General features: G+C 48.0%; 3 protein-coding genes, 1 long non-coding RNA gene, 2 other non-coding genes and 1 pseudogene across 7 annotated transcripts; 2 read left to right on the top strand and 5 right to left on the bottom strand.

Annotated features, from left to right (window-relative positions):
* Positions 1-18669: 18669 nt before the first annotated feature.
* TRNAM-CAU (transfer RNA methionine (anticodon CAU)) lies at positions 18670-18742 on the bottom strand. Its single transcript has one exon. It is a non-coding gene; the product is annotated as a tRNA-Met (tRNA).
* Positions 18743-32345: 13603 nt separating this feature from the next.
* On the bottom strand, positions 32346-36137 carry LOC144133890 (uncharacterized; annotated as a pseudogene).
* A 9069-nt stretch (positions 36138-45206) lies between these two features.
* TRNAM-CAU (transfer RNA methionine (anticodon CAU)) lies at positions 45207-45279 on the bottom strand. Its single transcript has one exon. It is a non-coding gene; the product is annotated as a tRNA-Met (tRNA).
* Positions 45280-48404: 3125 nt separating this feature from the next.
* On the bottom strand, positions 48405-61941 carry LOC144132444 (cytoplasmic 60S subunit biogenesis factor ZNF622). The gene is made up of 4 exons (XM_077664858.1): positions 61519-61941; positions 59000-59506; positions 54348-54556; positions 48405-49450 (listed from the first exon to the last, which is right to left on the bottom strand). Exons 1-4 carry the CDS (start codon positions 61924-61926, stop codon positions 49219-49221), a joined length of 1356 nt encoding a protein of 451 aa, XP_077520984.1. The 5' UTR covers positions 61927-61941; the 3' UTR covers positions 48405-49218.
* Positions 61942-62188: 247 nt separating this feature from the next.
* Positions 62189-92861, top strand: eIF5 (eukaryotic translation initiation factor 5). 2 transcript variants are annotated; one of them, XM_077664856.1, is made up of 10 exons: positions 62189-62334; positions 62723-62847; positions 73862-74003; positions 74113-74177; positions 75062-75681; positions 75800-76174; positions 77349-77582; positions 81510-81680; positions 82046-82192; positions 91488-92861. In XM_077664856.1, the coding sequence occupies exons 5-10, from the start codon at positions 75607-75609 to the stop codon at positions 91884-91886; spliced, it is 1401 nt and encodes a 466-aa protein (XP_077520982.1). In that variant the 5' UTR covers positions 62189-62334; positions 62723-62847; positions 73862-74003; positions 74113-74177; positions 75062-75606; the 3' UTR covers positions 91887-92861. The 2 variants fall into 2 exon arrangements, with proteins under 2 accessions (XP_077520982.1, XP_077520983.1); XM_077664857.1 differs by having other exon boundaries at positions 62305-62502.
* A 23215-nt stretch (positions 92862-116076) lies between these two features.
* Positions 116077-117128, bottom strand: LOC144134704 (uncharacterized). Its single transcript, XR_013315220.1, has 3 exons — positions 117030-117128; positions 116756-116946; positions 116077-116128 (listed from the first exon to the last, which is right to left on the bottom strand). It is a non-coding gene; the product is annotated as an uncharacterized LOC144134704 (long non-coding RNA).
* Positions 117129-136998: 19870 nt separating this feature from the next.
* LOC144133888 (uncharacterized) lies at positions 136999-138483 on the top strand. The gene is made up of 3 exons (XM_077666954.1): positions 136999-137141; positions 137290-137395; positions 137575-138483. The coding sequence occupies exons 1-3, from the start codon at positions 136999-137001 to the stop codon at positions 138481-138483; spliced, it is 1158 nt and encodes a 385-aa protein (XP_077523080.1).
* The last annotated feature ends 5032 nt before the right edge of the window (positions 138484-143515 follow it).

Here is a 143515-nt window from a genome sequence, read left to right as displayed (position 1 = left end):
GGATGGATGGATGGATGGATGGATGGATGGATGGATGGATGGATGGATGGATGGATGGATGGATGGATGGATGGATGGATGGATGGATGGATGGATGGATGGATGGATGGATGGATGGATGGATGGATGGATGGATGGATGGATGGATGGATGGATGGATGGATGGATGGATGGATGGATGGATGGATGGATGGATGGATGGATGGATGGATGGATGGATGGATGGATGGATGGATGGATGGATGGATGGATGGATGGATGGATGGATGGATGGATGGATGGATGGATGGATGGATGGATGGATGGATGGATGGATGGATGGATGGATGGATGGATGGATGGATGGATGGATGGATGGATGGATGGATGGATGGATGGATGGATGGATGGATGGATGGATGGATGGATGGATGGATGGATGGATGGATGGATGGATGGATGGATGGATGGATACGGCTGAACCCTTTACATCGGGCGGTGGCTCAAGCCACCTAGCCATGTCTTGTGAAATTTTACTCCTGTCTTGCTTTTAGCCACCAACCAGATAACCTTCGCTTGGTTACTTCTAACCTCTTAAAATCCACTTTCCGTTCACTATCCCTAAACCCCAATGCCTTGGGTAAGTCAGCCCCGCAGCCTTCCACTGTAGGGTGAAGCCCTTTACAGAAAAGTATCAAGTGTTCAGCCGTTTCCTCCTCCTCTCCGCACGCAGTGCACAAAGTGTCTATCTTCTGGTACCTGACTCTATACGTCCTAGTCCGCAAAACTCCAGTCCTGGCCTCAAACAACAAAGAACTTCCCTTACAATTATCATAGATATTTTCTTTGACAATTTCCTGTTTAAAGGTCCGGTATGTTTCCAGTGCCGATTTCGTCAGCATCCCTGTTTTCCACAAAGCTCTCTCTGTTCCTTTAACCTTTTTCTTAACCGATAATTGCTGATTTGCCCCCTTACTGCTGTCCAGATATTTGCTTGTCAATTTTCTAGTTCGCTTTCTCCATTTCGTGTCAACATTCTTTATATACAGGTATCTGAAAACTTTCCTAGCCCACCGCTTTTCCTCCATCTTTCTCAATCGTTCCTCAAATGCTATCTTACTGCTAGCGTCTCTGCTCTCGAAAGACGCCCATCCCATATCACCTTGTACCCCCTGATTTGGTGTATTGCCATGTGCTCCCAACGCTAACCTCCCTACTCCCCGTTGCCTAATTTCCAGCCTTGCTTGAACATCTGGCCTCGTACACAGGACCGCATTACCGAAGGTCAGGCTAGGGACCATCACCCCTTTCCAGATCCCTCTTACCACCTCATACCTATTGTAATTCCACAGTGCCCTATTTTTCATGACAGCTGCATTCCTACTAGCTTTATTCATTACATATTTTTCATGCTCTGTCAGATACTCAACACTGTTATTTATCCACACCCCAAGATACTTGTACTCATTCACTACTTTTAGCACGAACTCCTGTATTCTATGCTCGCCACCCTCTTCATTAAATATCATGACTGCAGATTTTTCCTTACTATACTTGAAGCCTAATCTATCTCCCTCTGTCTGCATATGTCTAACAACTTCTGCAGGTCTTTCTTGTTGTCAGCCATTATCACTATATCGTCCGCGTATATTAGTCCCGGTAATGTCTGTTTAATCAATTCCCCTTGCTTGAAAAAAGATAGGTTGAAACCTAGTCCGCTCCCCTCTAGCTTGGCCTCCAAACCTTGCAGGTACAACATGAACAACAAAGGGGACAGAGGACATCCTTGTCTAAGCCCCCGCTGTATCTCTACAGGCCCTGATACATTTTTTCCCCATTTTATGAGCACTCTGTTACCTCTATATATATCTTTTAAAAGATTAATTACTACATTTTCCACATCCAATGTGCCCAGTATGTCCCACAAATGCTCCTGAGTAACGTTGTCATAGGCTCCCCTAATATCCAGAAATGCTAGCAATAAGGGCCTGTGTTCCTTTTCCACAATTTCTATACACTGTGTCAATGAAAATAGATTGTCCTCCAACCTCCTTTGTTTCCGGAACCCATTCTGTAGTTCCCCTAACACCCCCTCGTTCTCCACCCAAGCCTGCAGTCTATCCTTTATAATTTGCATCACCACCCTGTAAACCACAGATGTCACTGTTATGGGGCGATAGTTACGTCTGCTTTGTCCCGCTTTCCGTTATATATCATGTTCATTCTACTTAATCGCCATTCATCGGGGACTTTCTCATCCACTATCATTTTGTTCACTACCTGTATTATTGTTTGCTTGGATTTTGGTCCTAACTTCTTTATCAACATAATCGGGATACCATCTGGTCCTGTTGATGGGCCACTAGGAACCTTCTTCTGTGCCCTTTCCCACTCTCCTTGCTCAAGTGAAGCTATTGCTGTAACCGGTCTATCCTCCTTCGATAAATTATGTAACAGGTGCTTTGCTGAAAATTTTTCCGTCATCCTTGTTCCTATGTGTTTTATTGCTTCATCCCCTTCTAGTCGAATACCCTCATCTGTAACAATAAACCTTTGTTCTAGCCTAGTTTTATTACTCATTGCATTTAGATGTTTCCAGAATTTTTGGGCTGCTTTTCTATCCTTTTTATTTACTTTTGACATCCATTGGGCACCCTTTCTTCTAATTTTCTCATTAATCAAATAGGATGCGTCCCTTCTACACTTTATGAAGGTATCCCATTTTCTGTCTACTTCGGGTTTTGGTTCCCCCCTCTTCTTGGAATATCTGTGTTCCCTGGATGCTTCCTTGCGCTTATCTATTGCCCTCTTGACCTCCTCATCCCACCAACCCTTGGGTTTGCATCTTTTCCCTTTTAGCTTTACTCGCACCTTAGCTAGCTCTAGCTCCAGTAATCGAGTTAATTTGGTATAAGTCCATTCTGTTTCACTATCCTCAAAAATTACTTTCTCGATTTGTTTGGCTGCTGCTTCCAATTGCTTTTCTGAGTAAAAATTTCCCCCTGATTGTTCATCTTGCTTCAGTCCTACATTGCTTTTTCTTCTGAAGCTCAACCTGATACGCTTGAGGTCATTACCTAGACTTCTGGAACCATCTTCATCTATGCTCATTACTCCAAATCTATTATACATCCTCTGTGAAATTAGTGCATAATCTATCGTCGAGTGCAGACTGCCCGCCTCCCATGTTATGAGCCCTTCACACTTATCGGTGCTGTTGCATACAACTAAATCATGCCTGTCACACATGTCCTGCAACATGCTGCCTGTCGAATCCTTGTACCCATCCTGGTCTTCTATGTGTGCATTCATGTCGCCTAATATAATTATCTCGCCCTGTCCTCCTAGCTCATCAATGTCGCTTGCAATACATTCTAACATTTTCCTGTTTTCCTCTTTGGCATTAACCCCTGTCCACAGGTATACAAAGCCAAGGAGTGTTTGCTTGCCTGCCACTGTTCCTTCTAGCCATAAATGTTCCCTGCATCCCAGTCTAACCCTTTGAAAATTCATACTTTTATGAATGAATGCCCCATTTCCACCTCCCTTTCTGCTGCCCTCTGTTGTATTGCAATATTCCCATGCGTACTCTGGGTTACAGGGTGGTTGCTCCATGTCTCTAAGATGTGTTTCCACTAAACCATATACCATTAATTCCTCCTGTCTTAACTGTTCTTCTATTTCCTCCCATTTCAGTCTATTCCTGCCACCTTGCATGTTAATGAAACCTATATCTGAATTAACTTGGCCCTGGCGCTTGCGTCTCTTTCTTCCCTCATGGTTCCATTGTCCGTTTGATCTTAATTCTTCCTTCTCTACACTGGTTCCTTCAGAGCTCTGGGTCCCCCCAAAAAAGCTATTGCCTGGCGACCTATCCTACTACCCACCTTCTTGCCAGTGGCACCACCGTAGTGGATGCCATCCTGTGCAAAAGGGTGGGGCCTAACCTCGTACGCTTCCCTGTTGACCTCCATCACCTCGTATCTTAGTCGTCGACTCAGTAGCCTAATTACCCGATTAGTCTCAACGACCCTCCTTTCCGTTTCGTGAGCCTGCCTCTGGACCTCTGGGATTGTGCATATGGTCACATGCACACTCTCAGAGGCCTCTCTAAGCCTACGCATCCCCACCTCCAACTGCGTCTCAAGATTCTGGCTCCTCCCCTGCAGTACATCATTGAGACCAGCATGGATGACGACAAGGTGTTCGCCATCCATGCTGCCCACCACCACCTCCCGGGCTCTGGCCATTGCATCCACCATGCACTTTCCCCACTGAGCCTCCACCTGCACCCGCGTGTCTGCCTTCACTGCCGTCAGAACGCCTCCCTCAACCCTCGCTACATTCGAGTCCCTGACCACCAGAACTCTCCTGCGCCCCAAACGTTCGCTTCCTAATTCCATCTGTTGGCCTCCGGATCGCTCTAGCTGACTCTCCTGCCGCTGTACGCTATTGTCGCGAGTTTCCATGCCCGCTGTTACGTCTCGCCTACCTACGACGCGCGGTATAGCCGGCGCGGATGCAACGGACGCCGCGGCTTCGTTCATCGCGGCCGCAACGCCTCCCGCCAAGCGCGTCCAGGCATGTTTCAGTGCCACGTGTCGTCGTGCGTGCGTGTGTGTGTGTGTGTGTGTGCATGTTTTGCCCACGCTTGTCAAAGCGCGGCAGCCGGGGAGAGGAGCTCCTCAACTGGGAGGCGAGGAGGTCTGACCGGCGCCGGCCTGGCGGACGCGCCCGTCACGCCTGAACATGTTCAAGCGTCGCCGTATCGGATGACTCTTCCCAAGCCGTTCCCTCTTGCCCTCGACTCCGTGGGTATAAAGCGAGCTGCCCCGGACGCCAACGAGAGACTCCGATTTCTTCCTTCGAGTAACGTGGTCGCCCTGACCGGCTGCTCTTTTGCGATGCCAGAATAAACAAGTTGTTCTGTTGCCAGTCGAGTCATCCTTTGCCGGGACCTTCGGATGTTTCCAGCTTTGCCCCAGGCCGCCAGGCCAACGCTACCCTTGGGGCTTGCAACCCAAATGCAACAACTGGTTGCCAGCGGTGAGATCCCGACAACGGAGGCCAGCAGCGAAGATATGCGGTCAACTGTATGCTGAGCAGCACAACGACCATCCGGGAGCAGTGCAACGAGCCCTGTGTGATGACTGGTTGCCTGCAGCGGAACGACTGCGCTGAATTCTTGGCTGCGAGGTTTGGTGAGTGCGGGACTTTCTTCTTCTGAGTTTTGCCAGGCTTTTGTTAGTGTCAGAAACAGAGCTGGTAATTGTGGTTGTCGTTGCTGCCGGGTTAGTTTGCGGCAAGACAATAGTAGGCAGTAGAGAAAGCAGCATTCGGAGCAGCCATGGATTTGAAGTCGTTGCGCAAACCGAAATTGCTGGAGCTTGCAAGAGAGTTGGGTCTGGATGTCTCAGACAAACTCAGAAAACCAGAACTGCTAAGGGCTATTCTTGAGTTGGAGGCTGAGGATGACGAGCTGTCGGAATGCCTTGAGACCATTGAGGAGAGGGAACAAAAAGAGAAAGACGAGCGCGAACGTAAAGAACAAAAAGAAAAAGAGAAAGACGAGCGCGACCGTCAACACGCTTTGGAAATGAAGCGTCTCGAGGTAGAGATGGAACGCGCTCGTAATGGAAGTCAGGCACACGGTGCAGGAGAACGGGTATCGTTCAAAATGACTGACCTGATGCGGCCGTTTAAGCTTGGAGAGGACATTGGTTTGTTCCTGGTTAACTTTGAGCGAACGTGCGAGAAGCAGGGGTTCTCTCGGGAAACGTGGCCACAGCGCTTGCTCACTTTGTTACCCGGCGAGGCGGCCGACGTAGTCGCTCGCTTGAAGAGAGAGGAGGCAGAGGATTTCGACCAAGTGAAATCGAGTCTGCTAAAAAAGTACAGGCTGTCAGCGGAGGCGTTCCGTCGGAAGTTTCGGGAAAATGAAAAAGGCAGAAATGAGTCATATACAGAGTTTGCCTACAGGCTTATGTCAAACATGCAGGAGTGGCTCAAAGAAGAGAAAGCGTTTGGTGACCACGAGAAAATTCTGCAGTGTTTCGGGCTGGAACAGTTTTATAGTCGGTTACCTGAGAACGTGCGGTATTGGGTCTTGGATAGGCCAGACGTTAGTACAGTGGCTAAAGCCGCCGAGCTAGCCGAGGAGTTTGTGACGCGTCGGGCTCGCGGAGCTAAGGACGGTCAAAAGGGTGAATTTGGCTCCAAGTCTGAGAGGCCGAAGTTCACACCCATGAGAGCAAGGGGGGACACACGTAGTGCGGATGCGAGTGAAAGCAGTCCGACCGAACGTAAGGAGACGGCGGCAGCCGAAGCCGAACGCAGAAAGCGGTTCGAGGCGAGGCAAGCACGCGTGTGTTATACGTGCCAGAAGCCGGGTCACTTTTCGGCGCAGTGTCCAGAAACAAAAAGAGAAGTCGTGTGTTTGTCATTATGTAGCACTGACGAGAACATGAAGCTTCTCGAGCCTTACATGCGAGACTTCCTCGTGAACGGGAAAGAGTGCCGAGTGCTTCGTGATTCCGCAGCTACAATGGATGTAGTTCACCCCTCTTACGTAGAACCCGATATGTTCACGGGCGAGCGCGCATGGATCAAGCAAGCCGTGGAAGCTCATAGCGTGTGTCTGCCCGTAGCAAAAGTGCTTATTGAAGGACCTTTCGGAGCACTTGAGACGGAGGCCGTAGTGTCATCTAGGCTGCCCCCCCAGTACCCGTACCTATTTTCGAACAGGTCCGATCACCTCCTGCGCGAGAAGGGGCTTTTGTTTGGTGAGGCTAGCGTTCAGGCCTTAACCAGATCGAGAGTTCGGGAGCTCGCTGCAAAGGCGGTAGTTGCGGGGCCGACGTTGTCGAACAATGAGAAAGGGTCGGAGGCGCAGCAAGCTGATATTCCGAGCACGTCAGAAATGGATAAAATTGAGCCTGTAGCATTGAAGGCACCAGGTACTGGAGATGAAATGCACGACACGGGAAAGTTAGAAGAGCTTCCGGTCGAGCTTCCGGGACTAGGCGCAGTGACGAACAGGGAAGACACTGATCAGGTCATTAGTGACTTACTCAGTAAAGCACAGCTGTCGCCTGAGCAGAAAACCGAACTACACCAACTCTTACAAGAGTTTCAAGGTCAGTTCTTTGAGAGGCCTGGTAGGACTTCTGTCCTTACTCATGATATAGAACTTACCTCGCCAGAGCCAGTACGATCCAAGGCGTACCGGGTGTCACCCCGCCAGCGCGATATTATGGAGGCTGAGGTAAAGAAAATGTTACAGCTCGGTGTTATTGAGGCGGGTGAGAGTGATTATACCTCCCCTTTGATTTTAGTTGAGGTACCGGGCAAGGAACCTCGTCCTTGCGTCGACTACCGCAGGCTTAATTCCATCACTAAGGATCAAATTTATCCGATCCCTAACATCGAGGAGCGCCTTGAGAAAGTTAGTAGCGCTCAGTTTATTTCCACCCTAGATCTTGTCAGGGGTTATTGGCAGGTTCCACTTACAGAAGAGGCTAGTAGGTATGCGGCGTTCATTTCACCAATGGGAACATTCCGTCCTAAAGTTTTGAGTTTTGGTTTGAAGAACGCGCCATACTGCTTTTCAAGCCTCATGGACAAAGTGTTGCGGGGACAGGAAAAATTTGCTTTACCGTATTTAGACGACGTAGCGATATTCTCCGCATCCTGGTCTGAGCATATGGCACACTTGCGGGCAGTGCTAACCCGCCTGCGCGAAGCGGGCTTGACAGTCAAGGCTCCCAAGTGCCAATTAGCACAGGCCGAGGTTGTCTACCTCGGTCACGTGATTGGACAGGGTCGTCGCCGCCCCTCTGAAATAAAGGTGGCCGCTGTGCGAGACTTCCCGCAACCGCGCACGAAGACCGATATTCGGTCGTTCTTGGGTGTCGCCGGCTACTATCAGAGGTACATCCCCAGGTACTCCGATATCGCGGCTCCCCTGACGGATGCTCTAAGAAAAACAGAGCCCCAAACAGTCGTCTGGAGCGAGACAAAGGAGAGAGCTTTTAGCGCCCTAAAGAGCGCCCTAACAAGCCAGCCTGTGCTACGATCGCCAGACTATACCAAAGGGTTCGTTGTTCAGTGCGATGCTAGTGAGCGAGGCATGGGCGTTGTACTGTGCCAAAGGGACAATGGAGAAGTGGAACACCCCGTCCTGTATGCTAGTCGTAAGCTGACCTGTCGTGAGCAGGCGTACAGCGCCACCGAGAAAGAGTGTGCGTGTCTCGTGTGGGCCGTTCAGAAATTGTCATGCTACCTAGCCGGCTCGAGGTTTATCATTGAGACGGATCACTGCCCTCTCCAATGGCTGCAGACCATATCTCCCAAAAATGGCCGCCTCCTGCGCTGGAGCCTCGCTTTGCAACAATATTCCTTTGAGGTGCGTTACAAAAAGGGGAGTCTCAACGGTAACGCCGATGGCTTAAGTCGAAGCCCCTAACGTAGGAATCCGCCTCAAAGTTGTTGGTTACTGATGTTTTCTTCCTGAGGCAGGATTTTTAACATATTGCTTTTGTTTAGTGTTTCAAAGTGATTATGTGCTTTCTAGTGCAATTTTCCAATTTGTGGACGCGTTCTGAGTGCTGCTTGACTACTGTAAGGAACTAGGCAGTAGTATAAAAGGGGAAAGAGCCTGGCAGAGCTTAGTGAGGGTTGTCTCGTGCTTGCTGACTGAGCGGTTGCGTTTCGGCGTAGTTCTAACGCTTGCTGGGAACGAGCACAAAAATGGCAACTCTCCCGAAGTGACTTTGCAGTGTCCTATGTGATCCTGAACCCGAGAACGAGGCCTTCTCTGTGCGCTGCGCTCAAGCAACGTCGAGGGACGATCGGTTTCGATTACGAGCATCATCGAGCGACATCCCTCTGGACAGCGGATGCAGTCCCCTGACCATCGGGATCTCCTTCTCCCGGCGGGGCGGTCTGTTACGTCTCGCCTACCTACGACGCGCGGTATAGCCGGCGCGGATGCAACGGACGCCGCGGCTTCGTTCATCGCGGCCGCAACGCCTCCCGCCAAGCGCGTCCAGGCATGTTTCAGTGCCACGTGTCGTCGTGCGTGCGTGTGTGTGTGTGTGTGCATGTTTTGCCCACGCTTGTCAAAGCGCGGCAGCCGGGGAGAGGAGCTCCTCAACTGGGAGGCGAGGAGGTCTGACCGGCGCCGGCCTGGCGGACGCGCCCGTCACGCCTGAACATGTTCAAGCGTCGCCGTATCGGATGACTCTTCCCAAGCCGTTCCCTCTTGCCCTCGACTCCGTGGGTATAAAGCGAGCTGCCCCGGACGCCAACGAGAGACTCCGATTTCTTCCTTCGAGTAACGTGGTCGCCCTGACCGGCTGCTCTTTTGCGATGCCAGAATAAACAAGTTGTTCTGTTGCCAGTCGAGTCATCCTTTGCCGGGACCTTCGGATGTTTCCAGCTTTGCCCCAGGCCGCCAGGCCAACGCTACCCTTGGGGCTTGCAACCCAAATGCAACACCGCTTTAACCTTTTTCATTTCGTTCTCATTTTTCTCACTCAATGCTCGCTGCGCTACAGCACTGTACGATCGACGAGCCTCGTCCCCCACCTGACACTTCTCCGAACTGGGGTGCCCAGCCGGCAGCGACCTGAGCGCTTCAACCTGTTTTTCTAGCTGGGTCCGCTTTTCCCGCTCTTCTTTCATTTCGCCCACAATTCGCTTCAACAGGGCGGCATTATTCTCCTCCTTTTTAATCAAATCGGCGACCTGAGCTTCCAGCTTAATCCGTGCCTCTCGTTCGACCTGTAGGTCCGCATTAAGTGCATTAAACCCAGCTTCCCGTTCCCCTTTTAACGTATGAACGGCGTCCCCAAACCGCTTACACATCTTACACACGAAGCTAGCCTCATCCGCCTCGGCTAAGCTCCCGAACCCAGTCTCATCTAAGTAACACCAACGGTCGCACTCCTGGCACTGTACTAACTCCCCGTCCTCGTCCACCTTAACTTTCCTAGCTTGCCGACCCATCGTCCGGCCGACTACGCCTTGTGAAAGCCCGCCAAAATTCCTATGCCGATAGCCCTCGACCCTGCGTAACGTAAAAGCCCGCCAAAAATTATTCACACACACCTCCGCTGGCCTCCCTACCCTTAACTCGGTCTAAAACTACCGCCCGACAGCATGTATACAAGTGTAAATACCAAAAGCACTTACCTTCGGACGTAGTCGCTGCAGCTCCCAGCCACGTTGCTTCCACGTTGCGACCTGTGCCCTTCCTTTGGAACGGTAGCGGCACCTTGACTGGACAAACTAGCGCCGTCTCCCTCGCAGACCGCCTGGAACGGAGCGATTAAGCCGGCGGTCGGTTTCAAGACGACGCAGCAGCGGTAATCCCAAAGGAAATCTCGGCTAACACCGAAAACACCCACTGGCGCATCAGCAAAGCGCACCTCCAGCGAAAGGACAACCGACACGGACACAGTTCTTCCTTCAGCGGCGCTCTGTCAGTCAAGATGCAGCCGAGAGGAATTAACAATCCCAGCTTCACGCGCAGTGAGTACTCCAACGGTCGCGGCAGTGGTGCGAGCGGACCGGACTCTCGGGCAGCGAGCGCACCGCTCGTCGCGCCAGACACTCGACTAACCACCACGCCGCTCCGCCAGCCGAAGCGGCACGTTCTTGGACACTGTTGGTGAGCACTGCCTGTCCGCCATGACAGGTGTCCGTCACGGCCCTCCTGGGAATGCGCTTTTGGTTCACGAGGTCGGCGGGACGCTGCGGTTGCCTTCCCGGTGATAGCCCACGTCGTTAAGGGGGGGGGGGGGGGGGGGGCGACCGTTTTCGTTCTCCGTATGTACTCGGCGGCTCTCGCTTATACTGAGGAGCGGTTTCCACGTGTGCCGGCGTCCTGCTTCCTGCAAAGGTATGCAGCTGGAAAAGAGGGGCGGCCTTACAGATCGAATATATACACGTATAGCGGTCCCGTAACGGGGCAGTTTTCCTACCCGTTTTATGATATTTTTGGTGAGGGGGAGGAGAAAGGGATGAGAAGGCCTAACCAATTTTAATGACCGCCACCTTAATTTCGAGGAACCCAAACTATGCCACCATTTCGTCCCCTGACATCATAGTCACATAGTTACACCCACGATTTAGTGTATAAGGGGAGGCCTGCGCGTGCGACGCCGCGCCAGCGCCAATGATTTGCTTTTGCTTCTGTGTTTTTTTTTAGTTTTCCAAACCGCCGCCGCGAACAGTGGCGCTAGTGTTCACCCCCACCTACCCCCACCCCGTGGCCGGCCACACGCACGGGCAGCAAGCATTTTCGGCGAGAGCACAAAACGACGAAAACGCACGTTCGCGGAACAGTCGATTAGCTGAGTGCTTGGTGATCTGTTGGTGTAGCCAGATCTCGACTACCAGATTCTATTTCAGTGACACTGTGATTCTCCGCCCCGTGGACGCCGGCTTTCGCGTTTGGGGCTTCTTCATGCACGATGGTTTGCTGCTGCGTGCCGTTGTGCAAGTCAAGCGGCCGAGCATCAAGAGGAATTTCATCTCACGAGTTTCCCGCGACCGATATTCGGAACCAATGGTTGAAAAACATCTCTCGGCAAGGCGAAGGTAAGTTACTATGCTGCACTTAGCTTTGAAACATGCTTTTAATGTGCATTTCGAGCGACGGCGCCCGCAGAGTGACGATCGAGCTTCAAAGCTCTCGTGCACTCCAGTAGTCGAGTTTGCGTTGCATTCAGCGGTATTCAGAACGTATCCGCGTGAAGTAATGAATACCTATTTCCACGATGCCCCTCTTTTTTTTCCTGGGCCAGGGAAAGAGCCCTCGGTTCATAGAGACCGAAGCAGGGTCTGCAGCCTTCACTTCAGGCCAGAAGACTATCAGGAAGGCCTTCAGCTGCGGAGTTTGAAACCTGATGCTGTGCCAACAGTTTTTCCTGCATTCCCTGCGCCCTTGGCATTTTTCAGGCTCAGACTTTCGTTATTACTTGTAAAAGCGGTGTAAATAAATACGTCAATAACAGCACATTTTTGAGATTGTTGCATGCACTGCAATTAATACTACTCACGTTCTACCGCGCTCTCAACGGCACGTCACTTCAGTGAACGTGCCGAATGCAGCAAAGAAACGTGTGGGCCCTGCAAAGCGGTACGTAGTGCGTTCATTGCGTCCGGCTCAGGACTAGCGAAACCTACGGGAGAATGAAGTGCGGGCGCGCTCAGGTCTCGTCTAGCACAGACCATATTGACTGCACAGCACTAACCAACTTTGCAGCAGACAATGAGGGGGGAAAAAAGCTCTAAGGGATAACACCATTTCAATCGTAGCAGCCGCGCGACCGCGCCTGCAAGGTAGTTTCAAATTTCATTGCACTGCGAAGATGCCAAAGATATGGGGTTTAGTGCCTCTCGCTTGTATCGCCGCGCATTTTTCGAGCCGCACCTTGTCTATAATGTGAAATGCTCAGTTTACTGCAGCTCCTGCGCGAATTTTTACCGTCATCGCCGTACTCCTGAAGGTAGGGCAGGAGCGTTTCAGGCGCGGTTTTGGGCGTTGCTGTGAGGGTGAGCACTGGCGGCCTCTACCGGCACGCTTGGTCCCTACTCAATGATCACGTGGTATTTCTTCGGCCGCGCGCTGCCGTAGGCGACCACAAGACGCGCAGGTCGCCCTTTATACAGTCGGTTGTAGTTCCACCTCTATCCACCATACTGGGCCGTGACGTCATCATTGGCACGCGGCAGGTGGTTGTTTCTACAACGCTATTGTAGATGCGCTACAAGCCAATTCGAGATGCGCTGTTTTCTAGTTGCAGCCACAGATGACGCTTTGATCTCATGGTGGTAGGAGACCTCACGAAACCTCGAAACAGGGTGAATAGTTGCTGCCACAGATGGCGCTGTGATCAAGAGTGGTAGCAGACGGTAGCAGACCCCATGAAATCTCGAAACGTGATGAGTAAGAGCTAATGCCCTTAAGAAAACAGCCGGAATGACGGCGTTGAACCTCATTGGCAGCAGGGAATTCATCACCCCGCCCGACAGAGTGCGTCCGAGCATCGCCGACGAACCCAATCTCGCAATCACCGCCTACCTTGAATGCATGCATGAGGCACGACGGCCAGCATAACAGAAGAGTAGCGGCGGGCCACGCTGCCTGATACCCAGTGAAATACTTGTAAGCCGTAACTGTGGTCCGTACAAAGTTATTCGACACCTCGGCCGACTAGGCTATGAAGTCTCCCTCGAAGGGCTAACAACTGGCGACAAGATCTCAGCAATGCGGCGCATAGCGGGTGCCTTAAACTGCACTGCGTGAGCTAATAGACTGAGTGCTTAAATGTTTCTTTTGGTATTTTTTTTATTTTGAGGATTCGGGGCGACAATCCGTTAGATATATTTAATGCCAGGAATCGTTGTTCTCTGGTTTTTGCAATATTGTGAGACTGTGGATGAAGCGAGCTTTTATTGCCACTCGCAATTATGGCGGCCACTCCTCCGAAGACGAAGATGCGTGATGATGATGAATATTTACAGATAAATATGAGGGTCGCGCACTGTGCTTACAATATTTTATTTATTTATTTAAGCATACTGTAAGCCTAGTTAGGCTCTTACAGGAGTGGGCAAAATAATGGGACAATTATACAAACAATAGCATATCCAGTATAACATACACGAGATACAAAACATGCGCCTGCAGTAGAAAAGATCATAGCAAGTAGGCTGAGACCATCAACGGTCAAAGGTCAACACGATAGTCAACGGTCAACACGATAGTCAAAAAGGCACAACTAAGAGAAAGAAGAAATGATATTAAACGGAACACTGGCGGTGATTACCCCAAAACATCGTAGGAGGTTTCTTTTTTTTTGCTCTTTTTATTGTAAATCCTGTTTTTCAAAAAACGACTCAACGTATTTATCGCCAACGGCACAAAGCCTTACTGTTTTCCGATCTGTAAAGGAATACGTGATGTCGGTAATGTCCTCTCTGGCGAGATAAGATTACTCGCGATCACGCATGGCAGATTCTGGGCTGTTCCAACCTGCGACAAATATGCACGCCAGTCATGTAGGGTGCACTGTGCCATTCATAAGTGGAGCATGGCCGTCAGTTAGGGCATCTTGCTTCCGGTGACCTCAATGTGTAGATCCCGCCATCGCCGCCACCAATTTTTTGCTCATTGTGGAAAGAAATTCGCAATCAAAGGGTTTGTTAGATTTCGTCCTCACCTCGCCTGACTGTTCTGTACATTTCTTTCGCTCCTTGCACCATGTAAACGTATACAGGTGTTTCACTTAAGACTTTACCCGATCTTAAAAACAGGCTTTTTGACTTAGAAGAACGCTTTTTCGGCATTGCACTGTCAGCGGTGTAATACCAACCCCCCCCCCCCCCCCTACAAAAATTTACATACCACTATTTCATAGTTTTATTAATGAGGGGGTGGCACACTGGCAGTAGACCAACACCCCTCCAAGATTTTACACGACCATTACCCCTCCACGAGAGGGTTGTGTCCCCGCGTAAAAAACCGCTTGTCGAGCACGTATGCGGGGACTTTCTAATAAGACTTTCTAACTAGCAGGATGGTTAACTAACATTCAATAGTTAACTTTTGAAGTGTTATTGTTAGGCTCCTTAATTACTTGAGAGCCGTGTAGCCCACCGTAAGTATCCATGTCACATTTTAGAATTTTGAAAACGCGGTTACTCCCGGCGCCGTGGAACAACAAATTTTGGCTATTTTGACGAGTTACGTGGACTGGAATCCGCTGCGGTGGCTCAGTGTATAGGGCGCTCGACTACTGATCCGGAGTACCCGGGTTCGAACCCGACCGCGGCGGCTGCGTTTTTAAAGAGGAAAAACGCTAAGGCGCCCGTCTGCTGTGCGATGCCGGTGCACGTTAAAGCTTCCCAGGTGCTCGAAACTATTTCGGAGCCCTCCACTGCGGCACTTCTAGTTATTCCTTTGTTCTTTCACTCCCTCCTTTATCCCTTCTCTTACGGCGCGGTTCAGGTGTCCGCCAATATATGAGACAGATACTGCGCCATTTCCTTTCCCCAAAAACCAATTATTATTATTCAGCCGCCGCGGTGGCTGAGTGGTTACGGCGCTCGGCTGCCGTCCCGAAAGACGCGGGTTCGATCCCGGCCGCCGTGGTCGAATTTCGATGGAGGCGAAATTCTAGAGGCCCGTGTACTGTGCGATGTCAGTGCACGTTAAAGAACCCTAGGTGGTCGAAATTTCCGGAGCCCTTCACTACGGCGTCTCTCATAGCCTGAGTCGCTTTGGGACGTTAAACCCCCATAAACCGAACCAAACCAAAACAATTATTATTATTACGTGCACTGGAGAGGTTGCTTTACTTGCAAGCTTCTCAAAAACACATGTATTTTTGCGCGATGTAGCCAAAATTTGCTTGATAACAACGTTTTCAAAATTCCAAAAACTGGCATGAATTTTACTTATAGTGGACTACACGCATCTCAATAATTAAGGAGCCTAATAGTTAAAAAGTTAACTATTCAATATTACTTAACCAGCCTGCTAGTTAGCACATCTTAGTTTTATTCAGATGCACTGCACCTGTGATAATGCTATGCCGAAAAAAAGCGCTCTTCTAACTCAAAAAGCCTATTTTATAAATTTTTGTAAAGTCTTAGGCAAAACACCTTGCATTTCGGAGGTACCCAAAAGACTCCTCTGTGTGCAAAGCCAGTCAATGGTAGCATAAAAACATGAACAATTTGGTTGAGTATAAGGAAATAAAATTATTTCAGTCTGACTGCGGATGTTTTTATTCAAAACTTCCTGAAATCAGCTGTCACACCTCTTCGTATGCTACAGTGAACCTGTCCAATCAGTTTCGTGTGCACTGTAAGTCCTCGTCAAATCAGTTTAATTAACTGATTTGTGCATTATATATTCCTATTACAGTATAAGAAGTTCACTCCTTAACATTATGCTGCAAGGCACAGAAGTTTGAATTCTCTGTTACGCTTCGAACTGATTCTACTCTGCATGGTCACTTCAACAATGTTGACGCGTGAGCTAGACGCTATAGTGAGCGTTCGCGTAATCCTGAGCAAAATGAGTTCAGAGGCATTTTAAAGTCGAAATTGCCGGCAGGTTAGTCAACATGAATTTGCTTACCAGTTTTGGCGGCCGTGGTCTTCACAATGAAGCAATCATTTTCAGCCTATATCACCTCATAATAATCTTGCCAGTGTTCCGGTAGCTCACCTGTGCGAATACAAACAATTTTAACCTGCAGTCTTTGGATCCGGCCGGTGTTAAATCAGCATGAACAACAACAAAAAAAAACAGGCATCAACGCATTACCTGTGAAGTAAAGTTTTCTAATTAAAATACCTGCAATGAAATAATGCTCTCACTGAAAGAAGAGCAATATATGTCCTTAGTTTCTGAATTTGCAGGGCTTTTCGGAATGTGCTGAATTGAATGTAATGTCACATGTACGAAACTGGTTCAGTGACGAGATGGACAACATAAAATCAGGCGTTCGCGGAGTAAAGGAGAATACACTAAGCCGATGCGACCTCTTGGTAATCTGGCACTGTGCGAAGCGGGTTGCCCTTCGTGCGTTTCCAGCTCTCTTGGGCAACTACCGCATGAATAAATGGTTGTGGAGGGGGCTTTAAAAGTGGTAATCAATGGTAACGGCACTACGGCTTGTTTGTTGCGTGTCATGCTACAAGCGTCGCGTTGCTGGTAAAACATACTCACACTTAACCATGTCTCCTGCGAGAGAGGCATGAAGGAAGGCAGATGCAATGCGCCTCGCGAACTTACCGACACACAGTCCAGTATCGTTCACGAGCTGTGAGATAGAGAGAGAGGACTTTGTTAGATTAATGATTAGTGTGCAGCTCATTGTTAACACGATTAAGGTGTACTAACACAATGGCCAGCGTACTCCCGAAAAGCTTTCACTTTTATAGACACGAATTTTCGAATTAAAAACAAAGATCAGTTGTTTCATGAGCGCAAGAACAAGCCTTATATTACGTTTGTGTGAAAGGCATTGCGTAGAACATAATTAAATATGGATTGGAATGTTGTCCGAGGAGCCGCTTGGCATTTCCACCTGTGTCTAATGACATCAAGGTGAACTTGCCCCAATAATATTGACATCACCGAACGTATCGGTTGTTCAGAAAGACACCAGTGCTTGCCGGTAACACCAATGTCATCAGGAAGGTGGTAGTCCAGATTCGCCGGTGGACCGTGAAGTGCATATGCACTTCAGTGCTGGCTCATATAGAGACCGATACTGCCGGTACAAGATTGTTTGTAATTATTTGTTAAATCTACGTATCGAGATCATTTTCATCATTACTAGGTCCGTAGGCCTCTTTCAAGGAAAAAAAGGACATGACAAATCTTTGTGTCTGTAACGTTTTAACGCATGTGTTTATGTACTTTAAATGGATGAGATTATTACCCTGGTCAGGAGTGCAACCACCGAGCTAACAATAGGGGACATTGCCACGGCGGCCCATTTAGCCCATACATTTTGCTGCCGAATAATGAAAACTCGAAAACCGCCGCAACAGTTTTGAAAGCTGGTTGGTGCATAAAGGCGGAACCGCATGGCGCGATTGACGCGCGGATGGTGGGACGCGCGCGTCATTTTGGCGCGTGCCCAGTATGATCCGTCACGAAATCGCGCCGCCGCGTGCTCCTACTCGGAGGAGAAAAAAACGCCTCGCGCGGCGCGTCCGGGGCGCGTCCGCCAATCAGATTTCAAGTAAGTCACGTGGTATTTTTGGTTTTTGGTTTTGCCACTAGATGGCCCTACTCTCTGCGCATCTCGACGGAACCAACGGAACCTCTTCGGCGCATTTTTTTTGCCCCCGGCGGCGGCGGCGGCGGCTGCGGCAAGCGCCAAGACGCTGCTGCAAGGAGACTCTCCGGAACTGACCAAAAGCATTCAATAAAGTTTTTCATTTCATTTCATTTCGCTCTGCAGAACCGGCGCGCACGTGAAAAACACGTGCTACTGTTTCGTGCGTGCATCGTGTTCATCGAAAATGGAGAAAGCAGTCTTCAACGAGGCCCTTATCACGGAAGTGGAGAGGCGTCGCGTCCTGTGGGATATACGCGACCGCCTCTTCTGCTTTGTAGTAAGCGCCCGACACTCCATTTTCTATGTCGAGTTGTAAACAAGCAGCGGCCTCTTGGCATGCAGAAAGTACATAGTCGCAGTTTCGCACACACTCTTCCTGCTTGAAATTAAGCTTGGTAAATATACTTCGGAAAAAAAATGTCGTTGTGTAATTACACTTGGATTATTTCTATTGCAGTGTTGTGTACGTTTAAGGGCATATTACAATGCGGTAGCAGGGACAATTCATGTCGTTGGGAGTTACGTTGTCTGGCAACCCGGAAAACGCGCCGCGAAGGCGCCGCTCACGTGCGGGTGCTCGCGCGTTGACGGCAACGCGGGAGTCCACCGAGCGTCGCGTTTTTCGCTCGCGGAAAACGCGCCATGCGGTTCCGCCTTAACGAAACCAGCGCGAAGAAAAATTGACGCATATGTTGACAGCATGGGTGCTGAACCTCAGGGTTCAGGGTTGCACTGTCCCATAAGTGATCCGTGCCAGCGCTTAGTGCGAAGGCATGAAATGTTTACTTACGAAACAAGTAAAGAAAAACACTCCGCCTGCCCCGGGTGAGGATCGAACTCACGACCTTCAGATTATGAGACTGACGCGCTTCCTACTGCGCTACCGAGGCGGATGTGGATTTATTCAGTAAAGTGAATTTACCCCTTCTCAAACACAAGCACAAGGTGTTCTGTAATCTTTATAGAGCTATAGCTCTACTATATTCGGATACAAGTTAAGTCTGCAGTGAAGTCTGCACGACCGCCTCAGAGATTTCCTCCACGACAAAAAAAAACCAAGAAACCATTGTTTAAACTTTTCTTGTTGCCAATAAAAAAAACTAATCACAAGAAAAATCATAGGACCTAGAATTTTGAAGCATGGCTTGTTAGCTACAGTCAAACATTAAAAAGTTGATTTCGTTTACTATTACAATGGGCCAGCGGAGTCAGAGCCGTGTACTCTCTTCCGAAGGAAATATACGGCTCTGAGCAGAGTAATGCAGTACGCCGCGGACCACCGGCCAGTGTTAGCAACTGCTGTTTTTTTTTTTTAAGTTGTATCCTACAATAGATGCCTAAGCCGATCTCTGAGATGTGCATAAGTTCGACCTTGGTGTGACCTTGGAAAGCCGCTTAGCAATAGCTTTTGGCCCGGGCCTCCCCGAAATTTGACCTTGCTTAATTTGAACCAGTATCAATGCCTAACCATAATTGAGCGTGCCCGACACAAAGGTGACCTCCAAATTAGTCCCGGGTCATTCAACCGCGAAATTTGACCTTGACCGATGTGGACCAAAATCGATGTCCAGCCATAATTGACCCTGGCCGACAAAATGGCGCCCTCCAAATTTGGCCCGGGTCATTTCCGAAATTTTTGCCCTGGTCATCCCCAAAATTTGACCTTGACCGATTTGGACTAAATCGATGTCCAAACATAATTTACCGCTCCCGACAAGATGGCGACCTCCAAATTTTGCCCGGGCATCCCGAAGTTTGACCTTGGCCGATTTAGACCAAAATCGATGTCCAACCACAACTGAGCGTGTCCGACACTATGGCGACATTCACATGCGGCCCACGCTATTTCCAAAATTTGGCCCGGGCCTTTTACAAAATTTTACTTTGTCGATTTGTACCAAAATCGATGGCCAACAATATTTGCCATGCCCAAAATGATGGCGACCTCCAAATTTGTAACGGGTACTTTCTAGATTTGGCCCGGGCCAGCTCCGAAATTCGACCTGGGCCGGTTTGGACCAAAATCGATCTCCAACCATAATTTAGCCTGCCTGACAAGATGGAGACCTCCAAATTTGGAACGGGCCATTTACAAATATAAGCAATTTGGGAATCCTTTCGCACTAAAATAGGTTCTACCAAGTTAAGATCCTTTAGTATCCATGTCTACCAAAGGACACCATGGTGCCTCATGTCCTCATTGGTGGTTTGTCCATTGACATTTCACCTTAAAGGAGCCCCGAAACACATTTTCAGTGCAATGTTTTGCCTGTTGGCTGTATAGAATGAGTTATAGTGATGCTATTAGCATCGGTCGTACCATGTATACTGCGATTCTTAATATTTTAATTAGCTCGCAAAAGCAAATTCGTGGCGCTGGCGGTGTCAACATACAGCGGCGGTTTTTAGCAGCGGATATGTCATGACTTAGTGGGAGCTTGATGATTGGACAGAGTAAATATACTGCAAATTGTGTTAATAACTAGAGATACGTTTTGTCAAGTTTTTGTGTTTTATATTACATTAACAAAACCAACTTGTTTGCCTTAGATAAAAGCGCTGTAAAGCAAGTAAAACAAAAATACACCACCAGAGGCTCTGACTACTTTTTGCATCGAAGGACTTTGCGCCTCTGTAAACATCCTACGACCTAGCACTCCACACTTATGGCTACTCTCAATGTATCTGAGAGGGGCTTTGCGGAATCGATCCGATCGAGCCATTGCACTCTATAAGCGTTCGTTTCACATTGAGCAGACAGTGCGCATCGTCAGCTTGTGGAGGATCACCGGGCGGCGGCGCCAGATGGCGCCACACTCCCGTCAACAGCGCGCGCTCATTGCTTGCCGAGACCAACCAGCGCGCTAGGATAGCTAGGAGCGACAGGCGATGGTAGGCGGTAAGCAGGAACTCTACGCGCTATGCTAAATGTGTCTGATATCTTGCGCAGGCCGTCACAACGCCGCAGTATCTCGCTCTCGAGTTCGGATTCATAAGTCAGGGAATGTCACTGATCAGTTTTCCCTTCTGCGCCGTCGACGTGACGATGAAACATCGCTGGGTCAGCTGGGCGTTCACATAGTTGTAACCAAGCAAACGGCGCTGCCAGCCTTGGCATGAACGAGTTACAGAGAACAGGCAACCATGGAGTGCAAACTTCCATCACATGCTCAGATAGGCTGTTTTGATTGGTCGCATTAAGTGTCGTCACGGGGAGAGTGAAATGGGAATGGGAAGGTGCGCGAAAATCGAGTTGAGGGCAGCATTTTGTTTGCTTGTATTTTGAAATTTCTTCATTGGATAACTCCCGTTCCTGTGCATCCATTCTCGTAATTCTTTTTGAGTCAGCATCTGTGTGACACAAAGAATCCATCTTAAGTGTAACCGGCATCCGTTCAAGCGGTGTTTCGCAGCCCCTTTAAATGAGTTTCGTCGAGGTGACGCTACTGCCAGTTCTTGTGACGGTACGTCAACGTATGGCGCGTATATTAACTCCGCATTTGCACGCTTGCTTCATTAGCCATGGAAAAAGAGGAGTCAGAACCGTCTGTCTAGTCATCCCAGAGCTATAGCTCGACCACTGGTATAACCGCGATTAAAACCTGCCTAAGTTTTTTTTTTTGCGTTGATTCGTCCTTGCCTTGAACAATACAGCGTGCTCTGACATAGGCAAATCTCTCAGGTTACCATATGCCTGCAAGCAGCAGCAACTGCAGCTTCTTTCAAGAGCGAGCTGTGGTTACACGTCTGGTGGCATACACGCATGCGCACACATATCAGCTCACTGGAGCGAGTTTTGTGCCTTTCCTGCGAGCCTAAACATTTAGGTACACGTAGGTCGTAGCCTGTCTCGAAATGCAGCGTTCCCGGGAGAAAACTTGCAAGCCGTCGAACTGCCGCATCAAGTTAAGCGATAAGTTATGCGGGTATAATAGGACACAATGGATTCGATGCGAGGCGAACAGCGACATGCAAGCCGCGTGTTCAGTGTGGCCTTATAGCGCCGAGGACAAAACTGAAACATGCACGCTGGAGCAGGTTCCTGCTGGGAGAGTAGGAAGTGATCCTGACTTATGTAATAAAAGCCTCCAGTGCACTCAAACGCATGCCGTTCTGTTCAACACAGCTTAACATGCTCAATATTAATAGCCTCATTAAATTCAATGTTGGTGCATGTGATTTTAGGGTAGTTAATGATCATAATCTTCTGCAATTCAAAGTCTCAAAGGTCATCACGAACTCAGATGTTACGCGCTTTTCACATCGGAATAACTTCTTGCTTCCGAAAGTTCGGGCTAACTTCAGAATTCATGCAGTTGGAGTTTCATTCATCAAACTTTGGAACTAATTGCCCTATGTTATTAAAATAGCTCTATCTTTTTCGTCATTTAAACGCCACCTTAATATATTTCTTTCCAACTGCTAGGCTAATTTTTTTGTTTCCTCTATCGGTGATATCTCTGGTTTTGTGTTTCAATATGTAGTTTCATCTAATATGCCAGAGAGTTTACCTGATATCCTTTAACTCATTACTGTTCGTGGTTGCTATTGCTAAAAATTGCCATAAGTTTATCCATTCTATAATAAGAGGTCCCATTACAGCATATTGCTCTGGAAGCACTTTCTGTATGATCAATCAGTGCAGGCATACATTTCTCATATATACTAAGAAATAAAATAAACTTCAATACGGGCGCTCCACGAGCTGCAACAGTTAGCGGGCAGGTTATTAAGGCGAAAGCCTTTAATGCCTCATACTCACAGCGTGCGGTCGCACTATAGCTGTCAATCAAATGACGTCATCAACCGAAACCGAATCTAACCGTAACCTTAGCCAATAGCCAACATTAGCAGTAGCCAAGTCACTAGTAGCCAGTAGTCACAACTGCGGCGGTCTCACACTGCGCATGAGCTGAGTGGCGCCACTGTCGCGTGATCCCTTTCGCCGGCAGACGCTCCTTGGCAGTCGACGCTGCCGGATGCCTCCTAAGCGCTCTCCCGTTTCCCCATAAACGCAGCGCAAGCGCGCAGAGGCAGTCGAAAGGCTTTCGCCTTGCGCACTTTAGCTCGTCAAAGTGCCCCTGATTTTTTTTTAAACAGATCGTGCCAGCTAATTTTTCCGCAGCACTATATCATTAAGTGTTAGTCGAAGACGCGTTTCCCGAGTCTCTCAGCGCTTAGGTTGGTATCGGGAAGCATCCCGCCGATATCCAAAACATCAGGCTATTCGAACGGTGAAGCGGCGGACAGTTCGAGCCGATCTCCATTCGAGCCAACCCTTCTGTTCATACACGTCTATGTCCCTTCAAAAACAGCTGTGCCTAGCTCACGGCCTTATGCTGCCCTAAATGTAGCAAAAAAAAAGCGCTCGTCTTGACTAAGGAAAATCAAATATGCTCAAGCGGTGTGGCCTGCATGCCTTCCTGCTGTGTGGAGATAATATGATCAAAGGCGCTCAATGCAGCTAATTTCACCACCTTTCAGTCTACTGAACCCCATTTGTTTGTTTGCACAAATCCTTCCATGGTAAAGGTTCACTTGATTTCATGGCGGAACCAACTAGCTGTTTCATAATGTTCCATTCTTGTTCGGACCAACTACACATCATTGGGCAAGGAAATAAGTTTTCAGGAATTGAAAACACTTCCGGACACCTCGGAACTTCAGGAAGTGTTACATGAACGATTACATGAAATGTCAAGACTTGTGTCTTTACATACGAAGTCCAGGATCTTGGACACAAATTTTGAATATTGAAATATGCAAGCTACTGTCATGCAAATATTGAAGGGAAAGCAGGACTCACAGGAGGGAGAAATCCACCCTTCCCGAACAGGGAATTGTGCACACGTCAGCAAAATCTGACGTCAAAACCTGAAGGAAAAGCACAGCGCTAATAAGAGTAATAAGAAGGAAGAAAAAACGAAAACGATCAGCCCACGCGCTTTCGACAGCCTAAGATTACTGTTCTTCAGGTACTCTGATTCCGTTTTCCCTAACATGACCGAAAACGAGCGGCCGCATTGGTTAAGTGGAGCAACATGCATAGCGAAAGCTTCGATAATTTCGCGTTCCCGTCTGTTCCTAGCACGACCTATTACCGTCGTGTTTTTAGCACTGAGGTGCATTTACAGTGTGCGCAATGAGATGCCAGATTCCCTGATTTCGCGACTTGTTCCCATGATCTTTCGTGTTCCGAGTCTAAGCCTCTCGTTGAGGCACCTGTCCGCTTGCCCTACGTACAGGTTCGTTCACAGCCTAGGGGAATGTTGTAGATTACGTTTTTGTCACATTCTACATAGGCGATTTCGTGTTTGATGTTGCACCCAGGTTTCTTTTTGTAGTCTTCATTCTCGTTGACATCTTTGCACATTCCAATGAGCTTATTGGGCTTAAACAGTTATTAGAAGCGCTTCGTCCTGTGTGTTCGTCCCTTTCCGTATTTTCTAGCGCTTACTAATACCCTCAAGGTTTTATTTTTAACTAGCCCCAGTAGTAGCCCTTGTGAAGTTCGTTATGGGATGGAGTATATGAGCTGCACTCAGAAGTGATTTATGGGGATCCCCGGTAGCGTGGAAACACTGCAACAATTTACTTTTTTTTTTCGACAAATATTAAGCCAATTTTTTCAACGCCCCATTTTTATAATGTTTCCTTAATGTCGCGAATAAAGCTTTTAATAACTTTTCCCCAACATTTTTCGACATTTAAACAACATATGTGCAGCATTCTCTAAAATAGTAACGCCGCCCTACACGAGCATGCAGGGTCGCCATTTGTCAAGGTACGCAAGTTTATCAACGGTTTGCAAGAACCAACACGGGCGACATTGAACATGCAACGCATAAACTCACCCCGGAACGAATACCATGCAGTGAAGCTTATATATTACTGAGGAGCAGACATGGTAGTAATTAAATTACTGTAATGCAATTCAAGTAGTGAATTTTCTCGGTAATGTAATCCCAGCTAGCACCGAACTTAGAATAATGTTATAAAGATGGTATGGACGTTGCAGTAACGTTCTATGTTATATTGGAACGCTACATTATCTTTAAAGATTAACATATAAAGTTATATGCTGCATTTAAAACATTTGTTCAACGATCTAAGTGAACATCGTTCTAAAATAGTCGTCTAAACATTATTGTAATGTTCGAAACATAACTGCAAAACAAACAACGTGGTAAGTCTATTTCACTCCCTGGATCCCATAATTTCGACCACTGTTCGTACAGTGAACATGTTATTCAACTAGCAGTGCTTTCCAATTCAACCTCATATATTGGGCCTACCGTATAACGCGTGCATAGCCCCATTATTTTGTTAGCAAACTTTGCTTATTATATGTCCCCCACTGCACCACTCATAGAACAACCACTCAGTAATCAGTATACAAGCTTTACACCACAGCACCCGCTCGGAGGTGAGTGTATGAGTTGCATGCTGTGCTCTGTTGTGTAGCTTAAGTGCTGTCCCCGTTGCTGGTTCTTACAAAGCGTTGATCAAATATTGTATCTTCACAAGGAGCGGTGACGGCAGTCGGCAGTCGAAGCAGCGATGAAGACGGACGAAAGGGTCTTCTAAAAGAACTGTTTATTGGGGCTGACTTGCACCCAAAATGGACTGAATCACTCGGCGGCGGCGAAGCGACAAGCGTGCTCGGCGGTCGTCGAACAGAATGCCCGCCGCTGTCGGCCGTGCTCAATTTAAAGCTGATAGCGAACATTCGAGATAAAGGGCGCAAAGTTACTAGAACATTCCGGAACAACGTAGAATCAGCTTTGCCTGGCTGCGATCAATCGAGATAAATCTAGTCGCGTCTTGCGTCGCAAACAAAGCGATAAGGAGGTGTCGCGGCAGATTTGAAAAACGAACAAACACTGCAAATATTGGCGGCATTACTCCCCTCTCAAAGAAGCATCGACCCGATGCATTAAAACAAATAATGCGACTAGTAAGGGAAAAAAACGGATCTTGCGAAAATAGAGCATGGAAATGCAGCGGCCTTTAGCGCGCATAATACGGCTTCAGACGGACTACATGGACAACTTCTGGTCGTACGCGGCGTCGCTGGGATGCAGTCATTGCGTCAGGGATGACTTCATATTCCAGTTCACCCAGCCGACGAAGAACCTTGTACGGGCCGAAATAGCGGCGCAAAAGCTTTTCACTCAATCCACGGCGGCGAATGGGCGTCCACACCCAGACTTGGTCTCCTGGCTTGTATTCCGCGTTGCGTCTTCGTAGGTTGTAGCGTCTGGCGTCGGACCGCTGCTGATCTTTGATCCGTAATCGGGCAAGCCTTCGAGCTTCTTCTGCGCGTTGAAGGTAGGCGGCAACGTCGACGTTCTCTTCTTCTGTAACGTTGGGCAGCATGGCGTCTAGCGTGGTCGTGGCATCCCTGCCATGGACGAGCCTAAAAGGCGTCATCTGGGTGGTCTCCTGCACTGCGGTGTTGTAGGCGAAGACGACGTAAGGCAGGATGACATCCCAGGTTTTATGTTCGGCATCGACATACATAGCGAGCATATCGGCGATGGTTTTGTTCAGGCGCTCGGTCAGTCCGTTGGTCTGCGGATGGTATGCAGTTGTCCTCCGGTGGCTGGTTTGGCTGTAGCGCAGGATGGCTTGCGTGAGTTCCGCCGTAAATGCTGTTCCTCTGTCCGTGATGAGCACATCGGGGGCGCCGTGTCGAAGAAGAATGCACTCCACGAAAAATTTGGCCACTTCTGCTGCTGTTCCGTTCGGTAGGGCTTTCGCCTCGGCGTAGCGGGTCAGGTAGTCGGTCGCTATGATGATCCACTTATTTCCAGATGTTGACGTTGGAAAAGGGCCAAGCAAGTCCATGCCAATCTGCTGAAAGGGTCTTGAGGGAGGTTCAATGGGGTTCAGAAATCCTGCTGGTCGTGTGGGAGGAGTCTTTCGTCGCTGACAATCTCGGCATGTTTTCACATAGTGTGCGACATCGGCAGACAGTCGGGGCCAGTAATACTTGTCTTGAATGCGGCGGAGGGTGCGAGTAAACCCGAGATGTCCAGCTGCCGGCTCGTCGTGTGAAGCCTGTAGAACTTCTTCGCGGAGACAAGTAGGTACAACAAGGAGGTAGGCTGTTTTGTTCGCTGTAAAGTTCTTCTTCACAAGGACCTCATTCTGCACACAGAAAGAAGACAGTCCTCGCTTGAATGAAGCGGGAGGTGAAGAAACCTTGCCTTCCAGGTACTCGATGAGGCCTTTTAGGTTGGGGTCCGAACGTTGCTGCTGAGCAAAAGAGCTTGCGCTGATGGGTCCCAGGAAGGCGTCCTCATCGTCGTCCAGCGGCGGTGCATCTACAGGGGCTCGTGAGAGGCAATCGGCGTCAGTGTGCTTGCGTCCGGACTTGTAAACGACGGTGACGTCAAACTCCTGGAGACGCAGACTCCATCGAGCGAGTCGGCCAGAGGGATCCTTCAAATTGGCAAGCCAGCAGAGCGCGTGGTGGTCGCTGACCACCTTGAACGGCCGTCCGTAGAGGTAGGGGCGGAATTTCGACGTAGCCCAGATGATGGCAAGGCACTCCTTCTCAGTGGTCGAATAGTTAGCCTCGGCCTTGGAAAGGGAACGGCTAGCGTATGCGATGACCTTCTCCAGCCCGCCACTTTTTTAGAACGAGAACGGCGCCTAGTCCCACGCTGCTTGCGTCGGTATGAACTTCAGTATCGGCGTTTTCATCAAAATGCGCAAGGATCGGTGGGGACTGTAAACGACGCTGAAGTTCCTTGAAGGCTTCTGCTTGCGGCGCTTCCCATTTAAACGGCACGTCTGCCTTCGTCAGTTGGGTCAGGGGCTCGGCGATGCGCGAAAAGTTTTTCACAAATCGTCGGTAATATGCGCACAGTCCGAGAAATCTGCGCACTGCTTTCTTATCGGCCGGCGGTTGAAACTGTTCAATAGCAGCTGTTTTCTGCGGGTCTGGGCGTACTCCTTCCTTGCTAACGATGTGGCCTAGAAACAGCAGCTCTTCGTAGGCAAAGTGGCATTTCTCTGCTTTCAAGGTTAGGCCAGACGACTTGATTGCGTCTAGTACTGTTCGAAGTCTTTTGAGGTGCTCTTCAAAGTTCGAGGCGAAGACAACGACGTCATCTAAATATACCAGACAAATCTGCCACTTCAGGCCTGCCAGCACTGTATCCATTACTCGCTGAAACGTCGCTGGTGCGGAACAGAGACCAAATGGCATCACCTTGAACTCAAACAGCCCATCCGGACTTATGAATGCTGTCTTCTCGCGATCTCTTTCGTCGACCTCAATTTGCCAGTAGCCGCTCTTGAGGTCCATCGATGAGAAATATTTGGCGTTGAAGAGGCGGTCCAGTGTGTCGTCGATGCGGGGGAGGGGGTAGACGTCCTTCTTTGTTATGTTGTTCAAGCGGCGGTAATCCACGCAGAATCGAAGTGCGCCGTCTTTCTTTCTCACTAGAACAACCGGTGCCGCCCATGGGCTGTTTGAAGGCTGGATAACGTCGTCGCGAAGCATTTCTTCGACTTGGTCCCGGATGGCTTGTCGTTCTCGCGGAGACACACGGTAGGGGCTTTGACGGAGAGGTCGGACGTGGTGATCCGTTATAATGCGATGCTTGGCAATTGGCGTCTGTCGCACCTTCGGCGATGTCGAAAAGCACTCACTGTAGTTTTGAAGCAGATTGCGGATCTGGTCTTGTCTGTTCCGGTGCAGGGCTGGGTTGATGTCGAAAGTGGGCGAGTTCTCTTGGTCAGGCGGATCTTCTGCGGAGGGGTCGGAGAGGGCGAAGGAATCTCGTACGTCAGATATTTCGTCGTAGAAAGCAATCGTCGTTCCTCTGTTAATATGCCGGTATTCTTCGCTGAAGTTAGTCAGCAGTACTTCGGCCTGGCCATTGCGGAAATGTGCGATGCCTCTTGCGATGCTGATTCCTCGGTCTAGTAGCAACTGCATGTTCCCCTCGATGATGGCTTCAGTGTTTATGGCTTTCGTGGCGCCTACGGTCACGATAACGCTTGAACGGGGTGGGACGCTCACTTCTTCCTCCAGGACACTTAGGGCAACGTGATTTTCCCGAGTTTTCATCGAAGCGATGGCTTCGTCCGTCGAAAGCGTGATCAGCTTGGATCGCAGGTCGATGATCGCCTGATGCTCATTAAGGAAATCCATACCCAAGATCACTTCGCGGGAGCATTGCGGTAGCACAACAAAGGTCGCAGGATAGGTATGTCCTTTGACAGTCACTCGCGCTGTGCATCGTCCTGATGGCGTAATGAGGTGGCCCCCAGCGGTGCGAATTTGTGGGCCGTCCCAAGCCGTTGTGACTTTTCTGAGCTGCGCAGCGAATGTTCCATTCATCACCGAGTAATCGGCTCCTGTGTCGACTAGAGCGGTAACTTTCCGGCCGTCGATAGTCACTTCTAGGTCGGAGGTCCTGGCTCTTGCATTGCATGTCGCTCTCGGCGTCGGGTCACGGCTTCGTCGCGTATGCGAGTCACGGGTTGGGCGTGTGGTCGAAGCTCCTCTGGGTGGCGGCGTCGATTTCAAGGTAGCTTGCGTCGTGGTCGAGGTTCTCATTGTGTGCGGCGTCGGTGCAGCGAGTGTCGGTTCTTCATGCGGCGTCGCGGGTGCAGCGTCTGCATGGGGCGTGGTCGGTGGAGGATCTTGGGCGTTTAGCTCGTGAGCAACCTCACCTCCAGAGGTTGCTGCCTTTAGTTTCCCCTACGGGGGCTGGGCGACCTTCCTCGTACCGCGGCTGCGTAGCTGCGGCGTGGCCACGCAAAGCGCGAGGTTGACGGCGATGGTGAGCGCGAAAAGCGGTTCGGCGTGTACTCTTCTCGACGCAGGTACTCGTCGATTTCGTGCGGACGTTGTCCGAAGCGTGGTCGTGGGGCGTTAACGGCAAATCCTCGAAGACCGATACGTCGGTACGGGCAGTGACGAAGAATATGGCCGGCCTCACCGCAATGGAAGCACAACGGCCGGTTGTCGGAATTCCTCCAGGCGTCGCATTTCCTGGGGCTTGAGCGTCGGTCATAGGCTGGGCGGGCGGGGGCTGGGAGGCGGCGTTGTGGAACAAGTGGCTCATCTCGGGGAGGACGTGGGGGTTGTCGTTGGGGCTGGGCAGTCCTTACTGCAGCGGCGTAGGTCATGGCCTGGGGTTCTGCCGCCGTCGGGGTGCCAAGCGCCTGTTGCACTTCTTCCCGTACCACGTCGATCAGAGTCGCTGCTTGTGGCTGTGGGGAGGATGGAAGTAATCGGCGTAGCTCCTCTCGGACGATTTCGCGGATAACTTCCCGCAAGCTGTCGCTGGTGGTGGCCGTCGTGTCCGATCGGATTGCACAGGCAGAGGGAGGACGATTGTACTGCCGAGCTCGGACGTCGAGGGTCTTCTCAATCGTGCAGGCTTCTTGCATGAATTCCTCGACTGTTTTTGGCGGCTGGCGGACGAGGCTTGCAAAGAGTTGTTCTTTTACGCCGCGCATTAAAAACTGAACTTTCTTTTCCTCGGTCATCCCGGTGTCGGCGCGGCGAAATAGGCGCTTCATCTCCTCGACGTAACCGCGGACGGGCTCATTCGGAAGCTGGATCCTGGACTCGAGGAGTCGTTCGGCTCTTTCTTTCCTCACGACACTGGTGAATACCTTCAATAGTTCTCTCTTGAATAGCTCCCATGTCGTAAGGGACGACTCGTAATTTTCGTACCACGTGCGTGCGGAGCCATCCAATGAGAAGAACACGTGTCCAATTTTCGCCGCATCATCCCCCTTGTTGAATGATGCCACGCGCTCAAATTGATCCAACCATTCTTCAGGGTCTTCGCCTAGGGATCCATTGAAAGTTGGCGGCACCCGCGGCTGCTGCAGTATGATCGGTGTCGACATCTTCGGCGAGGTTGCGGTGGTTGTAGCCGCGTCTTTTCGCTGTCTTGTGCGGTCCGGCAGTTTCCCGAACTCAGTCTCCTCTCCCTGGAGACGTCGGCTGGCTCGCTGAGCTGCTGGCTCGTACTCGGGTGCGAAGCGCTCAGGGCTGGCTTCACGACTTGAAGGGGGCGTCCGGAACATGGAAGGCTACCCCGCACCTCCACCAGATGTCACGTACTGGTGACGGCAGTCGAAGCAGCGATGAAGACGGACGAAAGGGTCTTCTAAAAGAACTGTTTATTGGGGCTGACTTGCACCCAAAATGGACTGAATCACTCGGCGGCGGCGAAGCGACAAGCGTGCTCGGCGGTCGTCGAACAGAATGCCCGCCGCTGTCGGCCGTGCTCAATTTAAAGCTGATAGCGAACATTCGAGATAAAGGGCGCAAAGTTACTAGAACATTCCGGAAAAACGTAGAATCAGCTTTGCCTGGCTGCGATCAATCGAGATAAATCTAGTCGCGTCTTGCGTCGCAAACAAAGCGATAAGGTGGTGTCGCGGCAGACTTGAAAAACGAACAAACACTGCAAATATTGGCGGCAATATGAAGAATCCGCACCATACACAGCGGTGGATGGGCCAAGACAACGTTTATTGTTTTGATGAGTGTTAATATAGGCGTTGTGCGAAACGGTTAGAGTAGGAGTGTGGAGTTCGCTGACCTTTCCGCGAACTCGTTGATCTTGTGTCCGCAAGGAAGGCCGCTCCAGTGGGGTCGGAAGTCCCCAACAAATGAGCCAGTCCCGTCCCTGCCTCCCCTTCGTGCAGCGGACGTCCTCGTTTACGCCGCGCCGTCACGGGGATGACCCGCCAGGAAAAACGCTAACCATGTACAGCTGTCGACATGTGGTTGTTAACGGGTTGACGAGGTTTCGGGGGCGCACGAGATACGGCTGAGTATTAGCCGAGCGACCGGAGACCCACTATTCCCGTAACGACTGTGTTCGTCTCGTGCGGTGTGTTCTGTAAACACTTAGGGATCGTTTAGTCGACATATTTTTGTCACGTGTGCGACAGAGAGAGGAAAGTGGTAACGGCTGGGCCGTGGGAGAGGGTGGTCGCGTTTGTGCTGTTTGTGTATTTCATTGCAACCTCTCCTTTCCCAAATGTTTAATCAGCACTCTTCCCCAATCTGTGCTTAGTTGGCGGAAACCTTATTTTCCTTTCCCTGACCACTGATTGGTGAGGTGTGTCGTTTGTTATCTTATTGGTTGCTGTCCCCGCTAAGGGCGGAGACAGAGGGTTTAAAACCAAGCGCTCTGGGTTGAGCAGGGGCTGAATTCGTCTGATCCACGATTTAGTCATGTAAATAGTTTTCTCCTTGCTTTGTTTCTTCTCGTTTTTTTACCTATGTTGTAAATAAATAGTTAACCTTCTCCTTTCCTTGAGTAATGTGAATGTTTGCGAGTAGAACCACCGGGTCATCAAGAAACCCCGATTTCATCATCAAGTAGTTTCCTCTCATCGCCACCGGAAGGGGAAACTCAACTAGGAGTGTGAGGAGGACAGCGGCGGTAACTGTTGCCGTAACCTGACGTGACGTAATTCCGATGTAGCATCTCGTTCACCCTACGGTACATAGCGGTCTGGGGGTTCTCGTGTCCGGCCCGACCGGCGCAGTGCTGGCGTCGGGGTGCTTGGGGCAGCCTCGCGTATTCCTGGCCCCGGTCCTGGTGTCCCAACTACGTGAGGGCTGACGGTTCCATCTTGGCGCTCAGGGTCACAGGCTCCGTCGTCCATGTCATGCTCCCCCACACGTGGCTTGACCTGGTCGGTGTGTCGACGTATGTTCTCCCCCCTTGGACCATGGGCGTTCACAATGCGAGTGCCATCCGATGACGTGATTCGGGCTGGTATCCATGGCTCGCCTCGCCCGAAGTTCTTTACCCAGACAGGTTCCCCCGGCCACAACACACCAGGAACGTGGCGGTCAACTGGAGACTGCGGAGCGATAGGCTCCGGCGGTGCCACTGCGTTGTCTATTCTGGAATGGAGCTAGTAGCCCTTAAGGAGTTTCGCTGGGGTGCTGCCCCCAGCCTGCGGCGTCCTTCGGTACCTGTGGAGAATACTTGCCAAGCGTGTTTTCAAAGACCCATGGACGTTCTTTTCAAGAACTCTTTTACAGCTCGTACGGCGTGTTCCGCGAGCCCGTTTGACTGCGGATGATACGGCGCTGTCCGGAGATGTGTTATGTTATTCAGCTTTATAAACTCCCGGAACTCAGCACTTGTAAATTGCGGGCCATTATCAGAAACCAGCGTCCGCGGGGCAATCCGTACCGAACAAGGTGCGCAAGGCTTCTATGGTGGCGTGGGTTGTGGTGCTTTTCAGGGGTACCGCTTCGATCCATTTACTATGTGAATCCACAACGATCAGTAACATTTGTCCATCGATCGGTCCCGCAAAGTCACTATGCAGCCTGGACCAACGCTCGCCCGTTTCTGGCCATGCGACCGGGAACTGCTTGGGGGGCATAGGCGCTGCTTGTACGCAACTGTGACACGACTTAACCATGTTCTCAGTCTCGTTATCAATACCGTGATACCACAGCAGGGAGCGGCCAAGCCGCTTCATTGAGCAAATACCTTGATGGGAATCATGCAGCAGGCGTAACATTCCCGCTCTTGCGCTGTTAGGCACGATTATGCGATGGCCCCAGTATAGAATCCCATGACTCCGCGCTATCTCAGCCTTCCGGTCTAAGTATGGTCGCAAATGCAGGTCCTTGGGCCCCAAGTTTCTTGGACATCCTCTGCCTGAGACTTTTCGGGCGTAGGAAGTCGGCTAAGGGCATCAGCAGGAACGTTGCCCTTTACGGCGTGTGTTTGATGACGTAGTCGTATGCACCCGGCAGCAGTACCCATCGCTGGATTCGGGCGGCGGCCATCACTGGTACGGCCCGATCTGGATGAAAAAGTCCCACATGCGGCTTATGGTGCGTCAACAGTGTGAATGGCTTACCGAGTAGGTACTGTCGGAATTTCGAAACCCCAAAAACTAGAGCCAGAGCTTAGCACTCTCGCTGTGAATAATTTCGCTCGGCTTCCGTCAGTACCCGAGAACGAAAGCCTATGGGCTGACGCACACCGTCCCTGACATCGTGAGAAAGCACTGCACCGATCCCATCCGGGGAGACATCGCATTTCAGGACATGAGGCTTGAGTGGGTCAAAATGCGCCAGTAAATCGGCGGACTTGAGGAGGTCCTTCACATTGCTGAACGCCCGTTGTTGACGGGGGCCCACTCCCACTTAGCTTCCTTGCGGAGCAGTTGATACAGTGGGGCCATGACTGTAGAAGCATTGGGAAGAAACTTGTGGTAGTATGTTATCATGCCCAGATTCGACCTTAATTCTGCGAGGTTCCGCGGCGCCTGCATCAGAAGAATGGCATCTACGTTTTCCGACTTTGGTTGCCGTCCCTGAGCACTAATTCGATATCCCAGGAAATCCACCTGTGCTCGACGGAACATGCACTTGTCTGCATTCAAGCGCAAGCCGTTTTCCCGAAACCGCTGCAACACTTCGTGAAGTTTGGTGCAGTCATTGTGTTTCTCTACAATAATGACGTCGTCTAAGTAGACCTGAACCCCTGGAACTCCTTGCAAGATGGCCTCCATGCGGCGTTGGAACACTGCTGGCGCGGAAGCCACTCCAACTGGCAGGCGAGTGAAGCTTAACAGTCCCTTATGCGTGTTTATGGCCGTAAGTTGCATGGCTTCCTTGTCTAACGGTAGCTGGCTGTAAGCCTCCCGCAAATCTATCGTGGTGAAAACCGGACCATCGTTCAACGTTGCCAGGATATCTTCTACCCGGGGCAACGGATATTGCTCACTGTGACAAGCTTTGTTTACCGTGAGTTTAAAGTCACCGCAGAGGCGAATGAGGCCGTTACGCTTTACTACCGGCACCACCGGTGCGGCCGACTTAGAATGAGGCACAGGGACAATAATACCCGCGGCCAAAAGGTGCTCAAGTTCAGCGTCTACCCTTGGACAAAAGGCGTATGGAACTTCGCGTGCTTTCCAGAATTTCGGCACCACATTGTCCCGCATCTGAAAGTGTACCAGCGGACCACTGACGAGACCTAGGCCTGGCGCGAACACGTAAGCGAATTCTGTTACCTAACGGTGCAAGTTAACATCGTCCATCCCGACGAAAGGCCTGCGCTCACCTGTCGTGTTCACGTTCATTACTGGCGCCTCCAGCATGCTGAACGCCTGGATCAGGTTGCGTCCGCACAGGTTGGGGCCGGAGCAACCGAGAACTGTCAGGAATCCGTCCATCGACCGCTTTCCGCACGAAACCTTGAGCTTGGGTTGTCCCCGAACGGGAAGCCATCCCAGGAAGCAAGTCAGTTTCAATGGCGAATCACGCAGCTTGGGCCACACTGTCTTGTTTTGCTCATCGGTGGGCCATGTGATGACCGCCACTGGTGACCCTGTATCGACCTTCATGCCCACTGGAACGCCCCCACAATTCAATGTGCGTACAATGGGTTGCGTGATGCCGATGTGGCTGACATGACTGTCCGCTGCTTCCAACGCAAATATACCGTCCGTGCCCACAGATGTGCTCTCCTCCCGAGACGATATATGGCATTTACCTGACGCGACAGCCCCGGTGGCCCTTCGATGAACTCTCTCTCTTGACGGAAACAGGCTCGGGCGATATGGCCCCGCTGTTGGCACTTGAAGCACGTTGCCGAACGGAACCGGCAATCCTCTGATTCGTGCCCTTTCCCTCCGCAGCGGTTGCACAAAATAATCCGTGCCCGATTTCTTGGGCGATAAGACTGTCCTCCCATCGCATGTAAGTACGCTTCCTTCAGCGGCGTGGCTCCTTATCTGCTGCGCGCTCGCTTCAGCCATTTCGGCTGATAGCACGATTTCTTCTGCCTCACTCCTCGTTAGCTTCGGCTTCGCAAGCAGCTGTCGATGCACTCATACGCTTTGCAGCCCACAAACGATGCGATCTCGTAGCATTCGATCCAACGTCGCGCCAAAATTGCATGTGTCCGCTATTTGACGAATGGCAACTATGAAATCTTTGACAGGTTCGCCTGGCAGCTCGTTGCGTGTAAATAACTTGTACGACTGTACTATTTCGTTTAGTTGCGGCGAAAAGTGCTGCTGCAACAAAGCTGCCACTTGGCCGTAAGAAAGTTCGTTCACCTTGTCAGGCGCGCACCGACCACTAAGTAAATCCACGGTGCGGGTCGTCAGCGCTGCAACAAACAGGGCCCGCTTCTTCTTGTCGTCCGTGACGCCATTGCCTTCAAAGAAGGCCTCCAGTCGAACTTGGTAAGCTGGCCACTTGTCGCTCGTCTCGTCAAACTGCGGCGGGCTGGCATATCCTCCCATGGCAGCGAAGGCTGCGGCGTACTAAGAGGGCGGCCCGTTGTCATCCCATCCTCGTCGCCACTGAAGAATCCGCACCATACACAGCGGTGGCTGGGCCAAGACAACGTTTATTGCTTTGATGCGTGTTAATATAGGCGTTGTGCGAAGCGGTTAGAGAAGTGTGAGAAGGGCAGCGGCTATAACTGTTGCCGTAATCTGGCGTGACGTCATTCCGATGTAGAAAAATGTTTAATGAATGTTAATAAAACATTATTCTAATGTTTATATCTCTCATTACAAAAACGTTAGAGAAAGGACATCAAGAAATTCAAGCAATGTTTGACCGAAACAAAAATGTAACATTGTTCTGGTATTTCGATGCTGCCTGGGATGTATTACTTTTCTTTCTTAGTAATTTAGTAATGCAATGAATTACTCTTGGGCAGTAATTTGGGAGCGAAGGTAATCAATTACTACTTTCTTTTAAGAATACGCCAGTATACTCTTTGTGTCCGACAAGGATTTGATCTCTGATTTGCCGGGTTGGGAACTTCTAAAGCAGGAGCAACGCGCGAAAAGCCTGGGCCAGCAATCCAACAACGTTGCACACACGGGAGAGTGGCGATGTGCGCGCTGCCTTAGCTGCTACTTTGGAATGGAGAAGAAGGAAAGCTACATAGCTTCCGGCGCTTCATACGAACAGAGCCATACCGATACGCGATTTTACGATGTTTTAGTTGTTCCAATGATGAAATGTTTTTCAAATTGCACCAGACAGGGTTGCCCTAATATACATGTATCAGTAGGACGGCTATTCAGTATTGCGAAGAGCAAAATTTAGACACCCACTTTGAAGGTCAGGTGCCCCTGCAGTGCAGTAAATTGAGAAATCTGAAATGACTGTAGCGGCTCCGTCCAGCGTGCATTTCTGCGTGTGAGTAAATGAAAAGTAATTTAAAACTTGTTGCCATTTCTTTATTGATGTAAATGTAGCATAATGCCATTACATTCTGTGAGCAGTAATTGGCGATGCAATGCATAGTATATTTTCACAATTTTCATGAAACTAATTCGTGATGTTTTTAATTACTGTTGAAAAGTAATTTTACTATGTATGCTGAGGAGTGCCTCCTATGAGTGAGAGTGGCAAATGTACAATAAGGAAAGCTTTCTATAGTCGGATATATGTGAAGTCTCCAGTGAAGCCCCGCCCACACCCTCATTACCGCCAGCCACTGTTCTTCCGCGAGGCTACAAAATATTCCGTTCGAACTTTCCCTCTGACCTATAGGTGCAAAGATAATCACAAATAATGAAGATTGTACAGACATGCATTCTGACGTTATGACTTGCGTTTAGAGTGTAACATTGAACGCGTATTGCTTTATTGAGCTCAAATAAAACGTTTGCAATGCAAAAACCCGGCGCGCGCCACAAACTTCACAAGAGGCAAAAATCGTAATCTGTCACATTTTGTGCAACAATACAAATACGGTAACTTACTCTTATAAAAATTAATTTATAATCATGTCCAACATTCTCGGACAGAAAATTTTATTATTGAAGAATTTTAGAACACTGTTATGGTTTCGTTTTGTTTGGGTTATGGCGATTTAACGTTCCAAACCGACTCAGGCTATGAGAGACGCCGTAGTGAAGGGCTCCGGAAATTTCGACCGCCTGGGGTTCTTTAACGTAAACTGACATCGCACAGTACACGGGCCTCTAGAATTAAAAAAAAACATTGTTATGAAAATATTGAAGGTATAATATAGTCCATTCTTCTGATGTGCCAAAAAATCTTTCTTTTAACGTGTTTCCATCGATCGTATCGAGCAGTTGAGACTGCCATAGAAAACCTATGGGGAACGCTTTTTGACGATCGCAAAAACGTAAACAACAAATAAATGCAAGACTGCCGTTAGGTGATCTGCGGAAACATTGTTATACTGAAATCTTATATTATATGAAAAATGGCGTTCGTAAACTGTTTCCCGCTCAAAAATGCTGTTGTCCAAAATTGTTTGGTATGAGCTGTCCTTATCGATTTTACGGCGTTATAAACAATTTTAGTTTGCGCTAAACGATTCGGGGCTTAGACATACCTCTGTTTCCAACATGGATGTCAATCCTGTGAACGCCTTTCTGGCTGTGCACGCTTATGCATCTGCCTTTCCAACGGATGCTTCATCGAGCGCGCCTCCATCGACTGCCCAGTCATCAGGTGCGCCTCAGGTGTTTGAGGACAGCGCTACGACACTAAGTGGGTTGTTCAAAAAAATTGCACGGTTTTAACCTATAGTTAAACCGAGTACGACGTTCGAAAGCACTTGAGGCAACACCGCCTCAAAGGCAACTGCATGCAAGACCTTAACCTCATCTGGTGTCGGCATCCGCGCACGGACGCGCAACACATCCGCCGCTGGCGCTCCGTCAAAGGTTGCGGCTTCACGCATGCGTCGAGGTTTTCAGCTTTGCTAGTGAAGTAGTGCTCTGGCATTAAAAGAACAGCAGTGGAAATGCCCTCTGCATTGACGCTCAGCAAATCGTGCTGAATGGTTCCATGCAGCTCTGGGAAGAGCGGTCATGAAGATCTGCGAGAAGGTGAGCGACCTAACCGGTATGAGCTCACGTAAAGTTTTGGATGTCAGAAGCGCCCCGAAAAATATGCACGGAGAGCTTCGGACGCCTCCGCGGAAGCAGCTACAGACGTGAAGGATGCAAGATGCGCGCACAAGCTACAGCTTCGTATACTGTCTGCAGTAAGAAACTGCGTGCGTGGCTTTTTCCAGCGCAACGGAGTTTCAACAGTGCAGAAGACTGCTGCAGAATTAGCATCTGCGGAGGCCCCGGAACAGCTGTCGACACTTTATCCGTGGACTATCCGCCGCCTGCTCCTGGACATCGGCTTCAACAGCGAGAAACGTGGGCGGAAACACTTGATCATCGAGCGCAAGGAGATGTTGCGGTGGGAGCATGAGCACCTCTACGGATCGCCTGCTACAGGGAAGAAGACGATAGAATATTTTACCTTGATAAAACGTGGGCCACCGCTGGCCACAGAGTGAGTAAGGTGGGGACAAGACAACCGAGTCGTCACGCGACGCGTACTTGCGCGGCTTGACAACGAGATCCAAGCAGTCGTCCAAGCAACTATGTCGAAAGCACTGGCCTTCTTCGCTGCCGCTATTAATTTTCAAGTTTCATTCAACTTGGCAGTGAAGTTTCGCTTGTGATTGAAAATTGTGTTCAGGAAAAAAAAAACGAAGCTCTCTCAACTTGACGTAATACAGGCTGTGCGAACAGTGACTCCGAAACGCTAGCCGTGAAATGAGCTGTACCTGTGCCTTTTCAACAGTGAAATTCTCAAACTGTTTTACACTTCGTTCATGTCTGCTGTACACCTCACCGCTTCTACCGATGAAAAGATTCTTCAACAACAGCAGACCTTGAGGAGTATAGTGAACGAGGAGTGAAGGATCAAGTACGACGTCATTTTGAAAAGTTCGCATGGCGTCGATTTTTTTGCTGCTTAGACTGGCGGCCGGAGTAACACAGCGCGGCAATGCAGCGGAGGCTGCGGAAATATTGCGCCCTCCGAACCGTATTACCCCGCCACGTATCATGCGCACGTTCCTCACGAAGCCTTGGTGAGCGTTCGGACGAATACGAAGCCTGGCATAAAACGAACAGCTAGCATTGGAAATCACGCTCGAAGCTGTGGGGCGCTGCATATAATTTTCTCTGAGTGTGCACTACTTCTTCGGCGCGGATGAAGTCGGAGCGATACCCCATACCAGTCGCGTATCATACCCGCCGCATGTCACTCTCATTCTTGAATCTCGGTCTAGTTGAGTCGCAGGACGAAAATGTTGCAAGAGGCGAAACGAAGTGCAGGGAGTTGCCAGTCACGGTACTCCGGGCAGGGATATTGCTTTCTCGCAGTTCGCCAGATGACGCAGCCTGTCAAATCGGCTATCCCGCTCGCCTCGATGAAAATTTTGCGCGCAGACTACTCCAGTTTTTCGCCAATTCTGGTCAGCCCAGGCAAGTTCCGATCTTAAATCATTTATCGAAAAATATAGACTCTCATAAGCTAACCTGTGGTCTGTGCTTGAGCAGAAATAGACCTTTACGTGGTTGGCGCAGGAGAATTAATTTTTTACAACCTGAACAGACAAATACGGAACACCCTCTATGTGATGATTTACAGTTATGTTTCAAACATTACATTAACGTTTATAAGAGTACAATGAATACTACGTTTACGATAGAGCATATGGACCTCCTTCACCCCGCGACGTCACGAAGATGCGGTGGCGCTGATGTTAGCAGCGACTTTCGCATGGCAGGCAAAACAGGTTCCGCTTGCCCGTGCCTACCGCAGCTGCCGCAGCTACCGGCGGCTGCTTCAAGACTGTGCACTGCAGAAGCAGCATGTATTGACCAGCTGCGTCACTGCTGGATCCGCGTAGTAGCATAAAAAAATATTAAATTAGCCTCGATAGATTTCTCGCGCATAAATTCCGCATTCGGAAACTGGCTAACAGGCATTGGGCCACGGTAGTAAAGCGCGAAGTCTGGGAGTCGATAGGCACTGCCACTCAATGCACTTAATAGCATGCAAGTTACTGCGTTCATTCACCTGAACTTCAGGATAGTAGGCTGATAATTGCTCAAGGAAAAAAAAAAGACATATGCAGCTGCACACGTACTTATCACCTTGAGTCGGAGTGCACGGGGCGCCAACAGGTTCACTCCGCCCCCAAGGAATGCGTTTTTTTGTTAATTGCACACCATGTTTTAATGGCGCGTTTTATGACATTTAATATTTACTTGAAACTGTTTCTTGATAGGACGACGTAATTATTTCATTCGAGTAGAAAGAAGTCTGGTAAGTTGTGCCAATCTTGCGCGGTCGCGTTGGTGTGCTTAGAATAGCGTACCTTAAGTGTGCTAAACGCCATATGCTTTTTCATTGCATCATGCATGTGTCATGTTTCATGCGGTAGTACATGATCGCGAAGCTTGTTTGGAAAGAAGCAGCCGCAGGCGTGCTACTAACAGACACAAGGCGAGATTGAGAGGGGATGCGGCAATGAGAAGTGTTTTCGTTATTCATGCATGCGATATTTAACTAAACTTGGTGCAAATATGAAATTCCTACGCTAGTTTCAGTAATTCCTTTTATTTATAGCTATACCTGGTGCAGTTCTGGGTAATTATAATTAACACCGTCGTCAAGTCCTCCCAAGGTCTCAAATAATTGAGTAGATAGTGCGCAGTTTTTTATGCCAGCATGTACATAAAGCCCTGTTCTGCACGATGACGCGATTAGTTCTTTTTCTATATGATCAGTACTTATGCATGCATAGTTACATGAAAACGTTTCTTACAAGAAATAACTAACACAGTACTGCACGTGTAGGGGAAAAAAATCGAGATTTATTACGCTCCTCAACGTCTCAGGAATAGTTTGCGACAAATGGAATCATTTGATTTTCATGCGAATTACGAAGGTGAGTGATCCAGTCGCAGAAAATGTGAGAGGTCACAAAACGAACCTTAAAGTTTATTCCCTCGTTTATGGCATCTTCGCCTTCGCTTTGGTCAAAGAAATGCGGCACTGAAATCAAAGAAATTACCTCACAATTTTTGACGACCACACTTCTAAAAAGCGTAATTTATAAATTTGTACTCAATATTTAGCTATAATTTTTCGTCACGAAACTAGACTTCAGGGCTAGGAAAGAAAATAATTCTAGAAATCAAAAACTTTAACCAAATCGACCAGCTTAACAAGAGGACAAGTCGGCCTGGCTGGTGCGTGGTCATTCGGCTAAAAACAGCGCCAAGCGAGACAGGAGGTGAGGGACACGACGCTGTCTCCACTTTTCGCACAGCGCGACACGTACGTATGTCAGCAGACGATGAGCGCATGTCTGCTCCGACGAAACAAGGCCAGCACTTCCCCTCACTATTGTCCCGAAGTAAAATCATTCCGGCTAGTGCAGAGTGTCAAAACTTGTTTTATTCAATGCCTAGCGCATAAATAAACGGCAGGAACGCTTTCTACATGTTTACTACTAACCATATATACAATACAGTGGCGAACTATTTCTCTTTATAGGCCGCACGTGGCCAACGTGAGCTCGTGTACTTCAACAAATTACTAAGTTTGAAGCATCGACCATTGCTATGATTCGCAGAAACTGGAAACGCGCCTACAAGCCTTGAAAACCCGCGCTCAAAACCTATCCGCGACGCCACTCCCCGACCTTTTGCCTACCACGAGCTCGCTAGCGACTGCAGCGCCACCTCGTTTGTTTACAAACATGCAGGAGGTCTATAGCATTATTTCTTAAATTTTAACATTGTGATAATATTTAAAGACTTTGCAGTGATGCGCAAGACGTTTTTATGTATAGATTGCCTCGTGATATTTGTCTGCGGCCTCTAAAGAAGTTGTAATCAGCTTTTTATCATACTGCTTCGGTTTCGGTTTCTACAGCTTTGTGACGTCAAAGTTGCGTATAGGTCATGTGAGGCATTAAGAAACTGCATTATAATCGCTCCGTGCTTATTTGTTGTCATTCCGGCTTTTGAGGCGCTGGCTTTAGCGTTGTAGTGAGCCAAAATGACAAAACAGTTTTTTCATGCCTCGCTTTACCTACATGCAGTTTTGACGTCACAGCCATCGTTCGGCTGTTGAAACCGATACAAACACCATTTGCAAATTGTCGTAGGCGATCACCATATGTTTAACATTTATATACAACGTTTTCTAACGTTCTGGCAAGCGTGAACCACTGATCTACCCTGATTTTTTAAATGCGAACTCGGCAAGGGGACACTGCCACAGCGATAGAGGAACTTGGCAATGTGTAGCTAAAGTGGGAGCTGACTGGTCCAAAATCAAAATAGCGCGAAGCAACACGGACAAATGACGGGGACTGAACTGCATGGGTAACCTGCCTGTGAATGCTTAATAGTGCCACCCCTTCCTAGCAATCAGATGTTGCTTCTGTTTCGGTTTCTACAGCTTTGTGGAGTTCCCGGGTTCGAACCCGACCGCGGCGGCTGCGTTTTTATGGAGGAAAAACGCTAAGGCGCCCGTGTGCTGTGCGATGTCAGTGCACGTTAAAGATCCCCAGGTGGTCGAAATTATTCCGGAGCCCTCCACTACGGCACCTCTCTCTTCCTTTCTTCTTTCACTCCCTCCTTTACCCTTCCCTTACGGCGCGGTTCAGGTGTCCAACGATATATGAGACAGATACTGCGCCATTTCCTTTCCCCCCAAAACCAATTATTATTATTATTATTATTATTATTATTATTATTATTATTATTATTATTATTATTATTATTATTATTATTATTATTATTATTATTATTACAGCTTTGTGACGTCAAAGTTGCGTATCGGTCATGTGAGGCATTAAGAAACTGCATTATAATAGCTCCGTGCTTATTTGTTGTCATTCCGGCTTTTGAGGCGCTGGCTTTAGCGTTGTAGTGAGTCAAAATGACGAAACAGTTTTTTCATGCCTCGCTTTACCTACATGCAGTTTTGACGTCACAGCCATCGTTCGGCTGTTGAAACCGATACAAACACCATTTGCAAATTGTCGTAGGCGATCACCATATGCCATATGCTGATGCCTTACACGTGCTTACAGCTTTGAAGAAGAAAACATATAACATATAATGTTATTTTGTTAGTTTTTGCATTAATATAACGTTGCAATGCACCATATCAGGCTACTGAAACATGTTTAACATTTATATAAACGTTATTCTAACGTTCTGTCAAGCGTGAACCACTGATCTACCCTGATTTTTTAAATGTGAACTCGGCAAGGGGACATTGCCACAGCGATAGAGGAACTTGGCAATGTGTAGCTAAAGTGGGAGCTGACTGGTCCAAAATCTAAATAGCGCGAAGCAACACGGACAAATGACGGGGACTGAACTGCATGGGTAACCTGCCTGTGAATGCTTAATAGTGCCACCCCTTCCTAGCAATCAGATGTTGCTTCTGTTTCGGTTTCTACAGCTTTGTGGAGTTCCCGGGTTCGAACCCGACCGCGGCGGCTGCGTTTTTATGGAGGAAAAACGCTAAGGCGCCCGTGTGCTGTGCGATGTCAGTGCACGTTAAAGATCCCCAGGTGGTCGAAATTATTCCGGAGCCCTCCACTACGGCACCTCTCTCTTCCTTTCTTCTTTCACTCCCTCCTTTACCCTTCCCTTACGGCGCGGTTCAGGTGTCCAACGATATATGAGACAGATACTGCGCCATTTCCTTTACCCCCAAAACCAATTATTATTATTATTATTATTATTATTATTATTATTATTATTATTACAGCTTTGTGACGTCAAAGTTGCGTATCGGTCATGTGAGGCATTAAGAAACTGCATTATAATAGCTCCGTGCTTATTTGTTGTCATTCCGGCTTTTGAGGCGCTGGCTTTAGCGTTGTAGTGAGTCAAAATGACGAAACAGTTTTTTCATGCCTCGCTTTACCTACATGCAGTTTTGACGTCACAGCCATCGTTCGGCTGTTGAAACCGATACAAACACCATTTGCAAATTGTCGTAGGCGATCACCATATGTCATATGCTGATGCCTTACACGTGCTTACAGCTTTGAAGAAGAAAACATATAACATATAATGTTATTTTGTTAGTTTTTGCATTAATATAACGTTGCAATGCACCATATCAGGCTACTGAAACATGTTTAACATTTATATAAACGTTATTCTAACGTTCTGTCAAGCGTGAACCACTGATATACCCTGATTTTTTAAATGTGAACTCGGCAAGGGGACATTGCCACAGCGATAGAGGAACTTGGCAATGTGTAGCTAAAGTGGGAGCTGACTGGTCCAAAATCAAAATAGCGCGAAGCAACACGGACAAATGACGGGGACTGAACTGCATGGGTAACCTGCCTCTGAATGCTTAATAGTGCCACCCCTTCCTAGCAAGCAGATGTTGCTGTCAATGCGTAGGCATATATTACTATGAAACGTTTACTGAAAAAAAAAAAAAAAATCTAGAAGTGAAAAAAAAACCGCTCCGCCTGCCCCGGGTGAGGATCGAACTCACGACCTTCAGATTATGAGACTGACGCGCTGCCTACTGCGCTACCGAGGCGGATGCGAGCATGTCACAGCAAACTGAATTTAATCCTTGTATAGCACACGGATCCAACGTTTTGACAATTGATTTTTTTTAATATGATTTCTCATTGCCTAACACAGTACAGCGCACGAATCGTACATGCTTCAGCATAGGCGAAAGTTCTATCGTATTATCATATGGTTACAAGCAGTAGAAACATAAAAAAACTGGTAAAAACTGCAGCCGCTGCTGCTTCATTCACAAACGTGGCCCGAGTAGCCGTGCGCACACGTATCAGGAGATTAGATCATTAGAATGCTTACTGTCGCTGCTCCGAGCTTAAACATTTATTAACTACGAACATCTCCTACTATCTTTCGAGGCGCATCTTTCCCCGGGTGAAAACTTGGCAGCCGCAGAGCAGCCACATGATGGACTGTGTAGTACGAGAGCAGAGCAAATGATAGCAGCAGCCTGCAGCTCGTACGCTCGTACTACTGTTTCGTCCTAGCGCCGAGGATGAACTGCAGGTGCTCAGGAGCTGAAGTGGTCTGGAGTTAACCGCATTCAGTGCGTTCGGAATACTGCCGCATCTACGTCTAGGATGGGCGAGTACGTCTATTTACGGCCACTGCATGGCCACTTCGCGAACAGCAATGTCATGTCAGTAGCGTCGCTGCTACGCTACCTGCTATCAGCCAGGTGCGCTTGTGCCGCGCAGAAAATGAATCCGAAAGCTAACTTCCCAGGTATCCTTGTAACTAGGCATCCTAACCACTGGATAAATTATTCCGGAGCCCTCCACTACGGCACCTCTTCCTCCCTTTTTCTTTCACTCCCTCCTTTATCCTTTCCCTTGCGGCACGGTTCAGGCGTCCGCCGATATGTGAGACAGCTACTGCGCCATTTCCTTGCCCCAAAAACCAATTTTTAATTTTCAAGCTAACTTCCCTTGATCTGTGCACGGTAAACTGCTTCAATAAATGTGACGCTGTACGCAGAGAGCGTCACGTTTTATGAAGCCGTCTCCCACGTTTATTCGTGCTTAGGTTGGTGTCGGAAACCATCGCACCCATTTCATGATCAGGTGGAGAGTTCGATTTCTCCATTCGGCGTGTTATGCAGCTTTGGGTCTTTGGAAACATGCATTCCTCCAGTCCATTCGTCATCCCTGCTAGGGTGTGCCGAATGCATCGAGGGTCCGTGGTCAACGAGGGTGTACACGTGGCTCACGGCCGTATATTTAGTTAACAAAACAATGCATATGTAGGCTAAGGAAAATCCAAGCGGTGCGGCTTGCACGCCTTTTGCTTTACTACTGTGTGGAATAATGTAATCTAAAGGCGGTGGTTCTTCATGTTTCTCATCTGTACCAGCCACACATTACTGAGCAATGAAAAAAGTGAAGTGGAATGAAAGGCCAAAGATTGCTTACAGCATGTTCATTGGCAGTCTTACACATACACAATAGTTTATGCGCTAATGGGCAGCAAAGTTGAAATTATGGTATCTTCTCAAAAATATAGCAGTTGTCCAAGTGGCCTAGTGCCAAGGGATGAACAGTCTCTAGATACTAACCCGACTATACGTAGCGACAGGCAGAATCGGTGCAGTGTCCTGCTTCTTTACTAACCTTGCTTTCTCAAAACAGCCTGCAGCAGAATAAAAAAGAAAACGCCTTCTGCAAGTAATCACTTGGCTTGCAGCCAATTTTCATTTTTTTTTTGCACTACAATGCTCATAAACAGCGGTCCCACATGCAATACCTGTTAGCTGGTGCAATGTGCAGTTGCTAAACTGTAAATATTGTCGGATGTGGCCTTCAGAGCGTAGCAATTATATACTGTAGCGAGGCATTAATTAAAGCTAGCACCAGCATGTAGCTGCATGGCACTGTGATAAAGAGCAGCTTGTGTGTCGAGCCACCCGACCCCATTTGAAAAAAGAGGAACTACAGTACATATAGCGATAGCCTTGGTTCATGCTGATGCACATACCCTAATGGTTCTTCTGTACTCTTTTAAAGCACATATGACTAGAACACCTCTATCCGCAAGCTACGGTTTTTACTTTTTGAAAATTTGGCAAATTTTTTTGCTTTTATTTAGAACGCGTTTCGGTTTACTTCGACGAATGAATTACTGACTATTCAGTGATTGAATGCAACAATCCTGGGTGTTCAACAATCGCTAAGCCTATCTCACATTTTTGTTAGCATGAACAGTGTATTTAACAGCAATTAACACGCAAATGGTAGTACTTGGAGCTTTGCTAGCAGTATAAATTGCTGTCATTACTAAAAGAGTAACTCAAGTTAAATGAGATAGCCAATAGCCAAATACACAAGTGGAAATTTACTTCCAAGAACTAGTGACATGTTATCGATGAGCTGTCGCACTGGGTTGAGTGAGAGGGTGGGACATCGCATGGTCTGCGTGTTGATGGCAGTGATGAAACTGGTGCTTGTCATGGCAGCGGAAACACCCATGTGCGGTTTCATGTCAATATCCTACTTGCAGTTGATTAATGTACCTAGCTGACTAAACGCTTTAAGCAGGTGATGATAGTGCACAAACAGTGCTTAGAGAGAAGGCAGCAAGGAGATGGTGCTTCCTGATCTGCAGAGGCATGTAAGCTAGCAGAGCAGTAGCTCAAATCGCATAGCTTCACTGCTTATCCAACAATTCTGTAGTAGCGTCACGCCTTTGGCTTCTCTACTAAGTATTTTCAACTCTGAGTGTAACTCATGCTCAAAAGCTAGCTTGCTACGCCTTGCAAGCCAAGGATATTGACCTTTTCCGATTAAAATGAAATTTTGACATATACTTTTATCGGTTTTCCTGGCTTTAACCCAAAAGTCGAACCCCTAGCTATAAGCATGCATCACAAAGTTCATGCAAGTCCTGTACGCACATCATCACTTTACTTGTGCCGACACCATGACTGTTTTAGTGATGAGACAGCTGCTAAACTACATACCATGAAAAACAATGACAGCACTTTCAATGACTAGCTTAGGCACCTGGTGCAATTTTCCGTGAAAGACTTGGCACAACTTCTATCCATGATGATGTCAATTTCTGCAGACACGGCTAACCTTGAACACACATTTGATGATCCAACAAAAGCCAACAAAATGCACAGAAAGTAAACAGGCATAATAAGCAAACAATATCAAGTTTAATTTCAAACAAATCAACTGTACAATTCCATTAGTACATCACTTGCATGAGCCTGCCTCAAAGGCCCAGAAAACAACCTAATCAAAAGAAACCATGGGTGAACAATTTGTTTTAATTAAAGTCAAGCACCAGCTTTCTGCAGCAAAACATCCACTTACAGGAAAATGAAAACGACCCCAGTGCTTGGATGCCCTTTCCTCATATAACAAATGAATATGTAGGGTGCAACTCAACACAATGGACTTGCAAACATGTCAATTTGAGGTGAGCATGGCTGCAAAAGCTATTGACGAAGGTCCTCATTTAGACTAACGGCTGCATTCCTTTACAAAATTGTGTTCATTCGCTGCAACTTCAACAGCAGCACTGCAGAGGGCTGATGGCCTGTGCCTCCATGGCAATGACCAGTGTTCATCTCCCCCCAACAGTGCCTGCTCCACTGTAGTTATTGGCCAGAATAACAACTGTTTGAAAGCAGTCAGGCCACAGCAAGTGGTGTTTACAGTGGCACATACTGAAACAATGACAAAAGCCAAGCACCACCAGTCTTCAGCCATGTCAAGTCTCTTGAAATACTCTGTCTCTGCGACAAAAACTATTCGCCAGATCAAAAAAAGTTCCAGCACACAGTGGAGTTCCAACTGCTGTCCATTCACTAGCTTGTTTGCATGAATGCCCTGTCTCCTCGGGGAAACACTCCGCTGGGGAGGCATGCTTGTGTGCTTTCGAGAGCTACTGTCTTCATGGTTGGCAGCAGATCTCTGGTGCAGGTGTCTGCCCAACACGTTGTTCAGAAGAGCACCTGTGGCCGGAAGTGCTTCTGCAGCTTGTTGGCCTTGCAACCGAGCTGCATGTTCCTCTTGGCACGCACCGTCTGGATGAAACGAATGTCGCGCGCCTTCTGCTGGGCCACTTCGCGCGATGTGGCTCCCGTCCAACCCAGGGCCCGATATTGGCTCAGGATACGCTTGGCTGAGTCACCAGACTTGGATGCCACTGCGGGCAGGTTCTGCCGGTAGTACCTGCATGTCCACAGATGTGCAACACGTCACACAGTTTAGCGCTAGTCCTGTGTGCCTCTTTCTTGTGTTCGTCTTGGTTGCGCTACAGTTCCTTTGTAACAAAATGCACCATCTAGCCCAACAAAAAGTTCTAAAACACAGACACAGTTTGCCGCAACACTTCATATAATCGCTCGCCAGATTTTTTTAAGGCCTATAAACAGTTTGCATATTTTCTGCTAATGAACAATGTGTTAAGCATTACTATACACAAAAAACGGTATTTGCCTACGATCGATAAATAAATTCGAATTGAATTTCTTCTTGACGCTGTTTCGGTTTTGGTCTCATCAACTGAACGATGGCTTTGACGTGCATTTGACACTTATGTCACACGAGGAACGAAAAAAAACTGCAATAAAACTGCTGATATATCATTTGTTGTTATTCCAGCTCTTGAAGCAGGCTGGTTTAAGTGTTGCAGGGAATTAAAACTACGTATCAGCATTTATACTGCAGATTTTTCATGCCTCACGTGAGCTAAACGTCAATTACACGTCACAGCCGTCATTCAGTTGATGAAACCGAAATAGTATGAAAGAAGAAATTCAATTATAAATTACACGACAGTTGTAAGTGAATACAATGCGGCGATCCATGCATATTCTAATGTCTAAAGTATCATTTAAAATAAGAAAGCACGCGACTAAAATTAGAGGGCTATCTCTATAGTCCTTGAAATTCACTAACACGTTCGTTGCTCTCTGAGCAAAAATGTCCATTCAGCTGTTCTATTCCCTGCAGGGCTGCATATTCAGGGATATCTCAGCAGCTCGCAACCGATCCACCACCAAAAAAAAAAAGGATTTTGAAATCTAGCTGCTTTGAACTAACGAGAGGACCTCTCCATTCTACTGCAACCTCATAAAGTGGCCAGTGAGTACCAACAAACCTGGATAGCACAAAATACACCAGTTAGTTCAGACAGACAAGAGACGTTGGAAAACACCGATGGTCACTGACGAGAAATAAACCCTGAAGACTAAATCATGCGAGATTGAAATCAATTGTCCCCAGCCTGGAAGCATTATGCGAGTCCATTGTACAACAGCACTGTTCCGTGAAATGACTTCTCACAGGAATTAAATGTCCCCTCAACCATGGGGCCCTCACTGCAGCTTGGTAGCCCTCTGGCCAATGGCTCCGTATGAGTTTCAAAATAGTACGTCCCCTGAATGACAAAGATGTGGCACTGCTACAGGACAGGCAAGTGTGAATGAGATACAGAAAAATTTCATAAATTCAGTCACTGGAACCGCGAAATACAGTCGACGGCTGATTTTTCGGACGCCTAATTTTTCAGACATGCTTGATTTTTCGAACGTTTTCCCGGCACCAGGACATACCTCATAAAGTCAATGTATTATGTGGCTCAAAATTTCGGACACTTTAGGGAGGGCTGTTTGATTTTTCGGACTTTCCAAACGTAAACCGGGCCAACTGCCGCACATTTTGAGCTGTGTTGCCGCCATCTTGTCTGTTTACATTTTCCTCCTGTAGCCTCGAAACTGGTGTCGGTCTAGCATGGCGCTTCCTCAGTTAATCGGACGCTGGGTTGAGGCTATAATATGCTAGCAGCTTCCGCTTCTGCAACAACGTCACTGCCATACCCCCCACCCCCAATGCTTTTTTCCTTCCTTTTCCTTTTCTTCCTTCGACTGCCTGTTTGTGTTTTGCGAGCTTAGCGAGTAGGCCTAGTCGTGGTCGTACTGCAGAGACGCGAAAACTACGTTCTGTCGCTACTGTGGCTTGCATTTGATTGAATCGGCTTCAGGACGCTGTTTCCGGAACTTTTATTTTTTGCGTGCAACGTGGCAGCGAGGAGGCACTCAACGAGTCGGTGTGACAACTTCCCGACGACTGCGCCCTGTGTGCTGCTTAGCCAAGCGTGCCGATTCACAATGGATAAGGAATCGATGTTATCGTCGGCCTCGAGAATTCCGATGAAGCGAGGCAAGTACGCCACAATGTCGATGGCGAAGGAAGCGGCGATCATCAAGCTCGTCGAAGGTGGCCGATCACAGGCAGACGTCGCGAAAGAGTTCAAAATTTTCAGACAGACTCTTTCGGACTACATGAAAAACAAGCAGGAGATTTTGGAGGCGGCGAAATCTACTGGGTGTCGTTAGAAGAATGTGAGCCAAGGCATATATCCAAAGCTCGAGGAGGCCCTCCTTGTATGGCTGAAGTCAACAGTGGCCAGCAAAGTTCCCGTCTCCGGTAATTGACACAACGGACTTAGCACAACGCATACCGTGCACCACGACTGCACATGCACAGATGGTCCTGATGTGGCAGGTGTGCCCGCAGCTGGCAGGCATCTGGCACCTTCAAGGCAATCTGCGTATGCACATTGACGGCACGGTGCGGGCAAGGCTAAAAGTAGAGAGATTATAGAGCATAGCGCGATCAGCTACCGTGTGTCGCCACGGTCCCGAAGCGGCAGGCGATCTGCGCATGCGCAGTGACGACCCGCGGAAACGTATCCGGTAGAGGATCGCACTATGCTATAACTCTCTATGGGGCATAGCGCGATCTACTTCCGCGAGGATCCAGATGCGCCTGCTAAAATTGGAAAGTGAGCACCCCCCGGAGCCACCTGCGCATGCTGAGCTGGCGCCTCGAAGTACCGGTTCGCGATAGTGGATCACGCTATGCTCAATAGAGAGTTACAGCATAGTACGATCCGCTTCCGGGGCAGCACTGCATACACGCTGATTGGTCCCCACGCGGCAGGTGCACACGCAGCTGACGGAAACGTAGCGCCACCTAACACCCCCATGGCGCCCTGCAGAAACAGATCACAGTAGCGGATCGCTGATCACGCTATGCTACAACTCTCTATTCTCTCTGTTATGCCGTATTTACTCGTGTAATTTGGGCACCCCTAATTTATTACCCACATTTATCCAAAAGAAAAAAACTTTGACTCCCATATTTCGCGCCCCTGCTGCGCAAGTACACCAGCATGCACACGGATGCAAGCTGGGCAAGCTTTGGAAGATCGGCACGGCCGTGTTGCTGCCTGCAGCTGCGAAAGGAGAGTCGTGTAAAAAAAAAAGTCGCTAATCCGTTTGTAAATTGGTTCCGGAAAGAAAAGTCAACTGCGCACCATTTACCCGGGTTGCCTGTGTCGGCGGTCGCCTTCCGGTATGAAAGGCTGCGAGAGCGAACTTTCGGTAACCTCCGAAGCGTGCGTCGCGCCAGAATCCGGAACTACCGAACCGTTGGCTGTTCTATTCACTACTCAGCCGGGCCGCAAGCGAGGGTGCCACTTTATCGCCTTGTATCTCCATTTTCCTCTGAATACTGGCTCTGCAATTGTAATGTTCACTGTTTATTGCTTTTGGCCGCACACAGGCCGTCATGCCATTCTGCAGAAAACTACGTGGAGGGGTTGGCATCGACTTTTATTTGGAACTTTTTTTTTTACCAGCGAGGGGCGCGGGTTAGGTGTTGACTTATACACGGCAACATACCATATACATTGAGCTTCATGATCTTTGTAGAGCTTTGAGGACGTGCTCGGGAAATCTCTGCATTATTTGCGCACTCCCATTTTGACGCTTTCGACGATGACGCACTTTCGAAAAACAACAACCAAAAAAGATAAGTCACAAGGCAATGACTCGTCTAAACAGAATGCAGCTATGGGGTCGGTTGGCTGGCTGATATGCGAGGCTGATATGCGGTGCAGCCTCGAAAACTAAACTATGCGGCCGGACACACCATTTGCCCGTAAACCATCAACAAGCCTGCCGTTGTGCGCACGTCAGAGGGGCATGGGCTACAATGTAAAGTAGTTACAGTTAAGCCTGAGGGCGAATATTTGGACAATCATTTGTCAAGCACATCAAACCTCGACACGGCGCCACTTAAGGAGCCCAGCCAAAATAACCAATCCCAGCCCTGGGGTGCCCAAACAATGAGCTCCCAACAACATAGACTTGGGCGTTTGGCAGGAGTCCGGCAACTCTTGCCGGCCAACATAAAAAGTGGAGCGTGCATAAATTTTAGTCGTATAATGGAGGCTTTTAATGCATTAACCCTAAGGGGGATTCGCTGGGTCCATGCTAATGCGTCGTACAATGCGGGTTGTCGCATGAACAGGGGACACATAATCGTGGGTTCCACTGTACAATAAAATATAATGCATTGGAGAAGACAAACTACATTAAAATACAGTGACCACTTCTAAAAGTAAAAAACAATGCATTTAACAGCATATAAATAATCATATTTTACCAAGATGTGGTCACGTGGTAGAATACATTGATTATATCATATTTTCATTGCAGAGTATCGCTTTATACAATTTTCAACTCCAAATTACAATTCCTTGTTTCATCCATATTAGAATGCCCAATTTTTTCAATGTGAGGACACCTCATTTTGCTGCCACCTTAATTAATCTCGCAACATGTTTTGGTCATTGGTCACTCGTTGGTTCTTTCAAGTTTCCCACTGTTAATATTTTCTGCACGTAGTGCCTTCTCAGTATCATAAGATTACAAAGGATATTGACCAAGGAAATGTAGCATCCGAATCTTTCAGACATCCTATTAGTAGACAAAGAAATTAATAAATATGGCAATAAGAAAATTCAGTGTCTGCTCGTGCACTAATTTACACAAATCTTGGCGAAAGAAACATGAGAAGCAGGGCAAACTGTGCCCTGCTTCTGTGCCTCTAGCTGTCTTTCACTCGTCAAAAGAAAACTAAATCTAGACACACGCAAAGATCACTCTCAGCATGCTTCGCTGTGTCAAATCAGATGAAATTAAAAAAGCTTTTTTTTTCTGTCATAGGTGCGAATAGCAGAACACCCAATGCAATGCAGACTGACAAGTGTGCTGACCTTGCTAGAGATCGATGGCCTGCCACAGCCCCAGAGGGCAGCACCAGCTGCCAGCCATCACTGTCAAGCACCGTTGCCGCCAAGTCCACCTCCTCGCTGGCGTCGCCACCCTCATCACCCTCAGGGTAGCTGGCTGTGTAGTCATAGAAGTCCGAGTACTCCATCAGCCCATCCACTCCGTCCTGGGCCATTTTGCAGTGGCCCTTGTCCTGCGATAGAGGGTAACAAAAAAGATGAAAACTAATGCGAACAGGAGGAAGGCAGGAGCACAAGGCTTATCCATGTGTTTTGTTTTTGCAAGCACATCAATGAGACTCTAGTGCACTGCTGTAACTAATTAAAATACACGAGCATGCATATACTTTGTTGGCTGCAGCCATCACTGTTCAGCATGTGACACCAAACTTTAGAGATGCAATCATAACTGCTTGTTTTAAAAAGGATATATGCTCTTGGCTTCACAAAGCACCATACGCTTTTCATTTTTAAAGAAAGCACATTCCTCACTTGTCAGCATGGGGAACGAGGCCACCCAATTCGACAGACAACCACCAAGAAGAGGGCTTCTTCTTTAACCGTTCAACAGTAGTAGGCATGCTCTGCAGATGGTACCATGCTTGAGTTACACCTAAAAGAATTACTTAGCCATCTTCCCCGCAGCCTCAAGCAGTTACTCTCATGGATATAGTACGGGAAGAAATGCAGCAGGAACTTAATTGGCACCCTGACCCCGATGGTCACGGAACGCCAGGCCATGACTTTCGCCACCACGGTACGCCACCTTATATGTGTCGCCCCAGAGGTCTCAGTCGCCCGGCCAGTTTTTTCTACCCTTTCCTCACTGACAGTGGCTCTATGACTTCCAATGAGCCACTTTGCCCACAATACGTTCTCAAGCAAGTCCTCAGTGGCTTCTGAATAACAGCCTGCTGCTGATATGCTGGCCTATCTTTGCCACCTGCAATTTCCTGCTAAAAACTGACAAATAAAGCACTTTGCGCTTAAACTGCGAAGCAGATTCTGACATCACGGTGTTTTCCTGCATTTACCAGCAAATATCTAAAGCTACAAAACATCGAAAATGTGCAGCAGACAAAATACTACCGGTGCTAACTGACGGCCTCCAAGGGAGGGATGCTGTATTCCAAGGAAAGGAAAAAGCATCTAGATCTACTGGCACAGGATGGTCGCAGCCTATCAAAGGACAGGGTTAATTGGAGGTCATTGTCACAGGCCTCTGTCCTGCTATGAACGTAACCTGACTAACAGTAAAGGTGGCGATCAAACTCCAATCCTTTGACATCAATCACACCATTCATTTCCTGATATGCCGGCACAAAATTTTCTGGAGCAGTCGTGGTAACTACCGCTAACAGGTCTTTTGGAGTGCAAAATCAAGCATGCAAGTATACACCTTGGCTGCAACAAGGGAGCTTGTCATTTGTGGCACTTAATTTATACACTATTTCAAGGCCATAACTGACAATGGCATTTCCTACGACACTTGCTACACATAGGCTGCCTGCTATATAACTACCATGTGACGAATCAAGATATGGAAAACTTCAGCATCATGGTTCCACTTCTTATGAAGCCTCCTATAACCATTGGGCATTACCATTACACCAAAGCTTGTTTAGCTTGTCACATGTCGAGCAGATGTGGAAGAGCCAGAGTTGCAGCAGTCACACACAAAAACACTGCTAGCATCACTATGACTTTCAATTAGCCAATTTACAAATTAAAGTGACAGCACCTCTAGAGACAAATACCCCTGAGGGGTTGCACAGGCACTTTTGACAATTGACATTCGCCTTTAGTGTCATTCACACAGAGTCGCACGATGAACTTCAGTGATACTCGTTGCAGAATGCACTCGCCCCACAGTGAGTTTGGTGGCCTCACTCCACTTGGCCCAGGAAGGCAAGCGTGTAGTCTCAACAGCAGCGCTTGCACATAAAAAAAAATTTTCTTCAGAATTAAAATGTCTCAAAACCTCATTTTCTTAATGAGTCTTTCAATCGGCACTTTGTTAAGATCACCAGCAAGTAAAAAATTTCTGAGGGCACTTAAGTCTGCTTACGTGCAGGAATGCGAAAGCATGAAGTTTTCTAGAACATGAGTTTTTTCTAGGACGGCAGTACGTGTTGTATTTTTTAGCTTTTCTTTTGTTTTTATTTTTCTTAGCGTTATTTTCATTTATTTTTGATGTTTTTGCTTTTTATTGCTTTATTTTGAATTTTGCTGATTTTAATTTTGACGACACCATTTGATTGACAGGTGAGGCGGACACTTCCTGCAAATGGACACTTCCGGCAGACTCATGAGGCAAGTAAGGCTTTCGCCTTAAAACAATGTGCACCCTTGAACACCTACTCTAGCACGAACATCTATTCTCATTCTCATGGTCAAGTTGTATTAGTGCGAGAGCACAACTCCGGACGTACCAACCCCGAGCAAGAATCTTGTCATCTTTCTTGTCTTGTGCACCGAACTAACTTGAACTTACCCAAGTTACTTGGGCAAGCTGAGCTTAGTTTGGAGGAGCATCGCACAAGCTGCAGCCAATGGGAGGAAGCTCGCGTTCGTTCAGGAGGAGCATCACGCCAGCTGTAGGCAATGAGAGGAGGGTGTCGCGCCACCTAGGTCGTAACCTTGTGGCGGCATCACAACCTGACCTAGCAGGCGGCAGTTAAAGTAATGATTGGTTGCTAGAGGTTGCTCAGGAACAGGAACACGGGTTGCACGCTGTGACAGAGTCAGCCACTTGCCAGTGCAGTGGCGCACTGCTTAACCACAGCGCTGGTAGTGGTATGAGGAATCACCGCAATCTATGGATATTAAGTAGAGAATGAACAATTCTGCATATATTGGCATTAACCCACTAAAGCTATAGCATCAAACCCTTAGGCCAGGGCGTAACTGTCTCCTCCAATTGAAGAATGAACACCTGCTTTCGCACATCTACTCGGTTTAACTACTTTAAAACCCCTACCAATTTTTGGTGTTTCGCATGATGGCTTTGCTGTAACTCAATCTCAAGCTGCATGAATGCGGTGTGAGCCTGGGTTCGCATGCAACATATCACTGCTGCGACACACGTGCAATCTTCCGTCTGCAACGAAGTTGCTATGTCTGCACGTTCCGCAGTGTTTACATTGTAGGTGTATTCCGGACCGACCTCTCGTCTTAGCTAGTGGTGCTTTTTGTAGTTATGTTACCAGATGCTCAAATCAACTCTGGAAAGTAGCTTGGAGTATCATATTCAAAGCATTTCCACAGAGTAGTACAACATACACTGTCACTGGCATAATTTCCAAACGACACTTCTTTTTGCCGTGTGATAGCGTGCACTGAAAGAGTCATTTGTTCAAGGAAAGTGCACTTTGTGAGAGTGTCACTAAACTTGCTCGTGTGACAGGGGTATAGCTTTTTAATAAGACGCAAAAGCGAGTACGACTTCAGAAATATGCAAGGATGAGGTGATATACAGCTATGCTACGGCTGCACAGAAGAATTGTTATATTTAACAACACACTCCAAGATTGAAACATGCACAATATTTGAAGCACGAGCCAGACAAACTTGAGTATAATCAATATATCTGCGTGAACCTGTCGACAGTGAACAGTCATGCAGGAGGCCAGATACATTATCGCCATAAAGGGACATCTGTTTGCCCTGGAAGTACTTTCCTGTGTGATCAGCCTCCAGAGACATACACAAAGTTCTGTGCAATGCCAGGTTCTGCTTAACATCGCTTCCAGACCGCAACTCTTCAGCATGGGAAAAACATAGCCCAGACACAGATAGCAAAGCAAAACCAGAGCTTTCCTACCATGTGGAAAGCAGACAGGTTTCAATCTGAAGTGAAAAGGAATTGGAGTATGTGAGCAAGTGCATGATATAGTCCTGAGGATGCTGGTTTAAATCTGTTCCTGCGATTTATCTGTTACTGTTCTCATCTCTGGCATGACTTAAAAAAAAAAAACATGCATGTATGCCCACAGCATTATTGCCCACGGCTTTATCTCAAGAGAACTCTAGTCAAGAGTGTTTTCAGGGAGCTCATTTTTTCTTCCATCTCTGTCGCCCTGTCCTATACTTTGGCAGCAAAGCTCCAAGTGGACAGGTCAACAATGCTGATGAAACCTATCCAAGTCGCACTCGCTCAGTTTCTGATGAGAGAATGATTCTAGAACTGTTCCAATGAGGAAGTGCGAATACTAAATCCAGCTCTCCTATCCTGCCCCTTGAGGGCTTCTCTGTTTTTTGAATAATTTCTTTCATCCAAACCTACAAATCTAAACCTGGGCCATGAAATGGGCTACAATGGGGAGCCCTTGATTATTTCCAGTCACTGGAGTTTCCTTGATGTGCACCCAATTCCCGGTAAAACAGCATTTCTGCTTTTCATCTTCACATCGTCACCATCAACCTAACCATGCTCACTGCAGGACCAAGTCTTCTCCCATACACCTCCAATTAACCCTGTCCTGTGCCAGCTGTGGCGACCATATCCCCACTAATCTCCTCCTATGTTCGCCTTCTTCTGGAATCCACTCCGTTATTCCAAGGGACCACCGGTAATCTGCTGCTAAACACAATGTTCATCATCTGACCTCAGCAGCAGGCGCTGAGTGAGGTCTCACCCGCATATGCTGCCGTGCAGCGTGCACCGTCTGGTAGGGCGACCGCTCCTTGCTGCACCACAAGCAGAGCTTTCCAACACCCAGCTTGTAGCCGAGGTACGTGAGCAGACCCTCAACGTCAACCAAGTACTCCGTATCGGGAATGAAGAAAGAGTGCGCCAGGCTCATGTGCGCCACGTTGGCCTCCACGCTCTCGCTCGGCTGCCCACAGAACAGGCACTCAGTGGGTGGCACCCTCTCAGCGTCATCCTCCATGTCCTCTTCTTCATCCTCGAGTTCCTCTTCGTCCATGTCACACTCGCCCTCGATGCTTTCCCAGTCACTGTCGTCCTCATCGCTGTTGCCCTCGGCATCAATGGCACCGAGTGTGTGCGCCCTGTTCGTCCATGGCAGTCGGCGTGTGGCTCGGTGCGCAAGTGGAGCATGCTCGGATGCATTCTTGGCGTTCTTGCGAGCAACCATGCTGCTGCAACTGCCACCACTTTCGCTTCTCTCAAATTTCGGCCCCTGTAAGAAAATAGACAGGTGAGGCAGCAATAAAAAAAAAGAAAACATGCAAGGGAGTGCTCTTGGAGCTACTCCCCAATAAGTCGCAATTTATGGCTGCACCAAACATGTCAAGATGTGGAAGGGCTGCAAATGAATGCAGTGTGCCTTCGGCTCTTTTAAACAACAGGAAAACCTTCCCAAGCAAACTTTAGCCACTACTGGATGCATTTTTGGAGGATTGGTCAATACTCTGCAGCTGGCAGAAACCTAGGTCATTGCATACTTTCCAGAGCTTGCTAACAAGCTGTGGGAGGGGAACAGCTCTTACAGCAATCACTGATATTGTGAATTAGCAGAGAGATGATCATCATCCCAATTACACCCACTGCAAGGCAAAGGCCTCTCCCATATCTCTCCAATTAACCCGGTCCTATGCCAGCCGCGGCCACCTTATCACCGCTAAGTTCCTTATCTCATCCATGCACCTTACTCTTCGAATGTAGTTCACTAGCCTTAATGGCCATCAGTTATCTGGCCTTTGTACTACGTGCCCTGCCCATTCCTTTTTTTTTTTATTTCAACAAGGGTGTCATGATATCTACAGCCAATGGTTAAGCTGATATCTACCATCGCTGAGAGACATTTCTGCAACCGTACCCCATCTGCTACTGCCCCATTTTCCACTGGCCTGTAGGCCTATGTCCCATCTATATGAAGGAAGCCAACAGCTACCGAAACCAAGGTGCATGGGGTAATGTTTCCATTTCTTTTTGTAATTTGTGCTTTTGATCAATAGGAGAATAACGTGATTACTCTGTTGCTTAAAGGATATTAATTATAAAGGACAAGCAAAAACAACCAAGTGTATGAGACCTACTGCGTCCGCCACTATGTACGAGGGTGGCGCAGGTGAACACTCTCCAGGTTCAGTTGCACGCAAACATAAATACCCCCCAAAAGCAGAAGATTGGACAGCAATCACCGTAGCTCAGTTGGTAGAGCAACGGGCGCAAAATTCGGAGGTCGTGGGTTCGGATCCCACCAGTGGCATGGTTGCTTTTTCTTCTTTATAATTAATCTTCTTTAAGCAACAGATTAATCACGTTATTATCTCATTGATCAAAAGCACAAGTTAAAGATAAGAAATAGAAGCATTCCCCTATCGACCTCGTTTTTCGTGGCTGTAGGCTTCCTTCATATGTATGTCAAATGAGCCCCTCATATTCCTTCTCTTGTCTGCTAAATGTCGTGTCTAGGCAGGAGTGTTTATGGTGTGGAATGTAGAGCTAGGTGACATGAAGCAGCACTGCTTGACAACACCATTAAGGTAAAGGACAGCCCATCAAAGTGCATAACACCCAATCAAGGCCAATGGGGAATTGCATAGGAGCTAAGGTGATGGGAACACCTTCAAAGCGAGCACGAAAGCTCCTCCCCCCTCCACACCCACTGAGGCTCTTCTATTTCTTCAAACCACTGTACTGTGCCACTTACAGGCGGTGCATTACTAACTACTAAGTGAACTGCTTTTCCAGTGTCCCGAATGCGTACCATATGTCAGCTGATGCTAATGCAGACGGGACAAACAACAAGCCGTAATATAACGAGCCTGTAAAGCCAGCGTTAATCACCTGGGTTAACATACCACTAGACTAGAATTTTCCCGACGACTATATGCCTGTCCTCCAATGTCTGTCAAACTACTTGTTTTACTTGTTGCTTTCTTTTGAAGGCACGCGCTTGCACACGGAAGCGACTACGATAGGAAAAAGCAGGCCTTTTGCGTGAACCCCTATTGAATACGAGAAAAGCATTCGTTAGCGTCACAAACGTTACTTGCGCATGGCGCAGCAACCTTATCAGAGCAACATGGCTGAACAGAAGACACCCGTGAAGAAACAGCGTTCCAAGCCCATATCGCCAGCGCTATCGATTAATGACGCCAGAAAACGGCAGGTTTCTTTGCGCGGCGCTACGAACATCCTTCAAGCCGACCGCCGCGTTGATCGACGATAACGTATTGCGCTTACAGCGGCAACGTCTCCCGACGGGTCTGCTTGCTTCGCCGGTGAGGTTTGACCCTTGGCAACGGCCTCCTGGTGCTTCTTCGAGTTGACGTGGTTGTCAAAGGCCTTCGGGGTGCCGAAGCGCTTTCCGCACGCGTCGCAATAGGTGCCGGCCGCCTGCGCCTCGGCGGCCACATTGGCTTCCCTGTGAGCTAGCACGCGCTGCTGGAACTCCTCGGCGCTTACGGGCGGCAGCGAGGCGACCTTCCGTTTCAAGTTGTACCGGTGCCAGTCACTTTTGTAGTGGCTCCGGTGCAGGTCACCGTTGGCGAAAACCACACGACACGACAAACACGCGAACGACGCAGCTGCCATGTTTCCTTCTGGCAGGTTGGTCCCAGTGTGGCTGGACCATGCTTGACCCGTTGACATACTCTGCTGATTAGACTCGTCTTTACTGCCAACTAACGTGAAAACAGTTCTAGACAGTTTTGTTATCCAACTTCACGCTTTCAGAATAAAATATATTTTTTATCTACGGAAACGTTAATACAATGTAGACATTTTTGTTATTAGATAGTGTGTCTTGTCAAGCTTACGTTGATATCACACATCCACTTCAACATTTATTCTAATTTACTATTACACCTTTAATTACAATCTGTTTGATAAAAACTAATATTAAGGGGTCGTTACTTGAAACTGTGCAATGACATCATTTTACTTTTCGCGTGCACTCTTGTCTTTCTTTTTGTCGGCGAAACGAGACACATCCGGGAACCGTGAGCTCCATTGCAGATGCGTCGTTCGTCGCTCGCTGCGCAGACTTGCAGTATTCGGGTAAGTGGCCGTGCCTTCGCCGCCCCGTTTTGAGTCGTCGGCTCTTCTTTCGGTTTATTTTTGCTTGCTACGCGGTGCGGATTTCGTTTCATCGCCTCCCAGTCGCTAGGCTGAGCGTCGCAAGCCTGCCGTTTTCACAACACCGCTGCCTGCTGTTGTCCGTGCGAGGTACGGCAGTGCGTGTGTGTCTCTCGCAGTCTCCCGACTCGGGTTATGCGAGCGAAGGGAAACATGGGATGTCAGTAGAAGGGGTGTGATTTCCTCCTTGTTTCTCATATTCGTGTCTTTCGTCGGCCGCTGTGCGCTAACGTGCATTCCTCTTTCTTCTTCTCTGCCGGCTGGTTCCTGCGGTGCCGTGCGGTCACCACCACCACTGTGACGACCACAGACGTCGGTGGAAGAAGTCCACCTCAGTCGCCACCATTTCTCCGGAGATTGAACATCGACCGTGTTTCTCAGCACACAACAGCATTGGTCAACAGTTTTATATGACGTCTTTATTTTGGTGGATCGGTGAGTGCCGATTTTTTTTTCTTTCTACCTCGTTCCAGTTGCTTTAATGCCTGGCTGCCACGTTCGGGCAGCTGACCTCTTCTCTGTGCGAGTTATTGCCAGCCTGGCTGCGATCGCGGCAGCTGAGGGGGCTATCGTGGCAGGGTTTTCGTTTCCTTATGCGTTTATTGCTATAGTTCCCTCTTTCCCGGCCCTCGGTATCTCGCCCGAAACGAGCCTCTTGTGTACGCGTACGAAACATACGTTAGGCCTAGGCGTCCTCGCCTCGTCTCTGGCGCCAGTCCCTGTCGTGTCTTCTGACGTTAGCTGCCGTAGTAGAGACCCCCGAGAGGGGCCCTGGCCGTCTGTGACCCGACGTGGAAGCGCGCGCGCGCCTACTTCCCTCCTTTCTCCCGCCGTCTCATCCTCGAAAGCGGGGGTTCGGGCCCCGTCTGGAGGAGCGAGGACCGCGGTGTCGAAATCGGCGCGTCGTCGGACGGTTCAGGGGCCCTCTCCTCCGCGGCGCCGAGCACGTTGCGTCTCCGAGGACACCGGCGGGGTTTCGCGAAACCACGCGCAGCGTCGGCCAGGGGTCGTAGGCCTAACGTGCGATAGTCTGCGCCGTGACACGCGGGTCGTTCTCGAAGTCTGTGCGGGCGCCGGCGATCCTGTCGGGTCGATTTCGGAACGGAGACGGAAAACGACAAAAGAAATGGTCTCGCTGCTCGCCTCGCGTCGCCGTCGTTGGCCCTGGTGCGAAGAAAAGTTTTTTCTCGGCGTTCCGTGGCTGCATTTCTTCGGCTGCCTCGTCGATTTCTTCTGCTAGTGCTTTTATCTTCTGCGTCAGTCAAAAGAAGAAAAAAAAAACCTAGAGGGGCCTTGTTTGCAAAACGGGGCGCTCGCTACGTGGCCGATGCCTAACCGCAGCCCACCGCAGTTTTTTTTTTTCCCCCTTTTTTTCGTGATCTCGCTTTATTTTTTGTCTTCCCCCATCGGCACCCGCATGCCGACGGACCGCACGGCTTCGATTTATCTTCCCGTGCGCATTTTAATCGGTCGGCTGAGAAAGGGGGCAGTCTTTATCGGGGCCCAAGTTGTTTTCGTCCCTGCGTGGCGTCGACTGGGTGACGGCCGCGCGCCGTTTTCCCTTTTATTTTTTTGTTTTCCTCCGGTCTTCCTCGGTCGTGGAGACGGCGCGCACGGTCAGCGGAGAAAGACGTCGTTTCGGTTCGCGTAACAGTTGAGCGATGACTGCGCGCCGACCGCATGAGGCAACGGAGTTCAGCCTGCCATGTCGAGCCGCGGTGGCAGAAAAGAAATTGGGCACACTGGCGGAAGGGGGGGGGGGGGGGGTGTTTTCCGTTATCGCGTTGTGACCGCCGGCAGATCAGTCGCCTGTCCGATTTCTGCCCAATCTCTTTGGCTGCTTCTGAATCGTGTTTTGCGCCTTAGTTTGCCCGTGGCCTGAGTGATGCTGGGCATATAAGAAATCCTTGAGGATAAGATACGGCTTCCCTTCAGCCTGGGCTTTTTGTGATATTCTGGACACAGCTTCCTACTGTAGAATATGCGGATCACTGCGTGTTATTTGCCTACGACCACTAAATTTATAATTGGATTTCTTCTCTGATGCTCTTTTGGTTTCATGCACCGAATGATGGCTGCAGAGTATAGTTTGGTGTTTAGGTCACATGTAGCAGGGACACAAACTGCAGTGTAATTGCTGATACATAGTTTTATTTCACTACAATGCTTAAGTCAGCCTGCTTCAAGAGCTGGAATGATTACAAACGACGTGTCTGGAGTCTATTACAGTTCCGAAAGACCAACTGCACATCACAGCCATCATTCATTTGATGGAATCGAAACAGGATCAAGAAAATCAAGAAAAAGTTCATTATAGGTTGTTCAGCTGTTGCAGGCAAATACCATGGAGTGATCCATGTGCGCTAATGTCTAGCATAGAATTTGAGAGAAGAAAACTCAAGCAAAAGTTTGGTGTTTATACCTTGCAAGTTTGTCAGGTTCATGAGCACCGCACAATCCCAGGCTAGTTGACTCTCATTTGGACGAAGAGTGCGTGACAGCTAATGCAGGAACACAAACAACGGAATATACATGCAATTCCTTGACCTTTTCCTGCCCACACCATTGTGCAAGTGCACTTTGTAAACTTTACAGTGCCAACTCATGTTCCTTGTCCATTAGCTCCTACCTTTAGGTGGTGGGGCTTCGTTTGTAGCAAAGCAACCGCCTTCTTTCACATTGTGAGCATTCTGTAACTTCTAAAACGTTGCCATACTTGTGGAGCCACCAGAGAGGTTTGAGCATGTGTGATGTTGGTTCCAGTAACAGTTGCCTTGCCAGCCATTCTTGATGTTATCTTATCCACAAGCTCTGTATGTGCAGGCATTTTTGGTTGGCCACACTCTTCAAGCGGCGGGCTCGTCATTGTTGTAGACGTCAGCTGTTTTTTGAGGCTATTGTCGCCGCAGTTGCGTCAATGCTGACGTGCGGCCGCGTGGCAGCTGTCGTGGCGTCGTGCCGTGACATCCACCAGCTGGTGGCTTCGTGTCTCGCCTCTCTAAACACGTAGACAGAGTATATGTTTTCATTGAGATGAGCTTTACATTTCTCTGGTTTGTGTCAGCTGGATGCACCCTCCACCACGTCAAAGGCTGGGGAACAAGTTTCTTTCATTGGTTAGGGTTGTATTGGTGAAGCTTCCATAATATTTCTAAAAACAAGCAGGCACAAATATTTAAAGCCGCAGGAATGTATTGATAGATTATTGGATTCTAATTACTAGCAGGCTTCTTTTAGTGAATGCGGGCTTTATGTAAAGAAGGAAGAGAAAAGCCAAGGTATTGATTTTTACTAAGATCATAACTTTATGGAGTTGTCTGTCTGTTCAAGGAAGGGTGGTTGCAATTTATTCACTTTTTCATCTTGACACGGGGTGGTACGGAGGATAGTGGGCTGAAAATTTCAGTGCATCGAACCTTTGAAAGTGCTTCATATGAAGCATGAAATGGGCAACATCCTGGTGACTCATAGCCTGTGCTTTCAGTTGACCGCACCATGGCATCATTCCTGAGTTCAGATAAGCATGATACAGCATGTGTGTCATGTCGCTTGAAGTTGAGCAAACAATGGTGGGGCCGTTGATCGCCGTAGTCTGTTTGTTTTGCATGACCCCTCCTACGCCACGTGTAAATAATCGCTGTAGAATTGGCACACACTTGGGAGTATGAACACAGCTTAATGCTTCGGCTAGGCATAAATTTTGCAAAGCTGGTGGAGGTGATGTCAGTCTTGTTCCATTCATTGATAACCTCGAATTCGTATCAAGCACGTTGATACTCAAGTATCAAGTATGTTTATCTTAACAGAGGCTGGACAGAGGCTAGTGCAAATGCTGTATGATATTCTGCTCGGGGAGGAATGCGTTTTCCTGTTCCTGAATTGTTGTAGTTTTGCCTTTTTTGGAATAGGTACATTTGTTCTTGTATGGAAGGAAGCGCTCGCTGGAAGTTAATGTTGGACCATTTGTTCATGATGAGGCATTCCAGTGGAGGTTCATTTTAATGGTGTTCGGTATTTGGAAAAATGTCTCTGTACACCGAATTTCAGCGCATTGGAGGCCTTGAAGTTGCGATGGCTGAAATTAGTCGCAGGCTAATGGCATGGCCGGTGCCACAGGATGCTGAGATCGAAAATTCGCATTCAGGTTACTTATCCCTATATATAGCCATTGTGACGGGCAACACTGAAGCAGTGAGTATAGTTGGCATATGCATTGTTGCAGAAAATTGTGTTAGGTTCATTGCCCTGAGCATCGGGTTCCTTACACTTGCCCCGCCACGGACATTCAGTGGCTGCTGATGCCAAGTTCGCATGTTCAATTCCGGCCATGGTGGCCATATTTCGATTGAGGGGCCTGTAAAAAAATGCGCGTGTGCTGCGGGATGTTGGCACACGTTAAAGATCCCCATGTGGTCTAAATTAATCCGGAGCCTTCCACAGTATCTTTCATAGCTGATGTGTCGCTTCAAGGCGTTGAACCATATAACTCAAAATCTTTTTCACAAGTGCAGTGCTTCTATTGCATCCATTGGCTTTTTTTCTGTAGCATAGTAGAAACCCTAATTGTGGACATATCGTGTTTACTTTTTGAGGTGGCTGCTGGATTGCACAATTACTGAGTGCATGGACACATTCATATTTTTATTTCAACGGAGTGTGGAATGCCGCAGCCATCATGCCATCACAGCAGATCTTATGTTCTTTTTAGCAGTGTTAATCGTAACTACTCTGTTACCTTATATAAAGCACTGAAAAGGAAAGTCAAATAATTAAAGGCAACCAGAGTGAGCTCTTCCTTTGTGAGCCTTTCCAGTCACCATTCTCATTATGAGACCATCTTATGGATACTGCCACATTTAGGCCAATTTCTGGCCTGGTCATAGCCGGTCATGGTCCACAGTCTCAGAACCATTCTGCGGGTGTGGGGCTCTAGCAGCTGCTGCATAATTGTGCCAGGTTCAAGCGTGGTATTCATTTTCAGCAGCAGGAGAAGCCAAATTGCAGTTCGAGCTGGATTTCTTTAGGCACAGTTCATAACCATCATCATCATCAGCCTGACCAAGGCAGGGCATATGTCTCTAATTAACCCTGCTCCTGTGCCAGCTGCGGCCACCGTATCCCCGCAAACTATCTTAATCTCATCTTTCTGCCGCTCCCTGCTATGCTTGCCCCCCCCCCACCCCCCCCCGGTATGCAGTCTGTTACCTTTAACGACAATTCGCTTACTTTTCTTTAGCTTCCCTTTAACATGCCATTGTAGTCTGTTTTGCTTTGTTCGTTTGAATGAAATGGTATTGACTGTCTGCTTTGGTTGAATAACAGTGCAGTTTGGAGTTTTATATAGCACCATTATCCACATCATTCTGTGGTTCGTGTAGAGATGGCCTTTGTTGCTCAGATATGGACGAGGTGCTTGTATTGCGCACATCGGGCAGTTTCGTTCGGTCCAGTTTGTGGAGTTGTCTGGGTGTGACTGGAGGTGTACTGAATGGTTTCAGGATGTCTTGGCAGCACACAGTCAGCAGTTGCTGTCTTGCATGTTTGTGCAATTACCTTCAAATTTGGTTGTCTGCATACCTTGCTTGGTCAAGACAAAGTTCTGTTAAAAGATGCTTGGTGCATTAGTGTATCCAGCTTCATTGCAAAAGCACAGCTTAAGACTGATCCCATTGTAAATGTAAAGAAACTGAAGATTGAGGCTGTTTTAAAGGTATTTCTAGTTTGTTTCCTGTTGCAATTGCCATCGCTCTTCCGGTGGTTGTAGCTGAATTGTATGTCTCCTAAGGACAGAATAGAGAGTTATAGTTTCACGTATGTAGAGCCTTCACATATGTAGAGCTCTTACGGGTGACCAGTGCGCATGCGCAGAACGCAAATAGTATGCGCGAGTGTCACGTACGTACGTGATTCAAATTTTTACGTTGCGGTCTTTGCGTTGCTTGCGTGCGTAGCATTGACAAACATGGCGACGCCCTGCCCTCTGCTTCACAGCGATAACTGCTTCGTCGCTAATCTCTCGACGCGATATCGTATTCTAAACTGTTGTATTCACCTTCGATTTGCCCATTCTTTTCCTAGCATAAGGTTTCAAGTGTCAAATAACTTTTGTTTTCCAGACAGAAGGGCGATTTTTCAGCTGTTAAGCCTGACGAAGTAGCGTTGGTCGTCGTCGTAACAATGGTCTTGCGAGATCTCGAACTGAGAGAGCCCCAAACCGCCAAACACGGCAGACCGAATGGCTTGGCTTAAAGACTTGTCTTGGATGATTTAGGCTACAACCAGTGTCTATGTTTCTTAGTAGATGGCGCTAGGAGTAACGCGCGGCATGCGTCGCGTACGTGTAACTATAAGGGTTTCAAACGACTGCGTGCAGGCTACGTAGACTTCTCACGTTTGCGTACGTGAACCCTTTACGTACGTGCAACTAAAACTCTCTAATGACTTTTTCAAGGCTAAAACAGTGGAACTGCATGGTATTCACATGCAAAGATTAGCTGCTTTTTTAGCTGGGCAGGTTGTCGTAGCCTAGCATCGACCAAGCAGGAAAATCTGGTGATCGCAGCCAAAGCAGAAAGCAAGCTGTGAGGCCCCACTATTGCCTTTTTTTTTTCGCAGTTGCAGATCTTGCATAATAGATAGTTCAGCAGCTGTTGCACGAGCATGTTGGCCGCACAGCCCTTTTGTTAGAGCACTAAAAAAATGACTACCCTCGCATTAGTGCCTGCAGGCTTCTCACATATTGTTTTGTGTGAATTTATTGAATTCCTGCTAAAGTGTTATGTGCTCTGGAATTGGCGTCCTGTTTGCCACGGCACGATACGTCTTAGGCTGCAGTTCCATCTGCGTTCATTCTTGCTCTGCGTGCTTCTGCTCCATGATGATTTCATCTGCAGTTATCGATACAGTTTTAATTTGCACTTTCAAGGCTTCCCTCGAGGAGCTGCTGTGTGGTGTGCTGTTACCGACCAGGTGCCTGCTGGGCTGGAATTGGCACAATTAACGTGCGTCTGCTTCGTCAGTGGGTGTTAATGTTGTAGTCACTCTTTTTTTTTTTAATGTGCAAGCACTACTACTTCACAGCATCGGAACCAACCAAGAATCTTGTGGTGCTTGTGACCTTGAGGGTGCAGAGAAAAATATTGCTGCAACTGGGTTTCAAACTCAGTGGTGTGAACAGATCAGCTTCTCTAGCCACTGAGTAAGGCACTATACTATTGCCGCAGCCGATCACGCCTCATGTTCAACTGCAACGTACTGTCGCACTGTGCATTGCACATCGTCGTCTTCGTCAACTTCCATCTGCTGAGTGAATTGATCAGATCAGCTTAAAGGGACACTGAGGAGAAATTGAAGTTGGCTTGTATCGATAGAATACCAGCTCCTGATCACAAAAAAGCTGCTCTTACTGAAAACAAAGCTCTTGTAAGGTAGAAAATAGCAAGAACCAAAATACAGGTATCGCCGCCACAGGCCAATCCTACAAGTACAAGCGTGGTGACGCCATAAGACAAGAGACGCCACCTTGGAGGAATTTTCCTTTCTACATAGAATGCGCGAATCTCTGAGGCTGACAAAGGAAGGCTGCGCGGTTCAATATTGAAGTAAGTTTTGTTTTAAAACCGATAGTGCACTTTTATTACACAAGGAAGGCAGACAAAAAACAACCTGAATGTTGGAAGCAAAGAAAACCGATGCTCGGGGGCGCCACAGGCGGCCAGGATAGATTCGATTTGTTATGGCGCTTCGCGTCTATGAGCTTTGTTGCCCCGTGGTATTGTTTTTGGCACGCCTCGATTTACAAGCACCAAACAGTAAAGGAACTCCAAGTACTGCTTCAAGTGCTAGTTAACCTTTGAATGAGCCTGTTAAGGCTGGTCAGATGATTGCCACGGTCGATGAAAAACTGATGGCACGACGGTCGGTGATCGTACAAGGCAGTTTGCAGTATAAAGAGCACTTGTGTCTTTGCACGCTCACCCAGCGAAACATTCTCGGCTGTGCCAGTCAACTTAAAACTACTTAACGGAAATCGTTTATTAGGGACGGGAGCCAAGGTACAAGGCAGTTAAGAAAAATTGCTGATGACCTAGCTCTGTTAGGCCAGGATATACGTTGTGAAAGCATGGATATTTCTGCATCGGAAGAGTGCATTCACTAGAGGCGCCTTTATTGCTGAATTTGCCCTGAGACGACGTGGCGGAGTGGTAGCGTCTCCGCCTTAAACAGCAAAGGCCCTGGTTCGATTCCGAGCCTCAGCACAGGATTTTTTTTTATTCAGTGAGTGGGCGGGGGGTTCAGTGACTCCCATGTCCACACATTAATGTCATGCCCCAGATTGGATACACAAAGACGACAGCACTTCTCTGAACTTTACACATTTAAAATACCAATGCAGCCTTCTTTGTTTTTTGGTGATCGGTGCATGTTTTCATTGGATAGGGTTCTTAAATTTTTAACTGATGTAGGCTTCCTACAAGAGATCTTATTCTAAGTAACCTCAGCACCTCCTCTTATTGCTGAGGAGAATGCTGAGCTTAGCCACACCTGCCAGAGGCCTCGCCCTTCTTGCTCAAGCAAGGACTGTGGTTGAGGCTACCTGGCTTCGTCTTTTATATATAACACCTCTTAAAACAATTTTTAGGCACTGTACACCACTTTAGGTCATTCCACCAGATTAGTACACCCTTTTCAAATGCTGTAATCACACACGCACTACTCTTAGGACTGTACACCTGGTGTTGATTTTATCATCTCTATATATTTTAGTCTGAGCCAACCAAAAACCTTGTTTGGTGCTCTTTGGCCTTAGATGCCCTTGCGGCAAAAAAAACCTATCATTAATTGCTTCAGTTGCGCATGTGTCTGCCTTGGGTGACCTTTCATTGTGCCGTTGTCAACTCCGCAACCTGTCAGTGTGGCAGTGAAGCGTCGTCACCAGCTGCACTGTGGATGCTCTGTCGTGCCGGCATTCTTCTTGAAAGAGCATTGCCCTCTTGCTTGGCAGATTTTTCATTACCAGGTTCTCGTGCACGTTCTCGCAGCCTCGTTCCCTGATGACGAGGCAGGTGCCTCAAAAGAGCAGTCATTCGCAACTGTCTCTCTCTGGGGCTTTTGCTGCCAATGCAGAAACATTGGCTGCAAGTCTCTGATTTCTGCTTGCCACACAAAGGCGGAAAGGACAGGAAGAGGACAGAGTGGGTGAGGGAACAAACAGATTAATGACATCCGAATCGAAATCAAGAGGACATGGGCAGGTCATGTAATGCGAAGGCAGGAAAATCAGTTGTCCTTAAGGGTAACAGACTGAATTCCAAAAGAAGGCAAGCATAGCAGGGGGCAGTGATCATGATGTTTACGAGGATAGGGTGTCCACAGCAGGCACAGGACAGGGTTAATTGCAGATATATGTGAGAGGTTTTTTTCTGCAGTGGGTGTAGTCAAGCTGATGATGATGATGAAATTGGCGGGCCATTGTGTCAGTGCACGAACCTTGTTGTAGGTAGTTTGCTTATGCGGTGGTATTGTAATTTATCGCAGTGTTTGTTTTTCCTGCCTGCTTGTTTCCGGTGGACAGACGCACAGGTTTAACATCCAACACACATGTGCAGGTGCCCATAAAAGTTTTCGGCATAAAAATTAGAACAAAGCTTAATTGCTGGGCAGTCTAAGCGTGCGGCTATGAACTGAAGGGTGTGCTTTGCACCTCCCATGCTCAGCCAGCAAAGTGCAGCTCTGAATGCTTGGCTGCTTATTTTCTGCAGTGTTTGAGAGTGGTTGACCGTTTCTGAATCATGGTATTGTGTTTCGTAGCTTCTGCTGCCATAACCAAACTGCCTTCCTTCTCCCCTTGAGGTCTCCTGGTTGCCGCCTGCATGAAATGCCATTACACAGCAGGATCACATGGCCTATTCCATGTGACCCATTCAGCTATCGTTGTTTCAGTTAACTAAACTTGCAACTGAGGCCCCCAATACCTTTCACATCCCCTTGCACGCAAATACAGTTGGCACTTAACATGCCATAACAGATTTTTCATGCTTTGATATGGTCCAGCTGATGTGTTTATTGTTCAGCATATGGCGACTATGAGAACTGTAGTCAGGTTCTCTTTGGAGTGTATGATGAATGCTGGCTCTCAGCGCACTGCTTGAAGCATGCTAGCTTGTAGGGGTTGCTTCGTGCTGGTGTAGTGTGCCAGAGTTTTTTGGCACAGCTGCACTGAGGGTTTTCATAGCCACGTCATCGGTTAGCTTCCTAACTGGGAATCTGGTGCAACACTTGCACGAGAAGAGCACGATTGATACCAGATTCGTCGCAATGAGAGACTGCACGGAATGAACATCCTGGATCGGTTGTACCTTGCTGTGTCCGGTTGCAACAATAGGAGGTAGCAGGTAGTTCCGTTCATTGTGAGCTCCCCAGAAGGGAACACGTTCCCCCCCCCCATTCTCCGAATGCCTGCTGCAAATGGATAGCTGGCTGTGTGTGTGTCGGGTTGCAGGTGTTCCTTGCTAGAGGACACCCGATGCTGCATCCTGAGGGGTAGGGAACACGAGGCTGAAGGAGACATCCAGCCATTCGCACTGTAGCCAGTGCACGGTGTGCCGCATCAGGCCACAGTCTGCTTTGTTTATTTTGGTGTGCACTGCACAGTGTTCTGCAGGTAACTGCTGCCCCCCAGAGTGGTACAAGGTGCGTATTGGTAGGACTTGTGTGGCACAAATGCTGGGACTAAATTTTTTTACGCTTTTGTTTCCGCACCACTGCATCAGATCACGCTTTTAGAGCCCTGTCAACACGAATATGCCTATATGGCGTGTCCCCTTTTTACTCAATTCTGTTTAGAATTGCAGATAGGTGTTGTTTAGAGTCTGAAATGAAATGTTGCATGTAAGGGCAAGTGTGGTGTTGAGGAGGCTTGTTTTCAAAAATGTATTCGAACAGCAAGGAGGTACTGGGTTATGGCCAGGAGTGCAAGAGCACTGAGTGCAGCAATAGCTGAAGGGGCAAATTCAGGTGTATGTACTGGTGTAGATTCAAAGATAGCAGTTGCAAAAGTGCACTCCACTGCGCAAGCTGTGGAAGTCTTATGGGAGTACTTGTGCTTTCAAAAAGTTTTTGCACAACCATTGACTTTGCAATCCGATCGCCTATATTTTAAGGGCTGGCCTTAATTCAGGTTGTCATTTACAGGCTTCTGTAAGAGTAGCGTTAAGAAGGAGCACCTGGAGAACAGTGTTGTCAGCTGCCTGCCGACTAGTTCAGTGTATTTGCCACCTCACAAAATCTGATTCATCTGGCTTCGCACTTTTGGGGTTGAGGGGGATGCGGTCACAGTTTGCAAGGAGATCAAGCAGTGCTTTTCTGTGTTGGTGCCTTTCTTTCATTTTTCTCTGTTTGGAAACCAGATCCAGCAGTGTCTTTGCGGTGTGCTTTTGATCTTGTACAGAATTCTTGGGACGAGGCAATCCAGCAAACTACCGGCAACAGATAGAGCCTAGCAGCTGCACCCTTGAGCCGGACAGGTTTATGCATTTCCGGGGGACCCTGACTACCACCACTGGCCGTCTTCACGCTAAACGAGAAGACAGGTGAGCGGCAGAACCACCACCACCTTCTGATCTAAGCCTGTTTCTGGGCGATTGCATCATTGTGTTGTTGGGCAGTTAGGTGTCACCCTTTAAATTTCTTTCTTTCCAGGAGAACAAACACACTTTGTAATGCAATTAACAGTTAACCTTCATATCCTACCACGGAATAATTAGGTAAGTTTTCAATTTTCTTGTCACTTTAGCCGAAGGCAAATGAAAGCAGGATGAAAGTGTGTGCAGTAGAAAGAAGTACCTGTGTGAAGGTGTGGACCTTGAGCCTAGAACATGAATGCTAGGCACGACAGCTGCATATATCTATTTGATCTCACTACATGGAGTACTAAGCTATACCATGAAAACTGTGGCTTTGTGCGAGGGTGAAAACTAATGTTTAAAAAACTAACATAAACTGAACTTTATGTCCAAGCTTCACTTGCTTGTTATTGCTAGGTGTATAGGAAGCCTGCCTGGCATTTGAGGTGAACATGATGTGATGTGTCCTTGTTAATCTGTCATGCTCAGCAGATGTGCCCACATTCTGTAACAGAGGGATATCTCACAAGCACTAACGTGCGGGCTAGTTGATGTATGGTGTTTATGCGCAACGCAAAGGATGAGAACGAAAAAAAGCTGCTGGACAGCGCTGCATCTGTCCTCTTCTTTATTCATGTCCTCATCCTTTATGCTGCGCATAAGCTAAAGGATATCTGCATTTGTTTTTTGAACAGTGATTACAAGCCCTAGTGGATGTCCAGTGCTTGGGCACATTAATCAGTGCATAATAGAGAAATTGTTGCTAATTAGGTGTAATTAATTATATGGGAAGGTGAAAAACTTTACTGTTCAGCTCATTGGGGAAAAAAAGGAAGTCTATTGCAGTTGTGTTCATATCAGATTCAGTCTGCTGTGTCAATTCAATGTTAGCATATGATTAGTCATGTTTACTTTTCTACTAACAGAATGTGGTGCTACTTTTTTTATGCTGATTGCTCTCTCTCTTCTTTCTTTTCCTCTTATTCCCATTGTCGTGGCCTCCGTTTTGGTCCTGATGCATCCAGACTGCCCCCGTATAAACCCCGCCAAAGATTGCAGCCGTTCCAGTCCTGACTTGTCTTTTCTCTCTCTCTCTCTCTGTCGAAAGTTCTTCTCTCACGCTGCCTTTCCTCTTGTCCGCTGAACCACCGTCTCTGGTCTAGTCCTCTGCTCCTGCCCCTTTCCGGCAGCTCATTCCGTTTCAAGCTGCCGTCTCGCCTGAAAACGTCGCCCTCGGAGCTGTGGCCGCGAGTCGTCCGTGACTCGTCGTGTGTCGGCAACCCTGTCTGCCCACTCGTGCACCCTGCCTCCCCACCACCACCCTCGCCCCTTCGTTTCTCCTTCCACCTCATTGTCGGGGGTGTGTAGCTGCTAGCACTGTCCCTTCTCGTCAGTGTCCCCATTGCCCTCGTGTCACCTCCCTCTCTGCGTGGAAGCTGCTGCTGCTGCCCCGCCGTTGAGTGTCCTCTGAGACCGGCACCGCTGACCTTTTGAGCGCTGTCTCTTTGCCTCTCCTTTTGCCACTTGTTGAGAGAGGGGTGTCCAGCCGGATTCTTCTACAATCATCACCATGGGGAGCGTCAACGTCAACCGCAGCCTCACGGATCAGTTCTACCGCTACAAGATGCCAAAGATCATTGCCAAGGTGGGCGTTTTTTTTTTTTCCTTTTTTTCATTTTTTGAGGTGGCTAAACAGACTACCACAGTAATGAGGCAATGAAGCTAATTTGGAGGCGGCCGGTTTTGTTCGGTGCACACGCCAGGTGGAAGGCAAGGGCAATGGCATCAAGACAGTGCTGGTGAACATGACCGAGGTGGCCAAGGCGCTGAACCGGCCACCCACCTACCCGACCAAGTACTTTGGCTGTGAGCTGGGCGCCCAGACGCAGCTGGATGCCAAGAACGACCGGTACATCGTGAACGGGGCACACGAGGCATCCAAGCTGCAGGACATCCTGGACGGCTTCATCCGCCGCTACGTGCTGTGCGCCTCGTGCGACAACCCTGAGACGGTGCTGGGCGTGCTGCAGCGCAAGGGGATCATCACCACTAAGTGCCGCGCCTGCGGACACGCAGGCACCCTCGACTCTGCTCACAAGCTCAACACATTCATCCTCAAAAACCCGCCGCCCACCCAGGTATACCTAACCTGGTATTGCTTGCACTACTCTGCGTTTAAGTCTTATGCTGTTACGCTTATCGTTATGAGCTTTGTTGCCATTACGACTTGCTCTACAATTGTACTGTTCCGCTATTGCTGTCGAACCTCATAATAACAAAGTCAGATTTAAGCGAGAATTTTTTATATTCAGCACTCATTTTAAAATTATGGACATAAATTCCCAAAAACAAGTCTGCAAATGAGCCTAAGCAAATGCTGGACAACAAACAGGTGCAAAAAATGTGCAATTCAATTTAAAGCTTGGTATAAATATGTGAAACCTCACCTTTCATTATGTGTTGAGCAAAAATAAACACAAATAGCAATGCTGGCTGCATGCACACATTTTTTTTTTCTTAAAAAACAATGCAGTATGCGTTTGATGGCCTTTGGTGTTCGACGGTACAGATTTCTTTTTCACATGAAGACCTAAGTGACAGCTTCAAGCGATAAGTGGCACCATAATGAGGGAAGAGAACTGATTTGCTAATTGTGCATGCATACGATTAGCCAATCGGACCCCACCACACACACTTCAGGGCTTCCAGTTTACAGTTAAACCCAGATGTTAAAACCTCCATATGGCGAAGTTTCTCAATTCCCAAACGGTTCTTCCATTGAAGCATGTGTATTTGTGAACCCTGTAACGAAGGTGTTGCGGAGGTTGACCTTGATGCCGACTATTCATTAACTAGTGCTGTGTTACTTGAAATTTGGCTGAGTCCTGTGAAAATTTCATGACAATAAAACAAACACCACCATGCAAACCATGCAAAAAACCAATGAGGGAACATAGTTGGCAGTCTGCCTTGCTCCAGCAAGATCGACGTCTCTCCGTGGCAAATGCAGCAGTTTCCATGGCTTTGGCTTTTGTAGCATCACACGAAATTGCATTGCAACAGCTCGTATCCAAAAGCAGCACAAAACAACATGACATAGCAAAGAAGGCACTCGTCTCCCCATCGCCTCCACTTGGTTGTGTGCATGATTCGGGCGCCGGCAATAGACATGCAGCAGGAGCGAGGGCAGACACAGATGCAGACTTAAACAGCACACAAGATTTTTGTTAGGCAGCTGCCTTACTTGCCTCTGTCATGCTTTTGCCCCAAGGCGAACGAACGAATTCACTGTACTCCTTTCCTTGTGTGCAGGAGGGCCCCAAGGGGTCCCAGGCTGCGGCTGTGGCAGCTGCCACCGCGGCCGCGACGGCCGCCGCCCCCAAGAGCAAGAGCAAGCGCAAGTCACGCGATGAGCGCCGCTCGACAACGGACGCCCCGAAGTTGCAGAATGGCGGTGGCGAGGAGCAGGAGTCGGACCCCCAGGAGGATGACTGGGGTGACGATGTGGATGATGACTGGGCTGAGGACACCAGCGAGGACGCCAAGGTGAGGGGGCGAACCTCTTGTTCTCTAGAGGAGGCTAGTTTGTGGCCAGGCGAGCTGCCGCATTCAGTCCAGACAGCTTTGGGAAATGATGGGCCGCGGCGATGTGGGCAGCGTTTAAAATTCAGCTCGCATACTACTGTCTAGGTTTGCTCCTTGGACAGTTTCGAGCAGCTGCCGTTTAAAGAGTGAAAACTCTAAATACTCGCACAATGAACCTGCTCTCGTTTGCCATCCAGGATTTACTTTCTAGTGTAAAAGCACTTCTGGGTGCACTCCCCGGGCTTCAGAGGCGTGTGTCGGTGTGAAGCCTCTGAGCGTCAAGTGTAACTGGTGGCTCACTGGGTCACTGGACATCTGAATTGCGCTGTGAATAGGCACAGGCGTCCGCCTACAAATTCAGGCAGTTATGAGCCTTTCCTTTTCTCAAAACCAGGGGAAGGTTTAGAATCCGTTGATTTTGAAAGAAGTGCTTGGCGGGCTCCATGGTTAAGTGGACACATCAATCGCGGTTTGAGATACATGGCGGTGGTGTCCACTTGCAAAAACAGTGCTTTCGCACAATCTTTCATGCTTACCAATGCTAAACAGGCTGCCTTTTTAACACCCATGTAAATCTATGGCATCGAAGCTCGTTTACAGTTTCCAGCTGATTTTTCAAACATTGATGCCCGAAAAATGGCCCGAATAATTGAACAGTCCGAAAAAATTTGTCTGAAAGACTTTTAAATAGAAATCACTTCGCTGGGGAAAACAGGTTTCAAATAGCTCAAACTTCGCCGTTTCTCACATTCTGTTTGCAGGTGATAATTTTAGGTTGTATTTAATGGGGATGCGGCTTTCGGGGGTGAAAAATCTTCCCCCCCCCCCCCCCCCCCCCCCCCCCCCCCCGGTGTAGACCGATGAAATTTGCAGGCTTGTTGGTAAATGTGCTAAATGAATAAATACAAATTTTCACTCATGTACTTTAAGTAGTTTTGACGTTATAAATTATGTGCCTCACTGCTATACCAAACTTGCAAAAAGCATGGCGTGACATTTAAACACGACATGAGCCTAGAGTCGCTCTGAAACATTAACCAATGGAATGGTTCATGCAGTGCCATTCCCCAAATATTTTTATCATCCCGAGTGTTTTCTACAGAGCACATTACCGTAAAAGCCCGCATATAATCGCAGGTTTTTCTGCAATAATTAACGCCCTAAATTTCCGCCTCGTACTATTTGTGGATCTGAACAAAAATTTTTGAAGTTGCTCGAAATTTTGGTTTTGTTATTGCGGCGTGGCTACGGCTTGGCTTTGCTATTGATGCGTGGCTACGGCTTGCCTTCGTTGCTCTCGACAAACGTCACAATGTTGTTTCTTTGTTGTTGATCCGTTGGGTGTGCCGGGGGGTCGGGGTGTGCCTGTTGACAACACACGTGCTCGCAGGTAAGCCTCGCTTCGTGAAGTGGATGTTTTTTGGGGAGCAAGATGTCGGGGTTTCGAAGACTGTACTCGGCTGCTTTCAAGTGGAAAGTGTTTTTAGCTGCGGAGAACATCGGCAACAGTGCGGTCGGGAGGCAGTTTGGTGACGTCGAGGGAAGCATTCGTGGATGGCGACGGAAAGAAGCCTGTTTCGCGTGCAGCGGAACGCGATGAAGCTTTCGCGACCTGAAGAATGGCGCATTTCCAGAAATTGAACTTGGCCTGATGGAGTTCATACGGCAACAGCAAGCCGCGCATCTGGCAGTCATGTGCAGGATTGTAGCTTCCACTGCCTTCTTCATGCCTGGAGCATCATTACTGTTGCTCCTCAGGGCATAGCCGTAGTAGTTGGTGATCTTCTAGACCTTTTCCTGCGTCAGCTTGCCTCTTCCGCCAAGAGATTCACCTTGAGCCTTCTTTCTATCAACCAGGTTCTGCAGAGCAGTCCCCATTCGCTTATGAACGTGGGTGATGCAATCCTTCTTGTCAATCTTTATGAATCCGTACACTTGCTTCTGACAAAGCATGAAAAGTCAGGCTGTCTCCTTCAGGGAGGACGGTCATGTAGCGCAGACCATACTTGACCAGAGACCTCTGAAACATAGTCAGCGCAGCCTCTACTTCCATGCGGTCAGAGTTACAATCGGTGTTTCGCTGGCACTCGTGGGTGGCGAGCCAGTCACTGTAGCCTTCATCTTGTGGCTGTGGTCCCAAGGCACATCCGAGACAAAAGTTCGGGTAAACAGTGTGGTCGATCACAAGACCAGTGTACAGCTCAACTAGACAGTCCGCACTGATGTGAGAGCTACGACCTCGGGTCATCCACGAACCATCAAAAATAACGTCAATGTTCCCAACTGGGTTCAAGAAGCCTCTATAGATATCCTTGATGACTGCCACACTGGCAGCTTAGCTTGCAGTCGCTGTGCTCTCGCAGGCTTTCACAAAAGTTTTCAGGTGTCCCTGAAAGGTCTTGTGGTGCAGACCTCGGTGTGACAGGTTCATACAGGCACAAAAGTCTGCAAGGGCAGTCACGCCTTGGCCCATCGTCTGTATTCCCTTCATGGCCCTCATGTTGACCTCGAAGGGAGTTATGTTGGCAGTTCCACTCACTCGCGGGGAAGAAAATTGCTTCCTCTCGAAGTTGCAGCTGCCGCAGACGAGCTGGAACTTTACAGCTAAGCCATACTCCTTGTCTGTTGCCTTGCTCAAAGTCAGGCTTCCTGCGCCGCAGGTTCCGCACTTCACTTGCGCAAAAAGGTTGTTTAAAACTTTCATGTCCACAATCACGAACTCTTTACCAGCATCATCGGCCTGGCACTCCGCGCTGACGCCAAGAAGTTCAAACTTGCGCTGGGTCGCTGACTTTCCGACAGAGCGGACTTCGTGTGCGCTGATCGCTCAACAAGCTGCGCCTGTTCCGCCGCAGAGTAGTATACGGCATCACCATGAACTGTATTGTGATCCGGGATGCAATTCGTGCTGGAACTCGGTCCCACAGTGTCGTCAGCGAGCAGCGTGATTGACGTTCTCGGCAGATCCAGCGAGTCCGGCAACGGCTCTAACGAAGGTCCCGACGGCTTGCTTGTGGCCGATGCCTTTGGCTTTTTGTTAAACGCCCGTTTCTTACGACTTACAAAAGCTCTTTGCTTGCACGGTTTAAGTCGACTGTCTCCCATCATCTTGATCGCATGGAAAAACTCCTGGCACAAAGCAGAAACACGGTGCGTCGAGAAAAAACAAGTGCAAAAGTAGACGCGCACGAAGCGGCAGAAAGTGGCAGCGGAAGAAAGAAAAAAAAATGACGCGCCGGTCACGCCAGCCAATGGCTGGCGTGCTTTTCAAGCGTGCCGTGCGCGAGCCAACCAGCGACCCGGAAACGGTCTTCGGAAAACTGGCCAGGGCAGTTGTTTTGCTCGAGCGATGCCATTTTGAGATATCGCGAATTATGCACAAAGAAAACAGCTTCAAACCAAGCCCAAGATGGCGACGATCAGCCGACTGCATTGTCCATGGCGCACGCGGGAAGTTCGAACAAATGTCGTCTTTTTGGGGGCATTTCGTGGCTGCCGTGGTATTTTGAAAGCATATTTTATCGCATTTCCCGGCCGAATTTAATGTTAATTTGAGAATAGGTGTTCGAAGGGTCAAACGTTCCGAAAATGAGTTTTGCTCAAAATCGATTTTTTGAACATTTTTTACTGTTCTAAGACTTGTGTCTCCCCTTAAGTACTAGGAAGTACTGGTTTTTAATTGGACAGAGATTGGGAAATGAGAAAATGCGTGATGTCCCGAATTTGTTTTTGAGGTTCATTATATCAAGGTGGGATGATGTGGGCATGGGAAGTTGCAGGATTAGTGCTACGGCAAGGGGCAATTTTCCTATTCCTGCCCAATCTGGGCAGCATGTTCCACCTCGCAGAAATGTCTGAAAACATGCAAATTTCTTTTGTATGTGCCAGGCTCGTCGGCTGGAGGCCCTGACGGCGGGCGCCAAGGGGCTCATGCTGGACGACGACCTAGAGAAGACTGAGCAGGAGCGCATGGACATCTTCTACAACTACGTGAAGGCCCACAAGGGGGCCGGCAACCTGGACGGCAAGGAGGTGGTCGGCGAGGCTGAGCGCCTCGAGGTACAGTGCTCCTTCCTATGCTCGAAGCTTTTTCTCGAAAGTAGCAATACTTCACAGATGCTGCGAGCTGCTTTGCCCTCAGCTGATTGTGCATGGTTGATGGGGTGTTTAGGTGGAGGTGCATTTCTAAGGGCACCAGATGCTCGGTGGCACGTCTTTTGGTGGGCAACAAGCTCCTCAGGGCTCTTGTGGATGCCATATGAAACAGGCAGCTGCAAGAATGCGGAATGGTAATGACAGTTGCTGGAGCCACCACAGGTCATCTGCCAAATGGACCATGGCAGAAGAATAGTGCACAGAGTGCTTCTCCCTGTTGGGGTGTACCGAGCAGGGTTTGAAAGGGAAAGTATTCCGCCTCCGTGCAGGTTCGGGACAAGGCCCCACTGGTGCTGTGCGAGCTGCTCTTCAATGAGAACATCCTGAGCCAGGTGGGCGCCCAGAGGGCTCTGCTGCTGCGCTTCACCCACGGCAACCACCGAGCACAGCGATACCTTCTCGGGGGCATCGAGCAGGTACGGCACTTGCGGTGATCGCCCACTACTGGGAGGGACTGCGCACACGACCGACGCAAGCGCTATCAATCCTGGCTTTTCCTCGTTCTTGTTTGGACTCTATGAGCAAGCTCTCAAAGCAGTAAAATGGGGGAAAATGTTATGAAATGTTTGCTCTATTAATTTGAAAGCACTAGCTTTTAGCTCATTCCTCAGTTTTGCACTGTCGGTGGCAACATCTGCAGTGTCACCTGTCTTGGTTTGGTTGTAAGGTAGCAAAGTGGAGTGAAGGGAATCCTCCTCCTCCATGTTTAGGGAAGAAGGTAGGAGACAACGGGGGCCCTATAGTGGGATGCAACTTGGGGAAAAAATGCAGCAGATGCCCCTCAAAAGAGGCCGCCCTGTAAATGCTGTCAACCGATTCTAAGGGCACCCTGGTTAATTCAGTTAAGGGGGGAAGCGGAGATCAGATCGCTATTTTCGCGAAAAAAATCGATTTTTGAAAAGTACACTTTTCAGAATCTACAGCATCATTTCTATCTTGTACTGAAATATTTCATCGAAAAACAATCTCCTAGCACTGAAAATAAATATATTTGTCGGTGCCAGTGTCCACACATCCGCCCGAAATCGCGAAAAAGCCGCGAAGTTCAAGGCGCGACTGCTCGGATTTCCCGCCACGGAGCGCCGCCATTTTGGTATCGTTGGAAAGCCCGACTCTTTGACTCTTTGTCCCAGCCATTCCCTTCCTCCCCTGCCAGCCAGCAAGCGCACAAAAAAAGAAAAACTGGAGGGTGGGAGCACAGAGTAGCCAATGGCTGCCGCGCCTCGATGGCTCTGCGCTGCGGCGAGTTGTAAGGCGCCTCCTCATTGGCCGACGCTGCGGCATAATGGCGGCTGAGGCAAGGAGCGTCTGCTTTTGTCCGCTGCTGGGAAGCCTTTCTGGCCTTTCCTTCTCTTGTGTTTCGAGGACTTCGACCACGTGCAATGGATCTGCGCACGTTCGAAAAGAAGTACCGGACGAAGCATGCCTACGGGAAGCGGAAATGCAAGCCCGTCACAGCATGGAAGAAGCGGCGATTGTCAGCAGGTGGTTCGGCCGAGCCGAGCGTCCGTTCAGAATCGGCGGAGTACGCGCCCAACGTGCTGTGTGATCTCTCGTCTAACGTGCTGCGGGATCTTGCGCCGAGTCGAGCACCAGCCAGCGATAGCGAGACGAACCATAATCTTTCGCCGTTGAAGCGCGGGCGCAGTGTTACTTCACCGGTGACGATCGACATGCCAGTGAGTCTCGCCGCACGCGAGCGTCCCGTCGCAAGTTCGTCCAGCACAGATCAAGGAGTGGGCTTGCAGCCTGCAGAGCATCAGAGACACGCTTCCGCGGTGAGTCGTTCAACGCCGAAATGTCTCTGCAGCCAACAGCTGCCAGTGAATGCAGTCCCATGCCATCGACGAGTTCCGGCGCTTCGACGGAGCTGCAACGCGGGCGCACGCTCGCTGCCGCGGATGCGCCAGCGGCCGTCCTTGCCGCTCATCGCAGTGTTGACTGTTCGCCCAGTGAACGTCACACTATTCAAGCTCACCAGAAAACACGATTTGTGTCCGCAGGAACTGCAGAACTGCAAGCGTCGAGAGTTCGTGAATCGCTTCGCGCGGTTTCAGCAATGGAGCGCTAGCTCGGGCTGACTGGCTCACAGGAAAATGCCATTCCCTCACCTCCAGAAGAGGAGTTTATGCTTGTTAAAGTTGTTAAGAGGGCGAAGAAGTCACCTGCTGCCAAGGACACCAAATTTTACAATGCAGGAGCATTCTAGACAGTGTGTGCCAGTATGGAACTTTGAGGCATGTTTTCTCAAAAGTTTGTTTCGGGCTTATCACCTCGCTCGTGGAAAGCATAGCACGGCAATGGGAGCACGGATTTTAATCCTGTTTGTTTTGTTGCAATTGCTGAAGTGTGCCTTATGTCAAGACAGTCTCAGATTTACCATTAGGCTCACCACTTTTTATTACACAATAATTGGAGCATGATACATTTTAAACATAAAGGGAAGGTGCATACTATGTCGTTTAGAAGAAGAGCAGAGAAATTTAAAAAGAAATTAAGAGAATCTTGACTTACACTATACTTCTTTGTAACTATTAAAAGCATTTACAGACCCATAACCCGTTTTGCTGTTACGCTAGGCTTTCCACAAGCAAGCAACATGTGAGCAATATATAAATAATGATAAAAACTACTGAAGATATTATTGTGAAACTCTGTAGCTGTCTGTTTGATGCTATTTCAAACCTGTCTGCCAAATTTCATCACTCTAAGTTAAAAAATGAAAGAGTTTGTTCCGATCCCCTCATCCCCCCTTAAACCGTGGCTAACCCCATTTAATCTGCCACCCCCTGTGATTTCACATCAGCAGGTCAAAGGGGATTAAGGGGAGATGCGGGTCGAAAAACGCGTTTTTTTTTTTTCTCGAAAATAATACATTTTTTTTCGCTTGTTTTGTTAAGTTTAATGCCTCTACTATTATGAAAATAAAAATTAAAGCTGAATTCGAACTGTAACTGGGTCAAAATTGCGTTTAAAGAGCACAGGGTGGCTGTTAAAAGTCCGAAAGTGCGCCGTCTTCTAGCGTCTCGCGGCCGACAACTCACGGCCGCTAGCCACATCGGATCGCATGCGGAGCTCAGCCAAGCCTTCCTCCTTCCAATAACCATGGTTGCCCGGGCTGCTATAGCGCAAGAAATAATAATAAAAGATATGCGTGTGCCGCGTTTTTCGAGAGCTGCGAATCACGTGGTGCGGATTGGGGATCGCCATTGGCCGCTGCGCACCTCACGTGTGGCGTAGCCTACTTGCTGGGTCCGTTGTCTCGTCGAGCCGCGTAGATAAACAACGTTCATTTTCGTATTTATAATCGTTATGGATGAAGGCGGCAGTAGCAGGCGTCACCGGCCAGTGAAGTATCGGTTCGTACACAAATTTAGAGGACGCCGACGCAAATCAACGGTGAAGGCTTGCCCAACGGCAGGCAAGTGCACCCGCGGCCGCGAGGCCTAGCGACAGCGACGCCGATTCCTTGGGCGAGTTCGACACGGCGTTGGAGTACGTCAGTGCCTCGCAAAAGAAGATCGGGACTTTTTGACGACGAAGGAAAAGTGCGAGATGAGGAGTCATCTGTGATCACGGACCTGACGACACTGAACAGTCTTGTGCGCGGTGCGGTTTGTCCAACGTGCCGACGTTCGGAAGTGCGCGTCTGTGAACCAGCCGACAAACGCAAAGGACTTGCGTCATTTCTTGAGCTACGCTGCGAGAACAGTGCGTGCCCAGAAAGTGTTCTCTGAGCGACATACACTTCACGGCGAGTTTTTTCGGGCGGGAAGGCCAGCTCGAGTGCGGCAGGTGATGGACCGAGGGCAAGCAGAGCCTACGACAGCGGGAGCTCGCGCGATGCCTTCGCTGTCAATGTGAAAACTGTTGTGGCAGCGCGCTCGGTAGGAATGGGCTACGAGCAGTTAATTCGATTCTCTGCAGTTCTTGGCTTGCAAAAGCCAATGCACCACAAGACATTTGCTGCGATCACCCGAAAAGTTTGTGATGCGGCAATGAGTGCAGTGTCCGAAAATCTATCGAGGTCGAGGCAGATCACACAGGGTGAAGCAGGAGGCGATGAAATTGCCGTTATGTACGATGGTACATGGCACAAAAGAGGCCATAAAAGCTACAATGGCATCGGTACAGTCGTGTCCCTTGACACTGGACTTTGTTTGGATTTCGAAGTTTTATCAAACTTCTGCCTAGCGTGCAGTAGACACAAGGCTCTGTCAGATGAAGACATTTGGCAAGCTTTTCATGGCCCTGTATGTGAACAAAATGTTGATTGTTCATCCCATGCGATGGAAGCTGAAGCTGCAGTGCGGATATGGCGAAGGAGCCAATCCTACGACACCATTGCAGTTCAAAAATTCGAGTGATGCTGACTCGAAAGCCTACGCTGCCGTCGTAGAATCAAATGTCTATGGTGGTGCCGTGGATATAGAAAAGGAGGACTGCACCAATCATGTGGCGAAGCGCATTGGGACTGCTCTTCGCAAGCTGAAAGAGCCACTCCCAAGAGGGGAGAAGCTGAAGGAACCTGTCATTCAGAAGTTGACAACTTATTATCAGATTGCTATCGCGAGCAACAGGGGCAGTGTGAAAGGTATGCACCAGGCGATTTGGGCTTCCTACTTCCATTCTTCTTCATCAGATGGTGCGAGCAGGCATAATTATTGCCCAGATGGACCAGCATCCAGGTGCGAGCATAGGCATGCCGAAGCCTTAGGTGAAGCTGCACCAGCCCACACACACCTGCTCACAAAAGCCCAGGGAAAAGCTATACTTCCCATATATAAGAGGCTTACTGATGAGAAGCTGCTGGCCCGCTGTGTTCAGGGCAAAACTCGGAACACAGCGGATTCGCTAAACAGCAAAATATGGCTTCGGTTTGCTTCAAGATTTGTTGTGGAGATGGCCACTGCTTTGGCAGTTCTTTGGTACAACCGAGGGCATTCCAGTTTTGAGCGTGTGTTAGAAGAGCTGGGCGTGCTTCCACCTCAAGATATAGTTATCAAGAGACAACACGCGCCAGAAAAAGATGTCTGCGAAACATACAGCGAAGTCAAGAGCGAATCGGTGCACGCTGAGAAAAAAAGTCTCGTGCTGACGACTCTGCTTGGAAGTGCCGTGAGGGACAAACTTATGGCGCTGGCTCATTTTAATGGCAGTGGCTGCTGAAAGGAGAGTTTGACTCTTTTCCTGTGCTATTTTAATCACATTTCAGGCCTTCTTTTGTAAATAAACTTTTATTCACTTTCAAATTCGTTTTTCTCAAAATGCAATTTCTGGTCCGTTTTCGATTTTGCCCCCTTTGATTTTGGTACTTCTAGTGCTCGGATCTGGATGAAATTTTACCCACAGTTTCTGTAAGGTGTGAGGAGTGCTGTTATCTTATTTAAATGTCAATATTGTTTATATATATGTGACAAATTTCAAGTAAACACATACTGGGGTGTGGGTATTGGAGACTTCCCAAGTACCAATTTTTCATGTGTATATGATATTTTATGTGCTCTTCTTACTTAGTTATCAGCATTCTATAGTGCAAGTGGAAGAATATGAACCATGGGTGGTTCATAATTATGGAAGTTTAATTATGGAAGGGGGGGGGGGGGGGGTGGGGGGGGGGCAAAAAGGCTTATATTTTGCACTTTGTCATAGTACAGAACAAAAACTATGAAACTTGCAATAAAACTAAATATATATTTGAAATCAGCCTAGAAAACTCTATAAGGAGCCAGAGTTTCATTGTTCTATGTTTTGTATTTAAGAAAAAGTGTCTTCGGGTAGCATCTCCCCTTAGGGGGGATGAGGGTCTTGAAAACTTTTTTTTTATTTCTTAACATATCTTCCTGAAAATTGGCATGCAGATATATCTTTGAATGCTAATCCCAAATATATATTCAGATTATATATATTATCTAGAAATGAAGATATGGCAAAATAATTTATGCCACTTAGGTCTTTTCTTACGGGCCATTATGGTGATTTCTTAATTAAAAAACTAGTTTTAAAGTAATGCTGTCATTTCTAAGGGCCCATGGCACATCCTAAAGCTAAAGAAATTTTTAAAAATTCATCACATAGGTCTTGAATGAATAACAAAGTAGGAAAAAAACAATGGGAGTAATTAGCTTACATCTGACCTAATGCTAGTCTATTGGGTTTGATGAAAATTGGAAAGCTTTAGGATGTAGCTGAGGTGTTGCTGAAAAAAATGATACCTACTTAATAAAATCAGTCGATACAAACATTATGAAAAGTTCCGTAAGGCAAAGGCATTTGACCGAAAAAGCAAAGCTGATAAAATTGCATTCAAAGTTTTGCTTACTCTGCCATATTTGTTTACTGATTATATGGAAAAATTTAGTGCTTTAGCATGTAGCCCAGTCATCGCTGAACACAATAACACCAAATTTACAGAAATCTGTTCATGTAAAGATTGTGAAAACCTCTGTATTGCATTGGCACTTGACAAAAAAAAGCTCAGAAAATCTTTTGCTATTTTCTTTGTATCTGCCACACATTCACAAAAGTCCTTGGCAGTAGTCCTGGGTGCTGTCAGGCTTGTGCTTCTTGGCCATCCTCTTCTTCACCTTTTCAGCATTGGTGTGGCCCTTATCAGACCTGCACAGCCTCTGTATCTTTTTCAAGGTTCCTGCCAATGAGGCAGCTCCCAGGCCTGTAACCAAGCTGTGCTGCAACAGCTCTGCTGGTTGCTGCCATTCTTTGGTTGAAGCGAGAAACTGCGAGGTTAAAAACAGGACAGTGAGGAGTGTCTAATGCGAATGTTCAAGCTTCAGCTTAGAGTGCACGTCTTGGCGCTCTGCCAAGTTCGCCGAGGGCCCCCCCCCCCCCCCCCCCCACCCTCTGCAGGAGCTCGTTTCAGAATATATATATATATATATATATATATATAAATGATGTTAGCGGCAGCGGCTGGGCGCGCTGCCAAGGTCCGCGCTGCGCCCGCGTTGCAAAGCGTTGAGCACGCGAGCTCGGTTCAGCCGCGTCAGCAGCGTGCGGAAACGCCGAAGTCGACGTTAGGCGTGAGTCAGCCGGCTCGGCCGCTTCCGACGACACGGAATTCGAAGCGACTTGCAGCGTATCAAAAGTCGACATTTTCGACGGGCTTAGTCCAGGCACATCCACCGGCACTTGCGGTAACACCGAAGTTGACGCCGATCGGCATTGTCCAGCCGCGTCCAACGGCGATGCTGGCTTCAACAGGGTTTGTTCAGCCGCGTCCACCGGCGAAGCTGTTGTTGGCGAGCTCAGTCCAGCCGCATCCACCGAGGGTACAGCAGCTTGCGGCATCACCGAAGCTGCAGTTCTCGACGATGCAGTGCTCTACTTATTCCATGCGCGTCTCTTTTTGCTGACTGCTTTTCGCGTGCTTGCTTCTCGGGCCATCGTGACACACGGAACAAAGCCACCAGGCAGGCAAATACATGCAAATGCACGAAATTCGAGGCTAAAAGAAGCGATTCAATAGCCAAAATATCTACAATAACGATAAGGAAAAAGGCAGAACGATAAATACTAGGAACCAAAGAGGAGCGCGAAAAATGACGGGCGTGCAGGCGAAAGCAGACGACGGGAAGGAGCCGAACAACGCGGCCGCGGGGAGCAAAGCATGCGTCACTGCCAATCAGGGGGCTGCGCCTCGAGGAGCCGCCCGTTATACCCAATCGGCGACTGTCTCGCGACGATTTTCCTCCTTGCGAACGGGTGCTGATGGCTCCGCTGTGCGAGGGTCTACAGCGGCAGAGAGGCGCCAAAATGGAGAGCAGGAAACCAGCTTTCAAACGAGACCAAAATGGCGCTGATCGGTTAGCGTCACGCGGAGCTACGGCAGCTTGAAAATGGGGCAAACCTTCGCGCTTGGCGTTAAATTTCGGCTCACCGACGTTTCTAAATTGCCGTGTTTTTTTTTTCCATACTTCGAGCTGGAATTCAGCTAAAATATTTTGTAGAGGCATAGTTGGGACATTAAAGACTTCAAAATCGCAATTTTTGAAAATTGCCATTTTTGACCATTTCTCACGATTTCAAGACCCGCGTCCCCCCTTAACTGTGGTGTCGGGAGAATAGGTCTACGCCATTAGTTGAAAGGCCTGCTTTCAGTGGCCTGGGTGTCCACCACGGCTGCTGGAGGTGGTTGGTTCTAAACCCATCAAAACCCACTGCAGGGTTCAGTAGAACCCCACTGTAGTAAACTCTGATATAGTAAAGTGACACTGCAGTCCCATCTCACCTTTCGTAAACGACTGTACATATTTTTTTTTTCGGTTGTAGTAAATATTCTTGGCTATAGTAGAGAGCCTCTGGCAACATACTCCCACAGAATGATAACGCGGCACACGCGAGGCAAGTATCGCACGAGTGTTAGACTGCCCGGTGCTGCTGTGCCCGAAGACAAAAGAGGAGAGAAAGCTTGCAAGAGCAAGGCCTGCCCACAATTCCTGTTGCTGGAGCGAGCGTCCCCTGCTAGGCTTTTCTGATTAGTGCGAAGCAACCCCTGCTCGTCATTGGCTGTTATGCATCGAAGCCCCTGGAAGCTACGGCCAATTGTTTCTATCCGCTACATGCAGTAGCCATCTGAAAAGAGCACACATGCCCATGAAATCATTTGCAATCGTTACTTACGAAAAACTAATTACAGTAGACTCGTTAATTCAAGCTTCAGGAGGCCAGAGATATTTGTTTGAATTATCAGGAGTGGACCTTAAAGGGACTATACAATGAATTAAAAGTCGTTTGTAAATGTTTTCAATGCTTAGAAATGATGCTAAGGAGCATTTACACTCAGTATGAGTCTTCGGAACTGAGTCGGCAATTTATTATGAATTTTTAAAAACCGTGTTTTTTGAAATTAACGGGCCGATTGGTGTTTTCGTAGTGACGGATCTTGCAACTAAAATCGTGAAAATAGGCGTCACTAGTTCAGGGACGTCGGCAGGCCACCACACGCTGTCATTCGCTGGAACCACGGCAGCCACGACATCACAGGCACACTTCCGGTAGCCGTGAAAGTCGTCTGCTCGTGCCTTCGCACATATGGTTTCAATTTACCTCTTTCGCCTATTTCTGTCGGGAGTATCTGGAGCCACCCGCGGTGTCTTTTTCGTCCGCAACAACTGACGACAAGCAAAGGAATCCGACACGTGCCGCAATTCAGAAAGGCGAAGAGAGACCGCGGAGACTCTGCCGATGCTGCTGCTGGGGCACTGGATGCGACAACCGGAAGTTGCGAACTGAACGTCAGCGGATGACGTGTTCATAGGCGGGACCCAGTCCCAGGGCTGTTTTCTTCATTTTTTTCTGGTGCCCCACGTATACGAGTTGAGGGGGCAGAGGAGGATCGTAATTTCTAATCTTCTATATCTTGGTTGTTATTGATGCTAGCTCAAATTTTTGCACTGGGCTGACAAGTGATGGAATGTCGATCTCTCGTCTGATTTATATAACCTCAATTAATTTATTGCACAGTCCCTTTAATATGAAGCAAGACTAAATGTGATTTGCGTTAGTTGATATCTATGCATACATTTAGCACTTGTAGAATATGCAGACTGCTGTGTGGTAACAGTCATGTTGCACATGCACTGACGTTGATGGGAAATGATGTCTTCACATCTAGGCAGAACTTCCGCAGTCTTTGTGCATTCCCATGTCTGAGAATCTCCTCCCTCGGTCGTGTCTGTCTGGTGGCCGCAGGTGGTGAGGGAGCACAGCGCAGCCCTGCTGCCGCGCGTGCCGCACATCCTGAAGCTGCTGTATGACCATGACATCGTGGAGGAGGAGGTCCTGCTGGACTGGTCCAAGCGGGTCTCCAAGAAGTACGTGAGCCGCGAGGTGGCTCAGGAGATCCACGAGCGGGCCCGCCCCTTCATCAAATGGCTCCAGGAGGCCGAGGAGGAGGAGAGCTCCTCCGAGGGTGACGGGGACGACTCCCAGGATGAGAACGTCGAAGTCGTCTACTCGGACCGCCACATCAGTACCAGCATCCAGGAGGTGAAGGAGCAGCCCAAGGCCGCCGCTGCTGGCAAGGCGGCACCCGCGGTAGCCGCCGCCAAGGGGGCCGACGAAGACGACATCGACATCGACGCCATCTAAAGGCCCACTTGTTCTGCTGCTCTGGGTGGCAGCAGCGTTGCGGCTCCGGCTTGTTCGCTACCTCCTCGCCCTGCTCTCTTGCTGCGCCTTGTGTGTGTACGTGTACGTATGCACGTGCGCTGTCATCGCCTGCTTCCTCCGGCGTCCTCCCCCTCCTCCGCCTGGTCGGTGGTGCATCTTTCTGGTGCTGCAACAACATGCCGCCTGGGCTGGCCTTTTTTCTATTTTAAATTCCGTTGTGCCCAGTTTTTCTTTTTCCGCGCACTCTTTTGCCAGCTGTTCTTCTTTTCCTGATTGTCGTGCTGGTATTTGTACTTCTCTCTCCTTTTTTTGTTCTTTCCTTTCTAACTCTGTCTCAAAGCTCCTCTGTCTGCGAACTCTGTGGAGAACTTAATTTTTTGCATTCTCTCTTGTAGGCGGGAGTAAAGACAAGACAAAACTTGAGCAGCTCTCCTAACATTTTTCCCCCCCTCAGGATGATTTGGGAGTTTTGAAAGGTATGGTCGCCGGCTTTGAAGGAAAGTGAAGTCTGCAACAATTTGGGAAAAGCGGCGTAAAATGCATTCAAAGGAAGGGGGGATTTAAAATATAAAAAAAATGCGGGGTTTAACGCGAAATCAATCAACTTTGGCACTGCAGACATTTCTCGAACGTCTCTTAATATATCAATTGCAGGTAGGAAATGGACTTGTAAAAAATCGGGGAGAAATGGAAGACGTGACAAAAAGAAATATGAATTGGTGCTGTTGCATTGCATCGTCCTTTTGAATTTTTCGCCCCTATATGCTGTTTCTTGCATAAAATCTGAATATCCGGTTTTTATTGTGGACACGTCCACTTCTGTTCTCGGCTTAGAATAAGCTGCAACGCTCTTTGTGCAATTGCAAAAAAAAAGTCTTCTTTCTTCGTCCCCTAGGTAAATTTGTGCATGTGGTATGGAAAATTTCATGTTGCAAATAAAGTTTATTCACATGAGTTGTGGATCTCAAATTATTTTTGAGCGCTTCCACCTATTCTTAGTGTGCACCTGTACAGCCTAACATAACCTGTCAGCTGAAAAGGATCCAGACTTTTTTTTTTATTTCTTAAGAACCCTGACTGAAATTTTCAGGGTAGGCTCGTTGCACAAACATTTGAAATAGAGTTTCATGAAGCTGTGCCCAATGGTTAAGTTACAGGAGTATCAAAATGGTTTACATGGGTTCCTTGGTCCCGGACATGCCTCAAGAATTTGCAAATTATGCTGTAACTGTGAAATAAGTAGCATCGTTTCTGGATAGGCACCCTTTTTTTAAATTTCCTGCCTGAAAACATTTAGAACAGCCCGGAATTAGGTTACTAATTAGACCTGCGTTAACCAAACTTAACTATCACGAATTCCAGACACAATATTTTGAAAAAAGGGCTTGTCTTACCCTCAGAAATTGATTCAGGTGGAATAAAAAGCCCCATGAAATTCTGATGAGTGCTTCCTGAGATAGTCCTTGACTGAGCAGCCACACCTGGCAAAAAACATCGAGAAAACTGCCTTCAAAGATTGAGAGAACTTTTTGTTTCTCGAGATATCTTCATGAAATTTTCGGTGTAAGCTCACAGCATGAGTATTTGACGAACTACCAAGTTTCGCAGAGTTGTGCCCACTGGTTCTCAAGTTACAGGAGTATATTGAGGTGGTTTACATGGGTTCCTTGGTACAGGGCTGGAGAATTTGCAGAATGAGCTTTTCTTGCTCTCAGAAATTCATTTACGTACAGGATAAAAAAAAAACCACATGCAAATCTGAAGTGGTTCATGAGATGATGCTGGGATGAGCAGCCATGCAAGAAAATGGCCCCTCATACTTGCGACATTTCCAGTTGAACCTGTCTCTGTGCCCTTTATTTCTTTGCCGCCTCTGTTTTGAAAAAATGGTTTTGGGGGTAGGAAGTGGCCTGATCTGTCTCGCATCTCGGCGGACACCTGAACCGCGCCATAAGGGAAGGGACTGAAAAAAGGGAAAGGAAGAGGTGCCATAGTGGAGGGCTCCGGAATAATTTCTACCACCTGGAGATCAACGTGCAGTGACTTCGCACAGCACACGGGCGCCTCAGCGTTTCGCCTTCATCGAAACGCAGCTGTCGCGGTAGGGTTCGAACCCGAGAACTCCGCCTCAGTAGCCAAGCGCCCTAACCACTGAGCCACCGTGGCGGGTGGTGCTGTAGTGAAGGGCTCCGGAATAATTTCGACCACCTGGGGATCTTTAGCGTGCACTCGCATCGCACAGCACAGGGGCACCTTTCGCATTTCGCCTCCATCGAAACGTGGCCGCGGCGGTCGGATTCGAAGACGATGGAAAGTAGTAGTAAGCAGATTTATTAAAATAATAATAAAAAGGAAGGAAAAGACGCGCGGCGCAAAACCGCGTCCGCCGAAGCGATGACTCTGGTTTGAGCAACAGATATCGCTGGTGCAGATGAAATCCCAGCGATGACATCACTAGTTGACCTCAATGGGGTCGCAGTGTTCCCGAATGCATTCACCAAAATTTTTAGCAACCGTTCATTGTACAGCATTCTGGGTGGTGTCATAGCATTTCTCTTTGCATATACATGTTTTGGCCAAGATGGAGGCTAGCTTGCGGCGGGTTCGAACCAGTGACATGCACCTTCAATTGCTTGCTTTCCGAGACTACATTTTCCCACTGAGATTCCAGAGCTCCTGCATCCTTTCCTCAAACATGCTTTTGCATTCCTCCACATTAGCAGACTTGAGTGCTCTCAGAATTTTTCCCGAGTCTGCTCGGCAAGAGCAACCTGGGTCGCAACACAGGTCCCACCGATAGCAGCACCTGCCATAGAAGGGCAGTGGCCCATCGCTTGACCGCTTTACTACTGTGCCAGGAGAGGGAGGAACTTGCAATGGTCTATGAACGGAGAGAGTCACTAATTGCGCATATATGGATCCGACATTAACCCATTATCACTGCCCAAACAACTGCCATCCGTGAACACTGGAACCAAAGGGGAACCAAACTGCTAGTGCACCCAAGTCGCATGTAGCCTAACTATGCAAATCGACCGTCATTTTTTTAAAACGAAAGCTTTACTGGCGTAGTCTAGCAAATTTCGTAGTGCATGACTGACCTTGAAGTGAAGGGGCTCGATACCATGTGACTTGCCGCCGTCCCGCCAGCTGCACCCATGTGATTCATCGATCAGTTATGCCTGAAAAGGAGACGGTGCCGCCAGTGCTTCAGTGCAGCCGTTTGTGCAATGAAAGGAGGGAGCGTGGACGTTGGCCATATGTGCCGAAGTTGTCTGCGCGGTCCCAGTGGTGAGAGGGGCAGGCTGTGTTGGGCCATCCTGATTTCACTTGCATAACTGGGCCTAGCCCAGCTAAGCCACAGTCTTTTTTTTTTTTTTGTCCAGCGGGGGGTGTCATTATACGGCATTATACAGTATATACTGCACATTATGACCAGGGGGTGAAACTTCATGTACCTCCCAGCGGCCACGAATTACAGACTGTAGCGCCAGTTCCTCCATGTTATACGTTAGCTAATGGTGACGAGTTAATTACCTCCATGACAAAGGGCAGCTGAAACTCGTGGGCACAAGGTATGTTTGCATGGCATCTGCCTCATGCGTGGACTGGTCCAAAATCACGCCCGCTAGTGGATGATGGGATGTATCGTCAGCCTGCTGCGCGCAGCCTCACGCCGCGCTTTACTTGGATTTTTGTAGACCATTTCTTTGCTGTTACGGCATGTTAACATTGGTTGCCCTGCTGGTCAACAACGGTAACCGCAGTGCTAGGCCAATGTATGGAAAACAACATTTTTCGCGGTTTTCTTTCAGTCTAAAAGCGATATTTCTCAGAATTGCTCTATATATGTCTACGTTACAGCATTCTGTACAAGACAGATAATGTGTGTCGACGCACCAGAGGTGTTAAGCTTATCTCAAATGGCACAGCCAACATTTTCAGTACATTTCGTGCATCATTCACCCAATACATACGCAATCTTTCTTGCGCCATAATGTACGCGCAATACAGAAGGATCAGTCTGTACACACTGAGTGCACGCAGTTTAATGCATGCACGACGTACCTTACAATTGTACGTAACTGCAATAAATTTGTTCAGTATTTATGTAAACGAGTGAAAGCAAACCAATATCACGCAATGCCATTTACTGTCCATGCTGATATATGCGACACCAATAAAATTCAGTGAACATACAGTTGCATAATCTGTTCCCACAATGTGCCGACTCTTCGCGGACCAAACCCGATGACTGCTTCGCCTACAGCAGTGATTAAATCATTGCTCATGATCCACAGTGCCGAAATGAACGATAGCTCGCGAGAAAGTGAGCACAGGTATAGCGGTTCCTGTTGTATTTGTGTGGGTTCCCAGGTAGCACAAACTGACACATAAGACGCCTTCATAGCAACTATCCCAAACGAAACAAACGGCTAGAAAACGTGCATCGAAAATTCATTTTCAGCTGGTTAATGTCTTAAATCAAGTCATATGGCTCGTCTAATGTCCGGGTCAAAAGACGTTTCTGAACCAGTCTTCTAGGCGTAGTCAAGAAGTGCCTGGAATACCTCTTCTGAACATTGTAAAAGAACGTCTAGAAATTAGCAACAGGAAGACCTTTTCTATGCGAATGCATTAGCTATTAGGAAGATATTTGCAATACGATTTTTTTTTCGAACTTTCGTTTTGATAAAAGAGGGAATCAAGCCATACCCATGCATGCAAACAAGATGGGAGGAGTATTGTGACGATATTGGAGCATAAAGACTCAATTCTGCTGCCCTTTAAAAGGAGCACTACTTCCGACCTCGGTATGGGAGGACAGGATTGTGTGTGTGGCGGGGGGGGGGGGGTGGCACATAGAGACACAGCGGCAGAGGGGGACGCCGAGAGAGTACGAGGGAATATCTGGTTTCTGAGTGCCAATCCCGGACACATGGGAGAATGCCGCGCACACTAGCTGGTACAGGACATTGACAACAGGCGGCGGGACATGCGGTGGCTAGTAATGAGTAATAAGACTAGGCTAGAGCAAAGGTTTATTATTACAGATCAGGGTATTCGACTAGAATGGTATGAAGCGATAAAACGAACAAGGATGACAGAAAAATTTAAAGAAAGAAATGTTGCACATAATTTATCAGAAGGATAGACCGGTTACTGCTATAGCTTCACTTGAGCAAAAAGGGCAGAGAAGGTTCCAGGTGGCACATCAATAGGACTAGATGGTATTCTGATTATGTTAAAGGGACTATGCAACGAATAAAAAGTCACTTGTAAATGTTTTCAATGCTTAGAAATGATGCTAAGAAGCATTAACGCAAATTATGAGTCTTCGGAAATGAGCCGGCAATTTATTATAAACTTTTAAAAACCGTGTTTTTCAAAATTCGCAGGCCGATTGGTGTACTCGTAGTGACCGATTTTGGAACTAAAATCGTGGAACAAAGACGTCACTGTACCATGACGTCGTCAGGCCACCACACGCTATCATTCGCTGGAGCCACGACGTCACGGGCACACTTCCGGTACAAGCGATTGCGGGTCGGTAGGCTGGAAACGCTGATTGGCCCCCAAAAAGTGACGTCACGCCTCTAACGTCATGGTCACGTGTTTTTAATGACGTCATGTCCGGTTGGAGACAGACACATTTTCCTTAGAGTTTTCTCAGAATTCCCCACGTTTGTGACAGCGTGCGCGGGATAAAGAAACGCATCTTTACCTCCACCCACCCAGTTCGACCACTTTGCCCAGCGGGGTGCAGTTGAAGAACCCTTGCCTAAATGCTCCCGCCATTCACGTTTACCCCCCGCCTCCCCCCCCCCCAAACTACACTTTCCCGAACTCGGATGTTTTGTCGCCTTTTTTATTTTTATTTTGTGTGTTTGTGTTTGCATGCACAGTGCACGTGTCTCTACTTAAGCTAACTGCGCCTCTGATTCCGCATTGACTATTCCTGCCGAAGAGGCTCCAGGGAAGTCTCCTGCCATGTCCGCGCTTTATTGTTTTTTTTACTCGTTTTGGCCAGAGGCACGCGAGTACACGCATCTCCGCGAATCCGCCACCGTCATGTTTCTGTACTCGCCGCCGCTCTGCCTTGAGGGGCGACCATTCTCCCCTCCCGCTCCTCGTTTTCCTTTTTTTCTTTCTCTTTTCTTTCTGCACGCTCCCAGCGGCTTTTCGGTGGACAGGGTGCGACAGCGCGTTTTCTTTTTCTATTTATTACTCTTTCTCCCTTTTCTAGTATTTTTCTTTTCTGCCCATCTTCTTTCCAGCACCCGATTGCTTGTTGCTATTTTCATGTGGCGGACATGTGTGCCAATTACAACTCCTCAAGAACGGGAGGACGATCGCTGTAACTTCAGTCTTGAGAAAGGACAGGCTCTGTCCGAAACGTCGACTCAAAATAAATCTGTCTAAATGAAGCGTCTCTCAACTTTGCATATATATAATTAGTTACCCTTGATGTAGTGTCTCTGTACACAAACATACCGCATGATGATGGCATCCGATTCTGGTCGCATCCTATGGAAAACACAAAAACGATGATGCTCCTAGCCAAATTAAGTACCATCGCTGCACTTACTGATCTGGTCCTCAAGCTCCACTTTTTTGAATTCAACAACTCCTTTTACCTACAAGCGAGTGGTACCGCTATGGGAACGAAAATGGCCCCAAACTATGCCAACATATATATGCATAGCATTGAATCGGAGTTTATCCGCTCATACCCAACAAAAACGGCTTTTTACAAACGCTTCCTAGACAACATATTCATGGTATGGACGAAAACAGAGGACCAATTCATCCAGTTTATTTCAGCATTTAACAACGTACATCCAAACATCTGTTTCACACACCCTTACTCCACCAGTCAAATTAATTTCTTGGACGTCTCACTTCGAATGGAGAAGGGTACCTTAATCACCGGTGTCTATAGAAAGCCCACGGATAGGCAACAGTACCTTCATTAGAAGAGCTGCCACCCACGCCACTGCAAAACTTCAATTCCATATTCCCAAGCCATCAGATTCAAACGGATCTGCTCACGACCAGAAGACTTCGAAGAAAATTCTAGCCATATGCGGGAGGTTCTGAGGGACCAATTATCCGGCCTCCATTATTGATGATGCCGTTACGAAAGCGGAAGCAACAGATCGTAATGAAATGTTTGGGGATCCCCCATTAGCAACCGCAAATGAACACCGCTCTAATCTTGTCTTAACCTTCGCAAACAACCTTCCTAATGTCAACAAAACTCTAAAAAAAACATTTCAACATAATCGAACAAAACGATCAACTGTCAAAAATTTTTCCAACAGTTCTACAGGTTACCTACAGACTACCAAAAAACATGCAAAATTATGTAGTTCACTCTACTGTCAATAAGTAAAACCCTGTGGTTTGCCTACCTTGCAGGAAGAATCGCTGTCAAGTTTGCCAGCACATGCGGACAACAACACTAGCTCAAAGCACACACTCTAGCTTCAAACACTCCATCCGTGAAAACTTGAACTGTGACAGTAGTAACGTAGTGTGATGACCCCCATAATGCGCAGGTCCACACGGGACGGAGAGGCAAAGAGACACCGTATGGCTCAGTTTAAACAAACAGGTATATTCAATAATTACACATGATTAAGGTTATACATCAGAGGCTGGGGCGTCCGAGCTTACGTGCCGACGACTTCATGGGGGCGATGGAGTGGCTCCGGAGTTGGGCTCGAGCGGTTGCTGGCAGAAGCTGCACGCCGTCGGGCTTCGGCGCTGAAGGCCCTCTTGGCGAACGATGTCGTCCTCAGCTCAGACTGGACTGCATCCGTTTACATGTGCTTTTAAGCACTTGATTAACAAAGGACTAAGGGCGGTCATTTCCAGTGGCCCGCCCAAAGCATCAATTCTCCAATCCAAAATAACATGCGAGATGGGGACAACCCCTTGGGTTGGGCTTAGCCTCGAACCCAGAGTCTGTTAACAATACAAACTAAATAAACAACAAAAACGCCACCACTCTCTCTCAAGTGAGAGTATACACAGGCTCTCTCTTCGGAGCCAATTCACTAGCGCCTGTCTTTCCACATTCTTGGCGAGTACTGCCTGTCCGCCATGACAGGTGTCCGTCACGGCCCTTCTGGGAATGCGCTTTTGTTCACGAGGCACGGCGGGAAGCTGTGGGTGCCTTCCCGGCGATAGCCCACGTCGAAAGGGGAAGGAGGGAAAGAATGTTGTCTTCGCGGTAGCGCATAGCGTCGGCTGTGGTACGGCGCGCTCTGGCCCGCTGACAGCTCCCTTATCCTGGAATGTGCCCGGGAGGGCCGCACCTGGAACGGCCACGCAAATTGGGGAGGATAAAGCCTGTTTCCCCGCGGCGGCGGCGGCGGGTCCGGTTGTTCTGGTCGTCACTCAAAGAGCATGGCTGGGTAATTGATGATGCCGCTGTCACGGCGGCGGGTCCCTTCGTTCTGGTCGTCACTCAAAGTGCATGGCTGGGTAATTGATGATGCCGCTGTCATCTGGGTCTTCGTCTACGCCGCGCCGTGGAACGCGGAACCTCGCAGCACACACAAGGAATGCACCTCGCAGCACACACAAGGAATGTCACACTCGCTCACCCTCCAGAAGAATGTTCTCCGAACATTTGAGTCCCTGCAGCTCCCCTTGTCTTTCTGAATCGCCTCGCACAGTGCGTCCGACAAAACACTTTTCGCTGCACTCAACACCACTGCACAACACCAATGCCTCCGCTGTCATAACTGGCGTCTCCAGGGGCAGCACTGATCTTCTTTTACAGATAAACATGAAACTCAGCACCCAAGCCTCTCCTTTCTAGTCCAAACTGGACGAAATAAATTTACCACAGTTACAAAGGAGCTCCCACTTCTAGCACGATCACGGCACAGACAAAAATATAGATAATGAAAGGAAGTAGGGCAGGTTCTGCATGCGCTCCGCATGCTCTCCTGTGAAGGTGTTACTTAATGACAGAAAGGTTTAACTATTAACTCCGATAACTTAACACATACGCATATAGCAATGTTATGAGCTGCGGCATTACACAATTCTAACCAGTTCACAACTCCGCTCTGTTTACGCCATTAGTCCGACTTAGCTTTCCGATTTCGCAGCGGATATCGGCCTTCATGAGTCATACTAAGTAAGTCTGTGCCCCTTTGTCTGCTTTGGGACTCGCGAGGGCTCGTGGCAGGAGCCTCTCCTGGCGTTATCTGCGCGGCAACCTCGCGCGCTTCTTCTTCTAGCAATGCATGAAGTAAATCCGGTGGCATTCCGGCCGTCACCTCGGGCGCCTGCCGAACAAATGCAGGAGAGGGCGTTTCTTGCGAACTATCTGCGCGCTCCGCTTCACTTCTGTCCCCATCAAAATCCGCGTTTTCCCTTTCCTCATTTCGTGAATACTGAACCGGTGCCGACTTGAGGCGATTTGCGTGTATCCTTATCAAACGCCGGTTCACGTCTCGGACTCTGAAGTTTACCGGAGAAAGCTTCTCGACAACCTCGCACGGTCCTCTCCACTTCGTCTGGAACTTACGAGCTAGCCCAATCTGCCTTTGGCAGTTTTCAATGTACACGCTGTCCCCCACATCAAACGGCGCGTCTCTAGCACTGCGATCGTGCACCTCCTTCCTGCGCTTCGCCGCTTTCTTTAAGGACTCCTTTGCGATGTCCCTCGCCACTTGCAAGCGCGATTCTAGCTCAACCTTATAGTCGTCCAGTGAAGCGTATGGGACACGACGGGGGCCCTCTGGCACTTCACTAGGCTGGTCCGGGTCTCGGCCGTAGAGAAGAAAGAATGGCGATTCGCCCGTGCTCTCGTGTGCTGCGGAATTGTAGGCAAACATTGCATACGGGAGCCACAAGTCCCAGTCCCGCTGGTCGCGCGAAACAAAATGCGACAGGAACCCGGCCACGGTTTGGTTCAGTCGCTCCACCGCGCCGTTGCAAGCCGGATGGTACGGTGTTGTCTGCTTCTTAGCGATCTTAAGCAGCTCGCAAACTCTCCTCATTAGCTGCGACACGAAGTTCGTTCCCCGATCTGTCAAGAGTTGCCTCGGGGGTCCATGTCGGAGCACGATCTGTTCGACAAATGCTCTTGCAACCGTGTCTGCCTTCTGATCTGGGAGTGCTACCGCTTCCGCGTATTTTGAAAGGTGATCGACAAATACTAAAATGTACTTGTTTCCGGAAGTGGTCGTGGGCAATGGGCCCAATATGTCCATACCTGTCCGCTCGAAGGGAGCCGAAACCTCAGAGAACGGCTGAATTGGAGCTGGTCTTCGTCCCTTGGGTGTTTTTCTTTCGAGACAGGAATGACACTTCGCACAGTAGTCTCTAACATCCTGTCGCATGCCACTCCAAAAGTACAAACGCTCCACACGCCTGCGTGTCTTCGCTACGCCAAAATGACCGGCGCATGGCGCATCGTGAAACGCGCGAAGAACCCTTTCTGTCCACGACCGAGGTATGACGACTCTCTCCCAAGCGGTTTTCTCTGGTCTCCCTTTCCTGGTTGGCCTCGTGCGCCGACACAGGGTGCCGTCTTTGTCAATGAAATAACCTAGCTGTTCGGGGTCAGACCGTGCGTCCTCTAAGCTTTCGATTATTCGCTTCAGGTCCGGATCTTTGCACTGCTCTGTGCGTAATTCGGCGGGGTCGACTACGGGGACAAACTCATCTATAGCTGCCACGGCAGCTGTGCGGCTGAGTGCATCAGCATTCAGATGCGTCTTTCCTGACTTGTGCTCAACTTCAAAGCAGTATTCCTGCAGGTGTAGATTCCATCTAGCGAGTCGCGAGCTAGGGTCCCTGACACTCATCACCCATTTCAGAGGATGGCAGTCTGTGACTAGCTTGAATTTGCGGCCGTAAAGGTAGCATCTGAAGTGCTTTACTGCCCAGACAACGGCGAGGCACTCCCTTTCCGTAGCTCCGTACTTTTGCTCTGTGGGGCTCAGCTGTCGGCTAGCAAAAGCAACGGGATGTTCTTTGCCCTCGGTAACCTGAGATAGCACGGCACCCACTGCGAACTTTGACGCATCTGTGGCCATAACGAAGGGCAAATTAAAATCCGGGTGGCGCAACAGCGGTGCACTCATTAGCTTCCTTTTCAGGGCCCCAAAAGCATTCTCCGCGTTTTCGTCCCAGCGAAAGGCGACATTTTTGGCTGTTAAGGCGGTGAGCGGCTTAGCGAGCTTGGCGAACTCCTCTATGTGCCTTCGGTAGTAACCGATCAGGCTGAGAAACTGCCGGACCTGGCGGACGCTAGTCGGGGATGGAAAATCCGAGACACACCTTAGTTTCTCAGGGTCCGGTCGCACGCCGTCAGCTGAAACAACGTGCCCGAGGTATTTCACCTCGTTTTTGAGGAATTGGCACTTAGAGGGCTTCAGCTTGAGACCCGCTGCTCTTAGTCGCACCAAAACCTGCTCAATATCGCGCAAATGGTTCTCAAAACTGTCACTGTATATGATAATGTCATCCATATACACGAAGCACAGCCTCCCCAGAAGACCTGCCAGGATAACATCAGCGGTTCTCTGCCAGACAGCAGGGCTGTTGGCCAGACCCATCGGCATTCTTTTCCATTCATAGTGCCCTGAGGGCGTGTTGAATTCCGTTTTCTCGGCATCTGCCGGATCCATTGCTATCTGCCAGAATCCCGCCGCCATGTCCACTACCGTGAAGTACCTGGCAGAGCCCAGCTGAGAAAGCGTCTCCTGTATATTGGGGATGGGGTATGGATCGATGCGAGTTACGGCATTTAGTTTGCGGTAGTCCACTACCAATCGATACGAGCCATCTGGCTTTTCCACCAATAGTGGTGGTGCTCCCCAGGGTGACTTTGAGTGTTCGACAATGCCGCGATCAATCAGGTCCTGCACCTGCCGCTCCATCTCCTCACGTTGGGAGTAAGGAATCCTGTACGCACGCTGGTAAACGGGCGATGAAGTGCCGGTTTCTATCCTGTGCTTTATAACGCCACAGCAGCCCAAATCCAGGTTGGACGCGGCGAATACCTCCGAGTAGTCGTTCAGCAAACCAGCCAGAGCCTCCCTCTCCCTGGATTTTACGTGAGAAAGATCGAACGACACCTTTGGAGCAGCCGAAGGACTAGCATGCTCTACAATTGCGAGTACCGTATCGGTGGGCTCACGTTGCTCTATCGCAGAGGTGAAGAAAGCCAATGTTTTGTTCTTGGGAAGGCTCAGTGGCTGCTGGCTACAGTTAACCACCCGTAGGGGCACTCTGTGGGCGTCATTAACTGTCACGAGGCACGCGGCTGCCTTCAGGCCATTGCTGAGAGAGTCGACCGGCTCAAGCACTCCCACGGCGCCGCTCTATACATCTGAAGGCACAAACGCGTACAAAATGTGCTCCGACCAAGGAAGGACGACCGCCTCCTCGACCAGCCGGACGGCAACCCGCGAATATACCTTCTCCAATGATCCCACTGTTTGACGGGTGTCAATATCGGTAATGCGAATCTCAGCCCCTCTCCTGTTCAAAAACGGAACTTTTGAGCCGCCCGCATTAACCTCTTCCTCAGAGAATGAGACTACTACCTTCCCTTTTCTCAAAAAATCCTGCCCTAATATACCTGACACTCCGTTTGGCAGAGACACCGTGTCCGGGCATACGTAGCAGGGGTGCTCCAATGCAATTCCGCCGAGAGAGAAGTGTAACCGGTAGAGCCCACTTATGCCAAGAGGATCCCCCGTTATGCCTACAAATTTGGTTGCCATACCACCAGACGCTTCCAACACCTCGCGGTCCCCCTTCCTTCGAAGCGTGTTAAAACTGCTCTCCTTAAGCAATGTCACCTTTGACCCCGTATCTATCAACAATTCCATGCAACAACCATTTAACTTGCAACGCACAACAGGGCATGCCTCGTCGGCCACACAAACTACCACCACCTCATCATCCACTGCTCCCTCCCCACGCTCCTCAGGCTGGGGAGGACTAACTAGTTTTTTGTCTCGGTATCTGGAGCCCCGCTGTAGGCTTGCTTAGGGCGTGTCTCGCCTGCTTCTCTTTGTGGCTCCCCACGGCGCACGTTTTGGCAGAACCTGGCGATGTGTCCGCGACCCTGGCAAGCGAAGCATACGATTTCTTCAAAATCTCGCATACCGCGCCTGTAGCTTTGTGGCGGTCTCCGGTTTCCAGCGAATGAGCGCTGTTGAGCGCGCGCTTCAACCTGGCGTTCTACCTGCTGAGATAGCAGCTGTTCTAAGCGATCTAATCGCTCTGTCAAGAGAGCAACCTCAGGGTTGAGCACCGCTCTCTCTATGACGCGCACTCTCGCTGCGGCTGTCGTTAACGCCTCATTTCGTTCCTCATCCAATGCGGCCTCCACGGCTTGGTCGAAATTGCTCGGCTTGCGCGAGAGCACGAACCGGCGCACGGGGTCTTGCAGACCAGCCACGAACAAAGCGGTCATTTCCTCTTTAAGTATATCCTCCGCGTATTTCTTCTTTAGCTGGTCTCCTTCCTCCTCCCTGCTTAACGTATCGCGCGCTAAGCGCTGAAGCCGCGACGCAAACGTTCGCACGTCCTCCCCTACCATCTGTCCGGCGTCACGGAACCTCTGTACTCGCACGTGACGTGGTTCAGTGTCGAAATGCTCAAACGCGAGCTTCTTAAATTCCGCAAATGATTTTGTGGATTTTACTTTTTCGTCTCGCCATGCAAAATCATGAGCAGCTCCTGCCATCTTACACCTCGCCATTCCCAGCATTTGAGCATCGGACCATCCCCCCATTTTCCCAATCTCTTCTAGCATGGAAAAGAAATCGCAGATTGGAACCCCTGTCTTATCTCCCGTAAACGTCGGAATGACGCTTCCTAATGCCAGCATGCTTGCTCCGAGCGACGGCTGTGGAGTGGGAGCTCCCTCAGATAAAGACATTTTTTTTTTCAAGCCCTCCAGTGCCTCAAGCCTCTCAAATGGGGGTAAAAGTCCCACAATCAGTCCCGTGATTCCCTTTTGATTACAATTTTGAAGTCATGAATGTCACAGCATTCAGAGGACATTTGCTTTTGAGACCCCACTTCTGACACCAGTGTGATGACCCCCATAATGCGCAGGTCCACACGGGACGGAGAGGCAAAGAGACACCGTATGGCTCAGTTTAAACAAACAGGTATATTCAATAATTACACATGATTAAGGTTATACATCAGAGGCTGGGGCGTCCGAGCTTACGTGCCGACGACTTCATGGGGGCGATGGAGTGGCTCCGGAGTTGGGCTCGAGCGGTTGCTGGCAGAAGCTGCACGCCGTCGGGCTTCGGCGCTGAAGGCCCTCTTGGCGAACGATGTCGTCCTCAGCTCTGACTGGACTGCATCCGTTTACATGTGCTTTTAAGCACTTGATTAACAAAGGACTAAGGGCGGTCATTTCCAGTGGCCCGCCCAAAGCATCAATTCTCCAATCCAAAATAACATGCGAGATGGGGACAACCCCTTGGGTTGGGCTTAGCCTCGAACCCAGAGTCTGTTAACAATACAAACTAAATAAACAACAAAAACGCCACCACTCTCTCTCAAGTGAGAGTATACACAGGCTCTCTCTTCGGAGCTAATTCACTAGCGCCTGTCTTTCCACATTCTTGGCGAGTACTGCCTGTCCGCCATGACAGGCGTCCGTCACGGCCCTTCTGGGAATGCGCTTTTGTTCACGAGGCACGGCGGGAAGCTGTGGGTGCCTTCCCGGCGATAGCCCACGTCGAAAGGGGAAGGAGGGAAAGAATGTTGTCTTCGCGGTAGCGCATAACGTCGGCTGTGGTACGGCGCGCTCTGGCCCGCTGACAGCTCCCTTATCCTGGAATGTGCCCGGGAGGGCCGCACCTGGAACGGCCACGCAAATTGGGGAGGATAAAGCCTGTTTCCCCGCGGCGGCGGCGGCGGGTCCGGTTGTTCTGGTCGTCACTCAAAGAGCATGGCTGGGTAATTGATGATGCCGCTGTCACGGCGGCGGGTCCCTTCGTTCTGGTCGTCACTCAAAGTGCATGGCTGGGTAATTGATGATGCCGCTGTCATCTGGGTCTCCGTCTACGCCGCGCCGTGGAACGCGGAACCTCGCAGCACACACAAGGAATGCACCTCGCAGCACACACAAGGAATGTCACAGTAGTATGCATGCTCGAGTGTGGCGATTGTCAGATGCAATACATTGGCCAAACAGAGAATTCCTTCCGAATTAGATTCAACAACCACCGCGCGCACACCAGATCTCTTCCTCTCCTCCCCCTGTCGAAACATCTTTCCCAGGAAGGTCACGAGTTTCACAAACTAAAAGTTACGCTGCTACAGAGCGGCTTCCAAAATACCCGTGAGCGTGAGCAACGAGAGTCATACTTTATATATCAGTTTAATACTGTGCAGGCCGGTATAAATGAAAACCCTGGTACTCTCTCCGCACTTCAGAGATCATAGTCCTAGCCCTACTGAAATTCACAGCACCCGGACTGCATCGCCTGAGGTCATGCCAATTTGCGTGCTTGCTTCCACATGCCGCCCTTCTCCTCCCCCTGCCAGTCTTTCTTGCTCATGACCAGAGAAAACAGTTATGAGAGCAAAGCATATTGCCTATTCCCTCCCTCAACTTTTATATTTTTTATATATTTTATTTATTTATTTTTTCCTGCTTTGCAGATAATAGAGCGTGATGCTCCATATAGGGCAGTAACCCATTGCAATAACGCACACTTGGGCGATTTCGCGCCTTCGTTCCCCATTTTCTTTCTGTTACTCTCCCCTCTCTCTCAGTTTTTAGGAAGGAGCCCTCTTTTTATCTCCGCGACGGAAGGCGGGCGGAGGCACCTTCGACGCATCTTCGCGTTTCGTAACTTCACTTAATTGAGGTCTCCTTCGTTTTAAAATTGCGCTCGTGGCGGGAGGCGTTCCGGAACGACGCTGACCTCCGACGCCTCGCGATTGCAGAAGCATCTATAGCTTTGCGCCGGGATGCAGGAAACTCAGGCGCCAGACGCCTCTAAGTAGGTAGAAAACAGTGCCTTCCACTGGTTCCATGGTATTGGTGGCTGATCCGGGGTTTTCAGGAATGTACGAGGGGGCGTAAGATCCCGTGAAACCCATAGTAAGGATTTACCTCGTCGGCACGTTGTTGTATTGTAGATGCAAGATCGAACGACACACCGGAGGGAGCGATGTCATGCTGACGCCAAGTTTCCTCCGACCCCCCCCCCCCTCTACTTTTCCTGCGTCACGTATACGCGGTGTCAAGCAACATGCATGTGACTGAAACTGAAACTCTGAAGAAGAGAAACTGAAAGTAAGAGAACTGAAACTGAAAATAAGAGAAGAGAAACTGAAACTGCCGCACAGTTCATTACCTGATGGACACAACATTATCACGTATTACTTAACGTCTTCATAAAACCACTGTTTGTTCGTCTATAACATTAGCAGCAATAGCATATGTTTGCTAGTAATGACACCCAGGTAATGAACATGATTTACCAACTTAAGTAGTGTTGGTTCTGGTGTAACGCACGAATAATTTACAGACATGCCTTTGTGTATACGCCAGAAATTAAATTGTGAAGCAAGCCTTGAAACTGCCTACCTGATGGACACAACAGTATCACGTATTACTTAACGTCTTCATAAAACCGCTGTTTGTTCGTCTATAACATTAGCAGCATTATCATATGTTTGCTATTAATGACACCCAGGTAATGAACATGATTTACCAACTTAAGTAGTGTTGGTTCTGGTGTAACGCACCAATAATTTATAGACATACCTTTGTGCATACGCCAGAAATTGAATTGTGAAGCCAGCCTTGAAACTGCCTGTGCATTCCTCATAAAAAAAGGAAAAAAAATTATCTTGCTTTCATAGCATGCGTGTCATCTATATCAGATGTGATTGTAATCTTGAGCTATAACTTGAAATGACCCATGCTGGCTGCCATGAAAAATCACTTTTTTAATTGTTCAACAAACCTCATAACTCATTTATGTCACGAAAGGAATGAAATGCTTCACTTATGTCTCATTGCTTTGGTACAGTCACGGTTTATTATGCAATGTAAAATCTGATTCAGGAATATTTTGTTACTTGTTGCATGGTTTGTTCCTGAAATTCAGCACATCCGCTAGTGTTGCGTTCCCGCGTGGTTTTCTTTTTTGTTAATTGAGTACAGATGAATAGCCACCGGATTCTTCGCCGATCGCCCAGTGTGGGTATGTGCGATCTTTTGATAGGGTAACAACAACAGCAACATTGGCCAGGCTATCAGCTTCCGCAAGTTAGATTCACGCAAGCTCCGCGTCAGGTTGATCTGATCTCCTTGCAACGAGTTGCTGATACGAAGGCTGACCCCGTCTTCTATTACGATCATATTTACCCGTTCCATGCGAAACATATGCCCGCAAATATCCTAAATGGTCTTCTTTCTGAACACCTACACAATTTTCCTCATCATACTGTTCTCTCCACTGATGCCTCCGGCAGCTGTGAGAAGGCGGCGATTGGGATATATTCGCAGGATCCGGCTTGGAGCTATTCCGTTCGTATCCCTGATTATACTTCTAAATTCTTCGTAGAGTTTTTGGCTATTGGTTTGGTTCTTCTCAAAATTCCCAGACATGTAGCAGGGGTTCTTATTCTTGCAGACTGCCTTTCAGTTTTAGGCTCTCTCCAAAACTCCGGAAAATCTTTATTGAATCGGCCGTTTAGGTTTTTTGTTCCGTGCACAGTGCGTGAGATCCGCTTTGTCCGGGTACCTGCAGGCATTCGGGTGTCCATTTTAACGAGATGGCTGATTTATTGGCAAGGTCAGCTCTCAGCGCTCCTGTAATCTTAATCTATCCCGTCCCTCACCTCATTCTGTTGGAAACTTCACGTTTCCAGTGGTTCCAACATATTTCAGCCAGCTTGAGTGATCCGTTGCTCAATACTGTGAATTTTCACCACTTAAAGTACCCATGGGATGTCCGGTGGTGTAAATCAAGGCGTTTTGAGGTGTCAATGACGCTTCTGCGATGCAGAATCCCTCACTTAAATTTGCACTTACGCAGATACGGGTTCCCTGCGACAAACCTTTGTGTCTCATGTGGGCAAGTTGAAACATTAGACCATTTTCTCCTCTCTTACCGGCGGTTGTTCAAGGAAATTAGTATTTGGAGGTCCCTCTTCCAGTCTCTTCCAGTTCTTCTCTCGTTCGGTGCGAGCGCCAAGGAATTCCCGTTAAGCAGTGTTTGTGGCTACTTTCATGATTACATAAGTGCAACTGATCGGTTACCTTGTTAGCTGTATACAAAATTCTGTCTCATGTCCGAAATGCTTGGTTCTATTCCTTGTAATTCATATTTCTTAAATTTAATTGAATTTTCCTATCTTTATCTTGATTCAGTCTTCTACGCCGCCGCCTCACGTCTTTTTTCCCGTGCAAATACTTCATTGGCAAATCTCCACTGTACCTTGGCCAATCCCCCCGCGTGGGTATGTGCCATATTTACTGAGGTGAAGAAGAAGAGTGTGGACTACAAATACTATCTGTACTTGTGCTCTATGTGTTTTTTTTTGTCTGTTTGCAATGTAAGCCATTACTAGGTGGAAAGGCATGCACGTAATGGACATACCCTGTGCACATGAATGCGGAAAGCTGGCCATGGTTGTCCAAGCATTGCCAACAAAGCAACGGGACCTTCAAGAAACAGGATAGGGTTGTGACCCCTCACATGCAATGATTTTCATACAATTTGAAAATGTGGCAATTTACAGCAGTCCAGTGGTTATATTGTTGCAAAACAAGCCAACTCATTTAGGCGGAAACATTTTTAGAGGCTGCCAAAAAGGAACATGTCAAAAAGTTACACATAGCATCCTGTTTCATTGATGTTGTTTATATGTGTGGTAAACGATATGAACAAGCATCTCTTTGTTGGTTAACTGCTTTGCTATCCACGCACTGTCATGCAGTACATACACAATCACAGTTCAGTGGCTGTAGAGCGGTCTGCAACCAGTAACTTGCAACTATACTATGCAGCAAGCTTCTTTGCACGGTATTTGTTATATTTATCGAACGATGAGATGGAATTGGTATGGCTATTTCTACACAGTGCATTTCCAAAAGACTCCTTTCTGCCATACTGTACTTTTTACCCAAAAAGCTTCCTACAGAGTCATTTAAATTGCTACGTATAAAGATGTTTGTAGCAGGTGTGTGGGCCCGAACATAAAAAAAAAGTTTTAATTTTCCTTAATTCTTCAGTATTCCTGATTATCACGACATGGGCATCTATATGTTGGTACAACTTTTTTCAGGCATTACAACTGATGTACCGATGTGTTTGGTACTAATTCATCTTCAGACCTTTCATGTCTGTCGGGTAAAAAAAAATACGAAATAATGGTTGGCTGCATTAGTTTTCACTGAGATAACTAGCACCACACAGCATGCTCTTGAAATTCCTCTAGCTGTCTGTAATTGGCTTCATTGTATAGCTTCATACTTGTTTAATTTAAACTCTGCACACTGCTCTTTTCACCGCACATGGCGACATGGCACGCGGAGCCCCGTGGGAATGGGCGAGGAGGATTCAGAGGTCGGCTGCTACTTCCCTGGAATCCAAACACAGCTATAGGCACCTGCAAGTCACGGTTAATTTCGGAAAGGCAGCTTTCCCCGCTTCCTTTCGTCGTCTTGTCCGTCGTGCGTCGCGTGTCGCGGCGAACCCGACAAAGGGTAGGCCATCAACCCCCCTTCCCCTCCCCCTCCCCTCCTGAAGCAGAGGGAAGATCCCACAGATAGTTTCCTAGATAGGTCCTTTTTTTCCCTGCGGTGAACGAGGGGTGAAACGACAGGCCCAAGCAGTGTGAGGCAACGTTCTCTGTTCATTCTAGAGACGCAAGCTTACACTGCAAAATGAAACCTTGTCTTTCTCTTCCAAATGCAATTTCATTTCATTTTTACAAAATGCAAGTTACATACTACAGAGATGCAAGGGCAAAAAGCTGCTAAAAAGCAGCTTGACTGGGCCCAAGCGCCTCTGAAATGGCAGTACACGACAAACGCACTTCAAGCAAAAAAAAATATTTACATATACGTATAAAAAGCATTAAAAATGTTTACGTGCTCTTAACGCAGCGCTATCCACGTTCTTTTATTGATGACGCCATAAGCAGAGCTTCAAATCTGAACCGTAGTCTAATACTCCAGGGGCACCGAAGAGATAACCGAAATGATTACACTACAAACCTTATTCTCACATTTAACAGTAACGCACTGAACATAAACAGAATTCTTAATAAGCACTTTAATATTCTCCAGCAAAGTCCACGACTATCGAAAATATTTACATGCGCACCCCGCGTGATTTACAGGCGTGCCAAAAACATTCAGAACCATCTAGTCCACTCCAAGGAACACGAAACCCCAAAATATGGATGCCAGCCCTGTAGTAAAGATCGCTGCAAAGTTTGCAAGCACATCAAGACTACGTGTTCCGCAACTAGTACGAGGTCAGTTTTCCAGCATTCAATCAACGGCAAGTTTGACTGCGACTCATCAAACATTATTTACCTTCTTGAATGCACTGTGTGTAACCAGCAATACATAGGAGAGACAAACACTGCATTCCGCATTCGATTTAACAACCACCGAGCACACACCAAGTCTCTCCCCAATCTTCCCCTATCCAAGCATGTAAACTCAGAAGGACACCCATTTGACCAACTAAAAGTAACAATTATTCAAGGGGGCTTCAAAAACAGGCGAGAACGTGAACAACGTGAATTCTATTTTATCCACAAGTTTAATACTATTCAAGAATGTCTTAACGAAAAGCCTGGTATCCTTTCTTTTATTCACGACCTCCAAACAAAATAATACTGCACCTCTCGTTAATTGGCTAACTCAGATATACCCTTTATAACTCCTAGTGTATATCCCAGGCAATCATACCCCTCCTTACTTACACTATCCTGCCTCGTGCAGTATTAATAAGCTTTGACGTTCTTTCCTTACTTTTTTCCGACAATTTGAAATCTTTGTACACAGCTAGCCCAGCCCTCCTCCACTACAACCAAGTATTCCCGACGAAGTCGGTTCAACGACCCGCCCAGGGAGAGGGGTGCACCGTTCAGTGAAACCTAGTTCTTACACATGTGCTCGTTAACGTAGCCCACTCCTTCCTTAACGTTCTAGCCCTCGGCTCACCGGAAATTAGTGAGACCCCCCCAAAAAGCGCCTGGTTTGGCCTGTTCGTCGCTGCCAGTGTCATTTGCGCAGCGGCGCCTCTTTGGCCACGCATCTGCAGCGGCGCCCATCTTTGTGTTTGTGCATTTTGTTTGTCTCTTGTTTGCACGTTTTGCTTTCGTACGCCTGTGGTTGCCGCGCTGCCCATATCGCGGGCACCGTCTTCCTCTCCCTTTCTCTCGTTTCGCCATCTCCTTTTTTTACCCCGTCCTTCCTTACTAGAATAGTTCCCCTTCCCCTTTTTTTCTTTTCTTTCTATTTTTTGCTTCCTCCCCCAATCTTGTCCCTGTCTGCTCCCCACACCCCTATCTTTATTTTTTTTACTTTTTTGTTCAATTTTTTGAACAGCAATGAAAACAATGAGCATGCATGTTCACTAACAATAGTTTACAGACGCATGAAAACAAAGAGGAGACCCGAGAAAAATAAAGAGAAAAGAAACACTCAATAGGCATACATGGCACCGGCAGACAACAAAGGAACATTAAATGCAACCTGGCTATATATTAACAAAATACATTTTTAACTCGCTTGGTTTAACACTATCCAAAACTTTGTGCTTATTAAGAGTGGTCGGTAAATTGTGTTCAAGCGTTTGTAGTTTATAATTAATTCGAAAATATGGAATATACCAGAGATCGGTATTTCAGGTGTAGAGTCGATTCGAAGCGGTCTTTAAATGTGTAGTGCGTATTAAGAAACCTCTATATGCAGGAGAAGAATGGTAAAAGAACCCCAAAATGCGAAAAACATATATATGTTCAAAACGAATGATGTTATAATTTCTAAAAGCAGTTTGCGTTGGAGAGACAGATAAGGAAGGTTTGCAATGTAGCGGATCATTTTCTTCTGCAGAACCTGTATTTTTATCACATTTGTTTTTGTGGTGTTGCCCAAACAGAGTTACGGAACCGAAAAGAGCATGATAAATTTGAATTTTCATGTGAGTGGGAAGGAGCCATCGACATCGTGTTAGAACACCTGCTACTGAAGAGAGCTTTTTGCAAATATTTTCCACATGTCGATCCCACCTGAGATGCGACGAGAAAGTAACTTCAAGGATTTTGTGGCTGTCTACAATTTGAATTTCTTGACCTGCGTATTTAGGAGCGCGTTGTAGTTCGACTGGCTTGTTCCTTGCACGGAAAATCGTTAACTTTGTCTTTGTAGGGTTTATTTGTAGGCAATTAGAAGAGGACCAGTTCTCTAGTTTCGTAAGGATTACGTTGCACTCTTCAATTAACTTGTTTATGTCGTGACCAGGGATTAGTAAACTGCTATCATCGGCGTATATAATAAATTTCGCTTTGTCATAAATATGACCAATGTCATTTATCTAGATGTTAAAAAGCATCGGGCCCAGAATGCTGCTTTGAGGCACACCATTTCGTACCGCCAAAAAAGAAGACTGATGGTTGTGGATATAGATAGATTGTTTTCGATTTTGCAGGTATGATTTCATGAGGTCTAAAGGTGTTCCACGAACTCCGTTTTGAGAAAGTTTATGAATTAAAATTTGATGGTTTATGGAATGGAAAGCCTTACTAAAATCAATGAAGAGTCCGACAGTGAGAATACCTGCTTCAGTGTTTTGCAGAATACATTCCTTAAGTGATAACAAAGCCGTTTCCGTCGACTTTCCCCTTCGGAAGCCAAATTGAGCATCAGACAGGATTTGTTTTGCATTAAAAAAGTTCACTACACGGGAAAAGATTACTTTTTCCAAGCCCTTTGAAAAGACTGGAATCACAGATATTGGTCTATAATTGGACACTACATCTTTATCTCCCCCTTTAAACACAACTGTCACTCTTGCTTTCTTCATTTATTCCGGGTAAACTCCCGTTTCAATTAACAAATTGAAGATGTATGCAAGCACAGGTGCAATATATGATAGTACATATTTGACTGGTTTTATCTGAATATTGTCAACATCTAAGGCTTTGCTATTATTCAAATTCATAAAGGTCTCATTGGTGGGCTCAAGGAAAAGGCTTTCGAAAGGGCTACAAGATGAAGGAACTTCAGGTAGATGCATCATAGGTAAATGGGTGGTTAAGAAATTGCTGTTTAAATGGCCAGCAAGAGCCTGACCGGATAATTCAGAGCCCTTATAGATTATTCGTTGAGCTGGCGCATTTTTCGTATTGCGACGTAACAAGTTATCTACAACACAGTGTCTGAATTTTTCATTCTAACATCAGAGAACAGTTTTTGATGATACAGTCTTAGCACGCTTAAGCTCAGCATTTAGATTATTTCTTGTTTTTTTTAATAAGAGATTCAAGAGAGCGATTATTTAAATAGGCATGGTACTTGTTTTCGCTCTTTATCATTCTTCTGAGCTCTGGCGTGATCCATGGTTCTCTTATTCGTTTAGACTGCTTAATGTTCTTTATATATTTCTACAAAAACCTTGATAAACGCTGAATATGCATTATTTGAGTCCTATATAGAATAACTAGGACTCCCGCCCAAAACCATTTCAGCCTATCTGGGTACCTCCAACCTTTTTTATTTGCGTGTAACTCCAGCCCCTCTTCATATTTGTTATTGTAGCCGCTATTGTTTCTCAAGTACCATCTTGATATTAGCAGTTCCTAATTCAAGCCTTCTGCAGGGTTTGAAGGACCTATTTAATTGGAAATGAGAACACGTGCACAGGGTGGAAAGCGTGTGATCTGCCAGGAAACACTGAGGCGGCCCCGAGAAGGGCCTGTATTAAGGTTGACAGCCGTTTTGTGCCTCTTGACTTGGCAGCGACGACACAGCGTGTGCGGTCCCCATGTTTTTGCCACAGCTGTCGAAGCAATCCTCGGACACGACCATGACCTTCGACATCTGATGTTTTTATTTAAAAAACACATGGACCAAAGTCGTGCTGTTTGCAGTGCGATCGTCATGTGGTTCCACTGACGGCGAACAATCATCCACCTACCCCGGCTCTTTGGACAGATTCAGGAAACGACTGAAAAGAACAAAAGTAACGAGCAAACAAGTTAGAACGCAAAGAAACGAAGGCGCTCTACGCTAATGCTGTAGCGAGGTCTAATATGTAAATTTTCACGGCTGGCGTTGATTTCTACAAAGCGCGGGCAGTCGCTACGGAAATAAACAAAGGCGCACTGGAGCTGGGTAAGTCTGCAGCTACAAGCACGAGTTTTTTTGTCTCTAGCGCCGATTTCCACACCGCGCGATCGTCATAACTTTTCTTGGACTTGCTGTTGAAGCTGACAGCGATCATAAAAATTAAGGCCGCCGACTGTAGTGACAGAGGCTTGCCATTGAAAGGAACAAAGCCGTGCACTTTGTCAACCAGGCAACGAGGCCTAGCGCGAGTTTTAGATCCGACTTGGACAAAGCGCGAGACGGCGCGTGCTTCTAACGCTTGCCGACGCAAAGAAACAAAGGCGCGCTGCGCTGGGATAATGCTGTAGCGAGGTCTAATATGTAAATTTTCACGGCTGCCGTCGATTTCGACAAAGCGCGAGAAGTCTCTAAGGAATTAAACAAAGCTGCACTGCACTGGGTGAATGCTGGACACTTAGGCCAGACGCGATTTCCACAATGCGCGAGTCGGAACTTCTGGACTTACCGTTACAGCTGATAGCGATCCTAAAGGGCAGATTGTAGTGGCAGAATTATCGTGGCCACTTTTACCCTGGACTTGCCACTGGAAAGGAACAAAGGCGCACTGGGGTCGATGCCCTGGCGTCTCGCCACGTGGTATCGGTCCGCGGCAAATAAGGACAGCATCGGCTCGCCAGAAGCATCTAGGAAACGATGCTGCAAAAAAAGTTACGTTACAAGTGCCGCAATTTGGCGAGTTCTGCACGAAAAAACTTTCGAAAACGTTGTTCAACCCTTACCTCGTGATTGAGAACGTGCACGCCCGACAAGCGCTTCATCGTGGCTGTCAGACGGCGGTTCAGAACGCGACGCCGGCGGTCCTCAAACCGCACCTTATGTGGGTCGTCGTAATGGAGTTGCAAAATTTTGAACACCAGCACGACGTGCTCCTGCAGCAGGAAAACGAGGTCCTGGAATGCGCAAGGCATGTAGGTAAGCGGTATAGCACTTCATGAAGCGAAATTTGAGATAAAATGCGTACCTTTATGTCGCTGGCGATTTCTCGCGGGTCAGCGCCTTTTGGGGGTCGTCGCAATGTCGTGGAAGCAAGAACTGTGCAGAAATTTCAGCTGGCTGCGCCGACGAGCGCACCACGCAAAAAAAAAAAAAAAGCCATACCTGGACAGCTTCCGAAACGCGCGCTCCGCCCCCTACGCTCAGGAAGAGAATGCCCGCAGACCACGCACGCCCGGCGGCCGGCCGGCCGGCCCTAGCGATTCCCTAGGCACTCTAGGGACAGGCCGAGAGAGGCGCGGCGACCCCACATCCGGTTGAGAACGAGGGCGAAGCGAAAAAACGTCACGCAGACACGCATCCCACCGACCAATCGGCGTTTCCAGCCCACCGACCCGCAAACGCTTCTGCTCAGGTAGGCTGTTTTCATTAGTCACATTAAGTGTCGTCATTGGGAGAGTGAAGTGGGAATGGGAAGCTGCGCGAAAATCGAGTTGAGGGCAGCATTTTGTTTGCTTGTATTTTGAAATTTATTCATTGAATAACTCCCGTTCCTATGCCTCGATTCTCGTAATTCTTTTTGATTCAGCATCTGTAAGACATAAAGAATCCATCTGAAGCGTAATCGGCATCCATTCAAGCGGTGTTTCGCAGCCCCTTTAGCATGATTCGCCTGTTTTTTGACGTCCGCCAGCACTGCAATTACTATGCCGCAAATAGCTTCCCTTTACCTCAAAAACCCTATTTTTAAAAATTAGTGATCACCTTCCCTTAAATGCCTCGTATAATTAATAGCCCAATATGAATGCTTTGTGGTGGTGCGACAATAATTGAAAGAGCCTTTAGATGGGGCATTTAGGAGATCCTGGGAGGTAAGCCAGTAAGGGCAAAATTTGTGAGATGCACCTATATCAGGAGAAAAAGATTATGAATGTCGTCGTGGAAGAGGCAGCATTTCCATGCAGAGTAAGATTTTGAAACTTCTAAGTGACATGTGAACCATGATACACAAGCCATGATGAATACATTCTGCATGCCAAAATTAGAGGTGAGTAAATACTACAAGCTTATTTCCACCGCTGTGAGGTATTACTGCTTCCTAGAAGAAATTCCAAAAAACAAGTCTCCAGTTATGCTATATTTAAGAATTTTTCCGTCAGCAACTGTAAATCACATCTTCAACTTTGCAGATGAATAAGGAGTACCAACTTTCACTTTTATACATAAAGGGAAAGCATAAGAAATATTGTCCAAAATCTGGTATCTTTAAATACAGCCTTTTTCAAAAACGAAAATGAACATCCCATCCAGAATTGTTCTTAACATTTCTGAAGGAGACCAAGAAAGAACAGGGGAAGAAAAAAGTTGCATTATTTTCAAGTGTTATCAAACCTTGAACCTGTATCTTATGGAGCATCGGCAAAGGAGCCTAAATTAAGGTTGAAAAGCTGTGACTATGTCATCCACTACTCTACATTATCTCTAAATGCCAAGACAGACCTTTCTTGTCGGTGCCAACTTGTTTTATTCTTTCTTTGTGCGCCGGCCCTCTCTCGGCGGCCGGCTGGCTACGGTCGGCTACGTTCCGCGCTGGCAGCACCGCGGCTTATCCGCGCCATATTTGTGTTCACCACAGCGCTCCCCCCCTAGTGAGAACACGAACGGAACCAACACGAGAAAACACTCGTGCGATTAGAGGTTGAGGCGACTTGGCGCATTTAGACGTCTGCCACTGCGCATGTGGTAGGCGCGAGTATCAGGCGTGGATGCATTTTCCTCCCTGGTGGAAACCGCTGCCCTGGGACGAGGCACTCTTGTATGGGTTCCAGGCGACGGGATGGAGGTGGGTGTCATGGACTGCGTTTCCATGTACGCAGGTTTAAGTCTGTCCAACGAGACAACTTCCCGCCGCCCCCGCATTTCGATAGTGAACGTCTTCCGCCCACGGCGGAGAACCTTGAATGGCCCATCGTACGGTGCTTGTAGTGGTCGTCGTACAGCGTCGTTCCGCAGAAAGACGTGACTACATGACTCAAGCTCGTTGCTCACATGTGTCCTCCTCTCTGTGGGCTGTCGCGGAGGTGTAGCTCGGAGCTTGTTCATGATGTCGCGAAGGCGAGATGCGTAGTCGCTGGCGGAAATGCGAGCTCGCTGTTGGTCAGATGCAAAGAAATCACCAGGCAGACGTAGCGTCGTGCCGTAGACAAGTTCCGCAGCGCTGCAACCGATATCTGCCTTGCACGCTGTGCGTATGCCCCAGAGCACGATAGGCAATGCTTCCACCCAAGAGTCATGTTCACTTGCCATGAGTGCTGCTTTCAGCTGCCGGTGAAATCTCTCGACCATTCCATTGCTCATCGGGTGGTAGGCCGTAGTCCTGATGCGCGAGGCGCCGATGAGTTTCGTCAGGCTGGCGAACAACGCAGACTCAAACTGGCTTCCTCTGTCCGTTGTAATGGAGGAAGGCGCACCAAAACGACATAGTGGTTGACAAAAGCGCGAGCAACAGTTTCGGCTGTAATGTCGGGAATCGGGATAGCTTCTGCCCACCGCGTGAAACGGTCGACCAAAGTGAGCAAGTACATTTGGCCCTGACAAGGTGTCAGTGGTCCAACTATGTCCATATGGATGTGGTCGAATCGAGCATCTGGTCCTGGGAAAGTCTCCAACGGTGTCACCGTGTGACGCTGAACCTTGGACCGTTGACACGCAAGACACTCGTGAGTTTACTGTCGAGAATCGCGGTTGATGCCAGGCCATACGAAACGCGCCGTGAGCAGCTTCTGGGTCGCCCGGATTTTTGGGTGTGAAAGCTCGTGTAACGAAGCGTATACCTCACGACGGAGGCAAGCAGGCACGTATGGTCGAGGACTACTTGTAGATGTATCGCAACAAATGTCTCCTGCTCCGGGCAAAGGAAACCACTGTAGGATGAGTGACGTCGATGTTTCCTGCAAACGGCGCAGTTCGTCGCGTTGAGCTGCCGCCACTTTTGCGAGGTCTATTCCCATGTGAGTGAGGGCATTTACTGGGCTGCGCGACAGAGCATCGGCGACAGCGTTGTCTACTCCCTTTATGTGGCGAATGTCCGTGGTGAATTCCGATATGTAGGACATCTGCCGCAGCTCGCGGGCTGTGTGCGTGCCGCCATCAGATTTGAGGGAGCGTAAGGCGTAGGTGAGAGGCTTGTGATCAGTCATTATAAAGAATTCCGTCCCTTCTAAGTAATGACGAAAGTGCCGGATTGCTGCGTAGACGGCCAACAGCTCGCGTCCGAAAGTGCTGTAACGCTGCTCGGTGGGTGTCAATTTCCGAGAAAAGAAAGCGATCGGTCGCCATACTCCTTTGTTAAGTTGTTGAAAGACAGCCCCCACAGCTGCGTTTGAGGCGTCGACCGTGACGCACTGTGGGACTCCCGGTTGCGGGTAGGCGAGAAGTGTGGCGTCGGTGAGGTGTCTCTTGATCTCTTGAAAAGCCGCTTCGGCGTCGTCCGTCCAGAGCAGCTCCCTAGCAGCGCCTTCGTGTGTCGACAGCAGAAGGTGGAGAGGGTGCAGAACGGCCGCGCACCGAGGTGCGAAACGTCGGTAGTAATTTACAAGGCCAAGGAACTCGCGCGGCTGGCGCTTAGTGGTGGGTCGTGGAAACTTCTCGACAGCTTTAACCTTGTCTGGATGAGGTTGAATGCCAGAGCTTGAAACAACATGGCCAAGGAAAGTCAGCTTCTCGGCACCCAGCTCGCACTTGTCCGTGTTAACCAGGATGCCATGCTCCGCCAGGCGCTGAAACACTGATCGCAGATGCGCCTCATGCTCGTCCGGTGAAGTGCTTGCGATGAGTAGGTCGTCGAGGTATGCATGGCAGAAGTCGAGGCCATGGAAAACGCCGTTGATAAAACGCTGGAATGTCTGTCCGGAGTTTCGCAGGCCGAACGGCATGCGCAGAAACTCTAAGGGCCGTTGTACGATCGTTTCGGAGCGCCTTCCGCCTCGTCCGCTTCGGGAGCGGAGCTGGCGGATCCGCCTCGTTCGGCGAACGGATGGAAAGTTGGTGAACTTCAACTTTCTGGCGGACGAGCGCATCCGGCCGGGGACCGGATTGCAGCTATTGGCTGCTTTTCCCGTGACGTCAGTGACGTCCGAGCCCCTCCTCCCTCCGGCTCGGTTCTGCTCTGCCCCGGCCTGCCGGGGCAAGATGGCCAACCGTCGACTGAACTGGGGAGCGCGGCCTGGGCAGTGGCAGCGATGTCGCGAAGCATATTATATTGTACACATCTTGATATTACCAGTGTTCAGAGCGACTGCAAACTTCGCCGCGTTCAGCAGTGGCGAGCGATAGTTCCACTAGTTGAATTCTGTAATCATCTACGTTGACGGAGTTGACAGAGCGCCTCTTCAAACCGATGCAAACCTGTGCAGTGGCGGTGTCACGAAGTGTTTATTTCGAGCTGTTTTTGGTTTTTGCATGCGTTTGTAATTCCTGCTGCGGCTCTGCAAACCGACGCAAGACCTGTGCAATGGCGGTGTCACGAAGTGTTTATTTCGAGCTGTTTGTGGTTGTGGCAAGCGTTTTGAATTTCTGCTGCGAGTTATTTTCCTGTGCGTGCGCAAGTTTCACAGCATAGCGACAAGTGTCCGCGTAGTGAAAGTGATTATGGTCGGTGCGAGTGCTTTCCCGTCAAATCAGCGATATGTTCATCTGCGAAAAACTCGCGACGCCCGCCGTTTTCCAAATGTTGAAATGAACTTGGAGCTGTGCAGCTGGTCGCTTCCGTTGCGATGGCTGCAGTGATCGTGACCGAGGCGAGCCCACGACGTTGTTTCTGCTACATAGCAAACTGCTGCGTGTGTGACTTGACACGATCTTGGCTGCACGGCCGTCGCAGTGTTTTCTGCTGCGACAACAGCAGCGTCGCCAGTCTTGTGCGTCTTGGTGCACGATACAGTGGTACGTTTTATGATCATGGGTGCGCAGGTTGAGACAGTGTGCCAGCGGCATTATGTAGCCTGTGTGAAAAAAATCGGTGCGCAGTGCAAATGTCAGTTCGGGGGCACCGTCATTTTGTATGTGTGTGTGTGTGTGTGCCACACGTCAAACAAAGGTACCAAAGTGAATTAAGCTGTCTCTATGCTTTTATTGGAGGCCTGTTTGCCAACATGATTTTGTCAGTGCCGAGCAGTTGTTGAGCAGCAGCGCTTAATGCTATCAGCTGCATTAGTTTATTTGATGAGGCATTATCGAAGCCTTCAACAGATGTAATCCATGCACATTTGCATGTTCATATGCTGCCTTCATTTGTTTGTGACTGCCTATGAACACGATTATTTGCCTGCAGGGTGATGATAACCCTGGTTGGCCTGCAAGAACTTGTGTCGGCAATGTAGTATGTTCCGGGATTTTCTTAGCCCTCCTCGCATTTTCCACGAGCAGAAATTTATTTGCTCATCAGTAAATTCATAATTGAACATTCCTCACTTATATAAGTTGCCTGCAACACTTATCCGATCCCATCTGTTTCATGGTCATGACAGCACTATTCCTGCACATGTTATCAAACAACAGTTACAAGGCTTTTTTAAGGCCTTGAAATGTGCTATGCACTGTTGCGTGGCGGTTGGCTTTGCAATACCAGTCTGCACTCATTCCTGCGAGTCCTGCAGTATTGACGCAACTCTGGATCAGTTGAGGCTGACACCAGATATAAATTGAACCCATTTCTTTTTTGCTTGGATCGGCTGAAATGGTTGTGGTCATTAGCATTCACAGATTCTCCACTTTGCACTGGAACAAAGTTCTGTTTCTGCCTAACGTGCATGCCTGAAACCAGAGCATTGCATTTTTCGTCTCGTAGTGCGCAAAATCTCTACACAAGGGTCGCTGACGAGAGCCGCCGACAAAAGCAGGAACTTCAACACGCACACCATGGCGATGCCGAAGCGCAGCCTACTAGGCCTAGGTGCAGGTCGCCGAGGAACGGAAAAAAGTACCACGTGACCACGAAAAGAGGTTATTATTTGGGGGGGGGGGGGCGCTCGTACGGGAAGTAGGTAGGGAAGGGGGGGGGGGGAGCGCAGTGTGCAGGGATATCGGGGTTTGGAGAGGGGGCGGGAAAGGAGGCAAGGGAGAAGGTAGTCGGGCGCATACCGATCTCTCCCTTGGGATGCGGGAGCCCGTTTCGGCGCGTGGAGCGATGCTGGCGGTGCGCTCGCGCCGGCTAGGTTGCCACCAGCCGGAGAAGGCTATTGGACAGACGGATATGCCCGGCGCGCCAATCGGCATGCTGGGACCATCCGCCTCGCTCGCAAGCGCCAAAGTGATCGTACAACACCTTTCCGCCTCACGTCCGCCTGGCGGCCGAAAACTGGCGGACCGCTCCCGAAGCGGACGAGGCGGAAGGCGCTCCGAAACGATCGTACAACGGCCCTAACAGGCCGAAGGGCGTGGTTATCGCCGTCTTCGATACGTCCTCTGGAGCCACGGGGATCTGATGGTACGCCCGCACGAGGTCGATCTTGGAGAAAATCGCCACACCATGTAGGCTGGACGTCACATCATGAATGTGAGGTACCGGATAGCAGTCTGGCACGGTTGCTCGATTGAGGGCTCGATAGTCGCCGCAGGGTCGCCAGTCTCCTGGTGTTGACTTCGGCACCATGTGCAGTGGCTCGCCCATGGGCTAGCGGACGGGCGGATTATGCCGAGCTCGAGCATGTGGTCGAATTCCTGTCGAGCTGCTTGCAGCTTTTGCGGGGACAAGCGGCGTGGGTGTGCGTAAACTGGTGGGCCTGTGGTGACAATGTGGTGGCATACATTGTGTCTGACGGCCGCGCTGGCCTGTGGTGGCCGCGTCAGTTCGGGGAATTCGCCGAGGATGCCGGTGAATCGTGTAGCGCCCGGCGGTGCTACGAGCGTGGGGCTGAGAAGAGGATGCCTGGATGGCTTCCCGCACACTTCTGCGTGTGACAGGGGGTCCTGTAAACGCCGGTTGCGGACATCGACAAGCAGTCCGAAGTTGCGCAAAAAGTCCGCTCCCACGATGGCAACTTTTACGTCAGCCACGACGAAAATCCACCGAAATGTCCTCTTGAGGCCCAGGTCCAGCGAGAGAGAGCGTTTCCCGTACGTCGGTATCGTCGTATTGTTGACAGCTTGCAACGGTGCTGCGCACGGTCGTTTGCGATCGGCTGGCGACGCTGGCACGACACTAACTTCCGCCCCTGTGTCGACTAGGAAACGAGCACCTCTTTCGCGATCGGTCAGGAAGAATACCGATAGGCGACTGTCCGGCAGGGCGGGGGCACTGGCCACCCTCAGCGCTGGCCCGGGGCGTTTCCCGAATTTTCACAGGGCGGCACACAGTTCCGTGCAGCGTTGCCGAATTTGCGGTGGTACCAGCACACCCTGCGTTGTTGTGGTTGTGATGCGGTACGCTGTCGTGGTCGCTGGTTGCCGCTCGAGTGCAGCGCTGCGACGGTGTCTGTGAGGCGAGAAATTTCCTCTCGCATCTCTTGCAGGGAATTGGCAGACGGTGCGTCTGCATGCACCGACGCGACTGTGGGCACGGCGACAGCCATGAGTTTGTCGGCGAGCTCGGCCATCTTGGCATGGTCTGTCTCGCCCGACGCCGTGAGGCCTATCCGTACGCTTGTGGGAAGCCTTTGCAGGAACAGTTCCCGCACCAAACGGCCGTCGCTTGCTGTCGTGCCGCCGGCCAGTTGTTGCATGTGGCGTAGCAACTGGCTGGGCCGGCGGTCGCCAAGTTCGGCCTGCAGCTGCTCCGGCTCTGTAGGTGTGACACGGCGAATCAGTGTCTCTTTTAGCATCTGGTAGGCGTTCTCTGCGGGTGGTGTTAGCAGTAGGTCCCGCACCTCGCTGGCTGTCGCAGGCGGAAGGCTGCCCACCACGTGGTGGTATTTAGTGCTGTCAGCAGTGATGCGGCGTGCAGCGAACTGTGACTCAACTTGCACGAACCAAAGTTCCGGGTCGCCAGTCCAAAACGGAGGTAGCTTCACGTCAAGTACGGCTACCGTGGGACTGCCGGCGTCGCTTGGCTGGTTCATGGCTATCACGTCCGGGTCACCAATTATTGGCACGCGCGAGGAAAGCAGAGACGAGGCGTAGGGCTTGGAGTCTCGGTGCCAACTTGTTTTATTCTTTCTTTGGGTGCCGGCCCTCTCTCGGCGGCCGGCTGGCTACGGTCGACTACGGTCGGCTACGTTCCGCGCTGGCAGCACCGCGGCTTATCCGCGGCATATTTGTGTTCACCACAGCTGCACAATCCAGTTAACTTCCCTCCTTTTCACTTGTCATGATGCAAAAACATAAAATGCAACAAACAAATTTGCTTTCCACATTCTATAGCGTTTGTCATACAAAGCCTGTTCGACAAAACCAATAAAATGGCAACTGTTGGCTCCTGCCCCAATTATACACAAGCATTGCACATCTCATGAAATTGGTTGCTTTTGGCAGCATTCTTCTATTCAATTGCTACCGTATGAATGACACAAGTACAGGTACATGCAGAATGCTTCCACCTTGTGTACTTGCACAAAATGTCTCCGAGAATGCTGCTCACATTAGATTAAGGCTTGATATGAAATAGGCGAATCAGTTAATGACTACAGTTTGTTAGCACTAAATTAATTTGAATAAGGGATGCCGTCTGCAGTCACATTTCTTAATTTTATGCCACCTTTAAACACTACACATGCAAGTAGCCTTTTACACACTTCATCTGTCTACGGCAGAATACACTAATACCAAGCGTAAACGTCAATTATACTGAGGTAAAGCAGAGGAACAGTTATTTCCATACATGGGAGCATCTTTTAACGCAGTAGCATTAAGGAGCTCGTGTCGCAGAAAATCCGGCATCGTCGTCGTCGTTGACCGTGATTGAAAAATCCCCACAGAACCAACCTAGGAGGCAGGTGGGCCAGCTAGGTCACATGACCTTGCGTCATCATAACCTGCCCACCGGATTGTGAGCAAACACCCCACTATGGAAGGTGGCAGTTAAATTAAGTATTGGTCACTCCAGAAGAGCAACCTGGGTCGCGCTACGCCTACCGGTGGCAACACCTGCCATACCAGAGCAGTGGCGCATCCCTTAACCAACCACTGCGCCAGGAGTGGTTTGAGGACTCCCAGGGATCTATGAATGTAAAGTAGAAAATGAACAATTCTGCATATATGAGAAATAACCCATAAGCTATCATGTCATACCATACCTACCAACCTGGCGAGATAAAAAATCGGAAGATTTTTTATTCGTGCCGAAGAAAGCGAGGGGGGGAATGTTCACCTTTTTTTGGCGTCAAATTCAGAAGTATAAGATCACAAAAGCTTGTGCAAATACCGTACTTGCATAATTTGCACACTTATTTCCTTTAAATTAAGGCTGCATTTTCTGAACACGACCTAAAAAGCGCTACAGTGGTCACAACACGCAACATATACTTACTGTATATGTAGACCTGGCCCCCATCTAGCATCCCTCACTGGCCAAAGAAAAAAAAGTTGACTCCAGATATAACACACATAGGTCCCCCCCATGTTACGTAGTTTCCCAGGGATAGCATGACAGCGCGTGTGCAGCTCAGAGCAATAATCCAGCAACAATACAATCGTGGAGATAGCAGTGGGAGGCAAAGGAGATAACGGGTAATCAGAGAGTTCGAAAGCAGTAACTTGCTAGATGCCACGACTAGTCAAGCTGCTGCTGCAGCTTTTTGCTTCGCCCCGTATTTCTGATGGAAAGAAATTAATTTGTAAACACACTGTTCTCTTTGTGGTTGTAACAGATCACTGTATCCACACACTAAATTTAGAAACTTTAAAGGCGCCTTTTATTTCACAAAAATGCGGACATGTAAGCATTGAAAATGACCACTGCAACTGCAATGTCTACAGTGGCAAAGCTGACTATGAATAAAAAATGCATAACGGAGTGCAACCTTGATTGCACAAAAGTGTAAAAGCTGCTGCATTCACAGTTATTGCAGCATCACTGCAGTCAGATATCACTAAGCGCACAATAAAATAGACTCCTTTTACTTCACAGCAATGCAGACATGTAAGCATTCAAAATGACGATTGCAACTACAATGTCTACAGTGGCAAAGCTGACTGTGAATAAAAATGCATACAGGAACATAACCTTGATTATTGCACGAAAGTGTAAAAGCTGCAGTATTCAGTTATCACATCACTATAGTGGGGTATGACTAATCATACACAAAAATGAGAAAACTTGTATTTCACAAAAATGCAGTCTCCTAAGTAATCAAACCAATCTTTGCTACTGCAATTTCAGAGTAAACTTTAAAATAAGAAATACATACAGGAACGTAACAGTGATTATTGCGCAAAAGTGCAAAAGCTGCAGTAATCACAGTTATCCCTGCATCACTATAGTCGGGTATTACGAATCATACACTAAAATGAGAAAACTTGTACTTCACAAAAATGCAGACTCCTAAGTAATCAAACCAATCTTTGCTACTGCAATTTCAGAGTTGACTTTAAAATAAGAAATAAGTACAGGAACGTAACATTGATTACTGCGCAAAAGTGTAAAAGTTGCAGTAATCAGAGTTATCACAGCATCACTATAGTCAGGTATTACTAATTATACACTAAAATGAGAAAACTTAGACACCTCTAATCTCGCAAAAAATGCAGACTCCTGAGTACTGAAAACAATCGCTACAACTCCAATTTCAGAGTTGACATTAAGATAAGAAATACATACAGGAATGTAACATTGATTACTGCGCAAAAGTGTAAAAGCTGCAGTATTCAGAGTTATCACAGCATCACTAGAGTCAGGTTTTACTAATCATACACTAAAATGAGAAAACTTAGAGACCTCTAATCTCGCGGAAAATGCAGACTCCTGAGTATTGAAAACAATCGCTGCAACTCCAATTTCAGAGTTGACTGTAAAATAAAATAAAGAAACCATAAAGGAATATAATTTTGATTATTGCACAAAAGTGTAAAAGCTGCAGTAATCACAGTTATCACAGCATCACTATAGTTGGATACAACTCAAGGATAAAGCGGCAAATGCCTTTCGGCATCAATGCCTAATGATGCCATTGGCTGGAGGCCTCCTTTCAGCAGCACCTGCTGCTTAGCTTCTGAGTTGTATCTGGCTACAATGTCAAAGATGATGAAATGGGAAACATGAAACAATTAGCATTGCTCAGAAATGTGACTGGTTCATTGCAGAATTATCACGATGCACAAAGTAATGCTGGCTTCACTGTATAATGATGCAGTTGACTATAATGCCTTGTGAAAAAACAGAATATTGATGTGTTGATTATTGCACAAAATTGTGTGTGATAGTACAGTACAAAAAGAGTGACACTAACAGTCACCGAAAGCAAGGAAAGCATAGTGAGTTTGTATACATATACTGTTCTCCATTTCTTTGTATTGTGGTACTGCTCACTTAGAAATTAGTACTGATATCTCGTTATGTCTGAAAGGTTACTGATTATAAGTCGGATCAAAAACATGAATATACCAGCAATGGGAACCTAACTCTCGACCGTACACGACATGGAGGTCGTGGGTTCGGATCGCACTGGTGGCAATTGCTTGCCTTTGTTCCAATTTGTAATCCAGCCACCACAGTGGCTGAGTGGTTATGACGTTCGGCCGCTGGCCCGAAAAATGCGGGTTCGATCCTGGATGCGGCGGTCGAATTTCAATGAAGGCGAAATTCTAGAGGCCCGTGTACTGTGCAATGTCAATGCACGTTAAAGAACCCCTGGTGGTCCTTTTAGGGAGCCCTTCACTACGGCGTCTCTCATAGCCTGAGTTGCTTTGGGACGTTAAACCCCCATTAGCCAAACCAAACCAATTTGTAATCTTATCTTTCAGGCATAACAATATTACAGTAATAATTTCTCAATGAGCAATACCACAATATGATGAAATGTATATGCATCTAGTTCCCTATGCTTTCCTTGATTTCGGTGACTGTTAGCTTCCTTCATATGATCTCCCATGCATGATGTATAGCTAGAAGCAATATAAGAGGGAACATGGGAGCGTGTGGCCTCCTTGCTTTGCAAAGTACTGCCAGGGACAGAAGGCGAGAATTGTCAGTGTAAGGCGCACGCAAAGTAAGCATGGCCGCCTATCCTTCCCGAGCATGACCCTGATGCCACCTGTTGTAGTCTATTGGTGGCTGCACTGTGCAAAGTACGGAGGCCCCATGCTCCTGTGTTCCCCATCATATTGCTTCCAGCAGTTCACAGGATAAATCAAGTAACTTACTTCTCCGGTATGAATTCGAATACACACTGCAACAACTTCATCTGCATTTCATTCCGCAGCCTCTCTGGCACTTCCCTCATTTTGTCCACTAGGTATGCTCCGAAATGATCGAGGCTGTCCGTTTTTTTTAGCATTTCTCCGAGCATATCTATCTGACTATCATATTTATCTATTCTGCTCCTTTTTTATGTGAACCTGTGCTGGGCATTTCAGCCACAAGCTCGACACTGGCACTTGGGGCATTTGGAGTTGGTGCTGCGCTTGTCCCAGGACTTGATGGCAAAGAGGCAGACTCGGCATACATTTGTTGGAAAATCGCCTCTGCATTTCCTTGTGGTGTGTCGTTCAAGTTCTCTTCGGGCACAATATATACAGCTTCCGCATGCGGCAGTGGTTCCAAGTTGCACGAGGTCCTACAGTACCGTAAAATGGGGCTACTTTGTGACAGATTTCGTACATTTTCATGCTCTAGCTGAACAATTATCAACATAAAGTCGAATGAATAGTGACATAACGTTGCTAAAACCTTCCCTCACACGACGGTATGTTCTACAAATCCACATCTTTAATACAAGCGGCTATATCCAGGTTAAAAGCTGTCACAAAGTTGCCCCGTCGAGTGGGGCAACTCTGTGACAACGTTGTTTTTGCCTGAATATAATTGGGAAAAAAAGGACTGGCACAAAGTTACCCCATCAAAAGTTTATTTACATTATCTACAATTGGTTCCTGCTCTGGCAACATAACAATTGTATTACAAATTATTCATACATGTACCTCCTCAATCAAGATCTTTCACTTCAAAGATGCCTCGCTTGCCTACCGGCTTAGGGGATTCAATTGTGTACAAAACTTCTTCTTTTGAGTACAAAATAGCGTCTTCGTGGTCCGGCCATCTCCAATTCTTTTTGGACCTCTCCATAGTGCTGACGATGTACCCCTTAGGTTTGACTTCCGTCACTCTTCCCGGGAAAAGTTGCCCTTCGAAGTTCACTACGACAAAGTCATCCACCTTGAAAGTGATTTCTCCGGAACCCGTACCGCGGACCCTCGGGACGTTCCTAGTATTTGGAATCATGGAAGTGGTAGGACTGTCTGTTTCCGATAGGTTGCTTCCGGAGGGTACCTCGGAATCACTTGTATCTTCTTCCGACCACCTTTTGTTGTCGCCATGCTGACCATCTGAAGACGATTCGCTGTCACTGCTTTCTTCTGCGCTGTCGTCCTCAAGAGAAGACCTCTTCCTAGGTCGTCTAGCTCTGATACCGGAGGAAGAGCTGCCCTTCTTTCCGGTTGTCGGTTTTCCCGTCCTGATGGCTTCTTCTACTTCGGCAACCGATATGCTTTTCCCCGCTGGGACGTTGAGCATCTTCCTCCTTTTGGTGGCCCGCTTTCCAGTCACCTCTTTTCTTTTTTTATTTAATTCCTCCAAGAAGACATCCCCTACGACGTCTGTCATGGATTTCAAGCTTTCCTCGAGGACTGATTTAGGAAGCCGTTGAAGAACCTCGGTCTTGTCCAGGGGGAAAATCCCGGTCTTCCGGAATCCTGACTTCAGGTTTGTTTTAATATTTTCCTGCAATTTGATCGCCATTTTTTTAGTAGACCGGGCAGTTCGTCCTTTGGCACGGAGGTGCAGCGGCTTCCAGAGGTTGACTCTTTCCATTCCGCCAAAAGTGAACGCCAAATTATCTTCAGGCTACGAAAAACGGCGACATCGAGAGGCTGGAGTAGATGAGTCGCATTCGGTGGGAGCGCGATGAACTTCACATTGTTTTCTTCGCAGAGACGAAGCACTTCGAGGCTAATGTGGGAACTCAAATTGTCACCGATCAGAGCTTTCGGACCATCTTGCTTTTTCAATATGGGGAGCATGAGTGACATGAACCAATCTTCGAAAACCTGGTGATCGAACCAACCAGATTTCGTTCGATTATACCGGGCCCCCTTTGGTCCATTTTCTGTCCATGTTGACCAAAGCTTTTCTGCTTTGTAATTGACGTAAAGTGGAGCCAACTCTCCCGCAGCACTTCCACAAGCCATAATCGAAGTACAGGCTTTTGATGCGTTTTGAATTTTTTCTGGATATTTAGCTCCTCTTCTAGTTATGACTTTTTGGCTCCCTGGATCATCCTGTACATTTGTTTCGTCGTAGTTCCAAATGTTCTCGCCCGGAATACCAGCTAGCTCTTTCTCCAGATGGCCAAAAAACGTGTCAATCACTTCTGCATCCGTTGAGGCCCTTGCATATGTGATGTTTTTTGACACGCGTTCAGAGAGGATATCTTCATAAAAGAGTTTGCCCACTCCTTACAGGGAAAGTTGCCATCTTTAAAGGCGGACACTTTTCTTCCCGTTCGGTCGAGATACGCTTTCACCACACAACGCAAGTCAAACTTTGTCATTGGGAAGCCAAAGGAAGACATTGCGATTGCATGAGCAATCAACCTCTGCTCCTCCCCTTCCGTAAAAACAGGTTGGCGACCAACTTTTTGAGCCGGTCGATCGAGTAAACCCCGAGCATGTTTGGTCTTCAACCACAAGGTGTTCCGATGAATATTGAACCTAACAGGAAAAACAAACAACACATAAGACATACGTAACGGTAATGCGTAGGTAAGTACCTAAAAACAAGAAAAAAAAGATGTTTTAATAGTACTCACGAACCTTTCAGATGCTGCCCTCAATGACAATTTCTTTGAAAGGACCAACTGAACGGCATTATTCAACGTTTCTTGGCCATAATTTTGGTACGGCCGTGCACCAAGCTTCCGTTTATAATTCCTCATCTCTCTTAAACGCTGAAAAATACAAAAAACAACATATAATTTAAATTAAAAACAGAGCGGGGTAACTTTGTGACAGTTGGCGTGTCACAAAGTTACCCCGCGAAGTATCAACATCTGAGTTTCCTTTCTGTAAACCTAAACAAACATGACTTGATTAAACTTATATTACAGATTATTGTAGCCTACATATTAGCAATCAGAATTACCCGTTTTCGCTATTTTTCTCGTGCAGACGGGTCGAGCACACAAAGTTTACGGTGCTTCAGCAATGCGCCCTGAAACACGATTCAACCTGTCGGCGACTAGAGTGGCTTCGGAGCGCGGGAACTTCGGACGGCTGCCGCTAGATGGCATCACATGTCAGGCGAGCCTGTTGAGTGGCTCGTAGCTTATTGGCGACACCTGTTCGTGGCGCGAGATTTAAAATACAAAAACCAAGCGCGTGGCACAAAGTAACCCCTGCAGTCACAAAGTAACCCCATTTTACGGTAAGGTAAAAGATAATTAAGTACCTCCAGTTTCAATCGGGGAAATGAGGCCCTTGAAAGTTTAATTTTTATTTATTTATTTTATTTATTCAAGTTACCCCTAAAGGCCCTCCAGAAGAGGGTATTACATAGGGGGGGGGGGGGGGGGGGTACAATCATAAGTAATCGCGATACATTTGAACAAGTAAGTGTAACAAAAAAAAACGCTAATTAAAACATAAGGCATCACTCAAAGAAAAATTGAACACTAACAAAAACAGCAAACATTTACACATTTCCGTCACAGCGAAGAAGCTCTTGGAATTTTTTATTGTCAGTTTCTGTGGCGATGACTGATGGCAAACTATTCCATTCAGTGATAGACAATGGTCTGCTCGAATTATTTAAGAGGCAACAAATACAAATAATTTTCCACAATAATTTTCAACACAGCAGACAGGAAATAACATTGGGCCTTGGTTTTCTTGTTCTGTGCAAAACGGTAAATAAGCAGCAAAACTGCACATAACAGCATACATTCAGTGAAATGTTATGATAACCTCCAAATGGACTTACGGTCTGCTGAGAATCGTGTCGCGCAGGAAGAGCAGCCTTTCGAAGAAAGGCCAGGTTGTCTCTCCAACCTCGTCCGCCCCAGCCCCGCTCTTTTTCGATTGGCGGAGCCCTTTAAACCCCCCCCCCCCCCCCCTGAAAGTGTCGCGCAGATTCTTCTATCGGTGCTTCACGTCATTAACTGCGGAGGCATGAAAAGCGCAATAATAATCGGCTATCAGGTGAAAGCCTGCATCGATTCGGCATGCAAATCTGCTGCCCGACGGAGTGCATTTTCTAGCGAACGATAACGATTGCTCGACGTCACACAACTTGCCACATCGTAAAACACAGCAATTGCGAAACGCGGCACTCGGCGTACGGTCAGCATTACGTATAGTCAATGGCACCGACAGAGTGCTTTGCTTACAAAACCACTCACCTGTTGCACCAACGGCTTCGGCTACTCGGCGCCACGCCGCTTCCGACACATTGCGGGCCTTATAGTTTTTTTGTTGCATGTACCAAAGGACCCGCTCGCACTCCACGGTGTCGATGAGTTTCTCATTGAAGGCTTGGGCTTGAGCGTGCGCCATGGTAGCACAAATGTGACACACCTACGAGCACTCGAAAAAACTTGCCAACAATGTGGCACTTTCGAGAAAGCGCGCAAAATTACCGGCAGTGACATACGCTGCCTTAGCTGCTATTGGCTAATCGCGTAACTTCCGGGCGACGAGCGAAATTTTCTGTGGGTGCAGATCCGAGCGACACGGCAAGCGACATGCATTTTGCTTCGTGCGGCAGCGTCGCTTTCCGCCGTCGTGTTCGCGTGAGTTTTCGCGTACATGGAGTCCAGGCTTGAAGCAAAATGACACTTCACACTACTGCACTGCATATCCCTTATCGTAAGCAGTTATTTCAGAACTTGAGCTATTCACTACGTTGCAATACACACTCCAAAGCTTTCTTCATGAACCCAAGTTCATGATGGGATAGTCAGCAAATGCATCTTCCGCTTATAGGCAGTGATTCCCAGCATAAATCAGGTATTAAAAAATTACATAAAATACACATGAAAAGTCCATTTTTAGCAAATAGGGTTGTGTAAGAAAATGCAACAAAATTAATAAGCAATCCTAAAGAAGTATGCCACACACCTTTGACTGCTTTGGCAATTTTCAGGGCTGAGAAGTTAAACTTTCCCCTTTCGCCCCATCCACGAAAACTTTGCGACCACCTCATCTTTCATGCAGTACGCCAGGATTCTTTTTGTGGCCCAATTTTTGTTGCTGCCCCCAAGCTCCATGAACTCTTTAACCTGCATACACACACAAGCACAACACATGCAACGAGGAAAAAATTACCTCAACCACTGAGAGGTAACACAATGGTCTCAAAAGTGCTCAGATTGAAGTGGACTGAAAAACAAGTAAATATCTCCAATCATGTAGAGTCGAGTCAACTTATAACAATATTCAAGTGCCACAAAAATTCCATTATTATAACTGATAACTGTTATAACAAAAGCATAACTGCAAAGAGGGGTCAGGGATGGCAAGTGACATGCGAGCTCCGCCGAGGCATTCTTTTTGTGGCCCTGAAATAGGCCTTGTAAAAAATACAAGAAGGTTGCCGCGGCCGCCTCTCAGCTTGAGAAATCCCGAAGAAACGCAAGGATTTCGCATTCCACTAACTTTTGGAACGGGCACTCAGGAGCCAGACTGCACTGTTATAGGGACCCCAACCTAAAGTTTGTCGCAGCGCCACTGCTCGCCTCGCGGTCAGATTCGGTACTACCGAGCGGGCGCGCCACCGGCGCAGCGCAGTCGCCAAGCCAGGCCAAGCAGCGTTTCGGCGGCTGCGCGTACTGCCCGCGCTCAATGTTTTCGCGAGTGCTCGCGGCGGTGCCTCGCAGGCGTACGAGGAGGAGTTCTGGCTCAATTTGAAGTATGTCTGGAACGGTTTCGCGGCGGTCGAAGAGTGGGGAAGTGTACTGTTGTGTTGTCGGCTGCCACAACAGTTCCATCAACACCAAAGGCAGAGAACCGCCCTTGAAGTTCCACCGGTTCCCGGGAAAATGGTACGAACAAAAGAGGCGGCAAGCCTGGATTACAGCTGTCCGCAGAGTCAAGTGAGTTTTATTTCATTGTCTAAACTTGTCAGATGTTCTGCTTTTTAACATGTGACGGTTCTGACGAGTGTAAAGCCGGCAGACATGAGTTTGCATTGTAATTCAGTAAGCAATACTTAGTAACCAACCTCTCGTTGGTGAATCCGCTATTTTTTTTTTTTTGCTGACAAAGCCAGCCGCGTGTAAGGTGGTTCGTCTGGTCGTTCTCGCTGTGCTGCCAGGCGTGGGGAGGCGTTGGTGGAGACCATCTCGAGCGATGGCTAGGCACCGTGCTCTCAGGTGGTGGCGTAGGTTTGGTTTTCTTTTTTGTTCTGTCCGACCGTCTCGCCCACTGGCTGCGGCGGTTCTCCACCACAACCTTCGTCGTTTTCCTCGTTTAAAACCTCGGCTTCTTGGCGTTCGGTGTGCCCGCCGCCCCTCCTTCACCGTAGCCGCTAGCTGTTTTCGTCTCCGCGGGTGTCGGTCGCTGCCTTTGTCCCCCTCTCGGTTTCAGTTAGTGTCTCAATGACAGAGGCAGTTAGGCGCCGCACGAAAAGAGTCGTCAGCAACTTCAAGCGTTCCGCGGGGACACATCGACAGGATGGCGCGATTGGTAGCCTACAAATCTCGTTCTATGGCCTGTGCCGGAGTACGCGCACGAACCGCCCCACTTGCGGGCGATCGTTTCCTGCCAGCAGCATTTCGTCATTGTATCTAGTAATAATATTAATCGATCATAGCAGCAGTAATATTTAAAATTAATATTTGTTATCAATGTTTCGCCTTTGATGGGGTTAACTGTAGTACTACTAGGGAGCCTAAGTAAAGGAGCTAATAGAGTTCATCCCCTTACATGTTTTCTGAAGAAGTGTTTCAGATATATTTGTGTATTTCTCATAAAATAAAAAAAACATTATTCACCAATGGCACGCAGAGGTGTAATTTCAATTAATTTGTGGGAGAACTGCATGCTTCGAAGGAATATGCTACTTGATATTGAATGTTGTATGCTTAACTTTAACAGTATTTACGTTTATTCCTGGCGCAGCCCTGATGGAACTCCATGGACGCCTACAGACGCGGCACGACTTTGCAGCACTCATTTTGTGGGCAACTGCATAAGTAATATGAGTGATCATCCCTCGTACATTCCAACTATTTTTCCACCTGTGTACTGTAAGAGAACGCCCGACCCCGAAAGGACGCAAAGGTAATATTGCCAATCAAACCGAGAATAGAATTTGCAGTCACTTTTGGTAAATGTGCGTGTAAATGTGCAAGGCTATGATGTATGCACATGGACAGAAGCGGTAATGCATTGCACTAGACACCAGTGCATGGCAGCTACGTGCCTTGTACTTCCCCAACAGAGCTGTTATATTTCATTTTTTCCTTTATTTTTCAATGCAGGTGTCAGCGACGCTTGATTCAGGCAGCTTCATCTAGGCTACACAGTATAAAAAAGATACGTTTTCCACAAACAACCACAGAGGCAGTGCCAACAGCACCTACACTCGAAGATTCAGTCAGTGCAGACAGGATGCAAGAGGAACATGAGCACCAAATGGACTGCAGTGACAAATTTGAAGACGATGGGATGCTAACAAGTGACACGGATGATCGGAAGTCTCCTACTGCAGGAGGCCTTTCACTAGTAACAAAGGCTCATGTTGTAAGCACCCAGTATTATTTTAGATGTTGCGATGTAAATGTTTTTATACTCCAGCAAGTTGTCATTATGATTACACTTTATCTGGTCTTTTTTTTTTCACAACACTTTGGAGCATACCAAAAGCATATACTTTGCAAACAATTTTTTTCGCTATTTCAGGCATGCCAAACAGTCTTCAGCCACTGGGAAGCTTACTATCTTTCTCTCAATGACGAATTGTGATGAAGCATCTACTCAAGTTACGCACACCGAGCAGACTGACCAGGTTGAACCTTCACTGAACTTTTCATTCTCTGTTTTGTTTGTACATCTTTGGTTATTTATATAGAAACAGACATTTTTGTCTGCTTAATGGTTGAAGTTCAAGGAAGAAATTATTGTTTTCTTAAAGTTGCTGCAGTTTTATCAGCATGTAATTTTGATGTTCACTCTACTTCTCTATAGGTCACTGGGACAGATGGAAATTGGCGAAGAAGGTGTGGTTTTCAAGGCTTTAACTCACTGCGAGGAAATGAAGAAGCTCTACAAGACGTGTGTGGTGTGACACTCCCAGTATTCAGCCTGTTGTTGAACCTGCTACCTACCTCTAGGTACAAGAGCACAGATGTCACACGTGAAGATAAGTTATGCTTGTTCCTAGCTAAACTTCGCCTTGGGATAACATACAGCGCCTTGGCAGTTATATTCGGAGTGAGTGCGACAACTGCCTCAGATATCTTCAAGAAAATGCTCGAGATCTTGAGTGTGGTGCTGCAGGAATGGGTCTACGTGCCACCAAGAAAAGTCATCAAGCTGTCCATGCCACCTGCATTTAAAGTAAACTATCCTAACTGTAGTTTAATCATAGACTGCAGCGAAATCCGTACAGAGATGCCATCAAAACCAGATTGCCAACATGTTTTATACTCCAACAACAAGGCAGGCTACACCGTAAAGTTTCTTGTAGGCATCATCCCCAATGGGATGATAGCCTTTGTGTCTAAAGTGTATGGTGGGCGGCATACTGACTCCCTCATCACGCAAGACTCTGGATTCCTAGAGCTGATCAAACCTGGCGATCTCGTACTAAGTGTTAAAGGGTTTCCTAGCATTAGGACAAACGTAGAAGGAAAAGGTGGAATTCTACTCATGCCCCCATTTAATTCTGCTGGGGGTCAGATGTCAGAAGAGGCCATGGACAATACATACAAAATTGCAGCTGTACGCATTCACGTTGAGCGCGTCATTCAGAGGTTAAAAATTTACAAGATCTTATCCAACAGACTACCACTAAGTTTGGTCCCCCACATGAGCAAAGTGCTTTCTGTTTGCGCTGCCCTTGTCAACATGCAGCCACCTATTGTAAAGAAATGAGGCACTTAGCCTCACGTCGCTCGACGGCTACCTTCTAGACATTGTGCTGTCATTCAGGAAATTAAACTGTCATGAAGCTTGTTGAAATGTTCTGTTTGACTTGCATATACAACTAGCCCACTTGCGACCTGCACGGACTTTCCGCCAAGTCACGAAGTGGGTTCATGCATAGGCAGAGAACTCAAAATTCATCCTGACTTTTATTGTAGCCATATAACAACGCACCTTTGTTTTAGCAGCATGTTGGTTTTAGCGACAAGCCAGACCAGAATACGCCAAACGAAAAACAATAAGCCATGCATGTACCTAACCCATGTCACCGATGGCAGCAGCTGCACGTCTTTCAGTGCAGTCAAGTTCGAAATAAAATATTCCACGTCTGTGCTGCACTAAAGCTGCATGATGCTCCCATCATAAACATGGTTATACAGGGTGTTTTAGGGAAGACTAATTTTCAGAAATAGGCTTTGTGAGGTATGAAGACTGTTTTTGGGGCATATAAATTGTACCAGCGTCAGCAACTATAACAGAATAGGTGAATAAAGGCAACTAGTTAGCCGGTTAAATTATTTGTGATAATTATCACTTTAATGATCACAGTTAGAAGCCTGGCTGCAATTATAAATTTGTGGCCGGTCTTCAATAATGGCTCTATCAGTTTTTAGCAGATAAGAGAAGGGAAAGAGGTGCTCGTGACTGAAGCCTAAAGCCACCGAAATCAAGGAGCATAGAGGATGTCATTCTTGTTTTTAAAACATAATTTATAGTTTTCAGCGATGGGATATTAATAAAAGAACAAGAAAAAACAACCACATGCTGCCGGTGGCTAAAGGTGGCTGAATGCTGATTGCACAAGGTAGGAATATATTTTTTTGCGATAAACAACAAAGCCATGACTGATTATTTTTCAAACACTTAACACAACAATGTATTCCCATTCCAGCGTGCACAGAAGATAATATACGGACTTAAAGATTATTTAACATGGATTCAAATGATCACAGAAGCAGGATTTCAACATATATTATAGAAACATTTTAAACAGAGAAACACAAGAATCAGAATAGGAAGCTAAAACACTGCCGGAATAAAGAACTTGAAATAAAAATGCTCCAGCTGTGGGATAACCTCCCAAAGGAAAAGCTCGTCTCGAATCACGCTTACTATCACTGACTGATTCGGTGAATAAACATACAGGAGTGCTCTCTGTAAATTGAGTATATATAACGACACTTGCACCTGTGTGTAGTATTGATGTGTTTTCTTGAGTGTGATTATGTCATCGGTGAATGTGAGATAGGGGAGATGGCATATCCTTTCTTCATAGTTTATAAATGGGCTGTCCTTAAACTTGAAAGTGCACTTGATCTCGATGAGCACTGTTTCGCCCCCAATTTCAACAAGACCATCGGGGCTGCAGCAAAGCCAAGGTTGCTGCGACAGAACCACCAATCCTGTCTGGAAAGCAGAAGATGGCTATAAGCATTTCTCCAAAAATTTACAATGAAAACATTGCTCAATAAGAGTGGAATGCATGTATAGTAAAACCAAGCAGCTACATACCTGGACAATGCGTGCTTCAAGTTTCTTTTCTAAGCTCTGTCGAGCTGCACCTTCCATCTTGATGCCTGTTAAACAGTAACGCATGATAGTCACTTAGAGTACTAAAAATTTGGTCTGTAAATGCGCTTCTCTAATGAAAAAATCAAGACTTGCAATACTCTAACATCATTTTCATTTTACCAGGTTCTCATGAATTCAGGAAACCAACCGTAACGCATTGCAGCACTTGAGTAGGTGGTGGCCTTTGACAGTTGCTGGGCAGCCTTTTGAAGTCCGGCGTCACATTTTTTTGCGACAACTGTGTGGGCTTTAGATCCGCTGATCCTCAGCTTACGCTCCACATGCCATCTAGATAAAGGAAAAATGTGCAATGTTTACTCTTTGATATTCATATTGTGTGCAAGTTCTCTGTTAGAATCCACAATACCGTGCGCAGTTCGCCTGGCCCTGAGTAAGAATAGGCAGGTCAGCAACACTCCCGTGGAAAAGTATCTTCTGCATGTATTTTTTCTTTCTGGTCGGAACTCAGCTCAGACAAGAAGTCATTTGGTTGCGTGTTCTTATCATCTATAATTTCTAGGTAATGGTAGATAGGCCTCGTCAACATTGGAGCCAACAGGTCTTCCAGGAGCTCTCTTTCAACAGCTTTTGAAGCCCTCTCAACAACATCATCTAGGACTTCTTTGCAGATGAATTTGTCTGCGTGTTGCGTCGTGAGCTCCAGCACTTCTTGCAGTGAGCATGTGATCTCTGGATACTCGAGCAGTGCAGTGCGTGAGGCAGGCTTCACATCTGGGTAACTGGCTTTCTGACCTGTTTAAGAATGGGAAGAAGATGAAATGACGTCACACTGTGTGTCTACAAATTAAGTGTTCAGAACATAATGTGGGCTGAATGCGCTAATCTAATGAGGGACTAACCATATAAAAGTTGTCTATTCAACAAATACCTGTGACCAACACTACAAAAAATGTGGCTAGGGGAAAATGAGCAACCTTTTGAAACGGGCTGTCACAGCAAACTCACTAGGGAACAAGTCCATCACGTCCTCTGATGAAAGCCTCATTTTCTTGCTGCTTGGTTTGCCCCATTGTTGAGGCTGGCTTGTGCAGGACTTCTCTTCATGAGAGTTGATGAAAGAGCACACAGCAGCAGCGTGCTTGCAGTGCCCCCGGATACCAGCCTTGCAAGTGCACTTGCCATGGCAACTCTTAAGCTGGCGTTTTAAGGGGCATGACCATGCAAGCTGTAAAAAAATTATGGAGTGCAGTTGAGACTACCTATGTGCTGTGAATGCGAAAGCATATGTGTGTCATTGTGGCCTACAAGTTACCTATACACGTTTACTAACTGACAACTGGTACTAGTCTAAAAGGCCTCTAGAGTGAATACTTTTAAGCTAAAGGCCTTGATGTTGAAGATCTTTACAGTAAAGGCCCTCAGGTTGGAGCCTTTATGTCAATGGCATTTTCCCTGAACGTCTTCACCTAAAGGCCCAAAACCTTTGCAGTGAAGACCTTTCGGGCAAACGCATTTGACCTTAAGGCCTTTCCGTTAGGCAATTTGATCTAAAGGCCTCCACCATAAAGGCCATTGGATGTCTATGTGTACACCGTTTTCGGGGCGAGGAGGAAAACAACATATGACGTCACTATCACCATCTACAGTGCGTACCCATTCACAAGTACTCATTCACTAGTTGCCCCTGGTCTGATGACGTCACGTCTATTTTTCGTGACCACTTCTCCCACTCAGCGTCGACGCCGGATTTCGTTGCTGATTCATCTCTCTGAATGTGGCTTGGTAATGCTTTCGCATTAGCGAGCTGCATCACTGAAATGAACTGATGCAAACTTTCGAATGTGGTTGGTGTTTCTGCGTGATCCGCTCTCGTATTGGGCGTTGCACGAAATCAGCAGAAAAAGACAATGTACTGATCGCTTCAGAAAGGGCGTGATTCTGGGGACGCCTGTCCAATTTCGCATCCACAACCTAAGCTTTTTTTCTGTCGTAAATTCGCGCAGTTCACGCTGCACAGAGTGACTAGCAAGAAGCCATTAAAAAAGCTGTGAACTCTTTTTCTTCGTCGCTGTGTCCAAGAAATGTCATGATGAGGAAAGGCCTCGACACGAGGAAGCAAAGCCCCAACTGACGAGCGAACAGAAACTGGTGTGGAGGAAGCTTTCCTTTTTAAAATCTTTCCTTTCACCTTCCACTTACGCGGCCGCCGCATTTTCACTCCTAGTTGCCGATAGGTAAGTGCTGACCACATTTCGCGGAGTCGAAATTGCTCGAATTATTCGCGGAACGGATTTAAAAAAAACGAGAAAATTAACAGGACGGAAGCCTCCAGCGCACGAAGGGGCAAGGACACAGAAGCCGAAACTGCCACGTCAGCGAAAATTAAGTCACTTGCATGTTTGCATGCATGTGAACGCACATTATTCTATGAAGGTAGGCACTGTCCAAAAGTTGTTCTGATTATGCGCGTGCGCAACGATCATATATATATATATATATATATATATATATATATATATATATATATATATATATATATATAAGCTCGGGATTGATGATCCAAACGCATTTATTCCCGTTAATTCATATTCAACAACCCAGACAAACACATACACTAAGCGCACCGAATGGTTTCTGTCACCCTACAAAGCTGAACGTTTGCTGAATTGATCATGCAAAAAGGTGAAATAGTTACCTAAAATTCCTCGTCGTACACGATGTTGTCATTCACTTGTGACGTACACTTCGCCTTGACGAAGAGAGTGTTCTCCTCAACAATCTGCTCAACGCAGTGCACATGGCCCACCAACAGGTGTCCCTTTTTTATGTTCGCACTGCGAAAAAAAGCATCACTGTCGGCTATCTGCTTGGAACCACATCTAAGTGTGTACATTGCTGCCCACCCACTTCACGCACTACGGCGTTCAAGCGTGAGCGAAAGAGCACGAGTACCAAGCGCGCGCGCAAAACAGGCTACTTTGACCCGGGTGTCCAAGCGCGGGAGAACAAAGCAGGAGCGCGCGCACGCGAAAGAGATTTCCCGCCTGCAAATGTGTGAGAGCGCGCGCGCGAATGAAATTTCTCTCACCAAGCCACCGAGCGCGAGCGGGCGAGTGAAAAAGGACGAGCGCGCGCGCGGGCAAAACGGCTTTATTTTACGTGCTGTGGATGCAGACACACACAAGTCAGTAGGGGAGCTCGTCGTCCTGCCCTATCAACTAGGAGGAGCCGCTCGGTGAGGGCGCTGTTCACTGCGTTCCGCAGCGCCCCCTGGCCCAGGTTGTGTCCCCTATAACCGATAATGCGGCATGGGGGTATTGTAATAAGTGGGTTATTTTACCATAGAAAACATACAAAATTGGACGGTGCAGAAGCTTTTCATTGTTATAATATTGTTAAAACCGGTATTGTTATAACTGGGTTTGACTATTTACAATAACTGATAACA

The sequence above is a fragment of the Amblyomma americanum genome, chromosome 5, assembly GCF_052857255.1.
Source record: "Amblyomma americanum isolate KBUSLIRL-KWMA chromosome 5, ASM5285725v1, whole genome shotgun sequence".
In the NCBI taxonomy this organism is placed as follows: Eukaryota; Metazoa; Arthropoda; class Arachnida; order Ixodida; family Ixodidae; genus Amblyomma; species Amblyomma americanum.
Note: the sequence above shows the minus strand (reverse complement) of the source record. Positions and strands in the feature narration are given on the sequence as shown.

Excerpts from the sequence above, each read along its gene's own strand:
- LOC144133888 (XM_077666954.1), top strand. The coding sequence starts at position 136,999 with ATGCAAGAGGAACATGAGCACCAAATGGACTGCAGTGACAAATTTGAA. Across the intron at positions 137,142-137,289 it reads GCTCATGTTGTAAGCACCCA|GCATGCCAAACAGTCTTCAG; the intron begins GTATTATTTTAG and ends TCGCTATTTCAG. Across the intron at positions 137,396-137,574 it reads ACACCGAGCAGACTGACCAG|GTCACTGGGACAGATGGAAA; the intron begins GTTGAACCTTCA and ends ACTTCTCTATAG.
- eIF5 (XM_077664856.1), top strand. The coding sequence starts at position 75,607 with ATGGGGAGCGTCAACGTCAACCGCAGCCTCACGGATCAGTTCTACCGC. Across the intron at positions 75,682-75,799 it reads TGCCAAAGATCATTGCCAAG|GTGGAAGGCAAGGGCAATGG; the intron begins GTGGGCGTTTTT and ends TGCACACGCCAG. Across the intron at positions 77,583-81,509 it reads ACACCAGCGAGGACGCCAAG|GCTCGTCGGCTGGAGGCCCT; the intron begins GTGAGGGGGCGA and ends TGTATGTGCCAG.
- LOC144132444 (XM_077664858.1), bottom strand. The coding sequence starts at position 61,926 with ATGTCAACGGGTCAAGCATGGTCCAGCCACACTGGGACCAACCTGCCA. Across the intron at positions 59,507-61,518 it reads CGTCGGGAGACGTTGCCGCT|GGGCCGAAATTTGAGAGAAG; the intron begins GTAAGCGCAATA and ends ATTTTCTTACAG. Across the intron at positions 49,451-54,347 it reads GGCCATCGATCTCTAGCAAG|GTACTACCGGCAGAACCTGC; the intron begins GTCAGCACACTT and ends GTGGACATGCAG.